Source organism: Sycon ciliatum, chromosome 6, assembly GCF_964019385.1.
Source record: "Sycon ciliatum chromosome 6, ocSycCili1.1, whole genome shotgun sequence".
NCBI classification, from domain to species: Eukaryota; Metazoa; Porifera; class Calcarea; order Leucosolenida; family Sycettidae; genus Sycon; species Sycon ciliatum.
The window spans coordinates 17,882,636-18,026,814 of NC_088648.1; the positions used below are offsets into that span (position 1 = coordinate 17,882,636).

The 144,179-nt window shown below is 46.6% G+C and overlaps 3 protein-coding genes across 3 annotated transcripts in view; all 3 read left to right on the plus strand.

The window, feature by feature from the left end:
* The first annotated feature begins 22,796 nt into the window (after positions 1 to 22,796).
* LOC135820096 (C-type mannose receptor 2-like) lies at positions 22,797 to 81,915 on the plus strand. Its single transcript, XM_065333405.1, has 9 exons — positions 22,797 to 22,932; positions 25,363 to 25,615; positions 30,844 to 31,035; positions 35,384 to 35,638; positions 41,748 to 41,783; positions 50,699 to 50,980; positions 68,193 to 68,396; positions 81,154 to 81,546; positions 81,905 to 81,915. The coding sequence occupies exons 1-9, from the start codon at positions 22,798 to 22,800 to the stop codon at positions 81,913 to 81,915; spliced, it is 1,761 nt and encodes a 586-aa protein (XP_065189477.1). The 5' UTR covers position 22,797.
* A 16,375-nt stretch (positions 81,916 to 98,290) lies between these two features.
* LOC135820097 (macrophage mannose receptor 1-like) lies at positions 98,291 to 115,532 on the plus strand. Its single transcript, XM_065333406.1, has 9 exons — positions 98,291 to 98,387; positions 101,433 to 101,632; positions 101,962 to 102,208; positions 102,594 to 102,623; positions 103,524 to 103,769; positions 105,060 to 105,263; positions 112,818 to 113,288; positions 114,096 to 114,521; positions 115,273 to 115,532. Exons 1-9 carry the CDS (start codon positions 98,291 to 98,293, stop codon positions 115,530 to 115,532), a joined length of 2,181 nt encoding a protein of 726 aa, XP_065189478.1.
* Positions 115,533 to 132,616: 17,084 nt separating this feature from the next.
* LOC135820098 (macrophage mannose receptor 1-like) overlaps positions 132,617 to 144,179 on the plus strand; it is a 40,757-nt gene continuing 29,194 nt past the window's right edge. The window contains exons 1-2 of the mRNA XM_065333407.1: positions 132,617 to 132,685; positions 137,882 to 138,134. Of these exons, the coding sequence (XP_065189479.1) occupies positions 132,617 to 132,685; positions 137,882 to 138,134 (322 nt within the window). The remainder of the gene's footprint in view (positions 132,686 to 137,881; positions 138,135 to 144,179) is intronic.

A 144,179-nucleotide genomic window follows, 5' to 3' on the forward strand; every position in this document is an offset into this window, starting at 1 on the left:
CCGTCCTGCTGGATATGTACCATTGTGTCGAGTTCTTCTCCTCATTTTAGTTCATCATGCAGTGAGTGTTCAATAGTAAAAAAATTAATAAATAAAAAATACCCCATCAAGGCGGGAGTCCCACAAGGCAGCATCTTGGGGCCAACCATGTTTCTCATATACATCAACGACGTATCAACATGCCTTGCTGGGAACACGCAGCTGGAAGCCTATGCTGACGATACGACATTGTACACTCTTCTCCGTAACGACCTCCCCACTGCTGCTGCCTTGCTTCAGGGCACCGTCAATCGTCTGTCAGACTGGGGCAAGGAATGGCGTGTAGCGTTTGAGCCGTCGAAATCCCAGGCTATGACAGTCACGCTGCAAAGAGCGCAGCTAGCCCTGCCCTCTCTCCTCTTTGGAGGCAACCCTGTGCCAGAGTCATCCACAATAAAGCTCTTGGGGGTGACTTTTGATCCGAAGCTGTCCTTCGCGGAGCACATCCGCGCAGTGTCTATACGTGGCAAACAGTGCTTGGGCCTCCTGCGGCGAGCTGCGCCCTATCTCTCCCGAGAAGGCCGCCTGTTGTTAATGTTGTTGTGTTTATTTTAATTCGCAAACCAAACGGGCAGATCTGCCCAATGAAAAGGTGGCGAATGCAGATAGAAAGCAGTAATAAATGAAATCGGGGACTGATGTAATTAGGATAGAGGTGGAGAAAAACTAAGCCAGCTGATCATCAAACAGGACGTTTGGTACTCTAGGTGCAAAGGCCAGTAAGTGTGTGCGGGATCATGCTGGCGCGGAACTGGCGGAGCGTGGAGATGGCACGTATATCGCTGGGTAATGTGTTCCACAGCTGGGCGCCCCGGAACGCGAGGCAACCCTTGCCGAACCTGGTGGAAACTGGCGGTTGGCGCAGACCCATGGTGGAGTGCAACCTAGTTGGGCCAGCTGACGAAGGAACTAGGAGGGCTTGCAGTTCAGAACTTGCGTGCTCATTCCGAGACCTCCAGACCAGAACGATGAACTTCTGCCTGAATATCTCGGATACTCTGTAGGTGTCCAATTGCAGCAGGAGGGTACGCGCAGAGGTGTGATGCGAGAGTCCGAAAACCGCCCTTGCCGCCCGATTCTGCATGACTTGTAGCCGATCCAATTGGTTGGCAGTAAGAAGCGGGGAAAACGCCTCACGGTGTACAAGGGGTTTGTACGGCCCGTTTTGGAGTATGCTCTGCTCGTCTGGATGGGAGCTGCTCCCTCCCATCTTGCACGCCTAGATAGCATCCAACGCCGTGCATTGCGCATCATTGGTCCCGGGACGGAGCTCCAGAGCCACAGCCTACGGCGATACGTTGCTGCATTAACATACACTTACAAACTGCATTTCATCCGACTCAATTGCTAGCAGTCCTCCCACCAAGGCTTGAGCCCCGTGACGCCACTCGCACTCGAAACGATCTCCGCATGGCCGCCGGCCACAGTTACCAGCTACGAAATCCGCTACCGCGTCAAGCACCAGACACCATTCTCCGCAGCTTCTCACATTGTGCAATCCAGCTGTAGAATTCCCTGCTGCCAGCTTTTCTAGACTCCGCCCCAACTCGCAAAAATCTTCAAAAGTTTAAGTGCAACGTCAACGAATACCTCCGCCGACAGGATTGGCGATGGTCCACGGACATTCTGCCTGTCGACCCACCTACATTCTAGTGCCCCGTCAACGACTCCCATTGCTACGAATGCGCTGCACACTAGTACTAGCTGTTGCTTGCCCTTGCTTTATTTTTATTTTTGCTGACCCTTACAGCTCTCTATCTTTTGTTTTTGGTGCGTGTTTCTGGCCGTGATGTCGAGACCTCAGGTCGGCAGAGCCATCAATGCCCCACCATCACTGCTGCACCTCGGTGCAGCCCCTTCTCAGTAGTTGTCACATTTGTCCTTGTCTCAGTACCATTGTCTTCTGTATTATTTATCTCGACGCAGGCAGTTGTAGCCAGGGATAGCTGTGTGTGCCTCCGAGTGGTTGGCGTTGAACCACGTTTCAGTAAGGCAGGGGATGTCAAGTTGTTGCGATATGAGCAGATGTTCTATCGTGTGTAGTTTCTTGACAGCGCTCTGGCAGTTGAGTTGACCGATTTTCAAGCGGGTTGGTGGAGAAGTACGGGCGCAGTAGGGCGTCGGCTGGAAAATTGGAGCATGTGGATTCAGTGTGCTGAGCGTGATGATCGCTGTGAAGATATTTGTACGGGACGTGATTTGCAGGGGTCATTGTAATTGATTGATAACAAAAGTCTAGTGAAATGATGGAGCGGTGATGTGAACGTCACCCACCCCGGGGCCCTGAGTAGTCATTGTTCGTTTGCTGGCAAGAGAAACTTCCTCGTCTGGTGATATTTCTCCTGCTTCCAGTATGTTTTGTTTTGCAGATCTGATTGCTGTGTTTTGGCTTGCTTCGTTGTATTACCTATTGGTAATGTGACTAGGAGCTGGTGGTATATTGCCATTAATTGGAATACTCGATTTCTCGCCAGCTGGGTGGCCAGAGATAGAACTAGAATTGACTGGCTTATGGCTGGGTGGTTCAGGTTTCTGGATGGGGGCAGTAGGGACATGCTGGGAGTCATTTACATGTACGTTCTCTCGGAGATGTCCTTCGTTGTCGTTGTCCTGACCTGGGTCTGCTCTGTAGCTGTGGTGTCACTGGTTCTGTCACTGGTCTGGTTTTGGGCACGGGTGTCGCCGTGTCGGGAGGTTGTACGGGTTCATTTGATCGCATACGTTGATCTTCGTACAATTAATGTACGGTCGCTGGTGCTATCGATATCACCAGGGAGTAGTACAATACCGTATTGTACTACTCCCTGGATATCACTACTACAATATAGTCTGGTTTTGGGTACGGGTGTCGGGAGGTTGTTCGGAACAGGGAGTAGTACAAGGCGATGACGCGTAGTGCTCCTGACTACAACCATAACCCGGTTGGCAGAGTGTAGTCAGGAGCACTACTCCCTGCTTTAAAGGGGAAGTGCATCGATTTTTCGAGTATGGTCCAGAAGAAAGACAATTTGATATCGGTTCGAATGGCATATCTCTCTCTTCCATACGATAAGCCAAACTTGCCAAATCGCCAATTGTATACTGACGTTGCCATAGCGACCAGCGCAGTGATGACGTACGATCCACGAAAGGCTTAGCTCCACCACAGAGAAGGTCGATCACTGCAGAATTTCGTCATTTTCAATTGGTTTATTGTATTCACGAAGTGAAAGAAGGGCTGTGTTCAATGCTGTAAGTGCAGTGAACTGTTTGTTAGTAGTCCTCTCGGTTGTGTACTGGGACGTGACACCGATAGGAGAAAGCTGGAGCGCGGAGACACCAGCAGACAAGCGAAAATAGTGACGAACAAAATGCTGAAATCTTGGTTGGGACAAATCAGACGTTCAGCATTTCCCCCAACCAAGGACCATGCCGTTTGCTTTTTCCACTTCCTGAAGATGAATGTGATGCTTCCTGGCGACTTTCCTATCTCTCGTAACATCTTCTGAAGCCAGGTGAGACGACGGGTGGTGAAGATTGACGAATGAAATAATGTCGTAGGTTTGAAAGTTTGCTGAAAATGTCTCAGGAGAGACGGCGAATTCCAAGCCTTGAAACCATTTCCAAGGCACAATCAGCCTAGGGAAATGCACGAGAAGGGCGACAAATAGTTCACGGCACTAACAGCATTGACCAAAGCACTTCTTTCACATCGTGAATACAATAAGACAATTGAAAATGACCAATTTATGCAGTGATCGACCTTCTCTGTGGAGGAGCTAAGCCTTTCGTACGTCATCACTCCGCTGGTCGCTATGGCAACGTGAGCATACAATTGGCGATTTGGCAAGTAAGTTTGGCTTATCGTATGGAAGTGAGAGATATGCCATTCGAACCGATATCAAATTGTCTTTCTTCTGGACCCTACTTGAAAAATCGATGCACTTCCCCTTTAAAGCTTTCTCGTCGCCTCCTGAAAGGGTCAGGTCGTGACCCGCAGCCCCTTGTGTAGCCTCCTCGTACACGGGGTCGGCATTGGGCCCCCCTCCAGCAGGCCCCCACCACGGCCCCAGGCCTGAGGAGGGCAGAACTGAGGCGACACCTGATCCATGCTATTACGGTCGAGTATGGCTCTGCAGACTTGCTAGAAATTAGGCTAGCAATCCTCTTGTAGAGGGCCATGCTGCACTTGCCCATTCCACCGGTAGCCGAAAATACTGCTGGCACAAAGGAGGCATGCTCTATTTCACGAACTCTTTCTTCATAGTTTGGCATGGGCGGATAATGCTAGCATTATGGCTGGCATTATAGTCCCTTTTTTCCAGGTGGCATAATCCTGGCATTGTAACACCGTTTCGCATGCAAAATTGGCATTACAAGCATAATTGCCGGTCGACAACGGTGTCATGCATGAAGCTGGCTAGGTCCAGTTCCGAAAATCGTGCATCTGAACCCGTCAGGCTTCGTCCGGAGACTTGACGTTGCAAATCAACCTTCTCAGTGGATTGTTTCAGACAACATGCTCACTGCTGTTTAAGTTTTTTCTTCTACGCTTTGGCCTTGATCCAAGGCGGCCTTCTTAAATTGACTTTTCCAACTTTCAAACTGGCATTATGGAGTAGTGTGAGCATTGTAGGTGGCATTATATCCTCATATTATGAGCATTGCCTTTAGCATTATCGCAGCAAATAACTAGCACTACCCGCCCATGCCTATTCGATATTCATAGTGGCATCTCTTTTCCTTCTCATGCCGGATGTAGGATCGGTTTGTACTTGCATAAGGGTGGGTGCACTTACTACTCCGGTCACCGGACCCGAACGAAGTGCGAAAAGGAGGTTCGTGAAAGGTGCCGTTCTGGGCAAGGGGGCAGGGGTGTGCTGGCACAGGAGAAAAAAAAGGATCCCCAAGTCCCTTACATGGCCTTCGTTGCTGATGGAGTTGTACGTAGTGGTGGGGGACAAATTCCGACGGCTTCCATGTATGTGGTCATCGGGGGATCGGTAGGGTTTGTGATACTTTATAATTGATTTTTTTCCGCTCTCATTAGAACGTCTCTGCTCTTCATGAGCCACGTCGTCTTTATAGTTGGCATTGGAGGCTGAAGGTAGAGTGAGGATTCGTTGATTGAAAGCAACAAGAGCGTCGCTGAGTCGAGATGGCGAAGCGATTGCGCCGCTCCGCTTTGCTTTTAGCAGCAATCCTCCTAAGTCTCACGGCGCTTGTATCAGGTAAGAGGGAGAGAGAGCGAGCGAGAGTGAGAGAGGGGGCGGGTTCTAGGGGGGGGGGGGGAGTGGGAGAGAGGGCGAGAAAGAGAGGGAAAGAGTGAACGGAAGGGGAGAAAGGGGGAAGATGGAATGAGAAGCTCATCTATTTATTATATTTATGGATTCCCCAAAGGCCGAGGCCTAAGTCGAGGGGGTCTCCGTTCATGGCTTACTGGGAGTATATCTGCAAAATTATAACATATATAATTTTGAGAAGAGGAAGGGTTATAACAAATGCGTACTGTAGAAATCAGCCATAGCATTCGTTACTATGTTACAGAAACGCTGGAAGGAATGAAACATCTCATAGCATAGCCGTGATAATTTCCCCATGTGCTTCGGGCCCTTGTATTATGTTTAATCAGTAGGTCTAGTTCACGACCAATCGAGTGGTCACTAGCCCTATCCCAAAGGTGCTCGCCCTTTTTTCGCCCTTTTTGGCCCTTTTTGGAAAAGCCCGTTTCTTTCGCCCTTTATTGCTTTTTTTGGTGAATATCGCCCTTTTTGAGCTTTTTTAGCTGAAAAAGTGCTAAAATCTGTATGCTCATGCATGCGATCACAGTTTCCGAGTGCTCGATGGGCCTTGGCACGCCGCTTTTTTTGGGGGCAACAAGTTGGTGAAGCTTGTACCCAATGATGTAAAAAGTGGGTTCTTTAACTTTACTTCCTGTTTTGCCTTTCGTGGACCTATAAATGGAAGAGTGTGTATTCATTTCTCAGCTTGGGTTCATATCTGAACATGTATCATGGCTATGCTTCACTGAAAAAAGAGCACTTTTTCAGCATATTTTGAGGGACGCGAAAAGCACTAAGTGCAAATTAAAAGAGCACATTTGGGAAAGGGCTAGTGGTCACCCGACATTATCGTACGCAAAACCCTGTCGGAAGGATGGGGCAGTATATGCGCCAGATCTAAAAGTTCTCTAGAAGTCGACTTTTCCTTTTCCGCTTTGTTTGGGTCTGCAGTAGTGTTTCCGTCACACTCTCAAAAGGCGGGCAGTTTTTGAAAAGATTTTGCCCCGTGCATAGCTCGTTTGTTTTGGCGCTTTGCCATCACTTGCAATTTTAGGGTTCACGGCTTGCCACTAAAAGCACCCGTCACGTGCGCCTCCATTTTGGATTATGGACGCGCGCTACAGGCCGCGACAGCGCCTATCGAAGTAAAAAAATATCGACTCGAAGTCTAGCCGGAGAGCGTACTTTTTGAATTTTTCCTTGGCTTCAGTGGCTTCACTTCACTCGGGCTTTGCATTTACCTGACTGACCTGGACTTGATGATGGCGGCGGTGGCGGTCTTGGCGAAAGATCCAGTTCCATCTGAGACACTCTGTCGTCTTTTCTTATCTGCTGAGGTTCTGGCAAAGCGCAGCTGCATCGAACCCGACTAGATGTAGCTGCACGCATCCTTTGTTTGCCCTGCAAATCTCGATCTGTTGCTCTTCTTGCTGTTTGGCCGCTGATGCCATGGAAGAAAATATTCTTCCTGTAAAGAGGCCGAAACTGAGCTAGGGCACGTCAAGATATGTAGGGTATACAAAGAAAAAGAAATGTCATGGTCGTTTCAGCAGCTCACGACAGCCAACACGCTCCATCGTCGGGATTGGAAGTGTCCAGCACGGCTGTTCCGAGCGCTGCTGCTCTTGTTATTCTTCTTCTTCAGAAATTCTCCACACCTTGTCGGCCAAAGTACGCGCGCGTGCACGGAAAATAGATGCGCTGAGCCGTTTCTTGTTCGATTTTGACAAATAATGGCTTGTTGTTTTGCTCTCGACCTTGGCTATCCTTCTACCGTTCAGTATTTTACGGAAACGCAACGGCTCCCCCTGTTTTTTTAGCCGAACTTTGGCCAAAGTTACTGGAAAACCCGGAACTCGTTTGAAAAAATACGAACGGTGGAAGTCTTGGAACGTCTTTCGTGCGTGTGGATTCAAAAATTCAGGCAGTTTGAGCCAACCGTAATGAATCCCGTAGAGTTGAAAGTGAGTGATATTGATGGGAAAATGCGATTTGAGCACTGACCGATTGTGTGGGACAGTATATGCACGCGCCTGTCACGTGCATGATGTAGCTGGCGACGCTAGCATGCCAATCCGTGAACCCTAAATTTTCTTATTTCAAGATTCCCTAGAGGCGGTAAGGCTTGTGGAAGGGTCTCAATTTCAGCATAGAAAGCATTGTGGTGAACAAAACTTGTTTTCAGCAAGAAGTGCACTCTGTGATTCAGTCAGACGTCTTGTGTCTTGGTACAGTTGGCTGAATGCGGCAGTCCATCCAGGGCTGTGTACTCTTGATTTTGTGCCACTCTGCTTTGAGTGCAAACTTTCGGTGGTGCCATTGCACTGTGTTTGCCAGCAGAACCGATCAAACCATGCAATGCGATTTGAAACTCGGCCATAATCGCAGGGTACACAGCCTGCACGAGCAGTTGCACACCGAGGCTCCTAAGGCACATTCACAATATCACTTTTATACGGCAATGCTATCCACACGCATCTTCTTCTTTTGTACCACAACATACATGTCGTACAGATCCTCGTCTTGTAGAATTCTAAATTGAAGATGGGAAGCCAAAGACTCCAACCAATAGACATGTTCTTGACGCCATTTCCCTAGGTTCCAAGTGGAAGAAAGGGGGATGTCATAGAGGCTACACCTACAAAGTCACTGCTAACTTGTTGAAAACTCTTTTAACTGCTCGAGAAAAACCCTTGCCTTTGCGCGTTCCGTGATTTGGAAATGATGGCTTGAAACACCATCAAAAGTGTGTTTGGTTAATGCAATACTCTGTTCTTCGCTACCTTGTTACTCGGAAGAAGCTCCCGTTTGGATTTGAGAAATAAAACAACCAACATCCCAAAATCACTACGAGCTAGCTTGTGGCTAGTGCCCAAAAAGATTTTGAAACCAGGAAAGTGGACGTAGTTTACCGAAGCAAAATGCTCTTCGCTCTACAGTATGAGATGCACTTTCATACAGTAGGGGTGTACAGTAGGGGTGACAGTGCATGGGGCCAGGGCGTACAGGCCAGCAGATCTTGCAAAAGTGGGGTGAGCGTTAGCAGCGGACTTACGGTAGCTATATAGATTAGAGTCAACGGCTGTGAGTGTTTTGGTCCAGACTTCTACGCAGAGGCGAGGATCAATAATACTTGGTCCGCGTCAGCAATATTGTCGCTTATCTTTCGACAATTTGAACTTAGACTTTGGACATGAACGCGTGCACTTGAAGTGATAAAACTTGGTACGATGGACGGTAAGGTATAGAATGACAACTAGCTGCGAGGAATTTATTGTCCAAGGAAGGGTTTCTACTTTTTCGGTCCTCCTCGTCGCTGCTCTCGGCGATGGCGACAAATATTTTTGCTCGGGATCGACTCTCTTGCTTTTGCAAGCTCATCTCTCTTCCTCTCCGCTGCCTGGCTATTTTCTAAAGAGAAGTCGATCGTGACGGTCGCCTTCTCTATAGGACTTCATGTGGGCAGCATGACAGCCTGTGTGGTTCAAATCAGACGCCGTTCTTTGCAAGATCTTATTTTGAACGACGACGATGCGTACAGTACTTGCAAATCTCCACGACGCGCTGGATACTCCGAGCGTTGAGCTGGAGGTAAGGGAGCTGCGATCCCAGCTTGATGAGCGATCCCTGAGGTGAGCGATCTTGGCCGTTCAGCAAAATGGAGCTGATTCCGAGTAGCCGATTACTTTCTTGTGGCTTGCGCTGCTCTTGCCTGCACAGCGTAAAAAGATAATCTATTTTGATGCTGCGCTGTATCAATCAGAATCACTCACCTGTCGCTCTCGAAATCCACTCGAACTCTAGCTTGACCATTTAGGTACTAGCAAACTAACTTGCTTACCAAAATTGGGATGAAATGGGCTACCAAGTAAGCATTGGCGACATTTAAACAAAGCTGAAAGATAAGCGACAATATCGCTGACGCGGACCAAGTATTATTATGTTGTTGCACGCACACATACACAAAATTGTACAGGTCTGGTGTGTATTCGAGGAAGTCGTCAGAAAAACTGCTAAATTATAGAACATGAAACTTCCAACAACAACAACACACTCCTCGTGATGTATTTTGTAAGAATGTAGAGCACCGTTCTTGCGAAATGGGGAGCGCAAGAAAACTTCCAACAACAATAACACACTCCTCGTGATGTATTTTGTAAGGATGTAGAGCTGAACACCGTCCTTGCGAAATGGGGAGCGCAAGAAAACTTCCAACAACAACAACACACTCCTCGTGGTGTATTTTGTACGGATGTAGAGCTGAAGACCGTCCTTGCGAAATGGGGAGCGCAAGAAAACTTCCAACAACAACAACACACTCCTCGTGATGTATTTTGTACGGATGTAGAGCTGAACACCGTCCTTGCGAAATGTGGAGCGCAAGAAAGCTAGTACTCGTATCTTCCTGCTACTTTCCCATCATATACGGCTGAATCTCATCACAGTTCTTTCTTTGGAAACTGCTCCCCTCCCCCTACTTTATTTCATTTTACATCTGATCAGATGCACTAACAATTTTGTTTTCTTTATACAGACCCTGGTAGTTGAACCGTGTTATTCATCCTATTAACCCTGTGTGTGCGTGGGAGTGATTGTTCATAAATTATTAAAATTTGTATATTATTATTAAATTTTGTTTGTGTTGTCGTTTTTAATTTTTAATTTTTTTTTTTTGGGTGTGTGTGTGTGTATGCGTGGATGTGTGGGTGTGAGTGTATGTATATGCGTGATTCCCACTGTATTCCCCTCTGCACTAGTTCCTTTCTTTTTCTTATGACAAGAACCCCTTCCCTGTTTGATATAAGAATACTTTTTTTGCCTGATGATCGGCGAAACTTGGAGTTGCAATACATTTTGTGCCACCTTACCCTTACATGGACATCTATTTATACAGCACTCAACTTTCGGATTTTTTTTAGCACTGGGGAAAAAATCCCTTTTCGGATCTGGAAGTTTAAATTACTCGCTTATTCAGAATCAGCATGATTTTTTGCTGTTAGTCCACTTAAAATGAACGAATCATGATTGATGGCATGGTGGATCGCCCTTTTATTATGTTATGAAAGGCATTGTAGGTATTTTGAGTCCCTTCAGCATGGCGGAATGAGACCTGCAGAGCATCCGTATCCGCACAGAGTTTAGATTGAATACGGAGGAAGGTGCAGCCGAAGATGAAAGACCAGAACGCCAATATACTCTGGAGCTCTTGTCAAATTATCCATGTTATTGCTGGCAGCCATGCGGATAGTTGTGGCTTGAGGAATTCTTTATGCTTGCAATACCTCTTGCTTTTGTTTGGAACTTGGAAGATGGCGTGCCAAAGACACCTTCAGCTTAGTATGATCAGCTTGAATTGGTATGGGGACTGTATATGACTGGAAGCTGTGAATTAGAAAACTGTGCGACTGGTATTTGGGTACCACTGTGACGGTACTTGTAGTGTGTGACTGGTATCTGAGAAGTTGTGACTGTGTGACTGATATCAGGGCCCTGTGGGAAGTCTCATGCATATACTCACACTATTTGCCTTTGCGTGTATGCCATGCCAAATGACACCATATCTATCGGCAATTAATTGCACACTGGGCCGCTTTGCTGCCAAAGTACGCTGCCTTTGTCTCGCCTGTGGGTCCATCCACGGATTCACTCTACCGGATACTCACACACAACGCCAAGCGCTGAAAAAGCTGATTGATGCTGGGCACAAATACGTTAGCTGGAAAGGTCGACGGCTAACGACTTCCAGTATTGAATCGTCTTGTCTTGTATGACGACTGCGCTGACCGCAGAAGGTACTGTAGTGCTAGGGTATCGCAATGCAGGTATTTTCACTATGGACTGTAGCTATTCTCAAGATTGAAACTACTGGCTAGTCATTGGTTAATTAACTCAATGGTTTAAAATGCAATAAATCATACACTGGAGAAGAAATCAGAAAAATGCATGTGTAAAAATAAAGTCATCGGTGGATAATGGTGGCGAAAATTACAAATTACTAACGGTGGCCCGGTGGATCTAAACGGAAAACACATACAAGTGCATATGCAACTAGCCCTTTCCCAAATGTGCTCGCCCTTTTCGCCCTTTTTGGCCCTTTTGGAAAAGCCCATTTCTTTCACCCTTTATTGCGTTTTTTGGTGAATATCGCCCTTTTTGAGCTTTTTTAGCTGAAAAAGTGCTAAAATCTGTTTGCTCATGCATGCGTTCACAATTTCCGAGTGCTCGATATGGGCCTTGGCACGTAGCCCTTTCCCAAAGGTGCTCTTTTAATTCGCACTTAGTGCTTTTCGCGTCCCTCAAAATATGCTGAAAAAGTACTCGTTTTTCAGTGATAACAGGCAAAAAGTGCTCTTTTTTCAGTGAAGCATAGCCATGGTACATGTTCAGATATGAACCAAAGCTGAGAATGAATACGCACTCTTCCATTAATGGGTCCACGAAAGGCAAAACAGGAAGTAAAGTTAAAGAATCCACTTTTTACCGCATTGTGTACACCGGGTACAAGCTTCACCAACTTGTTGCCCCCCAAAAAAGCGGCGTGCCAAGGCCCATCGAGCACTCGGAAACTGTGATCCCATGCATGAGCATACAGATTTTAGCACTTTTCCAGCTAAAAAACAGAAGGGCGATATTCACCAAAAAAGGCAATAAAGGGCGAAAGAAACGGGCTTTTCCAAAAGGGCCAAAAGGGCGAAAAAAGGGCGAGCACCTTTGGGAAATTGCTATTGGCACGCCGCTTTTTTGGGGGCAACAAGTTGGTGAAGCTGGTACACAATGATGTAAAAGGTTTTTTGAACTTTACTTCCTGTTTTGCCTTTCGTGGACCCATAAATGGAAGCGTGTGTATTCATTTCTCAGCTTGGGTTCATATCTGAACATGTATCATGGCTATGCTTCACTGAAAAAGAGCACTTTTTGCCTGTTTTCACTGAAAAAGAGGACTTTTTCAGCATATTTTGAGGGATGCGAAAAGCACTAAGTGAGAATTAAGAGAGCACCTTTGGGAAAGGGCTATATGCAACCCATTCCGCTTCTATATTCGCTCACAGTCTACACTTTCCACGCTAATAGCTCCCCTCACCCAAGGGACCGTCCACACGACCATCATGACAATATTCCTGCGCCGAGTCAATGCCCACTAACCATCTCTAAATTGAGCTTTGTATTGGCCAAGTCCCACTGAATATGTCACAAGTCGCCTCATCATCATTGCATTGTGCAAGAAACGCGGAGGTGCGACACACTCTGTGAACCTCCTTTGTGCCTTTTGGGTCTACATGTAGATCTACAAAAAATCATGTACATGTACATGTACAATCATGTAGGTAGAGTGTCTCACTTGTGAGGTCTCTATTCCCCACTATTAGTATTACGCTAAGGTCAACAGGCAATCAGGCATAGTGCCATTAGTGGTGGCCTGCGGATGCGAAAGCTAGTTTGTGCGTTTCTGAGCGTTATTTATTTTCTTCTTTTCGCACCAAATAATGATTATACCATTTATATTTCTCGTGATTCTGTCAGCTATAGCTAGCTATTCTACTACAGTAATAGGGTAGAGTCCACTAAGTTCAAAGTCCACTGAGTACAAAGTCCACTGGAAAAATGTATGTACATGTACATGATTGCAATGACGTGATCAAGTAGCGTGCTGCAGCGCTGCACTGTCCGAAGTCGAAGAGTGCTCGATTAGTACAATAATGTAGATCTGGTGTGAAATACATTTTTGCAACGCGTGATGACTGTATAAGTTTCACGTAGACTGGGTCTACGCGCGTCGCAGACAGTCCGCGGAGACGCACGCGCACCTTCGCTGGAGTGGAGCGCAGAAGCCAAACAGACGTGCAGACCCTCCGCCTCAGCTGTGTTGGCAACTACTTTTCCAGTGTTACTTTCGTCACCCTCGACCTCTACTCTCTAGATATAGATATTGATGAGATAGTTCCCAGGGCGTGATTCGCTAGGACTGGTTGTCTACTGAGCTAGTCTGTAGTAGTCATCTCGAAGAGCAACTAATGCACGACTTACTTGCCCAAAGTCATGCATGTTGCTTTTTCGTAGAACCACGTGGTATGAGAGTAAGGGAAGAGGTGAACGGTTAGTTTGAGCAGGTACTGGTGCTTTCTTGCAAGTTTGCCGAGTGGAAGGTTCGACGACACACGTGCTCCTCGTGTGCTCCGGGTGGCAACCGTGAGTTTGTCAAGTAGCCCCCTTGCATATCATCCCTTCATCATTCTGTGAGGACCTGTCCTATGGGCAGGTGAGAAGGCATCTCTGCCTGTTCATTTGGTGAAGTAAAATAAACAACAAGTAGCAAAAGTTTCGACAGGAAGCGTCAGCTCGACGGAGGAGCAGCCAACGCTGTCTACTATTAGTATTACCGCCGACGTCGCTGCTTCTAACTAGTTACTTCAGGAAACAAGGAAATGTATAGCTGAAACATCGCAGGGACGGACATGTTTCAGGTGAAGTTGCAGCACAGAGCAGCAGAATAGAAAACAGTGCGAACGTGTTTCGGTCTCGGGGATGCTCAACTGAGCGCCACGGAAACAGCAAGAAGTTGTTTTCACAGCCGAACATGTACAACAGGTAAGATTCCATCCGAGTCAATAATCCCGATAAGCGCACTCTCTCCTGAATGCTGGGGCTAAAGAGTGAACCCAATCTCGCCAAACGCATGTGCCAATTATTTATGACAGCAGTCGACAAATTGGGAAAAAAACTTTCGTAGAAAAGCATTGGTTACACCATAGATAGGGACTTCAATTGAAAAATCAAATTCGCGAGTTTTGCATAAAACGCTAGTTTTTCTAAACCGGGAAGAATCGAGAAACAACCTGTGAAAATTTGAACCCAAAATTCCAAGGCAATCTAGAGTTATAGTCGATTGAAGATCGGAAAACGGGGGAGAAAGTAGTCACAGAAGTAAATGCAAGTATGTATGGGAGCCGTGTGGTTTCCGTCCAGCAATGCACTATCTGGTGCGTACATGGCGATACAGGATGTGTGCATGCATGCAGTGTGCACGCATGCCGTGCTCGCCGACTTGCACAAGTCACACGTTTTCACTGTCACTGCTTCTCCCAGTGTGCGCGCAGTTCACTCGATTTTTTCGTCTACCACCAGGAAATCGCCGTGGGCTGGTTTCTGTGATCATTTTCCTTCTACGGCGATAAAGCGCGAGCCTCAATGTTGTAGAATCCTCTTGGTTTAGGCCAATTCGAGGCCGCTGAACACGAAAATCGGGTGTTCCTCGCGAAGCCGAGTACGGATCTGGTCGAAATTAGTACTTCGAAGTGCACCCGCGCCAAGCGCGGAGGCATTATTTTTGGAAGCATGGCATGTGTGGCACCATTGGAAAGGTAATGACCTCAGCTACCTGAAAATAGCATCGACAAGGCCGAAAATGCCGCGGGAGAAGATACTCGGGCCGCGAACTGCATCTCGAACTGCAGCCACGAGGCGCCCATTCACTTTGTACAGGCGAGCTGTGACTGCACTTTTCGCTTTTCAGTGACCGGAACTGAACTCCCTACCATAGAGTGTGCGGACTGCTCGATTCAGCAGAACATGCAGCCTCCTGGTTTGAACACTTGACGGTGAGCCACTGAAAGAGGGCGAGGCGTATATGGCATCTGGCAGTACTATTGCCCTCGTGATCTCCTAGAGCTTTGTGATGTGGGCAATGTCTCTGAATGCTCTTCCGCGACACCAGCCTGGTGCATGTACTGTCACCAAGAGTACATAACCCCCCAGAGTGTGCAACGCCTGATCCAGCTCTGCATAGGGTCTTGGTCGAGCGGAATCGGATCTTTGCGTCATAATACCGTACACATCTGAGGGGAACCCGGGGAGTCGCGGGTACTCTTGGATCAAAAACAATGGTGCCCTGCCTCGAGACCGGCCTTGCGCTGGTGTGAAGTGTACGCATGACATCAGAAGATCCGATTCCGCTCGACCAAGACCCTACATAGAGCTGGATCGGCGTTGCACACTCTGGGGGGCTATGTACTCTTGCTGTCATGTGTCACTGTCTTATGTCCTGGCAATACAGTAAAGCTCCCCAGATCCGGATGCCCCTAATCCAGGCACGGTCGCCTACCGGGCACCTTCCTGACAAATCTGGGGTGCGTTCTTATATTCTTTTAGCTTCTAGAAGAAGAAGAAAAGAGAAGTCGAAGAAACTGGTATAATTTAAGAGCGGATCTCGAAGAATTGGGAGATATCTTGCACATGTGAAGCAATATGAAGCGCCAAAGGGGCCGAGATCTTGAGTGCCACAAATGTAGTACGCATTGTGCGTATGCGAAAGGGGAAAAGGGTACACTCAGGATCAACACGTGACTTTTAGCTTTAGCTCGCATGTGATGATCCCAAACCGCGGGAATCTCCACCTCGGAAGTTTGGAGAGCTTTGGAGAGCCTCCTAAAATTCGGAGAGGATATAAGAACAGCTCTCGAACTTTTCAGAGAGTCTCCAACTTTTCCGAGAGGATTTAAGAACGCACCCTTAGAGTCACAAAATTTGGCATTTTTCAACAGAAAACAGCCCACAAACTATTGATTGCCATAAAACATGTTTACATGCATGCAGTAAGTATGTCAGTTCTGAGTAACGTGCAGATCATAGTTACAGACAGTGCTCAGTCTCAACCTGCCCGGATCTGGGGAGTTTTACTGTATCAAAGTCAAGAGGCACGTCGAGGTTGTGCTTCCGTCATTTCTATGGCCTTGAAAGCCATGAGCTGAAGCATGACTGAGTAGTAGCGCCAGTAGTTGAAAGATTTGAAAGATTTCTACTTTTCTACTACACACTGGCATAAAGGTTTCCCTACCAGCAGTGCTCCACCAGCAGGGCTCGGTTTTAGTCCATATCTTTAGGCTTGTAGTGTCTGTCTTCAACTTCGATTTCGTTGTCATCTTGAATATTATTGTAAGGCAAGATAATGTATGGCTGTGTGAGATCTCCAAAGTGGAGGTTGCAACGACAACCGATCCGCTCAGGGGGTGATTATTTTGTTCTCTCTCTCACAGTCGTTATCATCCCGCCAGTAGTCTCTGCACAGCCCCTCAGCGCCCTTGCTTCCGGTCATTTCCCCAACTACCATTGCAGTACCGGACCTGCCCCGTCGAAATTCTGTTGGACATGTACTGGTTGTATGGTATTTCCATAGTCCTTCAACATGGAATCCACATACTGCCCTCTCCATATTTTTAGTACGGAATATATAGCTGACAAAAGTACCATTTTTTCTTTTCTTTTGCTTCACATTATCATATTCATCAATTAGTAGGAGCCGTGGTTGGCTCTGGCCAACCCGGCAAGAAGGCAGATATGCCTGTTCGATTGGTGAATTAAACTAAAGATACCATACCATATTTAAGGGATCACCCAGAAGCTCTAGTACTGATGGGGAGATCTCCTACTCAAAAGAAATTTAAAGTGTTCGGGGAAAGAGTAGACGGGACAAAGAAACAAAACAAGGAAAAGAAGCAGGCGCAGCATTTTCGAATGTCGAGGGGTTAGTACGCCATCAGTGTATCGAGTGTATCGGCGGAAGTGCTGGCAGAGTGAATGTTTGGATCCATGTCATTTGGCAGGATAATGGACTTTGAGAAACGTTCCAGATGTATGGATTGATGTGTGGATCAGTCGCGTTTTTGCCTTGTCACTGTTCTCAGCTTGCTGGTGTGTGTTGGTGTGTTCCTTGTCCTGCGCATGTTGCGACTATATTAGGTAATTGTCCAACTCCCACGTGGAGTAACCTCTATGCTGACAAGACGGCAGATCTTCCCGGGTCGATGTTCTCGGTGGGATCTGTTTTGAATATTCAGTGCCTGCCGGGCACCGAGTTGAACGGCTTCAGCACCTTCAACTGCGAGAGGAATGGCAAATGGTCCCCAAACGTCCCTCCAATATGCGACCGTAAGAGCTTCACATCATAACGAGCTGGCTGTATATATTATATACCCATGCTGTAGACGGTAATAATATGTATAGATTATAACAAGGGACCGAGTGTATATCGAGATATATACACCAATATGAAAATCGATGCAAAGCCGAGGTTTTTATAACTGGGGTATATCTCGATATACACAAGGTCCCTTTGTTATAATATATTATGTGTGTTTTGTTTGTTTGAAGTTTTGTTGTGCGTATGCGTGCAAGCACGTGGGTTAAATATCAGTTTATGCGAAGCATTAACTGTAGTTAACAGTCACGTAACACCCTCTCAGCTGGCTCTCTTGCATAGGGTCCACGTTGCACTTGTTCCTTACCCATACCACAGCTGATACGCTGCGCTGGCCTTGTCACTGTCTGTGCATGCGACCACGTGCACATGTTGCAAACACGACCGGGGGCTGCGCGCCCTTCACTGACGTCAGCTTAGCATGGCAGCTGGTTCACTAAACTGCCTGCAGTGACTGGACCACTTCTGACACCATGTGAAGGGCCTAGGGGAGGACAAACCAACAACCTACTCTCGTTCGGCTAACCGACAACTAACCCTGAAGGGCTGTCATCCTTGTTATTTTATCTTGGTGTGTAAAGTTGTACAATATGTGAGTACTAGAAAAGGTACCGGTAGTACGGGAAGTAGTACGCAGCATGATAAATCTAATGTCATATATGGACAGGTGTAAATATGAAGATGTGAAGGTTAAACTTATATGTATAGGGATATTTAATGGCACTAAATGATATAGTTCCAATATCATCACAGCGTACCAATTCTACTTTCAAGCATTTGTTGTTCCATGCTTGCTTGCTGCTCTGGCTCGCTGTTTTCTCACAAACTAGCTCTCTGCCAGGATTTTCCCCATCCCAAACCCACCCAACTTTAACGCTTTCTATGGTGCCAGACTCACCACAAAAGCAACTCATATCAACGTTACGAATAAATAGGGACTCACAACATGGTGGTATTTGTTAGGTGGCCTGCAAAGCACTCCATAAGCCTTTGAGCTGGTCACTTAACGCCAGGTTACCAGCCCCGCCGCATTCGTCCTACCATGCGGTTGTCAGGGTGTAAGCGTAACCGTGTTAGCAGCCTATCCACATTTGGCCTGCCATGTGGAAGCACGGTGTAAGCCTAACCTCTTTAGCTCTCCCTTCCACATTTGTCCTTCCATGTGGAAGTGCGGTGTAAGCCTAACCTCTTTAGCTGCCCCTTCCGCATTCGTCCTACCATGTGGAAGCGCGGTGTACGCCTAATCATTTCTCCCTGTGTGAGTCCCGATCTAGCCCAAACCTGGTCTTGAATGTCTGTGTGTGCAGTGGGATGTTATAACATACCACCAAGGCCAAAAAAATACTGTTTATAAAATACTCCTTTTTAGAGAAAAGTTCAGTTCTAGATGGAAAAGTGCAGTGGTATAATATTTATTGAGTCAAAGCAAATTTATTTGAATTTGATACTGTTGATGGTATGGTCACTAATGAGTGTGGGTATTTATCAAAGGTCAATATATTGATCGATATGCTGGCAGGGGATTTTATAAAAAGAAAACATTGGTATATCCGGCTCTGCCTTCTATCTTGGTAACTTCTGCTTTGTCTTCATATCCTTATATCCTTGCTCCATAGGTCTGTTCTGCCCTGAACCAGAGAACACGTTCGCAAACGGTCAAATCAGCGGCAGTTACGAAGTTAACAGTTCCATCACGTACACGTGTGACGACGGCTATGCACTTGTGGGAGACGCAGCGCGCCGCTGCATGGTGGACCAGACATGGGGCGGCACTGAGCCCAACTGTACAAGTAAGCCCTTTCGCATGCACGCACACTAGCCGTGTTCTCTGTGTCTGGTCTGTATTGTCTGCAAACGGTTAATTAATGTTGAAATTTGACGGTAATGCAGCTGCAGTCCATTAGAGGGGCTGTTTGTAATCATTGATCTTGTCCGTGATAGAAAACGCTTCGTTTATGGATGGATGGGCCGAGTAGATTTTCGTGTTTTATAACTGAAACATTTTTCGATTCTGGATTTCAAGTCACTACACACTACACACGATATGCCATGCATTGTACTGTACTCGTTGTGAAGGGCATTTGCAGTAAAACCTGTGACTAACGACCGCCCCTTGGGGCCAGAGAAAGTGGTCTTTAGTGGCAGGTGGTTCTTAGTTGGAGGTTTGCACTGCACAACCATAATTATATGAATCCATGCCTGGCGAAGTGGTCTGTAGTACCTGCAGGGCTGCCACACTTGGATGGAGAAAAATCGGAAGGGGTCCGGGGTGTCCCCCGGTGAAAAGTTTTAGGAAAATGGCTTGCTGTTGGGGCCCCAGAACACTTTTTAACTGTCCGCACACATGCAAGCACGCGTGCATTTTACAGCTACATGTCCATGTACATGTACAATGACCGGCCAAACGCGACCTGGAAGCGCCGAATGGCCAACTGGACTACAAAGCGCTCAAAATATAATAATCGGTTGTCTCTCTTTGGGAACACAATCGGCCGGTTTGTCCGACAGGCGATCAAAAATCGGAGGATTTCCGAAAAATCGGAGCAAGTGGCAGCCCTGTACCAGGCTGGTCGCTAGTCATGGTGGTCTTTAGTTACAGGTTTTTACTGTACATTTCCACCGCAATCAAAGTGACATAACAGATCTTCACCATACGAAGTATTCGCCCGAATGCGACGAAATGAATGAATATTCAAGAGCTGGGTATATGGATTTCACCACTAATAGAAGGGAAAAGTCACTGCATGGGACTTTGTCAATATTCTGCACTAGTTTTAGATGAAATTTCGAGATCATCGGAAAAGGCCTAAACGTTGCCCGAATCTCTGGGGCAAAAATGAAATCCTCGCAGACTGAAATGTAGGAAGTGTACACACAATGGATGGGACTGAGAGGACCTGTTCTCACTCTACCAGTGTCCGTTTTCTCAGGTGTTTGTGCAAGGACAGGTTTGACTGTAGTTACAACAAACCAGATGCATGGTACTCTGTGCTTCTTGTGTTTATATGCACATCTTTTTTAGGCCTGGCCGCTTTTTTGCTATGTTTCGCGTCCACAGAGTGCATGTATTTCACATAATATTTACAGTTCGCGTGTCACTCATGCAAGGATCCATGGGCTTAACGCATCTATCAATGAAATCCAGGCAGAAGAGCCAACAAAAGTCATCTTTAATATAGTTAGAACATATCGCAGTAAGAACAGCTAGGCAAGGACAGCACATTTTTCCACAAGAACCAGCCATTTTTTCCTTGTCTAGAGCCAGAGCCGGAGTTACATAAAAAAGAAGAAAAAAACCAGTACTCAGCTTGCACACCTGTGCATGTGCGTGGGTGGTAAGCTGGGCCACAAGTCACGCAATCACTGCCGATCTGTCATTATCGTGTAGTGCATGCTCACGACCAGAAGAATTTTGCGGTTACTATTAGTGTTGAAACGTGCGTATCTATAACAAACGAGCGATCAGTTCCACTAACGAGCAAGCTATCGAGCGAGCTAACGAGTTTCATTGATGTGGCAAATAATTATGATTATTTTTTTGAATAATTTTTTTTCTAAGTTCGATTTTTTCAGCTGGTCCAAATAATCACTGCCAGCATTTGGGGTTGCTGCTGCTTCACTTCGGACTGCTGTTTGGTGTCGAGATGTCTTTTCAGCGCCGTCGTCGATTAGCCTTTGTAAGAATAGACCATTTTGCAAAGATTGCAAGTGGCCCTGGTCTTCGCTGCATCGCGGGAGAAAACTTCCAAACGACTGAGCGTAACTTTAACTCGAATGGAGAGGTGACCGAAGCATATCCTGCGACAGGTCAGCAGATGCGGAACAAGACATCAGTAGAGTCCACCAAAGCTGCAACGACAACTGAAACAACTCAAGTGTCGTGCAGGCATACAGTCACCTGTAACTGCGAGTGATTTTCACTTTGCACGGGATCGGGACTGGACTCTCGATCGACCAGGGAGTCGTAAAATATTTTACGACTCCCCGGTCGACATGTACTGCCATGTGTACGGAGTACGGTGTACGGTGTTCGTTAGTGCAAACGAGCTGGCCGCACAAACGAGCCGAGTTTCTGGCGAGCGAGCTAACGAGTATCCAGTGAGATCGTTTCAACACTAGTTACTATCTCTTAATTTGCTAGATATTATAGGATTTTGGTCATATTTTTCAACTCAAAATTGGTGTGGCACGAGAATAGCAAAAAGTATGTGACCAATTCTTCCTTGCTAGGTCTTTATAGATATTGAGAGTTGAATAAGATACTTTTTTTCGAATACTTACATCTCAGGCTCATCTCCTTGGGCAATATTACTAAGGCCTGTGCCCTATTTTTGAATCTGATATAATAGAATTTGAGATTTTATTGGACCTTGTTTTATCCTTAAAACTGGTAGTTTCACGACAGCATGAGCGATATGTCGTCATGAAACCACCCCATGCCACACGTGTAATGTTCGTCTGCGCATTCAGGACTTCAGTCCTTTCCATGACAGCAGCTGAGCAATGCTGCTCAAAAGTTCAAATTCTGGCTGGAAATGGGTGTTCATGAGATATTAGTATCTTCCTACGAATCTCCTAAGATCACATTGCACGACACTGACCGACGGTACTGACGTTCTATAGCTAACTGGCTAACAGCTCTAGTACATCTGGGATGCGCACTCCAACAGCCTTCCGACTTGGAAGGTTCTAAGTTATAGAAATAGCATAAGGAGGGGAAGGTGAGCGCAGCCGAGATGAGCACGAGCTGAAAGTCTCAGCTGTGAGGGACGTTGGCAGATGTTCACGCATGTCGATGACGATACTGGCAAGACCATTGGACAATACGGTCAAACCACGATTCAAGGACGCAAAGCAACATTCCACGCAACTTGCGTGGCTCAAAAGATGCAAAGATCAAGAAAAGGGGAAGCTATGCGAACAAGAATCATGCAAAACCGAACGCCTCAGTGAAACAGCACTGTACTTCGACTATGACACTTTAGATAGACAATAAGCAGCGGTAACAAGCAGCAGTTTCACTCGACGATCGTTTTGCCATATAGATAAGGATGGCTCATCAGGTGTGCAAGAATGAACTCGGATGGAGAGCCAAGGATTATTTATAAAAAGTAAAAAAGGAATAAGAAACTACAAGTTACACTATGATGTCCACTAACACCACCAGCATGAGCTGATTGTTTAGTAACTGGTGGTGTTAGTGGACATTATAGCGTAACTTGTACGGTTCATTGGCCCTTTTTACTTTTTATAAAATAATCCTTGGCTCTCCATCCAAGTTCATTCCTATGAAGCTAAGAAGTTGACATTCATGCCTCAAATATATTTACAAATTCTATGAAAAACGTTATGCTGATATTATAGGTCATGGTGACCAATAACTATGGCATAAAAAATACATATTTTCAAATCCTATAATTATAGGAGTTTTTTCCAGCAAATTAAGAGATCCTTTCTCTGTGGGGAACGAACCTACACTCCTTTCCCTGTGTAATTTCAGAGCCTGATTGTCCATCATCAGACTGGATGCGGTTTGGTGACAACTGCTACTACTTTGGAACTGATTCGCTGGATTTCAGCTCTGCGCGTGCTGCCTGCCGCGCTATCAGCGGATCTGACCTCGCCTCCATTCTGACCAGTGCTGAAGCAGATTTCATTAAGGTATGGCTGTGTTCTGAATTATAGTTTAACGTTCGCAGCAGTTTCGCTGGTAACATGTTACCGTCAGACCATGTATTCCATATTGCGCACCATCTCCAAGGCGAGTGCAGCGACTGACAATCAACTCCTTGACTATATCCATATCGAGTGTGTTGGGAGAAGACAATGGACCACCCCAATGAGTGCTTCGCCGTCTACACCCAACATATTAACGTCACGCGGCGGCAACTCCAGACCTGGCAACCTGCCCTGCTGGATTTCTACCAAGACACCTGATTTGGCGAGCTCAGACTCATATGTGCTGTAAAGCTGTTTGCTAATTCCATATGCAGCAGCAGTACCAGCCTTTGATTTGAAACTGCCTTTTGTGACTGGCGAATGAAAAGTGTGTACAGCCAAAATTGCTGATTTCTGGCCTTCGCCTCTGGCCAGTCTCTTAGTCCTTCCTGCTCCGTCTGATCGCGTGGCAGACTGAGGGCCAGCCTCTGGGACCAGCTCAGGGGTCTGGCCTGCCGTAGGGCACGCTCGCAGGCGCTCAGAGGTACTTCTAGTCTCCATTGAGAGTTAGTTTACTGCATCTATTTATACAAAATCATGAGTGTGAATCCATCCTTGACGACTCACAGCACGGCGGAACAAAACGATGTCGCGAAACGCTCCTGATGCCTATCTACTACTATACATTGGCAACTCACTAATCTATCTAACTAATAAAAACACTACACCAGAAGAAAGGAATCGTCCTCGACAGCGATATTTTCCTCAAACTGTAACATAATATGCCATGTAATTTTTTTGCCAATCACCTCGTACATCATATATCCATTATAGAGGTCAGAATGGTCAATAATTATTCAAAATAGGTGTATGCTGCGATTTTCTCCAAAAAATCGGGATTTTCAAAAATTGATAATTATAATGTCCTAAAGTTTGATTCTAAAGGGACATTGACATCAGTGGGCAACAAAAACCAAAAAATCTACATCCTATATCCAATTTAGCGGTCAGAATGGTCAATTCAAAACATGTGTTTTTGCGATCTTCTGCTAAAGTTTTCAGTTTTCTAGTATCCTCCTGCACAGATTTCGCCAATAAGTGCAAAGCTCCATGGCAGCCAGCATAGGACCTTTGTGTGGTACTCACCAAAACATGGCACAACACAAAGAGCTGGATGGGTGCTGCATGTTCCACACATGTTGACAGGTTACGTGCCACCCGCACTCTCCACAAAGTAACAAGTTAGTTTCAAATTCCAAATATATTCTCGATCGGCGCATTCCCTGAGTATACTCAAATGTAGCCGGTTCTCCACGGGACCGACGCGGATCGACTGCGACATGTCTCACCTTGACGAAGAATCAGATCGTACTCATCTGAGCAACATATGAGCGACTTCAAGCACCTAAAAATATATCGATATCGCAATTTTCTCAAAAACGGATATACTCGTCGTCTTTAGGAATCCAGCTATACCTTAAAAAACGGATACATTCGTCCTTCGTCTTCAAAGGGTTAAATTAAAGACTTTGCAGAGGGAGTGGGCAATGACACCAGTGATCTCCTTCAGAATGCGGTTCGGGATGTTACCACCGGCAGCTTCGTGGACAGGCAATCTCTTGAGAGTATCAAAGAAGTCGTAGGCAGAGATAATTGAGATAGTCAACCCCAGCACTGCGAGTCATTCAAAGTGACAAAATTCACACCTTTTCAAGTCGCCATCGCACCTTTGGGATCCGGTGTGTATCCCCCCCCCCCCCCCACACACAGGAAAACCAACTGGCTATGCAGGATTTTACCCCCCCCCCCCCACAGGAAAACCAACAATTTACTGGCTGTGCAGGATTTGATTTGCGATTTGATTTTCATTTTGTCACGCGGGTAATCGAACCGAAAATTCGACTTGCTGATGCTCCGTATTACAACACAGTTCTAGACGAGATGTCATAGTACTTCCGAGATATGTTTTGAAGTTCTATTTTACATCGCAAACCAAACGGGCATTGATGCCCAATATTATGATGGCGATAGAATAAAAAGTGTAGCTCGATAAAGCTTCACTTGCGAAAATGAGAAAACAGTCAAAAGGAAGTATTTGTACCGGTAATTACAAGTCAAGTATGCTATTCCATTAGTTAGCATTCGTGACATACATGTACGAGCGTATACTAGTACTGCATTTTACTGTATGCACAAGTCATTCGTGCACTATTATCATGTTCCGGAGACCAGTACCATTTTGATACGTCATACGTGCACATATCCAGCATACTCACTTTATGATAACTCGATCGCTTTCAATAAATGGTACTCGATAAGAAGAAATCGATGATCGTTTCATCCCTACTTGAAATAATACTCAAAGTACTCATAAGTTTGAAGCGGTTGAACGGGTACCGAAAAGCCTTTTCTCTGCTGTTTTCTCCTGCTCAGTCTGCTCTCGAGAAAAAATACACCAAACCCAGTGAGTTGTGGATTGGTTTGACTGATTCAAAGAATGCCGGCACATTTGAATGGTATGAGAGTGGAGCGGTTCCGTACTATGCCAGGTGGAAATGTAACTTGCGAGCAAGTGGCTCAGCGCCCCACTGTGGTACTGTGTTTGCTGGATCTGCGGATGTCGGACAGTGGGGTAAAACGTCGTGCGCTAGCAGCATCAAAGGCTATGTATGCAAGTATGGAACAGGTGAGCACGACGGTACTCTATTGCAGTTGTTGTTGTTGCTGCCTCCGCCAATTGCTACTGGCGTTGCTTTTTCTGCCACTTCTCCCACCCCTGATGGTGATGATGGTGGCGGCAGCGGTGGGCAACAGAAGTGGTGGCGGCAACAGCATAGGTGTGTGTGTGTGTGTGGGTGCGCGCATGCGTGCATGCATGCGTGCTTGCGTGCGTGCGTGTGTGTGTGTGTGTGTGTGTGTGTGTGTGTGTGTGTGTGTGTGTGTGTGCATGTGTGTGTGACAGTGTGTGTGTGTGTGTGTGTGTGTGTGTGTGTGTGTGTGTGTGTCTGTGTATGTGTGTTTACATGTGTCAAATAGACATTTGCGTAGGGAGGGTCTTAGCAATGTTCGAACACAGAAAACAGCGACTCCGACTGACCCGACTAAGACAAGCAAGCCAAAAACATTGCGATGTGCGAAGCGACAATTTTAATTACAAGGAGGAAGTAGTAGTCGTGGTTGTCAAATGCTTGTGGCCTTCGATGTGGATATGAAGAGTTTGTTTTCACCGTGCGTTTTTTATGTCCCCCTGATGTGTTGCCTAAGCTGCTGAAACCTGTCTTAGGATAGTATCATCATGTCATAATCATCAACCTAGTCGTTCTTAGTGTAAACACTAATCCTGATAGCTGTGCTGGCCCGCACAAGAACCAGTACGCTGCACTACACCAGGTGCTATTGTTATCATGTGCTTGATGGTCAATGGAATCAAGTCAACTAATCACTATGTCCATATAACTCAGGAGGCGCCCAACCAAGAACAAGGACTGAAGTCCTACCTGAGTCGGAAATCAATCCCACAAAACGTGGACAAGCAACTAAAGATCAGAAGAGTGACAATGACCCTCACGGAAGTCTTTTTTTTTGGATATTAGAGAGGTTAAGATGCACTTTATTTCCAACGTGACATGCAATTTCACGTCAAATTTCGCGTAAAACTCCCAATTTCGATGTGTACTGCAGGTCACTTGCGCTGTGTTTTGACGCAAGACCCAAATAACGTGAGCTGGATTTTCGTGTCACATCAGATATAACGTGCATCTTAAAACCTCTTTAGCACGACCCTACCTGAACGCTTCCCACGTCAACACCTGTAAAAGTCCCATTTCCCATGAAAGTACTAGCTGTTCAAGGATCGATAACTTTACCTTCCCTTGGACGAATTCCACGATCTTGAGCTTCCTGGAAAGGTCTTGAGACGAGGGACAAACTGGTGTGAGACCCAGCTCGGAGCAAAAACAAAACCCCGTGCTACAGTCGGGCAAACTTCATCCACGCGCTCGACAGACTTGAGCATGGCCAAGACTAAACGAGCTCAAATATTCAGCTGCCATTTCGGTCTCCTTGCTCGTATGAGCTCAAGTGTTTTGTGAGGACTCACGAGATCCACTTACATCATTTGAATCTTGTTTCCATGGCACCAAGTATCGCAAAATGATCCAAAATGGAAAATACGCGTTCTGCAGACTGCGCAAAAGAATCGAGTTGAAATTATTTTGTTGTGTCGAGTCGCATATCTCAACAATCAGTTTCTGTCGCCATCTGAGAGTTTTCCCTGGCAGATGCATGTTTCGATTGTGAGAATCGAACAAGTGTTGAGTGAGTTACGATAGTTTGAACAAGTCGCTATGGACTCAACACGGACCCCACGAGTATGACATGCAGGTTCACTATACAGTGCACAGCGCGCGTCGTACTAGTACGACGGGCGTGGAACATGCAAATCATGTCTGTCGTACTAGTACGACGATCGCGCTAAAGAGGTTACCTTCTCTATTATGGAAATCGTGGCCCCAAGTTATGCGATAGAGTCCCCCAACTAAGCCAGATTTTTGAACAGTCAGACGTGCACAATCTAGCACAAAACTGACAAGGAGTACTGAGACATTCCGCGGCATGAAAGTCAGCTTGAGCACTGCTCGACAGCGCTAACCAACGGCCTTCCAACTTGGAAGGCTCATGGATATAAGTGCTAATTCCAAAGAGGGGAAGGCGAGCGCCATCGAGCCGAGCACAAGCTACATTCCAAGGCTTCATGTGCCCACAATTTCCATTTTACAATTTTTCCTTGGCTCACCATCTGAGTTCTTCTCTATTATTATTTTTTATTTCACCTAGAGTGTGTATCCTTCCGATCCATTTTTACTCACTTACCCTTGTGCAATCTGCATCAAGCCTTCTGTGCATGACAGCCAAGGACATAGAAACAATTTCCAGTAAAACAAATTTTGTATAGGTCTATTTTTGCTGATCACGGCTCATATCAAATTCAGTTGCTCCTTCTGAAGCCAGAAGACGAGCATTCCCTTGGCCCTGTGGAAGTTTGTCTTGGCTCTGGGCTTCAAATTTGTTGATGCTGTCACTTAGTTTATCAACATCCATAGCCACAGTAGCCAAGTCATGACAGGTGCAGTGCTGATCACAGCCAAGTGAACCTGCATCTGTCATGGCCGCGCGTTGGCGGGTTTGTGACTTGGCTTAGATCAGTCTAGTGGCTCCCCAGGTAGACGACCAATATACTCGCCATCCAAGTTAGCTAGCTCACACAGACCGACAGGTTTCCAATTCCACTTGAACAGTGTTTATTCAACCATTGCAATGCTAGATCGAAGATCAAGCGTGAAGAGTCAAAAGACCCAAAGCAGGAGAGAGTCGGAGGAGTAGTGAGCTCCCCGGATCGAGGATGAATGTTAGCAAAACAGCTCCTTATGATGCTACATTATGTGATCAAAAGTATACAGCGGCAAGAATGCGTATTATTTCTATATTACAACCAGTGGTGCAATATGTGGAATCAGCCAAACTAGAATATAGGACAAAGATCAATCAATACAGGGAGCTCGCTCACCCAAATGTGAATATCAGTGATCTCCAAATGCTGGCATGATCTTGGTCCGCGACCCGGTGGCTGGGATGCATTGCAGCAGTACAGTACAGGCGGGAAGCGTAGCTGCGTCCTTCGGTTCACCCAATATGGGCTCGTCCCCCCAAACATAGCAGCAGGCGGCAATTCCATGTTCCCTCCAACGGGCCTGGGGTCTAGAGTACGCGAAGTACTGTCGACCCTTTGCGTCTTACGACACAAGAAGAGGCGCCACTCTTGCTCAACTAACAAAAGTATCAGCTCCCTTGCAGGACTAAGGCCACACCAAGTTATTTCTATGTTTCGCATCACCCGCCCGCGTACCTTTTCGAATCCTTGACAAAAAAAAAGAACCTAGACGAGCCAATCGATGGCTGTTCTGGCGAACATTCTCTAGCCAGTATGGCAGATCAGAGGTTATCAGCTTCTCGACAATCTTGCATTCCAGGCGATGGTACGTAGAAGGTGCGAGAGATGAAAATTTCTATTTTTCCAAGCCGTGCGGTAGGCCTAGGGCCTGCTCACCAAGCAAGCAGAGATTCCATGTGTAAAGGACTTCGAGATTTTCCACGATTGTGATGGAGCGGGATCCCACTCGACTCATGTCAAAATGCAGGAGAAGCCATCCATGAAATCTCTGTATGGTTCCAGCCCAGTCTGCCAGCTGTCCTGTGACGACTTGTTGTCGTTTTGGATAGAAGTGACAGTTTAGTAGTGGTATTCTGTGTGCAACATGGCTCAGTACACATAGAATGGAGTTTTCTTTTTCTTCTGTTTTTGTTTTTTTTTCCACCCGCCCGCGTGCCTTTTCCAGAAAATATCCGACGCGAAACATAGAATTAACTTGGTGTGGCCTAAGCGTGGTTTCCTCAAGCTCAGAGTGTAGCGAGTACAATGCTGACGGTTTGTACTGAAGGTGTTGCCGACGTACGACAACACTTTGCGGCTCTGGGCCACGAGTTGTAAGCCATGATTGCTCAACTAACGAAAGTGCCCAATCCTTCGCAGGACTAATCATGGTTCTTACAGAACTATAGAATATTTCGGAGTCTAGCTTTGGCTGCTGAACTCAATGCATGGTCGCTTTCACGACGAGTCTGATCCGGGTCATGACACATCCATTTGTTCGGTTGCAGTACCAAGAGAGTATCAAGAGTTCAAGACAGTTTTTTAGTTTTTTAGTTTTTTAGTTTTTACTAAGACCACAGCTTACAATCATGACATGCAAAGCAGCGGTGCAGCATTGCAGGTATGAATCGTGGACGTGGTGCAGGGTCTGATGTGCTCCACCGACCTATGGTCTCGGCTTCACTGCACAGCAAACGCGTCGAAAAAAAAAGGGAGCTAATAATTATCGGGAGATGGGGGTGGGGGGGGGGGGGGGGGTGGGAAGAAGAGAAGAAGAAGGAGAGAGAGAGAGAGAGAGAGAGAGAGAGAGAGAGAGAGAGAGAGAGAGAGGGGGAGGGAGAGAGCTGGGAGATAGAAAAGCACAGTGCTCTTGTGTTGTACAGGTCGTAGCATAAATACACCTGTTACACTCTTGGTGATGGAGACTGCGAAGGATAGCAGGTTCTGAGACATGTGCATGAGAATATTCAAATTTTTATTTTTATTTCCTACATCTCGATAACTACAGTCTATTCAGAAAAAGATGAGCGCTGGCGCTGGAGAGCTCCCATATTTGGCGATTTTGTGGTACACTGTGCAGTGCCGCGAGATTCGAAACTTGAAAAAGGGTCCAGAAAAGGTACCCCAACTGGGGTTTGAGCCGCAAATGTACTGTTATACAAGTTGAGTGAACGGCCTGGATTTTCATGGTTTTCCCCAATTCAGTGCTTTTGGGGCAAAACCTGGCCGAAATCCTATTCTTGTTATGGCTTGCTTTTTGGAGAAATAGACTGCAAAAATACAATTGGAAGAGCATTCCATGGGGGATTACCAAAAACATTGGGACGAAAACTCATATGTTGACCCATTTATGGCCAACTGCTAGGATAGCATCATTTTCTGAATGGACTGTAGTTTTAGGTCAAAAATTGACGCTGGGACAGGAAAAGGTGATCGCTGGTCGGGTTGAGCAGGTAGTCACTAGTTACAGTGCCTTTTGAATGTGAGAACATCCTTGCCTGGCGAAGTAGTGAGTAAGTAGCACCAGGCTGGTCGCTAATCACGGTAGTCCTTAGTTACAGGGTTTGCTGCTGTACAGTGCTTGGGTGTCGAGGAAAACGTTTGTCAGCTCAAACACATTTCAACATGCGGCGATATTCTTGCATACATGCCGATCAGTCTTTTTTTATGTACTATCTTTTCTTTCCTTTGCTTTGCTGTCTTAGCACCTACTGTACGTCTGGTGCGCGGCGACTGTCCTTCCGGCTTTTTTGCGCTTGAAAACAAGTGCTACAAGCATGTAACTGGTCATCCGAAGAAGTGGCATGATGCCAGCGCCCACTGCGCACGTCATTACAAGGGCATGCTGATGAGTACTGGCAATATCAAGCAGAAGGCGTTTATCGAGACCTATATGCGTAGGTGGTTGCGTGATTGCGTGTGTGTCAGTGTTACTTAACGTCTACATTCTGGTTTGGGGCAGTTTTTGAGGGAGTAAAGAGTGAACAAACACCGCCAGTTTTGTGCAATTTGGAAACTCAGATATTGAGCCATACTTTCTGACTGTATGTAGTATCTAGTTACAGTGGTGAACAGTTACTCTTAACTAGTCTCCATTTCTCCCTTTCCCTTTTGCAACCGGTTTTGTTCTTTATTTAGAGAGCAAAGCAAAGCCTATGCATTACATTTTGGTCACGGCTTGCGTAATTGCTGTGGTTCTGTGGTCATGCTGGAAGCTTCTCCGGATGGACTGGTGTGGGTGGCCTGAAATGCTAGTGTTTCTTTTGCTAGCGCCCTCCTTCACCCTGGCATGAATCGTTTGTGTGAACTGGAGGACATGGACACGGGTTAAAGGACTATTTGTTCGGCCAGTGTGACAAAAAAAGTATGCGGAGATGTTCGAGAACACGGGTTTCTGCATGCATGTCTCATAGGGTATGCGTTGAACATTCTTTTCTATCTTATCACGGCTAAGAAGAGATTAAATGTTGCAGACATCAGCACATCCAATGACCACTATTTTCACATTCTGCACTTCACTGAACATATGGAAATAATGATGGAGAGACCAGTCATTGGCTACAGTATTCAAAATCCCACACATTCATGGCCACTCCTAGACGGTTACTGGTCTCTTGCCAGTACTTCCATTAGAAACCAGGGGCTTTTTCAAATTGCTAATTTGCGGAGGCTTTTATTCAACAAGGGCTTCTGTTCGAGAGGAGTTTTTATTGTTTCAATGCATACTGGTACTCCGATCAAATCTCCAAAAATGTCAATATTCAAAGCAAGTCGGCGCCAGGTTAGTTCACATGCACTGCATCGACCTGCATATGCACTCATATGTGCATGCACACGATGTGCACGCATTCGACATTACCAAACATGGAACAGGGTTCGGATGACCCCTCCCCCCCCCTCCCCTTTCTGTCAGCCGACTGGACGATTGTTTCCGTTTTTCGTCTTTTGTTGTCCTGCGCTGCGTGTGGGCGTCGCGCCGTGCTGTCAACGAATCGTCAAGTCGCAGGTTTTTACGAATACTTAACGTCTTCATGCACTGCGCATGCGTTGAAACACGTGACGCGCACGAGAGTTGGTTGACGTGACGTAGCAATTTACTACAACAGACGCCATGTAACCCATCTCCCGCCGACAAGGCTTACTTACTTTATTTATAAAATGGCAATAAATAAGATAAATTGTGCACTCATAACAACAGCAAAAATGAAGAAAGTCAAGTTCCATAACGTTTTCTTGTGATCTTATTTATTGCCATTTTACGACTATTGTCTCCTCGTCGATTGTTTAAATACTTTATTTATTTTATTTATTTCACTAAACTTGTCGTCCATGACCAATTGGCACGCAAAGTGCGAGAGAGGGGTGATAGCCGGCCACCACGGCAAGAAAAGAAAAGAAAAGGAAGGAATAAAGAAAAAGAGAAGAGATACGTTACGCTCCTGCTCTTAACTTTAAAATGCGGGATAGGAATCGACAAGTGCTCCAGCACTCCATTCATGTTGTGCATGTACAGGGTCATTCGGCTACTTGTACTGCGGAGCGGAAGAAATGTGGGAAAACTTCGCTTCTTACACTATACAATGCATGCACACTCCGTTGCGGACAGCTGGCCAGCAGCTGCGCGACGACTCCACAAAGGGGGAGAGACCGGGTCCATTCTTACTTCGTTCATCACATAAAGATAACTGTTTTGAGAAGAAATCTTCCGAGAGATAAGACACCAAGCACTAAATCAGAAATCTCCGAACAAAGGCTTCGCTTACACGACCGCGTAGGCATGCCGTGCCAGCGAACTGGGTGCAAAAGTGAGAAACCAAGAAGAGATTGTGCTGCGTGCAAAAGCCGGCCAGTTTCAGACGGGCATCATAGCGATCACGCAATTGCGTATCGACGCTAAGATGGCGGCTGCACTGAAGCGGGGCCAGTGCATGCATGCGGAAAAGGGAAATAAATATATCATGAATCGACCGTTCGATCGAAGAGACCAAACAATTGCAGACATTAAATTCCTTTCAGAACAAGAATATAGAGCGAAGCTAATCATGTGTCAAGCTACCTTACTACGAATATTTACTATGCCTATAACTTAGCTATGGGCTGCAGACCTGGACCCTGTCGCTCCCGGGATATACTTTAGGTAAGAGCGCAAAGGCAATGTAAATACTGTTGGAAAGCTACAGATCTCCTCAGTCCAAATATGTCCACAAAATACCCAACAGGAGAAACATAATCCCCTTTAAGCCTTTTGAAGTTTTGAGAGATGCCCTCTTGCGCCTGAGCGCGATACTGTACCCACATCCACAAATGTCATTGGTTCTGAAGTTTTCTCAGCGTAGAATAATGATTCAAAGTCCTCCAGATTCCTGAAGCTCAAGCAATTCATTTGGTCCCACTACGTATGCACCATGCAACAATGAGTCACAGGGAAAGTCCTGGTTTGAGCATTGGCGCCCGCCATGTACGGAATTGGAACACCAATTCAAATGCATCCGTGTTTTGCTCGTCGGCGCTCAGTTATTCTTCATCGCACCACATCAAACGACACATGTCTGGAAACCTTGTTTTATCAGCTTTCCAATGAGCCCTCACTTGGAAATCAAGAAAAGACAATGGAGCTGTGACAGTTTGTGCAGTGATGAATATGCACTGCACAAGCTGTAAAGTTGCAAACCAGTATACTCATCTTTAGCCCAGCTACTGTTAAATGGCTAATTTTAGCGCTAGTGATATTTTGGCAAAGGCGTGTTTTTGCTTAGGTTTTTTGTTTGCCAAATCTAACTTTTACATGTACAGTACAGTACCCTTTTGCACTAGTCACACTCTTTGTTAACTCTGAAACTCGTATCGCTAAAATATCTCGTTGTGAATTGGCCCTGATTAAAAAAAATCTAAATATTTTACCAGATAAAATTACTTCCTCCGTATACAAAAACTTCGTGACTTTTTTCAACGGTGTTTTTGAGCAAGAACCTGCTCAACGAACCGCGCCAAAGGCTGTCATCGACAACCCACATTCATGTTGAGGTAAGTTTGGTTGATCCCGAACAGCTTCTCCATGGAAGCCATGCGTGTGAGAACGTTGCCAACAGGAACTCACAAGTCAAATGAAAAAAACTAACACGTTACTTGCTCGAAACTGACACCGTGACGAAGTGGAGCTGCCGGCTGGAACACGGAGTCCACCGGCACTCGCTGCCCTGAAGCTAGCCAGGCTCGTACTCGCGGTCCGCGGCCCCATACTCAGCGTGAGAACATAAATCGGTTCCGCAGGCACGGCAAGATGAAACATTTCAGTCGTCATGCAACCAGCGCAGACTCCGGATCGGAATGTCGACGACCTGGCTTTCTTCGCCTCTCTACAGTCAGACGTCTCCTTTGTCACCAAGGAATCACAGGGACCTCCTCGAAGCCCTTGTAGAATGCTGGGAGGATTATCCTGCTGAGAAAATTCGAAGCTTGTGGGTGTGCTTGAGCGAGTCATTTCACGCCATAATGGAGGTCGCGGGTTGGAACGACTGAATGGAGTCGACACCGATTCGTACACAGCTCTGGAAATGAAGAGGACGTAGCCAAAGTCCCGCATCGGATCATCACTGCAGCTGAAAAGAATCCGAATGAAATGCGATCGGAAGCAGCGACTGTTGGCGATGCGGAGTCAGCGTCGTCAGGTGACAATGACACGAGCAACAAAGACTCTGAGTAAACTCAATCTCATTCATCTGACTTGCTTTTTTCTTTGAATATAGCTTGTAAACAGGTTAGACAATGCCACGAGTGTTATTCCAAGTCAAACGGAACAATTCCAGAGCTGTGCTCAGCCTTAAAAAAAGTCACGAAGTTTTTGTATACGGAGGAAGTAGCTGTTCTACAGTAGAGTCGTCATTCGGCCCCAAATCTAGTATATTCTAGGCAGTGATCGCACAAAGTTATACACATGTTGGACGTTTTCTAATATGAGCTTCTATACATGTACTGCTCTAGGGATTGTTGCGCTATGTGGCTGGCGCCACTAGTGCCACTGCCTCTGCTCTACCACTGCTCTAACTTCCAAAGGGCCGACATTATGGACTTGTTTGCTGCGGCTTTAATCATCACTCTATTTGTCTTGAATAGTAATGGCACGAAAGACCTTGTCGAAACCATAATATTATTAGGCCTTCTGTGCTGTGTGTGTTGGTATACTCCTGTATGGATCTAGAATCACTGTATTTTAACCGATCTTCTCTGATTGGTGTTCTTTCTCAGAAAAACTCAAACCTGGCTTTAACGGCAGAGTCTGGCTTGGCCTAAGAAATGTAGCTATGGGGCCTTGGATATGGAATGATAGATCGTGTTATACTTTCTCCGACTGGTCGTGCATAAGCCAAAATGTTGGTATTTCTGGAGAGCATTGCTTGACAATTGACTTCCGCAGTGCAAGTCGAAGTAATGCTGGACGCTGGATAGCGGGGAGTTGTTCTGAGCATCACACTTTCTTTTGTGAAATCCCCATCTCCCATGGTCAGTACTGCTTAAGGATGTGTGTGTGTGTGTGTGTGTGTGTGTGTGTGTACTTTGCACAATCACTGGCGTCTCCGCTGGCAATCCATCTATTATACGTTAATCGACGCTCCTCAATCAGTGGTCCAAGCACGTCCTGCTGGTCAGAGAACCAGTCAGGTTGCCGACACGCAAGTCCGCACAAGAGCGACAAGAGTGGCGCAGCATCTATCTGCCCAGTGTGGACCGTCCTGCACCGGAGCCGGCTGCTCACTGTAACACCTGCAACAGAACATTCACCAAACAGTCGGGTCTTACGCGACACAAGTGCCTTGCTGAGTGTCGGCTTCTGGTAGAGCTCCAGCGTGGTGCACGGCATTGCAGGACCTGCCGGCGTTGGTTTAAAAGTGTGGGGGGGGGCCTGGCTGTTCACCGTTGTCAGCCATCACCATCTACAGCAGTGGAGCCAACCGCTACTGCTCACGCCTCATCGCCGTCTGCCCAAGCATCTCTGCCCTCGGCGTCCCCACCCCGGTACGCTGTCTCGACTGAGTGCTGCTGTGATCATCACTGCAGTGTCTGTGGCCGCCGCTGCAAATCGGCTTCAGGCTTCAGCCGCCACAACTGTCGGAGAGGCGGGTGCAGGCCTGTTTGATCGTGGCCACTTTCAACAAGAGTGCAGGTGTGGGAGACGTTTCCATTGGCTCCGTGACATCCTCCGACATGTCTGCAGGGTGTCATGACTGCACGCTCTCCTCTTCCCCCCCCCCCCCCCCCCCCCCCGCATCGGGGCGGCATAGCCAGTTACTGGCAGCTGTACACAAGGTCAAGGTCAAGGTGTGTGTGTGTGTGTGTGTGTGTGTGTGTATGTGTGCATGTGTGCATGTGTGCATGTGTGTGTGTGTGTGTGTGTGTGTGCGCGTGTGCGCGTGCCTGCATGCATATGTGCTTGTGTGTGTGTGTGTGTGCTTGTGTGTGTGTGTGTGTGTGTGCTTGTGTGTGTGTGTGTGTGTGCTTGTGTGTGTGTGTGTGTGTGTGTGTGTGTGTGTGTGTGTGTGTGTGCTTGTGTGTGTGTGTGTGTGTGCGTGCTTGCGCATGTGTGTGTGTGTGTGTGTGTGTGTGTGTGCGCGCGTGTGTGTTTGTTTCTGTGGGTGTGCATGTCTGTGCATGGTTGCTTGTGTGTGTGTGTGTGTGTGTGTGTGTGTGTGTGTGTCCGTGTGTCCATGTGTGTCCGTGTGTGTGGGTGTCCGTGTGTGTGTGTTTGTGTGTATGTCCGTGTGTCTGTGTGTCTGTGTGTCCGCGTGTATGTCTGTGTGTGTGTCTGTGTGTCCGTGTGTGTGTGTGTCCGTGTCCGTGTGTCAGTGTGTGTGTGTGTGTGTGTGTGTGTGTGTGTGTGTGTGCGCACGCATGTACCACTTCTCCAATCGCAATGGTTTGCCGTCACTCTGCGATTTGTTCCTGTCTTCTTTTTGGCGCCTTCTTCATTCATTTATTTTCCTCTTTCTCTTTCTCACATCAGTATCTTCATCATGTGAGATCTGTCGGAACACTACCAGTCAGAAGACTCCCATTGACTGTGCCAACTGGAAAGGTACAACAATTTGGCGCTGCAATATTTCGGCATTTCACTTTTTCCGACATTTCGGCAGCGAATTTTTTTCGGACACGAATTAGTACTATAGTGGTACCAAGAGTAGATAAACAAGAGTGTGCAACTTCGGATCTCTCCTGCACAATCTGCAGATACCCCCGCCCACGGCGGAATTTTTTTTGACGTCACCTCTTTTCAGAAGAACGCGGATTTTGCCGCAGAGCAGTGTGAGAGCACGTGCTGGGCACCGGCCTTATAGTGTGAAGCCGGCCAAGAGCACGAGGGAAAACTTTCCGAAGACTCGCAGCGCGTGCGTCGTCGAAAAGATTACGTCAACAAAAAATTCCGCCGTGGGCCTACCCATCCGGAGTTGCATACTCTTGTTTATCTACTCTTGGTGGTACTATGGTGGGTTTCAACTCGAAACCCATGTGTTTCAGGGTAGGTTGACACTAAAGGTTTTGAGCTACAGGCATGAAGAAAACTTGATGATCAAATTCTGAGTACGTAGCAGCTCGCGAGTGGAGGAGAGTTTCTTTTGGAATTTTGAGAAGAATGGCAGCGAGCAAGAAGCCGGTCTTGAGATTTCTGGTCGTCCAGGCTCTTGGTGACAACGACCTGTCAATGCTGTCGACGATTTGGCACGATAGTGTTGTATGTTACTTTCTTCACCTGCTTCCAGCCCGCGACATATCCACACTTATACAATGGACGACGACGACTACATTTGAAAGACTATTATTTGACGGAAACACAGCTAGACACGACGAATTCAAGACGAAGACTGCTTTTCACACCACGGCGACACGTGCATGCACCAACACCACATACACACGACTTACACACAATAACATAAAAGCTAGGTCTGAAACGACCGTGATATTTCCTTAGTGGCTTAGCTTATATCTTAACGATCCGCTTAAGCGGGGAGTCCATCATGAGTCCATCATGTTCATTCCCATTTCAAGTACTCTAATTTCAGAATTTTTCGGTGCTCAATATTTTCAGTATGAGGGCAACAGGTCAGGTTAGGTGAACAGACATTTTAGGTACAGAGAAGCAGTTCCCTATTGGATTACGTGTGTTAGTGTTTGTTCGGTGTATTGAAATTTTAGGTACGAAACAGATGAACCGAAAGTATCGAAAATAAAAGTACACCGAAAAATTGGGAAATTACAGTGAGCGGTTTCTAGCAAAACCTTGTTCTTGCCAATACAGTGAGTGGTTTACCTACATGAACTCTATGAACTGTTGAGCCGCACTGCAAGCTCCATGCCGCGCGCAGGACATCATGTGAACTGTGTTATCGAATTCCTTAGGTCGGACCCTAGAGCACTACAATGTTGTCTGCAGGCTCCCTCGATCCTTCACGACCACATGCTCCAGCCGCCAAATACGGCTTGTTTGCAGGAATTAGACTAAAAGGAGAGTAAAGAAGATCCAGAAAAAGCCAGCCTGTAGGCCGCGAGGTTCATGCCCTCACTATGCATCAAAGAACCATAGCAAAAATGGCGCACAGCATGATCAGATCACATGATCAGATCACATGATCAGATCACATGATCAGATCACATGATCAGATCACATGATCAGATCACATGATCAGATCACATGATCAGATCACATGATCAGATCACATGATCAGATCACATGATCAGATCACATGATCAGATCACATGATCATGATCTGACCAGCGATTTAAAGCCAGTGAACATATGATAACTAAATTTTTTGACTCTTTCAAACAACTACGATGTGAAAACATCAGTAAGTTTAGAGAATTAGAACAAGATCGAAGGAAAAGAGTGATTACTTTATGATGAACTGCAAATCATGCAATTGCATTACAACTGGCATACGCGAACCAATAATGCATGCAGAGTAGAAATATTACCTCTCGTAGTCAAAATTTTTACTTTTTCAAGCCGCTAAGGGGCCATACGTAAATGCATGTATTTACTTAGAGACGTCTAACAGGTGGGTGGGTGGGTTCGCCTGCAAGGCGTTTCTAAAAAATACATCTTGGAGTGCACACAAACCACACCGCGCGTTTACATGTACATATACATGATGTAGCACTGCTACAGCTCGTACAGGTAGGGTAGGCGTTGGGACGGCCCAAGATGCTACCCTGGGGGACGCCTGACATGATGGGGTAAGCAGAGGAGGACTGTCCGCTCACTACAGCCTGGAGCATGCGGTTGGTGAGGTAGCTTCTGAGCCAGGCAAGAAGATGTCCCTGGAGCCCAACCGCTCAGCTTTGTACAGGACACCCGGTGCGACACTTTGTCAAACGCCTCAGCAATATCCACTGCCAGGACGCGCACAAGTCCTCCACTGTTGGCAACTCGGCTCCATTCGTGTTGAAGAGCTAGGAGGAGGTCGGTTGCGCCAAGTCCAGAGCGGAAGCCAAATTGGCAAGCAGAAAGAATAGAGTTGCTGTCGAGAAAGTGTGTAATGCTCCGGTTGATTATGGTTCCATACATTTGGAGATAATGGAGAGAAGGGATATTGGACGGTAATTCTTCACAGAAGATCTTGAGCCCTTCTTGTGGACCGGGACAACGTTTGCCACCTTCCAGGCAGATGGCTGGTGGCCTTGTCGGAAGCAGAGAGAGAACAGATGAGCGAGCGGGCGTGCAAGAGAATTTGCACACATCTTAAGCACCCGAGAGGGGACAGAGTCAGGGCCAGTTGCTTTATATCCCTGCATGCATCCCCCCATACACTTCGCATACATACTCATTCTTCCAAGTTTCTTCACGTTATGATCTTGCATTTGAAAGCCCTATTTTTATATTGTGGCCATGGCGCCAGCTGTCTCTTTGATGGTACTGTACGGGACAGATACGGGATAGCGCCAGGCATGCCGATGGCACAAACACATAAACACACACTCACACACGGAATTAAAGCTGTGTGGACCCTGGCTAGCGCCAGACGTTACTGAAATCATTGAACGTCTTTTGCATAGCTACGGGAATAACTGTATTTACGGATGGCCCCTCAGCTGATGGCAACTAAAATACTCGTTCCATACTTTTTTTAAAGAGAAATTAGGCCCCCTGCACACTACGCAGACAACCGCTTATTTATTGTGCTCCTCTAAAAGTTGTCATGTCAACTGACGTCACATGATGGAACATGTAAAAACTATAAAGTAGTGCACACACATTCAGCAGATCGTGGACGGGTACACAATGTTGGTTTTTAGCTTTTATGGTTTCCTGCCGCTTTCGGACACACATCTGTAGCAACTTTTTTTTATTTCGTTGTTCAATTTTTTAATTAACTTTTTGCTGTTTTGGGGCTTTGCGGATGTCTGCCGGTGTCCTGTTGCCTGCTTCAGCTTTTCATTGGAATCTTTGGGTACTTCTGAGCTTGAACTCTTTTTTTGTTTTGGCCGTAGTAGACTGCACTGTAGTTCTCCTTTGCCGAGTGTGACATGATGCAGAGTGATCCACAGCTGTTTTTCACAGTACAGTTCCACAACGGCCTGGCGAACATTGCTTTCAGCTTGAAACTAAGATCATCTGTGATCAATCGTCTTGAGACTTTCAAATGTCGAGAACAGGAAATAGATCGCCATTGGACGATTTCAGTAGCTTCTGGAGGACCTGCAACATCAGTGATCATGGCGGCAACAATTCTACGTCGCCACCATCATCTCCTTGCCGGAGTCAACCTGAGGTTCATGGGCATGTGTACAACATGAACGACGCAGAACGAAGTAAAAGACGACAAACAGAAAGCACTCGTTCTGAGAAGAGCATTTTCCGTACAGTACCTTTTGAATTTTAAGTCATTTTCATCAGGCAAAGAACACGTAAAAAGCAGATCCCTTGTCAGTGCGCAACTGCACTTGAACAGGGCGTATTCGCAAGTTGGTTGCGTTTTACATGTATGTAGTATGCAAGGGGCCTTACCGAGTAATCGGTATTATCGTTTTAGCCCTAATAAAAGCACATAGAGACATGTGGAAATCTCAAAACTCTGACTCCCAGATAGGTACATTCTACCAAGTAGTTATATTACAACACTATGGTGCTAGCTTATGATTTTTTTAATTTTGTCATTTTTATGATATTTATCAACAAAGAACTTAGGATTCAAACGCACTATCGCCCTGCATGTATTCCCTGAGCGCACTTCGCATATATACACATCCTACCAAGTTGTTTAACGTTATGATTCTGGTGTTGAAAGCTCTATTTAAATATGTTGGCCAGACGTGTCTCGCGTGATGATGGTCCTACACGCACGCACACGCACGCGCACACGAACACGCACACGCACACACACACACACACACACACACGCACATGCACACACACACACACACACACACACACACACACACACACACACACACACGCACACACGCCAAAAATAAGCCGGATCCCCCCCCCCCCCCCTACACACACCTCCCCTACCCATCCGTTTCAACTCACTTTGCCCCTGACGCACATTTGTATACATGTAGCTGCCTGGACACAGTCCATTTTTGCCTTCTACTGTATTCTGTTTGTTTTGTGTAGCAACTCCAAAACGTCTGACAAGCCCTACTTGTATCGGTAAGCAAATAATGATGACATGCTAACCCTTTGCATGCTGGCCTGTTTCCCCCAGTAATCTGGCACTCCGGCGCACGGACTCTCATCGTGGAGTTTGGGCGCACTGCTCCGAACGATTTTATGCTCATTTCAGTGCCCCAGGATGGAATTTCATCATCCTGGGCTTGTTGGAAAGATCAGGACCAATCGAACCCATCATGAAAGTTCTCGTCTCCCCAGCCCCACCAGGGCCACTTCCACGACCTCTCCCAACTGGCCCACGATGCCTCGGAATGGAACAACAACTCAGTCACACATTCTTTGTCGGCTCCTTGCTCAAACTCAACTGATTTTCACGATTCAAACTGCAGAGACAGAGTTCAGGAGCATGTATACACGTCATCCACATGCAAACGGTTCAGAAGTATAAAAGGAGAAATGCAAAAAAAATGTTACGATCATATACAGTCAGCGAGTGCGACAGAATGGCACAACACTGGCACGGTGTACCGCGACATTCACCGGCCTGGCACCTAGCTCCAACACCTCTCCGGGACGCAAACAAACAACCTTCCAACTCAGAAGGTTCATCTTTTGCCCCTCTCCTTTTTCCATATTTAAATTGGCTCGCAATCCGAGTTCAATATATCGGAGGTTTAGTTATGTACACGGGCGAACTCACTGGCCAACTTTACAGGCTAAATTATTTCAGCCGACGCATGATATGCACAAACTCACATTTTCATCTGCCTGTGATTTTGATAGCCTTCAGAGGTTTCTAAAAATCTTGGGCTTTATGGAAAGCGCTCAGCAAGACGAGCGCAGTCATACCCAGTTCGCAATTGACAGAGTTGTAGGGGTAACACCGCAGCATGATGCAAGCGCTCCAATGCTACGAGCGCTGCACAAAATTCTCAGCCATTTCAACTATTTCGATCCTAGAGCGGTCAAAGTTTTCGCAGGAGAGAGCTGAAAAATGCAGCTGCAATATGATGTGTGTCATGTGTGAATGCGTTGGGAGCGAGTCAGGGAAAACCCCTAGCGTGTACTTCAAATTTACGCCGGCGCAAGCTGACTTGTGTAAGCAAATTTCGCTCGCGTGTCATAACTCGCCCCACAACCTTACATCGTCTTCGGGTCTTTTTTCCAGCCCACAGCTGGGGCCTATCTGATACAAATAGACCTTGTAATCATTGAATTCGGACAATGATTGACAGAAAGTTTGAAGTCGTTTCACCATGGAATGTATAGTCTGGCGGATTAATCCGTCCTATCGGTGCTAAAGGGTTATTGGCCTGCGAGCTGCAACAAAAACAACAGTGAATATCATTGCGCTGCGCCACGGGCGCGTTTGCATGCAATGCACTGATGCGCAATTGCTTGGTGCTCACGACAGGACTCACCCCCCCCCCCCCCACACACACACCCAAGCTCGCTTTGCTGTTTTACGTCTACACAAGCTTTGAACGTTGAGCGTGGGCAATTTGCGTTACCTATTATCCCGTATTTGGGGGTGTCTAGGGAGCTGGTCCGGCGAACCCTCTCTGCATCGATTGAGAATTTTGTGATACAGCGGTACACAGATGCATAGTCTATCCCTATTTACAGCAGAGCAATCTCTGGGCTCGCGAATCAAAAAGCCCTGACTCGTGTAAACGGATCCAATCTACGGCCAGTATCTGCACAAAACTCTCACCCAAACCTGGCCCATTGATTCGTTTGCGTAAAACAAGCGAGTCAATATAACTCTCTCTCTCTCTCTAACTGTTACTAGCTCACTGTGACAGTTTTGGGCTGGGAATTTTATCTTCCGAGTAACTGTCACGAAGAAAGTGTACTAAAAGCTGCTGGAAGCTGCAGTAACACTCAGGACTTGCATATCTCCAAGGGACTTTCCCTATTGTAAAAATGACATTTTGTTCTAATTGCAATTTCAAGGAGAGAAAAGAGCAGTACGTGGCATGTGGCCTCTAAGTTCCTAAAATTGTGTTCTAATGTTGGAAATTTGAATCCCCAGCCTGGAAAGTGGCGTCAAATCCAAATTGTCTCCAGCTATCAGGTGTCCATCAAAACCAGCTCTGCTGTGCGTGAAAAACATGCATCACTTCAGTATTAGGGCACACGTTTTTATTTCTATGTTTCTCGTCACCCGCGCGCATACGATTCAGGAGTCTGGAGGAAAAAAAGAAAAAAAATGTGCTGCACTGACTGTGCATGTGGGGACCAGCACACTCATGCACATGTACATAATGTGGCCTGGCCTGCGCGACACATGATGCGAGATCACCATTTTTTGTGCGCAATCTAACTGCACATGCACAGATTGTGACAGAAGATCCTACCACATACTAGTTGCTAACTATGGATGCTATTTTGCATGGTCTATTGGTGGATTTTAGTGTGAACAAAGGTCTAATAAACTTTTTTATATTTTTCGGTCATTTTTTTATTTTTCCACCTCTCGCATACGTTTTTAGATTTTCAGGTGAAGAGAAACATAGAAATAAAAACGTGTGGCCTTATGCCACCTCTGTAGTGCCACATCCGGCAAGAATGCGTAGTTGTGCAATGTGCGCCCCTCCCTCCTGTTGTGTAACGCACGCACAACAATTATTCACCACTACTACTCCGCACATGCACACAGCACTCACAACGGCGGACTCTGACAGTAGTGTAAATAAAAGGACTGATACTTGGAAATGAATTAGTTAGGTAAGGATATAGAAAACAACAACTCAATCTTGGGAGAGCTAATCAACAAGGAGAAATAAAACCGGAACTCCACGGAACCGGCGGGGGCGGGGCAAGGCGACGTGGAGAAGCCCGGCTGACGTGTGCGAGTACGCACGCGGCGCGGTCAATGGGGCTTCGGCCAGCAAGCGTGGGGACGCTAAGCTTTGCAGCAAGCGCAGCATGCAAATAAGGCAGAAGGCAAAAGCAATGCGCATGCTCGCAATAATGACGCGTAGCTGAAAGCGCATGACGTCAACATAACTCGTGAAAATGCCTACGCAAAAATGTGTTCGAAAAGTAACCGTGAGCTACGATGCAGGAAACGATCTCTGCGATCTGGCGGACAATGAAACAATTCGAAACTAGACAAGTTGACAGTCAGTGAGTCAGAGAAGAAAGGAAACATGATAATAGCAAGAGAAGAAAGGAACAGAGCAGGCGCGGAGAATGCAGAATATGGATAACAGAACAGAACGGTAAGCAAAGTCTCAAAACGAAGAACACGACGTACAAATTCAAAATCTATAACTTGAAGCAATAAATAAACGTGCAGTATGGTATCAAATACTTGTGGAGAGAGAGAGGCGAACTATTCTACTTCACTCCCCCCCCCCCCCCCCCGCGCGTACGCAGGGTCACCTCTAGGGGGTTTCCAAATTATGCGTTTTTCGTGTTCCTTGGACTATAACTTCAGTTCTACTCACTCAATCTTAATAATCTTGGGCTTTCTGGACGTGGAAAGGTATCCGGGAGAGGAAGGGAATGAGGTCGACCATGATAGCCAGGAAACTGTACCTGTATATCCAGCACTATAGTGCAGTGACGCTGCGAAAAGGCCCAAATGCGTCCTGCTCCAGCGATATCGTTGTTCTAGATTGCAGAGTTTCGATTTTTTTTGCTGTGTACTCGTGAGAATATCACAAGTGAAGCCCCTGCAAATTTGAGCAAGTCAACATGACGAAAAGTCTCAAATTCTCGATACTCAAGTCACACTGCGCGCTTTGGAAATTGCTGACATCGTCGCTCAACGAATGATACTTCTCAGGAAACGTTGCTCACAGTACTTCGCGAATTGTTTCTACCGACAGCTGAAAGTTTTCTATTCGATCTGGATATTTAGATTGTTGGATTTGCGCGAGATTTGACTGAGTTAAGATCTGTTCAAGTTTTGCATTCTCGTCAGATCAATCGTGCGCCCTCCCAAAAAATGCCCAAAACGTAGCTCCTCTGGAACATTTAGTTAGGGGGGGGGGGGGGGTTCCGGGCAACGTGAAACCCCACTGCGTAAGTGCCTGCCCCCGGTTTGTTTTCGGTGGCTTTCACCCTACTCTAGCACCAACCAAGAGTACATAACCCAGAGTGCAACTGCTGTAATAGGTGGCCCTCTCCAGTCTCTCCGGAGGCGTGGGTTCGAATCCCACCGCTGCCGCCAATGCAGTAGCTGGCCCTCGGAGACAATTTCACACACTCAAACAAAGCACTCACTTTGTGGTTTCACGAATACTCGTTAGGACAGAATTATTAGTTGCACACTCGGCAAGTAAAGATAAGAAGTGAAAAAGCACAAGAAAAGAACAATGCAAGAAGACAAAACACACGGCGAACGGCAGCCATGTTCTTTAGTTCATCAACCAATGAGCAATCTATATAAACCGGTCGCCGACGAAATTCTAGAATATTCCAGAGCTGTGAACTGTGATTGGTTAATTATGCTAATGTTCTAGAACAATAACACTAGCAGCAGTCATACGGGTAAATACGGGTTTAGCCATACACGACTCATACATTACTCACGAGCGACTCACGGAAAGATTAATAACATGCAGATACAAAATACGCAAGGAGAGAAAAAATGTAACTAGGGCCATGGTAAAAAATATCTTTGATTCTCAAGTATGCGCGCATCGATTTTTGGTGGCGCATCGACGATTTTTTTTATTTCTATGCATGCATATGCGTGCATGAAAACGGTCAATGCGAAAGGCATGAATCCGGGAGTAGTAAAATTATTATTATTATTATTATGTGCTTGTTCGCGTAGACATCAGCATGGCCTGCAGCTGCATTAATGGGCATGCGAATCATGCAAACCAGCCAAAAATGTTCGCATAAGCCACTTCGAATAGATACAAAAGACCATAACAGTTTCAAAAAAAAGAAGAAATATGCGAAAAGAAGACAAAAACTAGGGTGCCGACACCACTCGGGCACAGATGCCCACCCAACCGCTTCGGTCAGCAGCAAGGGCACGGAACGCCTCCAGATCGACTTTGCTTGACAAGGAAAGTCCAATCCGCTTGGCATCATCTTGTAGTAGCGTCGGTAGTGTGTGTCTTGGTCGTCCCCTCCAGCCCGCTGGACGAGGCTCTGCGAAGTACGCTCCCATGGCCAGGGATGGTGGGGAGTCAGCCGGGAGCCGGAGGACGTGCCCAAAGAGCCTCCACCTAGCTCTCAAGATGATAATGCGGAGAGGAACCGCGCCGGTACGCTCATAGAGCCTCTCGTTCCTAATCCGATTCGGGAACACAATGCCGATTAGCGCCCGCAGCTGTTTTCGGTGGAAGGCCTCAATACGGCTCAGCTGCTGTTTCGTTGGTGCCCATGTTGCACAATTGTAGCAGAGTACAGGGAGTACAAAGGCATTATAGAGCCGGATGCGGAGATCCTCCGAAACTAGCGACCTACGGATCCACAGCGTCCAGAGTTTACCAAAGGCAACAGTTGCCAGTTGCTGTCGCCGTAGCATATCCTCGGCATCACCTAATAGGGACCCGAGTTTCTTGGTGGTTCGCCACTCCTCCTCGATGCGATCAGTGTGCCGTTCGATGTGCGTGTGCTCTGTTTTGGTCTCATTCACTTTCAAATCCCATTCGAGGAGCTTGTTGGATATGGTTGGAAGGAGGGTCCTCAGCCTCTCACCATCAGTAGTCACGAAATCCACATCGTCGGCGTAGGCAGTTTCAGTTGGTAACCCCAGGGAGATATCGGCAGGGGGACGTGGTAGAAGAAGAGGCCGGACATCACGCAGCGCACCCTCAAGGTACACAATGAAAAGAACAGGAGACAACGAGTCACCTTGGGGTGTGCCGCGGAGAGTGGGGAATGACGGGCCCTTAGCGGATGGGAGTACAACCCGCAGTACGGTGTCCTGGAGGAGGTAACTGATCATTCGGATTTCATCCGGCTGCAAGAACGATCCCAGCACCGAGATGAGCCGTGGCCTGCTTATACAGTCAAACGCTTTTGACATATCAATGCCTAGGATATCCAGCGCACAGCGATAGCGTTGGCATCGAGCCGCCAACCATCGGTATGACCACACAACATCTGTGGTGCTTCTGCTGGGGCGGAAACCACTCTGTGTGTGTGCAACGAAGTTGTTGACGTCCTTGTTGATCCTCCGCAGCACAATCAATGATAGAATCTTCCTGAGCGCTGTGAGTAAAACCACGGGCCGTAGGTGAGCGACTGGTCCCCTTGATTTGCCAGGCTTTTGTAACGGAATAAGCGACCCACTACCGATGCTGTTCAGGGGCAGGCCTGTCTCGACGGCAGAGTTGAGGACCTGGGCGATATTGGAGTAGACGAGGGCAGGTGAGTACTTTAGCAGCTCCCCTGGCATGTTATCTGGGCCACTTGACCTGCCATTGTTCAACTTTCCAGCTGCCTGTGTCACCTCTGCCTCAGAAATGGGCCGCTCAAGCCGGCGGTACTGAATAGCGCAATCCTGGTCGGCAAGGCCTGGTCGCCGCAGCAACAGTGCACCAGGCTCCGGTGTGTACAGCTTAGAAAAGTGGTCGGTGATTTGGATGGCTACCGAGACTGGCTGTATTACTTGTCTACCCGCTTCATCATGCACAGTGATAGGCTGTTGTTTTTGTCGCTGGAGTAGATGGACTGCATGAAACATCTGTGCTGTATCCTTCTTTGCTTCTACTTCCCTCGCCCGAGCGTCCAGCTCATTCGATGCTAGTTCCTTTGCTCGCAGCCGGATTCGGTGTGAGAGGGTGTTCCGCCGATGCTTCAGATCAGTCACTTGCCGTGGATCCCTACTTGTAGTTATCAGCAGTCGTAACCGTTTTTTCTCTTCTGACCAGGAATGTAGCTGATCATCCATGAAACGCTGTTGCTTCTTTGGGGGCTGTGCCAGTCCAATGGTATTCTTTGCCGTTTGCTGGATGAAAGACGAGATCGATGTCCAGTGTGCTTCCGGTGTGGATGTGTCTACTGCGCCGTTGGCGATCCGATGGGTGAGTTGGGACTGGAAGTTTTGACGGCAGGTGTGCTCGCTCAATCTATGAACCTGAAACTTCTGAGCTTTCGCGGTTCTTTTTTTGTTGTTGTTATGTGCCCACAGACCATAGATCCTGCTCAGACGGGCGCGTGCGACAACGAGCCGATGGTCTGATTTCACCAGTGTCCCAGCATAGGATCGGGCATCTGTGAAAATCTGCTTCTGGTTGCTGCTACTCAAGATGAAATCTATTTGATTGTATATAGGGATAGAGCAACCGCCGTTTGGGTTGTGCCTCCAACCTGTCCAGGTTGTCAGATGCCTAGCTGGATGTTGAAAGGCAGTGTTACATGCAAAGAGATCAAACGACTCGCAGAAATCCGCTAGCATAGCTCCGCTGTAGTTACGACGTCCACGACCATATCGTCCGGTGCACGAGCCGCCTGAGTCATCCCTCTGGCCGAGTTTGGCATTGAAGTCGCCAGCGACGAGAACGAGCGAACTGGACCTTACTGAACCCAGGCAATCTCCGAGCGCTGAGTAGAACTCGTCGAGATGGACTAGTAAAATACCGGTATTTTTCTACTCCCTGGCCTGAATAATAAAATAATTTTAAATTAATTATGATTCTGTGACGTACATATGTGTTACCCTATCTTTGGAAATAAAAAATTGTGGGAATTAAAATAAAAAATCGCTCGCTCGCACCGATTTTCACAGGCTCATGACCTGAGAATCAACTTTATTTTTTACCATGGCCTAACTGCCCATCTTGGGGTTTGAACCTAGGAATCTGTACTAACAGAAGCTCTACAAATAAATACTCTTTTACTGCGAAAAATATACTTTCTATTAAAATGCAACTCCTACACTACGAATGGTTTATTCCACGATGGAATCTTTGGTTGGTTTCACCTCCTCTGGAGATTTGAGGCATACTGTACTAGGCATGCATTGTGAGTCTTAGCTAGGCCAGGTTCACTAGGGGCATGTTTGATTGGTGAATCCGGATTCAGATCAGATTCACTTGAGCAGTCAGAACAACAGTTCCCAATCAAACAGAAACAGAACAGATCATATTTTTGCCAGAAATATTGTAGAACTCATGATAGCTCATCGTGCCGCGGACTTCAAAATTTCCACAGAGTTCAAAGGTTTTTACGTTGCTCAAGATGCGAAGGCAAAACAAACTTGAAAGGCAACTACAACCGGAGAAGCCCCGAAGACAGCCAAAAAAACAATCATGGACGTAGGGACCGCCGTGTAATGTGCAAAATCACACGTAGACCTCGATGTACATCTCCACTCCCTTTCGTAATCACTGACATGCCAAAATCCATTCGAATAAAAAAAAAAAGAGAAACTCATTGCGTAGTCCTGTCAGGTTGTCATTGGGCTTTGCAACATGCTCTGGATGCTCCAGCCTCGGGGGTCGGAGTGGTCAGAACATGTTCTGAACACTCCAAAACCAGAGCGCACCAGTGCAGACCAATCAAACGCTCCTGTTCTAAACGCTCCTGTTCCGGATCCGACCAATCAAACGCGCCCTAAAAGCGTCCACTACGAATACGGTTACAAGCTACCGTACTGAGACATGGGAGGAAAAGTTAAACAATTTATTTTGGAAGCGGCAAAAAAACCCCGAGAGGCATGAAAAAATCGTCTTCCAGAGCATGCGTTGCTTGTGCTTTGGACGACATGCCATGTCACAGGTTCTCCAAAAGGCGACGTCCACACAACAACAATGCCGCAGTGGACCATAACTATGCACCAGGTAGCTGGGGATTTGCAGACTCTTATTATGCACTCCAGCTAGCAGTCTTGCAAAGTTGGTTTACCGGCGGTTGTGTTTCCATGTCTGTAGACATTTGCTTATATTTTCAGAACAATTGTTTGACTTTGTTTCTCTGGAAATGCTCCCAACCCCCCCCCCCCCCATGCTTCTTCAATCTCTCTCCTTTGCATGTAGACACTGGATTCAAATGCCCCACTGGCTGGCTGCAGAAGGGCTACAGCTGCTACTATTTTGAGAAAAATGCCCCGAAGACTACTTTTGAAGCGGCCATCAATCATTGCCGGTCCAAAAATGGATCGTCTCTTGTTGTGATCAACGATGAAACAGAAAGTGCGTTTCTGACACAGGAGATGAATAATATTCAGACAAAGAGTACTGATCTTCGCCTGTGGATTGGATTATATGACATACTTGTGACAAGGGGTGGCCCGAGAACGGGCGTCCGCTGGGTTGATGGTAAGTTGCACTTGTAGAAACCGGCGTCTTGCTACTGTGACCAAGAGTGCTGACAGTAGCAGCAGCAGCAGCGGACACACAGTCCTGACCAGACGCACCCCGCACACACACACACACACACACACACACACACACACACACACACGGACTCAAACGTACGCGCGCACACACACACACACACGCACACACACACACACACATGCACACACGCACACATGCACGCACGCACACACACGCACCCGTGCCCACACACGCACCCCTCCCCACACACGCACACACATGTCCTATCGGGTCTAGAAAATTGCCGTATTTGTTCAAGTATTTCACTCTACATCATTAATTTTACCGTAGCCAGCAATTGCATGTCATCACGTACATTGAAAATCAACATAATTTTGCGAATCGACCTTTTTTCAGCATCACTTTTCAACGAGGACGAAGCAAAGTCGGCCGAACGAAGCCTAGAGGAAGAATATCACCCTCTCCACTTCACCATCACGATACTGACATAGATACAAAACGAAACAACTAAAACATCCACAAGAAAACTGTACGGCCATCTTTGCGCTGACTTTGGTCTGGGAATTTTCTATCACGATCAAAAATGTACGAAGAGCACTCAAAAATAAGCTACAGACGTACCTTTATCGCTCTCTACTCCTTTTTCAAGGCGCAAAAGTGGACTCTCGACTTTCAAACCAGGAACCAGACATACCAGTGGTCTTTTTTAGCTGCTCCACGAGCGCAGGGAATGTTCACCAAGGGGCGCAGAGCAGCATCCATTCCAGAAAAAGAGCTAAAATACGAGTGAGACTGCATGCCTGAGTACATCAGTACATGCACGAGTACATGCAGAAAATAGTCATTTTCAGCATTTCTGCTCCAAACAGCAACTAGCTTCGACTAGCTACAAAGATTACACCAAAGGATCAAACAAGAACCATTTTCTTCCGTTTTTTTTGGCAGATGGCTTCCTTGTACTTGGCCCAGCACGCCAAAAATCACACCTCGGAGGAGTACAAAATTTCAACTCTCAGATGTCCTGGATTGCTGGCCATGAGACGCTGGACATGTATGTAGCATCATGAAAACCCAGCACTAGTGCTGCAACTGTTGTGAAGAAACTGGTACCGCCCCCACGGTGTGATACAGGTGGTGAGCGGCTTGGCATCGTCAGACAGCGGGACTTGCCAATAGCCATGTCGGGCGTCGAGCTTCGTGAAGTAGCGGGCTTTGCCGATGGCTGCCACTGCGTCATGTGGTGTACGAGCAGGATGGGTGGGTCTGCGTACCTGATCATTCAGCTTTCGAAGGTCCACAGTCAGTCGCATCTCAGTAGTGCCCTTCTTCTCAACGAGAACGATCGGATGGCACCACGCAGAGGGTTCTGTGACTGGCTCGATAATGCGATCATCGACCATACTGTCCAGTTGGGACTTTATCTGATCCCGGTAGGCAAACGGTATGGTGCGAGCAGTGCGGACGCAGCTGGGTTCTGCACCTGGTTCCAACTGAATGTCCATGGGCGGACCATCCATTGGTGGAAGCTGTGAGCTGTCGAAAACGTCGGCAAACTCTTCCAGAAGCTGCTGTTGGAGCTGCTGGGCAGTGTTGGGTTCAGTACGGGCAGAACGGACAAACACGGAGGGCCAAGAAGCAGGCAACAGATTCAAGGCACAGAGGCTTTGGCGGGATAGCAGTGCCTCATCCAGGCCTTTGTACACGTGCAGTGTGGTGTCGTGTGTGACGGAATCGAGCTTTAAGGTCGCCTGGATCTTGCCAAGACTGGTGAAGGGTGCGCCATCAGCGGTGCGCACAACATCCTTGTCGGTAGGCAGATTCTCAATAAAGTCTCCGAGGAGCTCGAGGTGTGCAGGGCCAATAGCGTTGATGTCGCTGCCGGTGTCAGGAAGCCAGCGCAAACTGGTTGGCTTGTCGGCAGACACGAGCTGCGTGTTGACGGCTAGGGTAGCCCCTTCACGGGAGGACGCAGCACGTTGCAGCTTCAGCTGACCGACGGTCCTCTTAGAAGCAGACGGACACATGGATAAGAAGTGACCGGTGCGTTGGCAGCCGTTGCATTTGCGATCCGCAGCAGGGCAGGGTCGCTTGCTATGAGCGGTGCGGCCACAGTTGGGACACTTGTCCGGCGAGGGCTTGCTGCCAGACTTGGAATCCTTGGCTGCGGGTGCTCGAGCTTGCTTGGATGCCATTCCTTTCTGCTTCTTATAGCTGGAACGAACGGCACTCACGGACGCGTCTCCAGTGGCCTGGCTGGGGATACGTGACGAGGTTTGACTGGCAGCCTCCTCGGCGCGACATAAGTCGACGCAGGTTGCCAGGGTTAGATCCTTCATTGCCAGCAGCTTGTGTCGAACGTCATCCTGCAGGATGCTGTCGCAATATGTGCGAATGTCGGACTGTCAATATTTGAATACATGTTACGAGTGCAATTTGAATTTACAGTATTTACAATTTGTCTTTACGTCGCACTCTTACCTAAGGTATATCCCAGGAGCGATAGGGTCCAGGTCCGCTGCCCATAGCTAAGTTCTAGGTATAGTAAGTATTTGTAGTAAGGTAGCTTGACACATGACTAGCTTCGCTCTATAATCTTGTTCTGAAATGAATTGCATGTGTGGAATTATTTGATCTCTTCGATCGAACTGTCGATTTATTTGAACTGCATATTTCTGATTTATTTATTTTCCTTTTTTTGCATGCACGCACTGGCAGCGCTCCATTGCAGCCGCGATACGCGATCGCAGGATTGCTACGCGCGTACGATGCACTTCCCAAACTGGCTGGCTTTTGCACGCAGCAAAATCATGATAATCTATTTTTGGTTTCACATTTTTGCACACAGTATGCTGGCATGGCACGGCATGCGTACGCTGCCGTGCGAGCGAATCCTTTTTCGGAGCGCTCTGTTGTAGTGCTTCGTGTCCTTCTCTCGGTAGTTTTCTCTCTCCAAGCAGTGTTCTTTATGTGGTGAAAGAAGTGACAACGAACCAGTTCTCTCTCCCATCTTGAAGTTGTCGCGGCAGCTGCTGGCCAGCTGTCCGCGACAGTGTGTGCATGATTGTACAAGTATAAAGTGAAGTGTTTTACCACAGATGCCGGTAACAATGCGGTCTCGCAGAATTTCATCCGTGTTAGCCTGGAGTGACTGCTGGCAGGTTTGACACATACGTCCTGAGCATGTCGAACAGACATCCAAACCTGAGAAGTTGCACGCATGAAACAACTCCCTCAAGGATGTGTACCACGCGTCGAACGTCTCTCCAGGTTGCTGGGCACGGCGGTAAAATTCAATCCTGTCCAGCAGGGGGTTGCGCTGGCGCCGGATGAACTTGCGTAGTTCAACCATGGCCTCCGGGACATCATGGGTGTTTGGCACCACAATCACACCTTCACGCACGAAACGTCTCAGGTCCACATCCAAGGCCTGCCTAAACGCGGCCATCCTTGTCTCGCGGGGCTGCGCTGACAACAGCTGACACCGGGAGCTGTCCTCCCAGGCCTCGCTCCACGACACAAATTCAGCTAGATTCGCCGACGACAACAAAATGGGCCGATCCACAGCGACGGGCTTGGTGGATGGAGCAGGAGCAGACGAAGCAGGTCCACTGGTGCTGCTTGATGATCCTTGCGACATTGGCTGCAACAGAGTTTGGAGCTGCGCATCGCGCTGGGCAGATGCTTGCACTTGAGCTTGGATCAGCTGCACCAGTTGGTTGATGTCCGGCTGTGACTTAGCACCATCCGCCATGGCGAAATCACAACTATCGATATCGTACTACAAGGCTATGAAAAAATTCTAGAACTTCGAAACGGACAATTTTCGAAGCGAAACGAAAACGGGCAGAGAGCAACACTACAGGTGGGCTACTCTACAACTGCAAAAGAACTACTAGTATACTAAGACTACAGGTAAAGTAAGATGTTCACTGCGCCATGTTGTGTCAACAAACGCAAACACACGAGGTAGGGTTTGTGACTTATCTTTCAGAAGACAAAGAGAAAAGACTTCTTGTCCAGAGCAAAGGACAGGCAGAAAACCGTGATGCATGTGTGTACTAGTATGCGTACACACGCGAGTGCAAAAGGGCAATGCGTACAACAGGCAGAACATAATATGGATACACCAGCAACCTGGACAAATATTATGAAAGTGCAGTCGTGTATGTTGAACATGAGAGATTGCAACCCTAGACTGCACGGAAATGTAGCTCTGACTGGCAGCCTGGCCAAAGTCCAAAGAAAATTTTACCTGAAAGGCAAATACCGGTACATCGCAACATGGAATCAAGTCCCGCCTATCCTTGTGCAGTCTCACACTTCTTGCAGAGGTATGCAAATCTTCAAGAAAAAATGTCGACAACCACTTGTGGCACAGCAAGTGGGAGTGGGCCACATGCCAGTTGTGATCTCTCGATCCCGGTCAGCAAACCAGCTGACTGTACTGACTGCTCCGCCCCCCCCCCCCCCCACACCTCCCCTCCCCCTCCCTCTACTACCACTTTTCGCTCAACCTTTAACCGTGTCTTTTCCAGTCATGGTACCATATGCAATTATCAGTTCTCTCCATCTTCATATTTCAATTGTGCTGTTACGGAATCATAGCCATTTCGTTCCCCGGGACGCAGGACACAAAGGACAAGACTTGTTTATTACATTATTTATATTGACAAAACGGAATAGCAAACTACTCTGACAGAGACAAACAAGAAGACTGACAAAAGGACTCTCGACTACAAAATCGCGCATGCTCATATCACACATGCACGTGACTATACTTGTTTCAGCCCTATGCGGAATGCTCCAATTTTTTTCGAGGAGATTCAAACTTGAGCCCCCCTACTGCATTATGATGTGAAAAAGGGATTTCTCCCTAAACTGGTGAAGAGATTGATCAAAAATTTGAACTTGCCGAGATAAGATCACGACGTGCGATATCTCCGGAGTCGAACATTGTAGCTCTTCTGCGATAGTTGCATTGGAAAGCCCTTGGATTGTTGAATTTCCACAAGACATGATGGACTTACGAAGGTTTTACATTTCGATCATGAATCGATGGTATGTGAACGATTCGATTTTAAAGGGCTAACGCTATAGACAGTATTAGTGCCGCAGACAATAGCATGCAAGTGAACGAATCTGGAATTTACACTTTTTAAACTTGAGACACGTCCACTTGCATGAGGGTTCACGGGTGTTTCAGCAGCACCACTTAAAAAATATGGCGTCATTTCGCACGGTTTGGCAGGATTATGTTAGATTCGGCGCGAGTTATCAATTTATCAGAGTGTACCTAATCAATTTTCTTATTCACTTAGGTTTATCAGCGCTATTTCGGTTTAGCAAAAAGAGACAAACTATTTTTCATATTCTACGAGTGAACAAGAATTATTTGGACAAGAAGCACAATCATGTTGACAGGTTCTCTGCTGGCGACCAGACAGTTATACACTAGTTTGCTCACTGACCGAGGACTTCTTCTGTCAGTGTGGCTGTCCAGCTCGTGCCGACCTACTGTTCCTGCGACTTTCTCTTCCGTGGCACAGGACGCAGTGCGATCGCCTCGTTCGTCGTCGTCAGGAGGTGCTGTGCTGCAACAGTTTGGAGGCGAAGCAGTTCTCCAGGAATATACTTGTACTTGAAGTTCAGAGAATTCAATGAAGAGTGAAGGCTCTCTGCACCTTGTTCTGCGAGGAGGCCCAATCCTACGCGGACTCGTTTCATCAGGGGAACTGTGTGTTCTTCTAATAGGTGCAACTTCGGCGTGATGTGGCCGAATTTCCTGGACACGACTTCTTTCCTGCAGAGGGCCAGGAATTTCTCGATGTCTTGTTGGAGTTGACCCAAGTCAGCGTCATCGACTGGTTTGCAGTGGCTGAACTTGGCTCGACACGCTGCGTAGCTGTTCATGAGAGCTACGTATCTATCTGCAATTTTAGTGGCCTCAGAACACAAGTCAGGACACCTTGTTTGGACTGACGAAAGATGTGCGGAGGTGATGGTAGTGACCACGGTGGGTTTCAAGGCTTCGTGGATGTGATTGCCAACGAAAGTACCACCGTGGTATACCTGGCGCTCAATACCATGAAGCTGTAGGACTGGCTCCAGTGCTGCGACGCATGGGCCACAGAATTGCTTACAGCCGCTCAGTTTGTCTACTTGCTGCTGAAGTTGTGCTGACCGCTCTGGTGATGGTCACGCTGCTGTATTGCTGTTTGGTACACTTCTTGCAAGTTGGCGACAACACCAAGCTCATCCATGCCGTCCTTCCTGCTGTACGTGCAGTGCAACAAATTCAAGCTGTTCCTGAGTCGTAGTTAGCTGCTGGTTGAAATTCTGGACGAGCTGCTGTTCAGCCATCAGTTCGCAATGTACATCGCACAGCTTTTTGTACACAGCACCATCCGTGTCTAGTGCCTGGCTTCTTGCCACCAGTGCCAAGTCCTGTATTCGGAGCTCGCTCCGCAGAGCTTCGAACAGCCAGGGGTAGATGCCGAGATCCAAGTGTAAGACTGGAATGATGACGTTCGGGATTGACACAGGCAGGACAATTGGTCGAATCAAATTGTTATATTTCTTTGCCTGCGCCAGCTTTGAGCCTGCTGCTACATATTGGCTGTGGTCGCTTGCTAGAGATGCTAGTGTGCGTGGTTCTCTCTCGGCCTCCTCTCTCGCATCACTCTCAAGGTCCATGCTCTTCTTCGTGCATAAACAATGGAGATATGGTCGGAGTCCAGATGAGCCAGACAGTCCAAAGTTGACAGTCTGGAACTCATAGTCTCCGAATAAATAAATCTTCACTCTCTTGCCTTTCCAGGCAGTCTGCTGAAGCTGGGGTCGGTATTGTCCCAATGCCGTCTCCACGTTTGCAGGCGTGTCTTTGCCGTTGAAGATGCAGAACGGTATTATGTTTGTGAGTGAATTCGGATGCTCGGTGTTGACGATCTGAAAGCTTAGCTTGAACGATCCACGTCCGTGATCTCCGCCAATCTTAATCCAAATCTCTGACTCAGGAATAGCTCCACCATACCATGTTAGTCGGCTACTGTCCTGCAGCTGGTCCAGAAAGAATATGACAATATCCACCGAGTTAGGGAAGAGTACAGTTGCTATCATCGTAACTCCTCCATCCTTGTCTGTCATAGGGAGCTCTTTGGCAGTGTATGAAGGCAGCTTCGAAGCTATAAATGTGCGGAATGTCTTCTCAGATTCCATTTCAACGCCAACTTCGTGTAACCAGCGACGTAGCTTCCGCAACTGACTCCACGGGAGGCTGAGATCAGCCTTGATGGCCAGCGCACTACCGGGTGATGGCTTCTTGGCCTTGATGCCAGCATCTAACAGAAGCTGCTCCTGTTCAGCAGCAGACAATCTCTGCAAGCCAGCCACCTCTTGTGCTCTGGTTCCAGCCACACCACCGCACACTGTCTCAGCATGTCCTGTCAACTCTGAGGATCTGCGGCGCAAAGTTGTGTCAGCAGCTCGGTCAGACGGCACATTACTCACAACAGCCCGTTGGTAGACCTGTGGCTTGCCATGTGATACTGTCCTCACCTCCAATCGCCCGTCATGCACCCTTGCTGCCACCAGATGACCTGTTAGGCGGTCAGCTACATTGCCGCACAACTTGGACGGTGATGTGGGCAGCACGTGCTCGACAGTCGAGCTTTGTCTAACGGTGCGGATTGGAGCTGTCGTCTTGGCTGGGTTGAACTGGCATGCTGCAATATGCTTTCGCAGATTTCTCAGCGGAGTAACCACCAGGCAGCCTTGTAGAGCCGGCTTGTGGAAGTCACACCGGAGTGTCCAACCATCCATCATCCTGCGTGGAACCTTTCCTGGCGTCTTTAGCTCGGATGCCTTCAAACAGTTGGCACATGCAGGACATTGCTTGTGCGTTGCTAACCATTCACACATACAGTCTCCACAAAAGTACTCCTCGCAGCATGGCACTTCTACTGTGTTGTCCACGATGTTACTGCATATGTTGCACTGCTGTGCTGTGTGTGTGTGTGTGTGTTGATGAACCGCTCTTTGTTCAGTGGAATCGGTGCCGTATGTTAGCTGCTGCCTGTTGCATATACTGTCTCCCTGGGTACATCCAAGGGAGGGAGGGTGTGAGTGCCAGATAAGTTCAGGAAATTATGGCAATGGACAAACAGCTGCGTTGCTTTCAGTGGGAGGGGGGGGGGGGGGGCAATACGGAAAAGTTAGATCGAAGCTGCTGCCAGGCAGTGTAGTGTGCAGGCACTGGATCAGCGAGAAAGGGGCCACGAAAAGCAGCAAAAAGGAAGGAAGAGAAGAAAGAAACATTACCACAAAGCATTCTGCACTGAGGTGATTCGAGAGCTCTAAAGAGCCGGGGACATATCAGTGGGGTGAAGACAAGGTGATCGTTGTGGGACTGGAGAATGGAACATTGTCAAATTTAGCCATGGAATTCTGTCGCCCACAACCAATCCTGGTGCATCAGGTGCTGACAAATGCGAGACTTGAAGGCCTGCATTCCCTTCGATGCAGGAGGTTCCGGGATGACTTGCTCAGGAATGTCGTTCCATGCCGCAATGAGGGTGTAGGAGAATGACCTCAGTAGGTAGTTCGGTGCTGTCTGAGCAAGTGGCCATTGCAACTGGAAAGGGTGACGAGAAGCTAGTTGTCGGCGGGTTCTAGGAGTAGGTGCAGGCGCCGGCGGTGGCGGCAGTAGGGCTGTCAGCTGGGGTGGACCGTTAATGTAGTGCAACTTGTACCAGGGCACACGATAACGGCCGGACATCGGACATTTTCCGACCATTTTCGATTCGAATCCGGCGCTTTTTTTCTGGAACGGACAATCTGTCCGATCGAAATTCACAAAATAGCGTCGCTGGGAAAGAGAACGGCTGAGGACAATGGCGCTCTGCCTGGGATTCTCACAAAGTCGGAGCAGCAACCTGTGACAACAGGGTTTTACAGCAAGACAGGGAGCTGTCCACTTCAGTGTAGCTCCAGTTTGAGCGTAGCAAACGATCGAGGAGTTTTGAAATGAAATTTCTTCGCTTTCTCGCTACAATAGGAAGTATTCCGCGAGGCGCTTCTACAATCCGAAATATTGAAAACGTCCCTGTTCCAGGGAAACAAGGCGTCAGAAATGTGTGCCAGCTTGCGATATGCCTCTATCGAAAGGAGCAGTCTTCTGCAAGTCCAGTCCAGTACGCTCCTGTTGCACAGGCGCTGTGCAAGATCGACGGAGCAGCAGCAGCGAAATAAGTCAGAAATTGAACGTCGCGTAGAAACTAGGTGCTGTTCAAAGAGCACATCGCGTTTGCAAAGATGGGAGCCTTCAGCCAACTCGAGTAGTGACATGTTGTCGATCTTGGAGCTGGCAAAAAGAAGTTAGAATGGGCAAGCAGATGCCCACTTTGTCCTTTGTCGACTGCGTAAAAATGAATGTCTTTGATCTGCCGCTGAAAAACCAGGTCAAATCCGAAATGTGCAGAAACACTGCACGCTCCTATCACAGTTACTATGCTTGCTGAAAAACGCACAGCGATTTGAATCAGTGTTACAATACTTGAGATCAGTGTATCATCCTTGATCTGACCAGCAATACGGTATACCGCAGTGTGATGTAGCATGTACGGTACATGCATGTGTGCATTATGCAGTGGTGTCGTGTGTGAAACTGGTGAAGACAATAATAATTATTCCCGTAGCTATGCAGAAGACGTTACTTCAGTAACGTCTGGCGCTAGCCAGGGTCCACACAGCTTTAATTTGGTGCTTGTTTGTTTGTTTGTGTGTTTGTGTGTTTGTGTCACGCCTGGCACTATCCTGTATCTGTCCCGTACCGTACCGTACCATCAAACACAGCTGGCCACATACAGCTGCCCGCAACATTCAAATAGGGCTGTCAAACGCAAGATCATAACGTGAAGCAACTTGGAAGAATGAGTATGAATGCGAAGTGTATGGGGGAATGCATGTAGGGTGATAGTGCGGGTTCGAATTCAAGGTAATGCCTTAAAAAATAGAATTGAAAAATGTATAACATCCCTTTTCTTTTTTTGCCGTCATCAAGGCGGTAGACGGTGTCGTATTACCCTCGACCGTACCTGTCCCGTACCTGTCCCGTACATGTCCCGTACCGTACCGTACAGTCAAAGACTGCTGGCCACAATGCATATTCAAATAGGGCTTTCAAATACAAGATCATAACGTGAAGCAACTTGGAAGAATTAGTATGTACGCGAAGTGTATCGGGGGATGCATGCAGGGCGATAGTGCGGGTTCGAATCCCAGGTTACGTCTAAAAAACAAAAAGTAGAAACTTATAAGAATTTATAACATCCCTATGCATTTTTGTCTAGGTCATCAAGGCAAAAAAGCATAGCGTAGGGCCCTGAGCATCCAAGCTTTCTCGTTCCCGTAGCTATGCAGAAGACGTTACTTCAGTAACGTCTGGCGCTAGCCAGGGTCCACACAGCTTTAATTTGGTGTTTGTTTGTTTGTGTCACGGCTGGAGCTATCCCGTATCTGTCCCGTATCTGTGACTACAAAGGCTGTACAGGATTGTACATAACAGCTGTCCACAATATTTGCGGGCTCCTGTATCTGTCCCGTACCGTACCAATATTCGTCGTATTATGTATACGACTCCCTGATGTAGAGGGAGATTTGGAAAGAAATAGGGAGACGAGGAGGAAATTAAATTAGAATAGACGCCGAATAGGTGATAGGATGCGTGAGCATGAACATACTTTGGAAGAGAGATCCCGTCGCCTCCAAAATAAGCGTGAACGAGCGATTCAGCGCCGGTCACAGGAAACGTCGTAAGAGAGATCCCGTCGACTCCAGAACGCCCGTGATCGCCAGAGTCCGCCGGTCCCAGGCAACGTCAGGACAGACATTCCGTTGAGTCCAGAACGCCCGTGATCGGCAGAGTCTAAGCCGGTCCCAGGAAACGTCAGGACAGACATCCCGTCGAGTCCAGAACGCCCGTGATCGGCAGGATCAGCGCCGGTCCCAGTAAACGTCAGGACAGACGTCCCGTCGACGCGCAGAAAAACTAAATCTGCGGCCTCTTTTGCCGTCGGACAGGATACGTATTTTAGGAGACTGTAAAGTTATGTAATGTCCAAATTTCGACGTGAGCAGCAGGTCACTCGCGTTGATTTTTTGGCGTGCAAGCCAAATAACGCGAGCTGAACTTTCGCATCGCAGACATCCCGTCGACGCGCCGAAAAACTAAATCTGCAGCCTCTTTTGCCGTCGGACAGGATACGTATTTTAGGAGACTATAAAGTTATGTAATGTGCTCCACAGGCCACCATGCATTCGGCGTCGTCATTGGCTCAACAGGTCAATGTACATGTATTACTACAAAAAGGCCAGAAAATCCGATTACTGTATTAAAATCAACTAATTTTCGCTGACGATTTCATTTCGCTGATTTCGCCGCTTGGTACCAACCGGCCAAAGTAAATCGCAGGCCAAAGTTTGTCATATAGGCAAATGATGCATGATTGAGCAATGGATGCATGTGAGAGCAAAAATACCGATCGATTTCCAATTTGACGTGAAATTGCGCGTCACGTCGGAAATAACGTGCATCTTAACCTCTCTAATAGAGAGGTTTCCCAATTTCTCATCGGCCAAAATTTGTTGATTTACAGTATGAGATAAAAAGAAAAGAAGGAGCAAACCAAAAGTAGATGATTATTAGAGAAATAACAATCCGCAATAAATTCTGCAAATACCTTTGCCTAACTCATAATATTCAAACCGATTGAAACTTTTTTGCAATACAGTGATGTGGCCAATCAACGGAAAAAGACATTTCCATCAGTTCTTATAACATGTACGATGAGCTAGGCAAAAAAGCATAAAAGCATAGCGTAGGGCTCTGAGCTTCCAAGCTCTCTCGTTTTTTTTTATTATGAGTGCTGAGTACCAGACTTGTAAAAAAATCACAGTGTCCGGCCATGTCCGACCGGTTCCAGAAGTGGCAGCACATTGTGTCAGAGCAATTTCGAAATCTTATCGTGTCCCATGTTGTACACATATGCAAGTCCTGAGACTGCCCTCCTGAGCTGCAGGCTCTGAAGGATCGTGCCAGGTCCGATGATTCGCATTGCCTTCTCGTGCACCCTGTCATAGCGTGCTAGGTGGGATTGGGCTGCAAACATGGTAGCTAGGGGAGCGTACTCCAGGATGGGCCGAATGAACCCCTTATACATGGCAAGGCGGCCCTCATGACCCAGAAGCCAAGCAGCACGGCGCAAGAATCCCAGGCGCAGGCTGGCCTTAACAGCGACAGCATGGATATGGCGCTGGAACCCAAACTTAGAGTCGAATGTGGCTCCAAGCAGCTTTAGGTGGTCTGAGTCCGGAATAATCTCGCCGGCAAAGGTGGTTTGTGGAAAGTTAGGGCGCTTTCGAGCATTGCATAAAATCAGGCGCTGGCTCTTGGTGGGCTCGAACTGGATCCACCATTGCTGGCCCCATGCGGCAAGATTGCTGAGGGTTGTCTGTAAGGATGCTGCCTTCTCCTGGAGGTTGTCGTTTGGTCTGATCAGACTGTACACGGTAGTGTCATCGGCGAAAAAGCTGAGCTTTACTCCATGCGAGAGGCATTGGTCGATATCGGCAGCAAACAATATGAAGAGTGTGGGGCCCAGGACGCTGCCTTGGGGCACTCGGGCAGTGATGGGGTACGTCTTGGAAGCGTGGCCTCCAGTTACCACCTTTAGGCAGCGGTTACTCAGGTAGTCGCGTAGCCAAGAGAGAAGAGGTCCGCCAATGCCTACTCGCTCTGCTTTGTTGAGGAGGCCGACGTGAGAGACGCGGTCAAACGCACCGGCAATATCAATTGCTACTACTGGGACACAGCCCCCCTCAGCTACAACCTGCACCCATTCGCTCTGGAGTGCTGTGAGGAGGTCAGCTGTGCCACGGCCACGTCTAAAACCAAACTGGCTGTCAGGCAGCAGGTCGTTGCGCTCCAGGAAATTGGTTACTTGTTGGTTTATAATACACTCCATGACCTTGGATAAAATGGAGAGCAAGGACACAGGCCGGTTGTTGGATGGCCTAGATCGAGCTGGCTTCTTGTATACCGGGACAACATGAGCGAGCTTCCATTGGGATGGTACAACACCGGCACGAAAGCTAACACGGAACAGTTTCGTTATGGGAGCAGCAAGTTCCTTAGAGCACTCTTTCAATACCCGAGATGGAATGCTGTCAGGTCCAGATGCCTTGGATGGGACTAGCCTTGCAAGATGCCGCCGGACTGATGCTTCTCGGAAATGAACATGCTGTAATGGCTCATGGGTCGGGGTGGTCACCGCAGGAAGGTCATTGATAGTCAGGTCTCGGTCACCCAAGCTGCATTTCAAGGAGAAATGCTTTGCCAGGCACTCAGCCTTCTCTGCTGAGGTGTGGAACGCCTTGCCATGGCTATCGACTAGCAAAGGAACATCAGCTGAGTTGCGTGTAGCGCCAGTGGCTTTCTTCATGTGAGCGCACTTCACCTCACCGGCACAGCTCAATAGCACCTACACGCCCTTTGTAGTCCCCTATGTTCTCTTGATGTTGTTGTTGTTGTTATCTTCCATTCTATGTAGGCATGTGTACTTTCATAAAAAATAATAATCAAGAGGTTGTGCACGTTTGGTGTTGTTTTGCTAATGGTCTTGTCTATGTACTTGGAAGTAATTGCCCTGGTGCCGGGATTCAGGATCAAAACGCAATTCTTCTTGCAGGTTCTGTTGAGTCATAATAGTTTAATAGTAAACTTCTGCACTGAAAAAATAGTACCCTCTCTTGAATAATGCCCCATCTGTGATGAACTTTGGAAGAATAATGCCCCACGGGCACCAATCGTGTGGGTACGGTTGTACTGTTTATAACGTTGATAACACTTTTGTCTCCTCCAAGATTGTTTGTACTTGGTCTGACTGATTAAAATGTACACTTCACTTCAAAACTCAAGGATATGTACAAATGAGCATCAGTACTAAAAAAATCAACCAAGCGTCAGACGAAATTACTGGTCAGTCGGCGACACGCATTTTTCACAAAAATTTGCGTTTCACCTGCTTGGAGAGTATGCATGTACTCGAGTCTCATCCTGAGCACTTTTTTTCTTCTTTTTTTCAGCTCCAGTATAGCTGTATTTTTCATTGCAAAGCCGTCCTCGATTGTTGTGTTCGTTGTTCAAACGAAGTGGACATTCAATCATGAAGGCAGAGGGCATAGGAGCCTGATTGGAGTTTCTCGTGGCATAGTACGGCCACACAGAGACACTTCGGGATTTTCTGAATATAAAATACCGTACGCACGATGCTGAGATCAATTTGTGCGATATCACAATTGTTTGTGATCTACCACATCGAGCAGAGCGGGATCCAAACACAAGCTTACCGACGGTTAGGCTGCCGACCTGACTGGACAAATGATCCCTGGCTTCACCAGACGCCAGAAGTCGGACACCATGTCCTTTGCCGCGACGTCCATCTCCAAAAAGAACTCCATCTTCGTCGTGAAAAGGCTTGAAATACTCAATATTCAACGCGCTTTCCCGGATCGATTAATTTCCTGTTGGAACAGTTGCAGGGCAGCTTCCCGCCACTGTTTCAACAGGCAATGGCTCAAAAGCATGCCTGGAACAAGCCATATCGAGGTTGCAAACCACCCCTCTCAGCAAAAAAATCGAAGAAATTCGAAATTTCAATGGTGGAAGATATACTATGAAGAGAATTTCAAAAAGTATGTTTCGCGGAGCGATCGCTCAACCTACGTCATTCAAACTTTGCAGGATGGTTCAGACGTACATGCTAGGCATAGAACCACAGGCGATGATGCCTTAGCTGACACACAGAGTAACACACACAGCAGATTCGTATGCACAGATACTAAATTAGTGGACGTCGTCATCTTCTTCCCGCTGATCTCGAATGTACTATGACGTGCTATTTCGCCTGACGAGGCGGTAGATAGATAACTACTGTATCGTTTCTTGGCCTAACCTTCTAGTTTTCATTGCTGCTGGGGTCTCAGGGCGCACATGCCAGTGCATCTCCCTGCAAAACGTCGACATTTTATCTCCAAGCTAAGCTGCGCTTTCTTGATTTTTTCACTCTAAAGGCATGATTTAGATGAGCGCCTTCGCCTTTTCCTCGTGCAGCACGATTGCCAGAAGGGTGGCTGTAGGTGTTTTCGCCTGACGCTCCCCCGATACCTTCAAACGAGGGGAAAAAGTGCACCACAATGTATTTCACAATGTACTTTTACCTGCAAAGCAACCTGCTGGATATGCTGACACAATTCCGCAGCGACCCGATCGGCATCATCTGTGACGTATTGTAGACTTCAACTCGTTATTAGATATTTGAAAAATCTCAAACAGCGGCTGTTTCTTAGATTCATTAGACCTGATAATTCCAAAAAAATTAAGCGGATGGAGAGCCACACGGAAGTATTATTATTAACCCTTTATGTACTGGTTTAAGCAGAATTTGAATTTTCAGCACAATTTTCAACTTCAACAGGCTACAGTGGAGATTGGATATAACGACCTTGGGCTTAACGACAAATTGAGTTTAGCGACACAATTCTGTTGCCCCATTCGTTTAGCAAGTCCTTTCTGTACATTATTGATCGGGTATAACGACTGATTAATATGGTGGTAAAGACACACCTGGTAATATGGCGGTAAACACACGCCTGCGCACACACGCTCTCTAGGCTGCAAAGTTCTGGCACAGAGCTCTCCTTCTCACCACCACCACCATCAGTTCGCGCCTGGCGCCTGGTCGATGCATGGCTGGCGGGATCCGGCATAGCAGGCTGGTACATCAAGTAGCGCATGGCACATAGATGAAGACATCCAAGAAGAAGATTGCCTGATGAGTCCAGCGGGGACGAAACGTACGTCGCAATCGAGCTATGTCGTTGCTGTGTCATCATCTATGTGCCATGCGCTACTTGATGTACCAGCCTGCTATGCCGGATACCACCAGCCATGCATCGACCAGGCGCCAGGCGCGAACTGATGGTGGTGGTGGTGAGAAGGAGAGCTCTGTGCCAGAACTTTGCAGCCTAGAGAGCGTGTGTGGGCAGGCGTGTGTTTACCGCCATATTGCCAGGTGTGTCTTTACCACCATATTTATCAACCATAAGTACAGCTGCAGTGGTGTCTTCAACTTCATTCTCCCGGGTATAACGACCTCGAAAATAACGACAGATCGAATTTACTGACACTTTATCGGTGCCCGAAGACCTGAAAAACAGTGAAAATACATTGGATATAACGACTTTCCTCTTGTATCAGGCAGACTGGCATGTCTGGAACATAGTACATGGCTGTGCCACGTGCCCGGACCTCTGGGTCACTCAATTATGTGTGCTTTACATTGCACGTTATAGCCGCAGTGCAGCGGTGCGGGATGACTTTACCTAGGCTAAGGTCCTTGAACAATGCATGCAAGACACATGCCTGTACAATCATACACATCTGTTATCCACATGTATATCTACAATACATTTCTGTCATTTTGATATACATAATTATTGCATACTATGTTGAAGATCGGGTTTAGTGACAGATCGAATATAGCAACATTTTGCTTTCTCCCGAAAGAGTGTCATTATATCCAATCTCCACTGTATAACTTGGGCCTCCTTCACTCCATTTTCACAATCTAGGGTTCGTTGCAAATCTCTTGGCGAGAGCAGCGCCAGGATCCAAGCTCCATTATCCAGCCTCCACAAATAAGGTGCGGTAACACAGCAAAGCCGTCTCCAAGCCTGATAAGCAGGCAAATTCGTCCCATCAACGCCATTCCACTGTCCTTCATCGCAAAACGCTCCAGGCGATTCAAACTTCAGCCAATCATGTCATTATCATGCGCCAAAGAGCACACGAAAAGGGATTTTCCCCCAAATGGCGAAGAGAACGAAAATTTGAATTTTCCAAGATAAGAAGAGGGAGCAAGATATCTCTGGAATCCGACATCATAACTCTTTGGTGGTTGTTGCATTGGAGTTGCTTGGAGTTCCGCTACCACGTAGAACCCTCGATTGTTGAATTTGCACAAGACACGATGGAGTGACGAAGGTTTTAGTGATCGATCAGATATGATCGAAAGTCTGGGTTTTAACGGGGGAGGACCTGTATTGTGTTTTTTTACTCTAATTTCTTGCTCACCAGACACAACCACATCGTACTTAAATTGGGATTGCAAGAGGCACCACTTCTTCAATGGCTTTGGCACTGTGGCACATTGTGGTTACATGTTTACTGGGGACAATTCGCCCGAAAGCAGGAACGGTTTGTGGGGACTGCAACCATGTCTTACTCGTACAGGAGCGCGGACCATGGGCTACATCTGCGAGTTGCCTGCACCGCACACAGGTTAGCTTCTGGCATTTGAAAAATAGAAAACCCAATCCATTAGGTTGTGCACTGCTCCAAAAACCTGCTAAATTCCCATATAGGGCAGGCATATCAAAATTCTGAAGGCCCCCTCAAGCAGCATACATGTATACAGCACTTGTTTGCTGGCAGCTCGTTTTCACTCCAGCACATCTAGCACCTCTCCTTTCTTGTCTCTCCGGATGCTTTCCCTTTACGTGCATGATCACTTGGTGGTGCTCTTTGTGAGTTTGCATACCGCCTTTTTTGCATGAAAACTTCATTCCTGAAGATGGCTGCAAAAGACCAAAACATAACTGAGCCGAGCCAAGCAGAAAGGTGGCTTAGGCATAATTTTTGGAAATTTCTTTTTCCATGCCAAAGTGATGTCTACCTATCCAACTTCCATCAGGAAAATTTTGGTGCCCATCTGAAATGTATTATGTGCCATAAATACGTATACATTGCGCACATGTCACAGCATACCTGGTATCAATGACACTAAGGATTTGAAGACCGGCCCAAACTCCCAAAACCATGGGACACCAAGTGGAGACAAAGCTTAGCAGGTGTGGAAGCAATACAAGAAGAACGAGCACTTGTGTTCTAATTAGAAGATCCAAAGAAAGAATAAATAACTGATCTATGTATCTCATGTCATTTCTTCACGCACCACGAATTTTCATATCCTTCAATGATGTTGTGAGTCTGTGACTATATTTTCACTGGGCTGGGATATGTCGCATCTAAGTCTTACCAAGACAGTCCGTTACTCTCTCCGATCACCTATGCCAGCATGAATTAATCCTTTCATGTAGCTCGTAGTGTTGTGCCAGAGATCGAGCTCCATCCGTCCCTTGCACGTACGTGTAGGTCCAGCAGACAGCACATCGCTAAAAAGCGGCACTGATTCCTTGTCCGTCCTAGTCCATGTCATTCTCCTTCCCTGGTGTAGGTAGTGGTAGAAGGCACCACAATAATGCTTACAGGTAGAGTCAATTCGTCGCTTTGTCGTGTGGCACCATTGGCCTTGAAATGAGGAAATTTTGGAATACAGTACGCCACGTCATGAACATTTGAAGGTGCCGAAACAAAGTGAAACATCGCAGCAAGAGCCAACTCACTAGGCAGCTTGTCAGAATGATAGTCGGACGGCTTGTACACGTCTCCCCATAGCTATACTAGCCGCTCTAGTCGTGGCCGCGATGAGAAACACGGCCACTATGAATGAGCGAATCTTCCTCGTCAAGTGGGGTTGGGCGCACACGGAGACAGAGTGTCATCCTGCTCACCTCCACATTCTCCAGAACGCTCCATTACGATCTCTGGCAGGGGCAAGAAATCCCCACAACGATGAAAGAGGGAACACTGAAGAAGTGTTGCTCAAAAATAAAAGGCCTCTTTCTTCTTCTCCACTTGCAAACTATTTTACTTGAAAGGTTCAAAGGGTGCTCGAAAGTGAATATTTTCGCGACTGCGCTCGAGTAGAATTTTTCCGACTGTGACGTTTTGGTGATTTTCTCGATTTGTTGGCAAAACGCTAAGCCACTTTTTAGCTTGGCGCGGCTCAACTACTGGATTGTGTGTGAAAATACAGTTCCTATTTGAGTGTACGCCAGTTGCCTAGAACAAATCAGGGCGGATATGTCCGCACAAAAGAGAGAGAGAGAGAGAGAGCGTACCTAAAACTATAAGTCTCACTGATTGATTATGCAGAAATGTTGAAAAATCTCCAAGTATCACAAAGTTACAGCCACAGATGTGAAAGCAGCTTTTACAGCGCGAAAGTAAGTATCCTGCTTTCAAGTGCCCTTTTCTCAGTTGTGCACATGAGGACAATAGCATCCTTTTCTCAGTTGTGAACATGAGGACAATAGCATCCTTTTCTCAGTTGTGAACATGAGGACAAAACCATCCTTCTCTCAGTTGTGCACATGAGGATAATAGCATTCTTTTCTCAGTTGTGAACATGAGGCAAATAGCATCCTTTTCTCCGTTGTGCACATGAGGACAATAGCATCCTTTTTCTCAGTTGTGCACATGAGGACAATAGCATCCTTTTCTCAGCCGGAAGCTCATATAATAGCATTTGAGTGTTCTGCATTATCCAGAGTGTTGTAATGGATGCAGATCGTCACGCGAAATTACGCATCTATGAGCGACATCCACAGAACCTGCTGGGAGAGTACACGTGTACTCGAGTCTCATCCTGAGCACGTTTTTCTTCTTTTTTTCAGTTTCAGTATAGCTGTATTTTTCATTGCAAAGCCGTCCTCGATTGTTGTGATCGTTGTTCAAACGAAGTGGACATTCAATCAAGAAGGCAGAGGACATAGGAGCCTGATTGGAGTTTCTCGTGGCATAGGACGGCCACACAGAGACACTTTGCAATTTTCTGAATATAAAATACCGTACGCACGATGCAGAGTTCAATTTGTGCGATATTCAAATTGTGATCTACCACATCGAGCAGACCGGGATCCAAACACAAGCTTAGCGACGGTTAGGCTACCGACCTGACTGGACAAAATGATCCCTGGCTTCACCAGACGCCAGAAGTCGGAAACCATGTCCTTTGCCGCGACGTCCTCCAAAACATACTCCATCTTCGCGAAAAGGCTTGAAATACTCGATATTCAGCCGAGATTCACGGTTTCACGCTTTCTCAGATCGAATCATTTCCCCTGCAGTTGCAGGGCAGATCCTCGCCACTACTTCAACAGGGTTTCGCTTCACAGCATGCCTGGAACAAGCCCTAGCGAGGTTGCAAGCTACCCTCTCAGTCAGAAGTTCGAAATTTTAATGGTGGAAGGTACACTACGAAACTACGAAGAGAATTTCAAAATGTATGGTTGGCGTCGCGATCGTTTAACCTACATCATTCAAACTTTGCAGGATTGTTCTGACCTACATACTAGGCATGGAACCACAGGGTTTGATGTCATAGCTGACAAACAAAGTTACACACACACACAGCACATTCGTGCGCACAGATACTAAATTAGTGGATTTCGTCATCTTCTTCCCGCTGACCTCAAATGTACTATGACATGCTATTTTGCCTGACGGATGATAGAACTGGCAGGGAAAGTAATATAGAACGCTTTGTATGCTGAATAAGTACACAGATAACATGAATATATGCCTGTAACAGATTGGGGAGCACTGCCACAGGTTGGCATATCTAGTGCTTTTACCTGTGCTACAGCGGAAGTTTCACCCCGAAATTTGGCCGATCGGGTTGAATTTTGGATTATTCCTACGGAGATGTATGGAAAACAGTTCCAAACACCTCATGAAACCCATTTCATCAATTTGCATAGGTTGTTTAGCGAAATCTTTTAGTCAGAAACCAAATCCTATATATAGGATTTGCTGATGACAGTTTAACCCTTTGGAGGTCATTGTTCGAATTCCAATGATGCCAATGTCATGTGTGCAAGTGCACTCAACGAGTCACGACTCAGTCAAATCTCAACCAAATTCAACAATCGAAATACCTACGAGGTAGCAGAGAATCTAAGCCGTCGGCTCGAAAGCTAGTATAACAGAGTGGCAAGTGCTCGAACGTTCGCTCGATTTCTCATGCGTCAGCGAAGTGCAAATTTCGTTCAAAAGTGGGATTTCCCCTCTTCCTGGCCAGCACTTTTTTGTCACGTCTTTTGTGAGTCTGTTAGAACATTTTTGAATGATTTTGAGCTAGCACGAGTAAATGGCGAGACAAGGACTATTCCCGTTTTGGATTTGGTATTCAGCTGGTGTTCCTGGCATTCAGTAGCAGACAGCAATTGCTCTCCTGAATGAGTTTGGGCTCTCTGTTATCCTCGTTCCAAGAGCTTTCCAACGAGCCCAAGATCGTCAAATTCGGTGAAGTAGAACCAGCGTTATGATGGAAATGGGAACGAATATACTTGCAATTGCAGCTATCTCCTGACGTCGTGTGATCATTTATGAGGCTGCGTTTACACGACAACGCTGGGGGTGAAAACGCAACAAAATCCTTTCGGATGCATGGTTCATTTACACGGTACGTAGAGCAAAACGTAAAAGTTTTACACCAAAACGGAAGAAAGCCAAAACGCTGGCCAAGGTGGAAGAATTTGAAAACGGAAATGTTCTGCCGTATAAATTTGGGTGTTAAACAGTCGAGACGGTCTGCTGGCCTCGTTTTCCGTCACGTTTGTTCCGTTTCCGGCCGTTTACACGGAACCAACAATCAAACAAAATTGTTTTTACAATTTTCGTCATGTGACGAGTGCTGTCGTGTGGCGTGTTTTCAACCATTCATTGAGTGTGACTGGTGCTTCCGCGACAACACTTGGCACATGGCGAACTTTGGCAGATCCTTTTCTCCCGTGTAGACGCACGAAAACGATGCAAACCTAGACCAACTCGGATCAGCTTTCATCATGTTAACGCACGAAAACGAAACAAGAAATGCGGGACTGAAAACGGAAAACTGGCGGTGCGTTGTTGTCGTCGGGGGGTGTTATGCCTCGACGATAGCCCTTCCGATTACTCTCTTAGTCTTACATCACACGTATGCCACACTCAGAGGACAGATTATTTTAGTCTTACTCCAAGGAGAGTCTCAGGAAGAAGGCCACAAACAACAAGAATGCGTACAATAATATGCAGGCATGCGCAACCTGCGCAGTCCGCACCCCGACCACGCGTACCCAGCACACACGTGCCCAAAGGGGCACATACCCTCCAAAAGGGCAGGGACAACATTGTCGTGTAAACGCAGCCTGAGAAATGTTAGGAAATTAGAGGCCACATTCCACGTACAGTCTGTATCGGCTATAGAGTGACCGGATATAAGAATATATCGGCTACAGTGATATTGGTACAAAATATCAAAATTCAAAAGCAAAACGTATTTTATCCAGTAAAAATATCACTATAACCAATATTATCGGATGTAATGAAATATCGGATATTATGATGGCAACAAAGAATCAAAAACTGCATATCACACTAATTATTATCGGCTATAGTGACAACTTTAAAATACATGTAGCAATAATATCCAAGGCCCTATTCTTTTTACTTTCTTCACGTTGCTTATTTTTATAGTGATACATGTCCATGTACAGAAAAGAATTTTTTTTTGAAATGCGGGCACTGTCAACTATGCAGCATGCAGCATGCTCATTTGTCAAAACGCCATGCTGGAAGTATTTCCTTGCCTTTCATGTGTCGACCGGAAAAAAGAAAAAAATCGATCGCATCGAGTATAGTGATGCATCGGTTATAGTGATAAAATCACGGAAATCAAAAGGGTACGCTATAGCCGATACCAAGAGTACATAAACCAGAGTGTGCAACTGTGCATATCAGATCTGAAACAGCGCAGTTCGTGCACTACGTCACCCTGGTGAGGTCAGCCAAGCCGCGACTTGCGTACAGCTCAAATTTTCGTGTTTCACAGACCGGAAATCAACCAAGTTTACATGATTTTAGTCGTCTTGTTTTAGGATTTCGGTGTTTTTGTGTGACTGCGTATGCTGCGTACATCCGCTGACAAGTAAATTCACCAGGCTATCCGTTTCAAAAAACCGAAATCAGGACAAACTCAGTGACCTGCACCACCGTGACTGGTTACGCAACCTTTCACCGTACCTGTGGCTTACCATGCAGTCAGAAATGAAGTAGTGCACGAATTACGCTCCCACAGGAACCATCCCGAGTTGCACACTCTGGTTTATGTACTCTTGCCGATACAGACTGTACTTTTTTTTTTTTTTTTTTTTACTACAAAGCACTGGCCATCAACATAAAAGGGGAGGTAGACAAAAGTGGACAAGCGAACTTTGACAACACAGAGGAGCGTGGCATGCGTGCCGATGAGGTAGGTCAACCTCCCCCGACCTAGAGGTCTCGGGTTCAACAGTTGGTCTACGCATCAGGAAGGGGAAATGGACAGAGAAAGGGAGAATGAGCATGAGGAGCTTCCCAGGAGAGGAAGAGTGAGAGAGAGAGAGAGAGAGAGAGAGACAGAAAATGATAATAATAGAGACAACCGGGTGCTCTTTTCTCTCCGAAACTCAACACTTGCAAGCCAGATATGAAAGAAAGAAAAATCATCAGTCACACCACCGGGACTCGAACCAGGGACCTTGCCACTCACAAGCAATGCTCTAACCAACTGAGCTACAGTATGACTCTTATCCACAGTGATGGTAAATCTATCCTTCTTCGATCAATCAATATCTAGCTTGCATCATACTGGCAACTCACACCAATCAAGAGGGCCCTCATCACTGTGGATAAGAGTCATACTGTAGCTCAGTTGAATTCTTTATTCTCACGATGGCACCATTGCCAATAAGAGATAAATATATATGAGAAGGTGAGATTGTGGGTTAAACAGTTGGAAAGTGATTGACATCACTTTGAACTTTACAAGTATGGGAGAGGGTGAGCGCTGCAGGAGCAGATTGAGTTAATCAGCAGTGAGCAGATTTCTTGTTTGAAAGCAGGTCGGGAGGAGACGTCACAAATGCTAGCAGGGAGGGCATTGTAGTATTCTAGGGACTTGTACAGTGGGGAGTCTTTACAGCGATCGGTTCAGGAGGGTGGGAGGTGCCAAGTGCGTGCGTGTCGAAGGCTGTACTGGGCCGTAACTTGAGCGGGGGTGTTGAGCATGCGTATGTGTTGTGGGGCATATTGGTATTTTATGGAGTGAGCAAGAAGGGTGAGCTTCACTTTGCGGCGAGAGAACATTGTCGGCCATTTGAGCCGATGGAGCAGTGTTGAATGATTCAGAGGAGTGTAGAGGGGGAGACGGAGGCAGATTCTGGCCGCCTTGCGCTGGATTCGCTCAAGACGGTCAAGGGCTGCGATTGAGAGCGGGGTGACAGCAATGCATGCATATTCAATTATAGGCAGGATATTATGTTTTGTAAATGAGAGAGAGAGAGTGATTTAGTGTGTAGAGTTGATTTGAGCCTAAAGAGAATATTGAAAGATTTTACGGCTTTCTTCAGCACAAAGTCAAGGTGGGCTGACCATCTTAGGTCGTGCTGAAAGATGATGCCGAGGTGACGATGTTGTCTTACTGTTTCTAGTAGGGTTTGCCTAAGTTTTATTTCGGGTAGTCGTGGTGGGGGTCGGTTAGCATGGTAGAACGGGAGGATGACGGTTTTCGTTTTATTGACTAGCAGGTGCCAGCGCTCTAGCCATTCTGCTGCGGCATCGACGCTTCTTTGTAGCGCAGCTTCACACTCAATGTAGCTGCCTGCGATGGAAATTTTTGCGGTGTCGTCCGCGAACTGGCTACACGAGGTTGTAGCATTTTCACAGGCAGTGGGCAGTTTACCAGTTGGTTAGAGCATTGCTTGCGAGTAGCAAGGTCCCTGGTTCAAGTTTTTTTCTTTCTTTCATATCTGGCTTGCAAGTGTTGAGTTTCGGAGAGAACAGAGCAGTACGTGGCATATTGCCTCTAATTTCCTAACACTTTGAAATTCTCCATGAAATCCAATTTTGAAATTGGAATGTCTGAGAAAACCAGAAAATTTGTGCAAGTCGATCTCTCCAATTTCACTCGCATTTTGCACGTAAGTTTCCTTTGGGGTGTAGATCGACTGTGTAAAGACCGCGGAAACGTTTCTGAAGGGAACCTTGAAATTAGCATACCCTCAAAAATGGCCAAAAATCACCCGATTCATGGGACTACAGACGAGCCCCGCCACAGTGTACAAGAACAAGCTACGAACAAAATTCCATCAAGCCAACATTACCTCACCTTAGAAGAGTTCTTGGGGCAGCACCGCTTAGCCACACCAGCATCCCAGAAGAGGAGGGCAATCATCACCTGACGCAACAAAATGGTCGTCTGGAAAATAGCCAAATTACAAGCGCTGATAAAACAGCGAGCTACGTCCTCAATTTGCAAACACAATACACCGACAGATAGTAGTACACCTCTTCTAGCACTGAGGACATGTCACCCATCATCCTTTTGGGGGTTTCTTGCAGTAAACAATTTTGACTTTTTCCACTCAACCATGCTAAAATACGTCCAAACTCCCGCAGCAGGAATGCTCGCCCCTCCGCGACGTCTAGTCAGCAATTTCTACTCCAATATCACACCCAACGCTGCAGAACATGGTGTATTGTTGACTATGACAAGGAAAAGCAGCGGTGATCACTTGTCACTTCAAACGACAAGCTTCTCCATGCGCCACCAACATCATTCGGTGCAACAGTTGATGCAAAAGTGACTGAATATTTGCGTGTAGTTTTTGGATTTTACTGCAAGAGGAATGATGAAATCACGTGCCTCGTGACGCAAGAATGCCAGGTCTCGTAGATCACGGCTGAGCAGCTGGTCCGAGTCAACTTGATCAAGCGCACCTGTACTTACATGGATCACCCGTTGATCTAGATTGGATCAAGTGCATCTTGATGCCCAGCTCAAGAGCATACATGTCGTGTTGTAGGCCTTCCAGCCCGGGACTTTCCCTCAACATGCAGCACAGAGACTAGGGTGAGTAGGGCTAAATCACGTTGCTCACGACGTAAGAAATCTGCCATGTGGGTGCGCCACGTGCCCCATTCAACCAGTGTAGGCCGCGCGCTGGTCAACTCCAAGCGACCTTGATCAAGTTCATGGCATGCTCGACGGTCATTCCTTGCCGTTGCAGATCTACGTCGATCATCAGCATGTAAACTAGCCATGGTTCCTGTTGAACCATGAACATGTTCGGGATGAACGAGGTTAGTGTGAAAAAAATGCATACCGGTACCTGTTCTTACTGCAAGAGGAAATATCTCAAAGATTTCTTGTCAATGCAATACTGCTAGCGCTATAACGCTAGTTTCTGCATGTTCTGAGCAGAGCATGCAGGAAATATAATGCATCTTACCTCCTCCATCATGGTCCGTGCCGAATAGCGCCACAGGAACGATCGTGATCGTGTGCATTGTGTCGTGCACCAGAAAGCATTATTCTACGTCACGCAAAAAATTCAGTCACTTTTGCATCAACTTTTGCACCGAAAAATGTTGGTGGCACAAGGAGAAGCTTGTCGTTTGGAGTGACAAGTGATCACCGCTGCTTTTCCTTGTCTGAGTCAACAACACACTTTGTTCTGCAGCGTTGGGAGTGGTGTTGGAGTAGAAATTGCTGACTAGACGTCGCGGAGGGGCGAGCTTTCCTATGCAGGTATGAGTTTGGACGTATTGCAGCATGGTCGACTGGAAACATTCAAATTTGTTTATTTCAGGAAACCCCAAAAAGGCTGATGGGGGACATGTCCTCAGTGCTAGAAGAGGTGTTTCTACTATCTACCGGTGTATAGTGTTTGCATACAGTAGGTATCGGTTATAGCGTGGGTGTTTGAAAAACGACATTTGATTCTTATTGCCGATATTTCTTACACACGATAAATCACGTGTGACATAATTATCATATGCGCGCACGTTTGGCATGTGGACACGTACTCGTACACATGATACACACGGATCAATCACACTCGCGGTCGTGCTAGGCGACTGCGGAGCAGCGGATACGAGAGAAGTCGGAAGAAAGAGTCCGACTGGACAGAAAAAGTCATTCTCCAATGCTCCCTTGGACATAACTCTCTTTTTGTGTTGAATATTATTGTATTGAGTATGCACAGAGCACAGATGTTATTACTACAGGCGATACACTTTGCACTAATCTGGCATATTTTGCTACACAAAATCCATTCTTAGGGCCGATATATTCTACTATGCGATAATACTGCTTGTAAGAATAAATATACACATAAAATATGTGTAGAAGAGAAAAGGACATATGGATACGAGTTAAGAGTAACTCTCCATCACTGTAACATGATACTTTATACAGTCAGAAAGTGCAATAACTAGGCACAAAACTGACAGAGTACTGAGACATTCGACGTCCTGACACCTAGCTTCAACACATCTCCGTAGCGCTAACCGACAGCCTTCCAACTTGGAAGGTTCAAGGTTATGGAAAGACCAAAGAGGGGAAGGCAAGCGCAACGAAAACGAGCAAAAGCTACAGTCCCAACGGAACAAAGAATGTCGATTGTTACTGGACGATGACGAGACCAGTACGATATTTGACAAAGCGGTCTAACTACAATTCGAAGCAGCAAAGCAGCACACCACCCAACTTGGGTGGGTCATAAATATCAAAGATAAGTAAAGAAAGGGAAGCTTTGCGAAAACGAATTGTACAAGCCGAAAGCCAAACTCCTACAGTACTCCTCATGCATGACATTGTGATGGACTAGTTGACTACAAAACAAGTTGTTTCACACGACGTACGTTTCGCCGTATGGTTCGTGACGGCTCATCAGGTGTGCAATATGAAACTCGAGGTGTCAGGACGTCGAATGTCTCAGTACTCTGTCAGTTTTGTGCCTAGTTATTGCACTTTCTGACTGTATAAAGTATCATGTTACAGTGATGGAGAGTTACTCTTAACTCGTATCCATATGTCCTTTTCTCTTCTACATTTATTTATGGCTCAACATCCGAGTTTCATAAAATATGTGTTATGATTTTGAAAAAATGAGTGTTCATTCTTGTAAGCAGTATATTCTTGTATACGACCACACTATAACCGATACGCACTGTACTTGCAAAATGGGAACAACATCTGAGAGACCGACTTGCACAAATGTTCTGGCTTCTCAGACATGCCCTCTAAGGCAATGTTGGCTTGATGGAGTTTTGTTCGTAGCTTGTTCTTGTACGCTGTGGCTCGTTTGTAGTCCCATGAATCATGCATAGTCAGCAATCGCATGTCATCTCGTACATTGAAAATCAACATAATTTTGCGAATCGACCTTTTTTTCAGGATCACTTTTCAACGAGGACGAAGCAAAGTCGGCCGAACGAAGCCTAGAGGAAGAAAATCACCCTCTCCACTTCACCATCACGATACTGACATAGATACGAGATGAAACAACTAAAAAATTCACAGGAAAACTGTACGACCATCATCGCGCTGACTTTGGTCTGACTTTGGTCTGAGAATTTCTATCACGATCAAAAATGTACGAGGAGCACTCAAAAATCAGCCACAGACGTACCTTTATCGCTCTCTACTCCTTTTTCAAGGCACAAAAGTCGACTCTCCACTTTCAAACCAGGAACCAGACATACCAGTGGTCCTTTTCAGCTGCTCCACGAGCGCAGGAAATGTTCACCAAGGGGCGCAGAGCAGCATCCATTCCAGAAAAATAGCTAAAATACGAGTGAGACTGCATGCCTGAGTACATGAGTACATGTATGAGTACATGCAGAAAATAGTCAATTTCAGCGTTTCTGCTCCAAACAGCAACCAGCTTCGACTAGAAACAAAGATTACACCAAAGGATCAAACAACAACGATTTTCTGCAGTTTTTTTTGCAGTTGGCTTCCTTGTGCTTGGCCCAGCACGCCAAAAATCACACCTCGGAGGAGTACAAAAATTACAACTCTCAGATGTCCTTGATTGCTGGCCATGTGCTTTTTGGCCAGTTTTGAGGGTATGCCAATTTCAAGGTTCCCTTCAGAAACCTTTCCGCGGTCTTTGCAGTGTCGATCGACACCCCAAAGGAAACTTACCTGCAAAACTTTAGCGAAATTTGAGAGATCGACTTGCACAAATTTTCTGGTTTTCTGAGACATGCTCTCTTAACCCTTTACCAGCCGCAGGATTTATATGTAAAAAACGGGGTCCCCTACTGCACTAGATTGATAATAGAGACTAAACGGGAAATAATTTGTATTGACACCTTTATATTTCTGGAAAGCTGGTAGAATTACCTTTCATATGAGACTAAAACCAAGCTGATAACATCAGAAACGTTGCCATTCATGGCGAACACTAACTCGAGCAATGCGGCCGAATTAGCAAATTCGAGGACCATGACAATATGTGCACTGTTCAGCTTCAGCTCATGCACCAGTTCATCTGTCAAGATTCAGACACCAGCAGAACCAGGCTGCTCTAGCGCTCATTTTGGTGCATGTCACGCATGGGCTGTGCACTGGCAAACACATACTTCAGCATGAAGTGCGTCACAGCCACACGCTTGAAATTTCAACTCCACCCGTTTGCTGGACGTCGAGCTTCGGCGCTTGAGTATTTTACTTCGCGCTATATTGTTGGAAAGCTGCGTTCAATAGCTTTCCAATGTGCCTTCATATGTTGAATTTGAAGTAGGCAGACCAAAGTTATAGCTGTTTGTACAGTGCTCTATGCTTGTTTAGCATGAAATGTGCCAGAGTCAAACGCTTGAAATTCCAACTTCAACCTGTTTCCTGGACTTCGAGCTTCGGCGCTTGAGTATTTTACTTCGCGCTATATCGAATGAAACATCGTTGGAAAGTTGCGTTCAATAGCTTTCCAATGAGCCGTCATTTGTTGAATTTGAAGTAGGCAGACTGAAGTAACAGTTAGTTATAGCTGTTTGTACATGAAGTGCGTCACGCTTGAAATTTCAACTTCACCCAGGTGCATTCAACCGCGATTTTCTCGAGAAAAATGAATTGCAGCACACGGTTTTCTCGATGGTAGGTGATTCCGTAGGTTTTCAGCAGTAGTTTGCGATTATTCCGACCGCGGTGCGGCAAAAGGCCATGGTTTACAGAGCGAAAAACGAATGCGTCGAATTCGACGCATTCGCACTATGTACGGCTGGTAAAGGGTTAAGAGATATGCCTGGGTGAGATGCTTGGCTCATGTTGGATTGGAGTGCTATTTTTCATTTCTTGCACCTTGTCTCACTTTTGCACCTTATACAGCTTATGCACGGCAAGCTGCTCCCGCGTTCTCACAGGGCATGTGCGAGGCTGGATGGGTTCAGGATGGCCAAACCTGCTTCTACCTAGTATTTGAAAGTGCTGACAAGTTACCCTGGTCCGAAGCCAGGTCTGAGTGCCAACGGCTTGGCGGTGATATCGCCATGGCTAGGACCAAAGAGGAAAATATTCTCATAATGAAGTTGATCTTAGAAAACCAACCACACTTCAACCAGCGTGTTTGGATCGGTCTCTCTACCCAGAAGATAGAGGGCTCCTTCTCCTGGGTCGACCACCAGCAACTGGAAAACCTTGCACACCGTCATTGGACCTGTGCCAAATGGTTCTACAACAGACAACCATACACAAGGAGGGGAGCCCTCTGCAGTGTTATTGGTAAGCTGCTTCAGACTCCCGCTATTTATTTCTCCACTCACAAAACACACTGCTTGAATGTTGCATTTAAGATCTTATTTTCCCTCCCTGGCCCCAGCCACAGAACAATGCAACGAGCTGGTTGCTTATACCTGACTTTTTCTAACCATACTCGACAGGGGTGCAGAACGTGACAGGTAACAGCTAAAGCACTGACAAAAGTGACCCTCGTGCATGTTGTACATATTATGTACAAAGTTCAGTACTAGGGCCGTCACGCGAAATTACGCGTCTATGAGCGACATCCACAGAACCTGCTGGAAGAGTATGCGTGTACTCGAGTCTCATCTTGAGCACGTGTTTTTCTTTTTCTTTTCAGCTCCAGTATAGCTGTATTTTTCATTGCAAAGCTGTCCTCGATTGTTGGGGTCGTTGTTCAAATGAAGCGGACATTCAATCAAAAAGGTAGAGGTCATAAGAGTTTGATTGGAGTTTCTCGTGGCACATGACGGCCACACAGAGACACTTTGCAATTTTCTGAATATAAATACCGTACGCAGGATGCAGAGTTCAATTTGTGCGATATCAAAATTGTTTGTGATCTACCACATCGAGCTGAACGGGATCCAAACACAAGCTTACCGACAGTAAGGCTGCCGACCGGACTGGACAAAATGATTCCTGGCTTCACCAGACACCAGAAGTCGGAAACCATGTCCTTTGCCGCAACGTCCATCTCCATAAAGAACTCCATCTTCGTCTAAAAAGGCTTGAAATGCTCAATATTCAACTGAGATTCGCGGTCTCACGCTTTCTCCGATCGAATCATTTTTTGTTGCAGCAGTTGCAGGGTAGATACCTGCCACTGCTTCAACAGGGTTTCGTTTCACAGCATGCCTGGAACAAGCCATATCAAGGTTGCAAGCTACCCCTCTCAGCAAGAAGTTCGAAATTTTAATGGTGGAAGGTATACTACGAAGAGAATGCCAAAATGTATGGTTGGCGGCGCGATCGTTCAACCTACATCACTCAAACTTTGCAAGATGGTTCTGCTAGGCATGGAACCACAGGGTTTGATGTCAAAGCTGAAAAACAAAATTAACACATGCACAGCACATTCGTGCGCACAGATACTAAATTAGTGGACGTTGTCATCTAATTTCCCGCTGGTCTCAAATGAAATATGACGTGCTATTTCGCCTGAAGCTTTGGGTGTGCACACTATACTGTAAATGTACAAATTTTCAGCAGCTATTTAATTTCGGCTATATTCGGCACCGACCCAAAACGCCTAAATTAAAACGCCGGTGAAATTTTTCACAGCATCTGTCGCACTATACTGTTCAGGGCAATACGGACAACCCAAGTCACGACCACACATCGAAAACTACTGCTCACTTGAAGACTGTATAAAGTGTATTCACAAACAACAACAAATCTGAAAACTCTCAAAAAGAAACTAAACAAAAAAGCCACGAGGTCCGCTCGGCTCCTCGCGCACCAAGACCATCTACGAAAATGGAGGCATCAAAAAGTATTCTTTCTAGACCAAAGAGTGGTATATTTGATAACATTTAATAACGATAGAAATTTTTACGATACTTCTCCAGACGTTTCGTTGTTCTGAACAACATCGTCAGTGGATAAAGAATCCACTGACGATGTTGTTCAGAACAACGAAACGTCTGGAGAAGTATCGTAAAAATTTCTATCGTTATTAAATGTTATCAAATATACCACTCTTTGGTCTAGAAAGAATACTTTTTGATATTACAATGAGAGTGAATAATCAACGGCTTGTCCACCAACTCTTTGAAAATGGAGGCATCGCAGTTCGCCTTCAAGGAAACAGCAACTATTGCAGCGAAGCGGTGGAAACTGCATAAAAAAGCCATAGATCACGGACACAACAGAAAAAGCCTGTACCAAAGAAAGCGCATCGCTAGCCGTGCAGCATTGTACACACACAGCGCACAGTTCACTGTACATTTGGCAAAAAACATAAAAGAAAATCAAGACTGTTCAAAGCGCAAAAAACACATGTTCACGTCATGTTCAAGGAAATTCAAACGAAGAGAAAGGAGAGTAGAGAAGTTTAGAGAAGTACAAGAACGAAGAAATGGAGAAGAGAAACGTTCTTATGATGAAGAGTAGAGAGAAGAGCAGAGAGAAGAGAGACAGACTGGAAAGCAGTTCTACAGAAGACGTGAGAGAGAAGAAAGGTGAGAGAATAGACAGAACGAAAATAGCAAAGACAAAGTCCACAACAAATTCAAACAATGTCGATCTTGCTCACAAGTTCAACCATCAGGCAGGAACATTCTCCCCCCGGTAACAGGCATACTCACAAGCCTGATTACTAAGCTGCACTGCTGAGGACATTCCGGCGGCACAACTTGACTACTGGTCGGGGGAAGGTGCCGGTTACCGTCTTTAAGTCTGCAACTCGGACTTTCCGATCACGCCCGGGAAACACGGCAGTGACGAGACCTCTGGGCCAGGAGCCCCTCGGCAGCTGATCGTCCACGATGATTACTACATCACCCACACTGATTTCTTGACCAACGCCACGCCACTTCTTGCGTGTGCCGAGGCTGGGGGCATACTTCTTCAGCCAACGTCGCCAGAACATGTCAGCTAGAATCTGCGATAGACGCCACTGCTTGCGACAACACAGGTCGCGCTCCGTAAACTCTCCGGGTGGCTGTATGCTACTAGATGTGCCGAGCAGAAAGTGGTTAGGCGTGAGGCTCTCCGGATCGTTGGGGTCCACTGGCACGTGAGTCAGTGGCCGGCTGTTGACGAGACTCTCTGCCTCGATCATGAGGGTCAACATTACCTCGTCCTTTGGAGCACGCTCATGCAGTATCAACCGCAAGGTGGACTTCACCGATCTAACCAGGCGCTCCCAGGCTACACCCATGTGCGGAGCAGATGGCGGGTTGAAGCTCCACTCGATGCGAAGTAACGCCAGGTCGGTGGTGAGCTGGTCTTGGTCGAGGTCGTTCAGGGACTCACGCAGCTCTCGTTCTGCCCCTCAGAGGTTCATTCCATTGTCGTAAATGGGAAGGATATGAAGGCCAAATGGTAGTACCTTATCGACATAGTACGAACCCTCCCAAAGTATGCCAGATAGGGGCCAGTCATCCAGGAAAAAGGGAAGAGCCGGAGGACATGCTTCATGTCAACTTTAGAAAGGAGAGCTCCGTGGGCCCTGCAGGAAAAATGCAGCGTACTGCGTCATCTACCGTGACATGATGCAGGGAGAATTCGTCACGATAAATGCCCCCATTATTGCTAGAGCCGCTAGGAGCAGATAAATGCAGGGTGAGGCGTATGCCGCCAGACTTCTTGAGCACAATGCCAACGCCATAAAATCGGATATTAGGAAGCGTGGGTTGGGAATAATGCGTTGCCATGTGGCCACGCCTGCATTCAAACTAAAGGTAAGCAGAGACGGTGGCAGGGTTTTGCAGTGCAGAAGGGAGATTAGGGGTGATAAGGCGGAATATATTACCACGATAGCCAATGCGGGTCCCAAAGCGCATATCGTGATAAAGAGAATGCACAAAATCGTTATCGGGGTGCTGGGATAGCTCTTGAACTGGAACTATGGCTTTATGACAATGTTATTTATTTGCTTTTGTGTCTTGCATCAAGAGTTAGCGTGTGCATGCTTCTGTGTGTCTGACTCATGAGTCATGCTGATGCTTGCGAGCTGTATGCTACTGTACGTGCTGTGTGCGGATCATTCTACTGCTGGTTCTACATATGACGTCTTATCTCTTCAGTACAGTCATAGTACTTGCTGCTTTGTCCAACTGTCTGATGCATGTTTCCTGTGACCTCGTGCATGAGCACGTGGGCCTGAGTTAGTTCCGGAGATGCATATGTTCCGGGCTTGAGGTAGTAGTTGGCGGGTTCCTTTCGATCTCCTTCAGATTTCTCATGGACTGCAACGTTCAATATACTATAATTTGGTACTGCTATAAATATTATCTGTATCCCTGTATTTCCCTGGATTGGCTGTGGTTATGCCTGGTTGGGGTTGGGTCGTTGTGCAGTTGGAGTCACGTTCCGTTCCAGAACTTATGGTGCCGAAACCCAGGACGCAGAGGATGAGTAAGTTTGAAGTGAGTCTGTTCGTCGTCATCGTCGTCAACAACGAAGTAACTGTTACTTTGAAGTAAGCAGAGCGTGGGAGCGGAGGAGGTGAGGAGCTGGTGGGAGCGGAAGACGACGCGGAGAGGAGGCAGAGAAGGTGGTGGACTAGAACTGTGGACTGGAGCCTGAGATGGCAGGAACCGCGACGGAGCGTGTGGCCGTGGCTCGCCAGAGGACAGTGGACGAGTCTGGCATCACCGACTGTGTGTCGTCCTTGTTGTTCGTCTTGTTGTTGTCTTGCTCGCTGTGTTGTTCTCTCTCTACTCAGTTCGTTGCTTGTTCAGTTGTTGCTGTATTGGTTGAGTTGGGTTGTTGTCGTTCTGTTGCTCTTCTCGTCGTTCTGTTGTTCTCCATTGTTATTTGTTGTAGATATATTTTGCGCTGCTGTGCGCATGTTATTATTTTGTTGGAGCTTCGGCTCCCGTGTTTCGGTTGGCCCTGTGTCGTGGCCTGTGAGTAGAGCATCAGCTCTAGGTTTTCGTTTGGCCCTGGATCTTGGCCCGGATTTTATTATTGAGCGTCGGCTTTAGGTTGATAGTTCGTTTTGTTTTTTCTGTTCTGCTGTGGTTCCTTTTGCTGTTGTGCATGTGGAACGGGGTGTCCGTTTATTATTTTGTGGAATGTCATCAAGGGGGAAGGTGTTTTGAAATGATGTGTTGTTTTCCTGTGTGATGGCATTCCCCAAACTATCTCGTCTATTCGCGTGTATGTGTGATATGAGCATGCGCGATTTTGTAGTCGACAGTCCTTTTGTCAGTCTTCGTGTTCGTCCCTTTGAGTTTAGTCTCGATTTCTGTAATGTCAAATATATAATGTAAACCAAACAAGTCTTGTCCTTTGTGTCCTGCGTCCCGGAGAACGGAATGGCTGAGATTCCGTAACACTCTTCAAACAGCAGGGGAATATTTACAGATGACCAATGCGCGTGTGTGCTAATTGGAGGTGTGGGGTTGACCAGCAGAGCATGTGGGCTGGCCATGACCAGAGCGGCCGCAAGGGAGGCATCTGTGGGTGAAGCGGCAGTTGGAGCGGGCGAATTTCCCTTGATTGAACAGGTGGCATATTTCTTTGTCGATCGGCTGCTGCTGGACCGAAAGGGACGAAATACCCACGAGTCAAATATTGTGCACTGGTCCTGGACTATAGCGTTGGGTTCGCATGGTTGGGTTCGCATGGTTGGGTTCGCATGGTTGGGTTCGCGGCCAGTAGTGAGCGAAATGATCGCTCGTTTTCATGCACGGCCTGAAATCTTAATATCCAGGCTACTTTCAAGAAATGTTTGTTTGTTTCTTTGTATCTATTTGAATTCGCAACTTCAAATGGGCAAAGGCCCAATAACATGAGAGTGAAATGATGTGCTGGTGCGAAAACAGCTCTGGGGCCCTTTGCCGTATTGTCCAGTGGTTTTGCCAGTATCGTCATTGATATGCATGAACATCCGCCAACGTCCTTCACAGCTGAGACTTTCAGCTTGTGCTTCCCTTGGTTGCGCTCACCTTCCCCTCCTCATGCTACATAATCAGCATTCGATTTTGAGCATTTTGACATACATATCAGTGCATGGGGCTGCATTTGGATAATTAGAAGTTCCGAATAATTCGAAGTTGGGGCCTGGCAATTCGAGGTTCGAATTAAAGGGAGTCTACCTGTATTTCTGTAACTGAGCATCCAAGATGCGCTAGAACTGTTAACCAGGTCATTTGTGGTAGTCCTCAAAGGGTTAAAGCTTCCCGTTATGGAGTTATAAAAAGTAAAAAGGACCAAGGAACTACAAATTACGCTATAATGTCCACTAACACCACCGGTTACTAAACAATCAGCTCATGCGATAACATTGCACGACACTGACCGACGGTACTGACATTCTACAAGTTACTGGCTGGTGTTAGTGGACATTATGCCGTAACTTGTAGTACCTCGGTCCATTTAGTTCTTCTATAAATTTATCCTTGTCTATAGTTTGCAATAGTATATTAAATTGTTTGATGGTATCAAAGGGATAGCTACTAGCCAGGAATGAGCTTTGAGGCCTGTCAACTGACCTTATTGGAGGCCATAATATGCTATCCTTTACCTCAACAATCTAAGTTCTTCTCTCTGTCGACTGTTTGCCATCAGAAACAAACGATCAATTATTTGAGAGATCATATTGGAGAACGGATCACTGTAGTAAAAGGTACAACTACATCTGCAACAAGAAGTTGTCTGCAGGTAAGTGCACGAAGAGTTTAGCTGCAAGACGTGGCATGTCCATTTTCGCAAACTTTGAGAAATTGCGAAAATCTGTCAAATCTCCTCGTTTTACATCAGTTACCCAACATGTTCGGGATGTAGTTTGGACCAGCATGTTGATGTGTATGTGTACGTGACAACCACCATACCAGTATTATCTCACCTGAGTAGTCTTCACGTCATTAGCCCACTGAGCTATGCGACTACATCCAGGAAAGCAATGGCCAGCATCCCCAGATATCATTAAATTGCATCGCTAAAATAGCCAAATTTCAAGGGCCGTAACGGAAACCATTTATGGCGTCTATTTCCTGAGCCCGATGATGTGCAGACTACTCAGATGAGGTAATGCAGGCCCTCCCTTGTGATAATGAGTTAGGTTGCTACATAAACCCCACTATTATTTAACTCGGATGGTGAGCCAATTAAATTATGGTGAAAAAAGGAAGACAAAATGTTACGAGTTATGACTAACTGTCCACCAACGTAACCAGATCTTATACAGTCAGCGAGTGCGACAAAATGCCACAAAACTGACAAGGAGTACTGAGACTTTCGGCGACCTGGCACCTAGCTCCAACACTTCTCCAAGGCGCAAACCAACAACCTCCCAACTTGGAAGGCTCAGGTTCGGAAAGGTCCAAGAGGGGAAAGCGCAACGAAGAAGAGCTCGAGCTACGCATCACGGCAACAAAGAATGCCGAAAGTTACTGGATGATGACGAAACCAGTAAGACTATTGGACAGACCGGCCTTACTACAACTCGACGACGCAAAGCAACAGACCACCCAACTTGGGAGGCTCAAGTTTATGTAATAAACATAGAAGGGGAAGCTAAGCGAAGACGAATTGTGACAAACCAATACGCCAACATCCTACTGAACTCCACTATCATGTATGATGGACTAGTTAAGAGAGCATGTCTGAGAAAACCAGAACATATGTGCAAGTCGATCTCTCAGATTTTGCTCAAATTTTGCAGGTAGGTTTGCTTTGGGGTGTAGATCGACATTCCAAAGCCCGCGCAAAATCTTTTGAAGGGAACCATGAAATTGGCATACCCCTCAATATTGGCCCAATATTGGCACGATTTATGGGTCTACAAACGAGCTACGGCACAGCGTACAAGAACAAGCTACGAACAAAACACCATCAAGCCAACATTACCTCACCTTAGAAGAGTTCTTGGGGCAGCACCACTTAGCCACGCCAGCATCCCAGAAGACGAGGGCAATCATCCCTTGACACCACAGATGATCGTCTTGAAAATAGCCAAATTACAAGAGCTGATAAAACAGCGAGCTACGTCCTCAATTAGCAAACACTAAACACCGGCAGATAGTAGAACACCTCTTCTAGCACTGAGGACATGTCCCCCATCATCCTTTTTGGGTTTTCTTGAAATAAACAATTTTGAATTTTTCCACTCGACCATTCTGAAATACGTCCAAACTCATACCTGCGCAGGAAAGCTCGCCCCTCCGCGACGTCTAGTCAGCAATTTCTACTCCAACACCACTCCCAACGCTGCAGAACAAAGTGTATTGTTGGCTCTGACAAGGAAAAGCAGCGGTGATCACTTGTCACTCCAAACGACAAGCTTCTCCTTGCGCCACCAACATTTTTCGGTGCAACAGTTGATGCAAAAGTGACTGAATTTTTGCGTGTAGTTTTTGGATTTTACTGCAAGAGGAATGATGAAATCACGTGCTTCGTGACACAAGAATGCCAGGTCTCGTAGATCACGGTTCAGCAGTTGTTCCGAGTCACCTTGATCAAGCGCACCTGCACTTACATGGATCACCCGTTGATCAAGATCGGATCAAGTGCATCTTGATGTCCAGCTCAAGAGCACGCATGTCGTGTTGTAGGCCTTCCAGCCGGGACTTTCCCTCAAAATGCAGCACACAGACTAGGGCGAGTTGGGTCAAATCACGTTGTTCATGACGTAAGAAATCTGCCATGTGGGCGCGCCACATACCGCATGGACAACGGTCATTCCTTGCTGTTGCAGATCTACGTGGATCATCAGCATGTAAACTAGCCTTAGTTCCTGTTGAACCATGTTCAGGAGGAGCGAGGTTAGTGTGAAAAAATGCATCCCTGTTCTTACTGCAAGAGGAAATATCTCAAAGAATTCTTGCCAATGCAATACTGCTAGTGCTATAACGATAGTTTCTGAATGTTCTGAGCAGAGCATGCAAGAAACATAATGCATCTTACCTCCTCCCTCATGGTCCGTTTCGAATAGCGCCTCGGGAACGATCGTGATCATGTGCATTGTGTCGTGCACCAGAAAGCATTATCCTACGTCACGATGCACGTGATCTCTTCATTCCTCTTGCAGTAAAATCCAAAAACTACACGCAAAAATTCAGTCACTTTTGCATCAACTGTTGCACCGAATTATGTTGGTGGCGCAAGGAGAGGCTTGTCGTTTGGAGTGACAAGTGATCACCGCTGCTTTTCCTTGTCAGAGTCAACAATACACTTTGTTCTGCAGCGCTGGGAGTGGTGTTGGAGTAGAAATTGCTGACTAGACGTCGCGGAGGGGCAAGCTTTCCTGCGCAGGTATGAGTTTGGACGTATTTCAGAATGGTCGAGTGGAAAAATTCAAAATTGTTTAATTCAAGAAAACCCAAAAAGGATGATGGGGGACATGTCCTCAGTGCTAGAAGAGATGTTCTACTATCTGCCGGTGTATAGTGTTTGCTAATTGAGGACGTAGCTCGCAGTTTTATCAGCGCTTGTAATTTGGCTATTTTCAGGACGATCATTTGTGGCGTCAAGGGATGATTGCCCTCGTCTTCTGGGATGCTGGCGTGGCTAAGTGGTGCTGCCCCAAGAACTCTTCTAAGGTGAGGTAATGTTGACTTGATCGAGTTTTGTTCGTAGCTTGTTCTTGTACGCTGTGCCGTAGCTCGTTTGTAGACCCATAAATCGTGCCAATATTGGGCCAATATTGAGGGGTATGCCAATGTCATGGTTCCCTTCAAAAGATTTTGTGCGGGCTTTGGAATGTCGGTCTACACCCCAAAGCAAACCTACCTGCAAAATTTGAGCGAAATCTGAGAGATCGACTTGCACATATGTTCTGGTTTTCTCAGATATGCTCTCTTAAGTACATAACAAGTAGTTCCACATGTCGTACGTTTCGCCGTATAGGTCATGGCGGCTCATCAGGTGTGCAATGTTTAACTTGGATGGTGAGCTAATTAAATTATGGTGAAAAAAGGAAGACAAAATGTTACGAGTCATGACTAACTGTCCACCAACGTAACCAGATCTTATACAGTCAGCGAATGCGACAAAATGGCACAAAACTGACAAGGAGTACTGAGACATTCGGCGACCTGACACCTAGCTCCAACATTTCTTTGTTGCGCTTTCCTTCCCTTCTTGGACCTTTCCAAACCTGAGCCTTCCAAGTTGGAAGGTAGTTGGTTTGCGCCTAGACACTCCCCCAAAACGCCCTTCTACGTCACTGAGACTACCATGCTTCGGCCAAGCTCAGCGGTACAGGTATTTTGGTATTTGAAAGGAATAGTTCTGACAAAGACGTCCTTACCACGAGCGATTTCGACATATCAGACGAGCTTGAAAGCTCAGAGCCTGGACTGAAAATGTTTGGCTTCGGGCAAGAGCCGAATTTTTCAGGAAATGATATGGCAACGCAAGCGGTGGCTTCCATCCGGGCTGTAAATGCGAATGAAGCAGAAATGACTGCAATTGGAGACGTCGCTCTCCATCAGCAACATCTGGTGACCGGTTGGCGGGGCTATTTCGAAATGAAGCAGCAGCCAAAGCAGCTCAGACAAGCCTGATAATCCGTAAGTGTTTTCACAGTATAGTCCTACGTAATGCTCACACATCTAACGGTTCTCTTCATATCCTAAATTGTGTGAAATGTTCTATTCGCGCAAAACTACTACTCCATAGTCTCCTCACTCGTACTCCTGTACATAGAGTTTGCTGCATAACATAGCTAGCATTATCTCCGCGGAAGTCGTGATTGCGTGTATCGGTTCACTTGTGCGTGGACTGCACCTCGCTTCGTATTGTGCGAAATACATTCTCACCTTTTGCAATAAAACTTTACAGAATGCTGAGACCTCTTGTATTTCACGCAGCTGTGTACCAACAATTATGCTGTGCACTCTAGCGGCAGCACAGTAGCATATTGGGTGTGTTTGCCTTACTGTGGTGTCTCATGGCTGCACTGCAGGAACAGCTCTCTGTCCTTCTTGATTATCGCTATAAAATGTGTGCACATGTCCGCCTGCACCCCACACACACGCACGCACATCCGCTCACTTTGGTGGGCGCATAGAATAGTAGTCATACACATGCTCACGCACACACACACACTTTCACAAGCGCATGCGCACACAAGTGCATAAGAATACAAGTGCCTGTGCACATGCTCGTGCACGCACACATGCGCGCACTCATGCACTTGAGTGCACACGCATGCATCCCTCAGGATCACTAATGGCAATGCATCTACTACTTGTCACTCCATGTCCCTCCCGCAAGGGGGAGAGAATGACATAAAATAAGGAGAACACAGGATGGAAAACGTGAATATCTTTGGAATTTTATACTAACGTTTACTGGTTTGAGGGAAAGAGACAAACGGAAAAAGTCTGAAGAAAAAAATTGACTGTCCCCACCAGGACTCGAACCAAGGACCTTCACTTGTAGCCATATATATTACGTATATTACGTTACACAAAAGCACACGCATGTGCGCGCACACACAGTCACGCGCGCGCGCACACACAGTCACGCGCACGCGCGCACACACACACACACTCATGTGCGTGCGCGCGCACACACACACACACACAATAATTATAATAGTGTCTGGCTCTCATCTGCATCCATACTGAGAAAACGCAAAGAGTTCTTGAATACGCGTATACTGTTGGTATGTGGATTATCTTCTCTCCTTGAACCGCAGGTCATTGCGTGATGTCTACATATAGGGTATCAGCAGTACATACTGTCTGTTCATGAGAAAAACATACCAGCTGGAGGCACTGGCGCTGCAAACAGTCCTTCCTATAACCTTTGGGTTATGGCAGTAGTCATAGCTCGACAGTGAGTCACAGCAATCGATGGTACAGCCGCTCTCACTCTTCTTCCCATAAAATCAAGAACAGCAATCGCAGCTAGGTTCATCGATCGCACACGTATAGCCTACAGTTTGTTTCAAAAAGATTAACAATCAGGTTTGGGTCTTAAAAAGTATGAAGATAATGGAAAATTGGACAACAAAGTACATAGAATGGCTTGTAAGGACACGGCAAATTGTTCTGCGAAGGTTTCGGAACAATTGGACCAACCGTTAAGGAGTTAGAATTTCGGCCAGGTTTCCGGCCTTTTCCCATGGTTTACAATTTTCCCAGGAAGCCAGTATCGATTTTTTATCAAAACCCACGATTTATCCTTTCCTTTTTGGCCTTATGGTTATGAATGCTGTCTGCTGACCATGAAGTTGTGAGTTCAAATCCCAACCTATCCTCAAGTCAAACTTTTTTTTCATTGTTTTGGTGATCAAGCTGGTACATGTACAAGACAAAGAAGATGGCTGCACCAAACGACTTGTTGTTGGAGATGGCGCTTCCTGCCGAACTGACTGACACTTGACTGGCTCACGCCATGTGAACACACCCACAACACTGCAATGGTGTGAGTGAATCATAATGGAAGTCATCGCACTCTAGCTTTTTGAGATTTATTTTAGTATTTCAAGATCGCCAATTTATTTGAATTTAGCAGTCAACGCCGTCTTCTATCAGCGTTCACAAGCGTCTGCTTTTCTCAAAATGTCGTCGAAGTCGCACGGATAGCTTTGCAAAGTCATGGCCTTGGGAATGAGTCCGTGTCGATGTCGTTTTCGTCACAAGGTGAGTAAATTGCATCGCAGCTCAAAGAAACTATTGTGGTCACAAAACGAATTGGGACCCATGCCGCTCGTCAACATTTACAACACTTTTGTTTCGATATGTCCTCTCTGACTCCATTATCGATACGAGGAAGAACTCGTTTGTTGTAAACCAGACGTACATGACTATCAACGTGAGTGAGTTGTCATTTTTGCTGCTTTCGCGCTGAATATTTCTTCGAGGTCACAGTGAGTTTTTCCAGGCAGCGCTCGAATACTCATACGGTAAGACACTAAACTCCGCCGGCGATTGCCAGGATTGCAAATCTTTTTGAAACGGACTGTAGGGAAACTGTAGATCTACTGCCATCCACCTGTCACCTGTTACGTGGTACGACGCGAGAAGAGGGGCCATTCTTGCTCGACTAACAAGGGTATCAGCTCTACAGTCCATTCATTGGAAACTGGCACCCTAACTTTTTGGTGTCTCTCTCACATAGTTGTAGATATCGTGAAAACAAAAGTACATTTTGCATTGTGTGACCCGTGCAATTACTCCTTGCCACATTTGAGGCCAGAAAAGTCCAAGAACAAGGAAATAGAAATTCAGCCAGGTTTTACAAAATTAGGACAGGTATGCCATGGCAAAATGTATGGAGAAGCAGATCCGAAACCCACAATTTTGAGATTTAAAGTGGGTTTTTGATCCTCAATTCGGCCCAAATCCGACTTTCAAAAGCCAGCGGGCCTGTTTCCGATGAATGGACTGTAGTCATAGCGCAAATTTTTTAGCAATTCTTTGAGCAAAATATCTGAAAATCCAAGGCTACTTAGGGACTTTCCCCAACACAATCAGTAACCAAGGTTGAAAACCAGCACAAAAGTTGGACAAAACAGACTCGTGGCTACATTTTTGTAGAAAGGTTAGCAGCAGCAGAAGCTCAATCAAAAATGCCGTCGCCATCAGCGGCAATTATCGTTGGGTTTACCTTGAAACTCATTTTATCTCGAGCAAAACCAAAGCAAAATACCGACGGAGAAAGGAAATGCCAAGCGGAATATCGAAAAAGTTGTGGCAAAATTGTGTGGCAAAATATCGATGTAGGCTGAGCAAATTTGGGCTATGACTAATCAGCTCCCTTGCAGGACTAAGCGTGGTCCCCTCAAGCCCAAAGGTATAGTGAGTACAATGCTGACGACTTGTACTGAAGGTGTGGTCGACGTACGACCACACTTTACGGCTCTAGGCCATGAGTTGTAAGCCACGATTGCTCAACTAGCGAAAGTGATAATCCTTCGCAGGACTAATCATGGTTCTGACAGAACTCTAGTATATTTCGGAGCCCAGCTTTGGGCTGGCGGGGGGGGGGGGGGGGGTATTCCTCGACGATAGCCCTTCCGATTACTCTCTTAGTCATACATCACACGTACGCCACACTCAGAGGACAGATTATTTTAGTCTTACTCCAAGGAGAGTCTCAAGAAGAAGGCCAGAAACAACAAGAATGCGTACAATAATATGCAGGCATGCGCAACCTGCGCAGTCCGCACCCCGACCACACGTACCCAGCACACACGTGCCAACAGGGGCACATACCCTCCAAAAGGGCAGGGACAACATACGGCCACATGAAAAAAATGCATCCTCTCCTGAGGATGGGAGAGAAAAAAATGAGAAGAAAGACAGGAGAAAAAGAAATCAAATGTGAACCACATACACATGCGGATACGCAGGGCCAAAACAGTAGGATACATTAGTAACTCCGGACAACGGGGAAAAGCCAAAGCAAAGGGGTGGAAAGAAAACAGACTGGGCCCACCCATAGAGGGAACCGCCATACTTTCAGGCGTGGGCCCCCGGAAAACAACCACCTCGCCCTGGTGCGAAGCCAAGGCAAACCGACGGTACTGCGAAGACGGCGGCAGCTGAACCGGGTGACCAGTCATCTAACAGCACAGGAGTTGTCCGGAAAACCATCACGCAGCCGATGGGGCTACGAAAACTCACAGAGACACACCCAAAAAGAAAGAAACATGGAATGACGCAAACATCTCAGCAATACCAGGAGCCAAAATTCAGACAAAAAAACAAGAAGGAATGGCAGAACAGACAGCAACGTTGTTCACGCCTACGGAAACAGGGGCAGTATATCAATGAGGACACCAGATAACACACAAACAAATCGGTCACCAATACGCAAACAAAAATTAACATAGAAAAACCACAGGGCGCTACCCTGAATACCCACAGGCCTCTAACCTGAAAAAAACCCACAGGGATTGAACCTGAATATCACGCGTGAAACACATCCGCTCACGAAACACAAAAAAAAACACCGTCCTGAACCCCACTGGGACGCACAAAGGCCAGCCAGCAAAACACGGAAACCGAACACCCGCAAGGTGAACCGATACAAATAAACGCCGGATCCCACCAGCCCACCAGGCAGTCCGTAGCTCACCATGATCAGACGCACCCCTAGGTGAAATGGAGAGACCCACGTGCCAAAACACAAAGACCAAACAACACGCTCACAGAAATATTGCCACCCGGACTGTCAACGAGAATCTCAGAAGCATGTTACACCACTGGGCGACAGCCATTCCACATGAGCGGGACAACCAGGCGGAGCACTAAAACGCTCGACACAAAACATGGATACGAGTAAAATGAAAAAGAAAGGACATGTACCTGAAAACGACGGAGTACGAGTGTCACCAGACTCACCACATCGAGAAAATCGATGGGGACATCTACCAAACCAATCGATTGACACAGGAGCGGAGCAATCCGACGACAAAGCAACGACGTGCACCAATGCGCAACACAGGGCGAGTAAGCAAACACGAGCAAAGCTACCCATGGCCATGCTGACTGCCAAGCAACACGATAAGCATGCACGACAGCACGGACAACAGAAGGTATGAAAACACAGTGCACACGACCACTCGAACAGCCAGAGGCCGGAGGGCGACAATGTACACTGGTTCAAAACACCGCACACACAAGCACTCGACAAGTGACACACACAACGTGGGCCACAATCATGTACTAGCAGGAGCGAGGCTCGAACGAGAGTACTGGTACACAAGAGAACAACACGGGACTTCAATGCCAGGAAGCGAAACAATTATTTGAAAATCCCAAATCGAAGACTAGTACCAGGAGAACTACGTACAAGGTACAAAACATTACGCAGGGCAGACAAAGCAGGCTCACCTGGGTAGGAACTCCAAGGATAGGGTTGAGCAGATGGAGCAAAGCGGAGCCATGTCGAGGACGCGTGAAGAAGACAAGATTTGAAGCCACGGCAAAAACGAAAACGATCTCAGGGTCGTGGGGAGCGATGCCACTAGCTGGGCGCCAATTGTCGTCGGGTTTTTTTATACCTCAACGATAGCCCTTCCGATTAATCTCTTAGTCATACATCACACGTACCCCACACTCAGAGGACAGATTATTTTAGTCTTACTCCAAGGAGAGTTTCAAGAAGAAGGCCACAAACAACAAGAATGCGTACAATACTAATTATGCAGGCATGCGCAACCTGCGCAGTCCGCACCCCGACCACGCGTAGCCAGCACACACATGCCAAAAGGTGCACATGCCCTCCAAAAGGGCAGGGACAACAAATGCGTGGTCGCTTTCACGACGAGTCTGATCCGGGTCATGACATGTGTGTGTGTGTGTGCGTGCGTGCATGTGTGTGTGTGTGTGTGTGTGTGTGTGTGTGTGTGTGTGTGTGTGTGTGTCTCAACCGGCATGTGGCTCGCCAGCATTGACTCTCTTACCCTGACTCTGGCTCCCTATCACGAGGGAGTGACGTGGCCCTATGGGGCAGTCATGCTATAGTAGTAGTAGTAGTAGTAGTAGTAGTAGTAGTAGTAGTAGTAGTAGTGTGTGCGTGTGCGTGTGTGTGTGTGTGTGTGTGAGAGAGAGAGAGAGAGTGCATTTGTGCATGTGTGCGTGTGTGCGTGTGTGCGTGTGTGGGTGCGTGCGTTCGTGTGTGTACATGCATGCATGAATTTGTGTGTAGATATGACTATGCATATGTGTGTTTATGGGGAGGGGGTTAGTGAATTTGTGCTTGTGTATGTGAGTTTGTCTTTTTGAACGTGTTGTCCATTTGTACACATTATTTAGTGAGCAAATGCAAGGATGGCTGGTTATGGAATAAGGATAGTAGCATCTGCTACTATGTGGAGAAATACCGTAAGGTTCATTTTACCAAAGCAAAGAGTCTTTGCGCTGCTATGGGTGCCATGATGCTAACAGTAATTGATCCTGCTGAGCAGAAATTTCTGACGAGCTCGCTAGTGGAAATGAACAAAAATCCTGGCACAAAACTATGGATTGGTCTGAGCGCCTCAGATGCCGACAAGGTTTATGCTTGGAATGATGGCCATCGAGCATTCTACACCAACTTCCTGTGTGGCCAACCAGGCAGCAGCAATGGTGACGGGATGCAATGCGTGGCAATGTATGCCGACCGGGGGAAGCGCAGCGGAATGTGGATTGGCGCCAACTGCAGCGCAGACTTTGGGTTCATCTGCAAGGCACCACAACCAGGCCGCTGTAAGTTCTTGCATGGGCTGACACAGAACACATTGCTACGTCCTGAAGGGGCACCGATGGATTCTCTTCACGCTATGTAAAAGGTTGTTGTTGTTGTTGTTGTTTCTTTATTTTACTTCACTAGAATTACAGGCAGTAGAATGCCTTCTCACTAGACCAGGTCTAGTTCTCACAAATGATGAAGAATGTGAATGAACATAAAAAAAGGTCAACTGAATTTCATTCTATCTCTCTTCCTTGAAGTGTACAGTCTGTAGCTGAGTTAGATCTTGGGTGAAAAAATCCAAACAGAGAGCCTGGGCTAAGCCGTGGGCTACCGGATGACGGCAGCAAGTCATTGCTCCTGTCGTGTCTTGTTTGGCTCCAGGATATGATTACATGTAGTGTTTGCTTACAGTGCCTGTACTGAGTGCGCTCTAAGTGTGTTCTAAGTGTGCTCTAAGTGCGCTCTAAGTGCGCTCTAAGTGTGCTCTAACTGTGTTCTAAGTGTGTTCTAAGTGTGCTCTAAGTGCGCTCTAAGTGTGTTCTAAGTGTGTTCTAAGTGTGTTCTAAGTGTGTTCTAAGTGTGCTTTAAGTGTGTTCTAAGTGTGTTCTGAGTGTGCTCTAAGTGCGCTCTAAGTGTGTTCTAAGTGTGTTCTAAGTGCGCTCTAAGTGTGCTCTAAGTGTGTTCTAAGTGTGTTCTAAGTGTGTTCTAAGTGCGCTCTAAGTGTGCTCTAACTGTGTTCTAAGTGTGTTCTGAGTGTACTCTAAGTGCGCTCTAAGTGTGTTCTAAGTGTGTTCTAAGAACATGAACAGTCCAGATCTCATGGTTCCACTTCACATCACTTAGCAATGATCATGGCATTCAAGTGCAACTAAGATAAACCAAAGTACATGATAATGAAAAGGAAAATACGCGAAATGGTTCCGCGTAAAGACAGTAACAATAACAACTATAAACGTATATCTTATTGGCGATGGTGCCATCGTGAGAATAAATAATCAAACCACGCACATACCATACCATGTATACGCCCGTCGCAAGAGAAGCACGCAAATCTGCAAATGCACTGGACGTGCACCCACAGATTTTCTCTTATAGCAACGATAGCGAACAAGATCTGAATGAGACAGATCAAGACTTGCGCCAGATAACTGTCTAATCCACACAACTGGCGAAGCCATGTGAATCGACCACCAATGCACACCTGGTCTACACCACACGGCGTACATCGGAATAGGACGGCCAAGACAGTTACCTATGCACACCCTACACTTGCTGGGGTAACCAGTATAGACAGCACTCTGCTTTGATAACAGCAGACACTAGATGCACTGGTACCTTGAAGTGAAATTGAAGTTCCTCTACCAACCAGTCCTGGGAACCCAGGGCCAACATACGTACCAACAACCGCAGCCATGAAAGCTATAGTAACGACACACTGGATTGTGGAGCCGAAACTAGTCCAACTTCCAAAATGCTTTGGCAAGAGGGCAGCCTTCCCACAGGTTGCTTGACACACACACACACACACGCACGCACGCACGCACGCACGCATGCATGCAAGCACACATGCACACACTTACGCACTCACGCACGCACACACACTCATGCACTCACATGCACTCACATACTAACGCACGCGCTACACACACGCACACACTCACGCATGCACTCATGCATGCACTCATGCATGGACGCCCCCCCCCCCCCCACACACACACGCACACATGCTGGACTGACTCTTTCCACATGTGGATCTCACTGATGTCGAAACAACAATCTCCTTCCGAACGCAATAACAATATCAACAACCAACCAACACGACAACACTAACGCATGCAAAGCTGCTGCGTGTCACTCTTGCGCTCCAAACCAAAGAATGTGTAGATCACGTGCATGCATACCGATATGAGAAAAGCCATGATGTTACGTTGCCAAAGTGATACAAGCTGCACTCACATGCCGGTTTCCTGATGACGTGTGTATACACGCTCTTTAGTATGCTTACTGTTGGCATGAATACACCAGTGTACAGAGCATCTAATAGCCGCACACCGTTGGACAGGTCTTGAGCTCAGCTTTCCAGAGATATAAAATTCGGTTCTTTTTGGAGCATGTTAGTGATTTCCCGTTTACCCAGCGCATGCGCTATGGAGATCAAACGAAGCGCATGGATCTCAGCTTTGCAGAGCAGTTTGAGTCGAAAAACGGTTGCGTTTCAGCAAGGAGCCGAAAAGAATGTGCGATTGAGTTGTTGTTTCATTCCGAGGCATAGTGGGCCGGTTTTGAGAGGTAATGGAAGTGGCCCTGGTGGGTTTATGGAGCTAAGAGCTTCCAGGATGGATTTGCTTGGTCCTGATCTTTCCAACAAGCCCAGGATGATGAAATTCCATCCGGGTGAACTGAAATGAGGATAAATTCCGTTCGAAGCAGTGCGCCCGAACTCCACCAAGTGAGTCCGTGCGCTGCAGTGCCAGTTGATTGGGAAACAGGCCAGCATGCAACGGGTTCATAGCAGTTGCAGTGCAAGACCTTGGTAGTCACCTTGGCAGTTCTGAGGGATCCAGTGGACCTGGGATCTGGATCTGGATCTGGATCCGACGAAACGACAGACAGAACTTCACGCACATTCAGGAAAAGAAAAACTTCCGACTCCTTGCAAGCAACAATTTCAACATTAAATTTTGACATTGCTGCGTTGACTTCCATCTCCGGGAGAGCCAAAGGAAAGTCCTCAAGCGCAGAAGAAGGGGTGCCCGGAACTAAAGCCAAATACCCTCACCAGGTAGAATAAAGGTGTTAAGAAATTGAATGAAACAAATGATTATAGTGCAGGAGAGGGGCGAAAGAACAACACCATGAAAAGCAGCCATTAAAAACATAACGTTGAGAGTACGTGTGGTTATTAAAAAAAATATTTTCTCGTGAGGAACTTGAGTTTGTTCGTGTGCTGGCCGACAGTTGTGATTCCTTCTCTCCCATTGCTTTTATTCACCTCGGTAATGCACACTCTAACCTGTATTTGAGTATCATGCTGGGTTGTCTGTGTATTCTGTCCTCAGCACAACTCCAGGTGATTTCGCAGGGAGCATGCCCTACTGGCTGGTATCAGTTCCTCACCCAGTGCTATTGGTTTGAGTTCAAATTCCAGAGGAACTTTTCAGCCGCCCAGGCGACATGCAAGAAGACCAGTTCAACTGCACAACTTGCTGTAGACCGAGGCGATGGCGTCCTGGACTTCTTTCTTCATGTGTTGCATCAGGTCAGCGAGTTTGAACGTGCTTTAAAACATTGCTTATATCGAGAACAAGGGCTCTTTCTAGGCATGTAGCCGGAAATAGTAGGCTTTTCCTGCGATTTTTTCATGCCCGTATCCTGTGGGTTGGCTGCGATTTGAGACAATCCAGTATTGTAGCCATTGCGGTTTATCATTGCCTCGATTTTTTCATTGTTTAAGGGTAGAGCGTCTGTTTGCATTGCACTTGACCTTATCCAGGGCATTGCTAGTGATAGCTATTGTGTGCATTAGATGCACTCATTTCCCAACACACACTGCCTGTCCCATTGGTTTCTGCTGCTTTCCTTTTGCAGTTTTCCCCAGCAGTAAACGAGAGCATGTACATTGGTCTCCGGAGGCAAGGAAGGTTTGGCGCGTTCGCTTGGCTGAACGATGCGTGCAATAAGTACACACGATGGGGATGTGGAGAGCCGAATACCGCGGGACATGGGCGAGACTGCGGCGTTCTCAGTATGGGCAGCGGCAACTCCAATTCTGGCATGATGGCCGCTGAGACCTGCCACCAGGAACGACCGTTTGTGTGCCAAATGCCTGTCCCAAGTATGTACAAAATGTTCCAGAGTGTCACCCACACTGGAGTATATGCCCCCCCCCCTCCCCCAACCCATATTGGCTTCGTTCGGCCGACTTTGCTCCGTCCGCATTGAAAAGTGATGCTGAAAAAAAGGTTGATTCGCAAAATTATGTTGATTTTCAATGTATCTGATCACATGCAATTGCTGGCTATGCTTTTCCATTTACTGCCAATGTGGCAATGCGCAAGGCATAGGTACTTGCATCTCCGTGTTTCTATCAGCAGTGCGAATTCTTATTATGTACTGGAATGCCGGGGAAGTTAGTCTTAGGATGCCCTGGTCCTCTCCACCATTCAAGTCTAATACCACCGCTGTTTGCCTTCTGTGTGTAATGCAATGATGTTCTGCAGGCACATCACCACCAACTTTGCAATGCGATGGTAAGATGATTATGTCTGGCTGCTGTACCTACCACTGCCAACACCAACTGATACAACACATTGTGGTTCGTATGTTTGGGATCTATTTAGTGTGTGATAATGATCATTGCATTGTGCAAGAAACTCGGAGTTTCGTCGAACTCCGCAAACCTCCTTTTTGTACCCTTTGTGCATAATGTGCAATAGAAAGGTTGAGACTGAGGCTGTACGGGACATGTTTTTTTTATTTATTTTTTCACAATGATCACAGCTCACAGGCAAAGACAAAGAATTGCATAGTGGGAGCATAGTGATGGTGAGGCTTTTGCCCTCAGCCGACCTGAGGTCTCGACGTCATGGGGACATAAAACGCACCAAAAAAAGTGTGCATCCATTTCCCGCCGTTAGGTTTTGCGGGGCAAGTCCACTACAACCGTACACACTGTGATACCAGCTCTGCATAAAAGATCATGAACTTTGTAAGGTCATACTCAAACTCATCAATATACTAGAATGGGTTGTACCTTCCAAAAATGGGGCAACTTTGCAAAAAAAGGTGACGGCCATCTTCGATTGCATACCTCCCATTCACGGCTGATATGCATGCATGATCCAGCTACATTATGTACGATACGACATTTTCCCGTCGCCCCAGTGATCCATGATGATGCTGTCGTACGCGACCTTGCTGTCATTTTCAAATCTCTGGAAATATTCGGCAAGGTTTCGCCTATGTTTCTGTCGATTCCAGCCGTTTTCCATGTGGATTCGCGAAGTCTAAGCAAATTCACATTCCTGCTTTCAAGCTGCGCAAGCAGATACTTTGATCGTCAGATTGAGGTAGTCAGCAGTTAGTAGATAATATATTGTTTGAATTTTATTGTTGCCATTCTTGTGTAATTCGTGTGGTTTGACACACAGACCAGAAGTGCGAGACGGGCTGGGCATATTTTCGCGGCACTTGCTACTTCATATCCAGTGGTGACACAGCAGAAATCAGCAGCGACAATGCCAGCAACCGGTGCCTGAAAAACTTTGCTGAGCTGGTGTCTGTGGCTGACAGTGATGTAAACGACTTCCTGGTCACTCAGGTCAGGGCGCGTCACCGTAAAACTGGAACCGAGTTTTGGATCGGCTGGAGGGAAGACGAAAGCACTTGGCACGATGGTAAGGATCAACTGTGGATGTGATGGGTTTATCTCATCGACTGGCAATTGTTTGCATGGACTGATGCAAAATGGGGCATAGCATGATATCGCAGTCTGGGAAAAAATTATGTCACTTCCACAGCATGATATCAAATTCTGCGAAATGTGACTTCCATAGTAACTTGTATGATATGACAGTCTGTGCAATGTGACTTGCAGAGTATTATATCAGAGTTTGTAAAATATTACTTCCAAAGTATAATACCAGAGTTTGTGAAGTGCCCACAACAGCCAGAAGGGCTGCAACATTTTCAATTTGTTCTTATCTTGATTGGTTTAGCTGAACAAAGATGTTGTGCTCATGCTGCACGGCTGCCACTTGGTCCGATTGTTTAGAAACAATCTGATTTTTACAGGTCGTTCTGAAAAAAAGAAAACAGTTTTTTTCTGACCAGAATTGTTCACAGAAGTGCCCCATCTTTTGTTTCTGGCTCTTAGAACCCTCTAAAGTCTTCGGCTTTATAAAAAACAGTGCTGCTTCCTTACTCCTTGGCCTCTAGCCAGGGCACACCTACGTAGACAGAGGTCTAGCCAGGATTTTATGCCAGCCGGCCAACGTTCTAGTTAAAATGCATCGCCATCAGTCATGTATCCACACAGACACACACACACACCACTACAAATCTTTCATTGCAGCTTGCATCTCCTTTCGCTTCGTCCAATTATGGGCATTCATCAGGCAGTTGTGAAAATGTGATTATAGGTAAATTAACAAAATATGAAAAAGGAAGCAAACAGCTACATGAGCATGGATCATATGTTCACCAACGTCATGTCTGCATGCAGTGTACATTGGTCATCTGACAAGACCCAGCCTAGCCACAGCCTGTACACCACCAGAAGCAGCGAACCATGACCCAACCTGTTACATTTTACTGACGTACTCAAGTGCATACTCAAGTGCATCTGAGCTTGATCTTGAGTGAAGAGCTAGCACTGAGCCGAGTAGCCAGTGCTAGTACTGTACTGTACATACCTACGCCTAGGATATGGGTTGTACTCCACCATCTCGACTCAAGTGCTAGAGCAGTGCACTACAGTCTACATGGGGGTGACTGCATGCAGCCGGCCAAAATTACCCTTGGAGCTGTCTCAGCCGGCAGGTGGCCCTCCCAGCCGGCATTCTGCCGGCTGAGCCGGCTTTGGCTAGATCACTGGTAGAGAAAAGTGGCATCCCTGATGCTGGCACACTGAGTCTTGAGGACAAGCAAACTTTGCCGATGAATGCTTCTTGTTTGTGTGCTCTCAGGCACACCAACAGTGTTCCGTAACTGGGCATGTGCCTGGGAGCGCACCGCCTCATCTGCAGCAGGGGCAAGGAGCTGCGGGTACATGCTCGCCGGTGGCAGCTCGCTGGGCAAGTGGGGTGCGGACCGCTGCGATGCTTCGGTCAAGAAGGACGGTTTCATTTGTCAACGTCACATTGGCGCCACGTCCAAAAAGGCAACTGACCGTAAGTTCTGGGGGGTTCTGCATGCATGCTTTTAGTTTCTGGTCTTTACTTATCTCAATCGCTCAAATTTCTAGAAGTGACAGCATGTGTTCCAAAAAATGCTTGACACAGCATTGTGTTTACGTTGGTTGCATAGGAGGCCGATTGCAGCAGTAGTAGTAGTAGTAGTAGCAGCAGCAGCAGCAGCAGCAGCAGCAGCAGCAGCAGCAGCAGCAGCAGCAGCAGCAGCAGCAGCAGCAGCAGCAGCAGCAGCAGCAGCAGCAGTAGTAGCAGCAGTAGTAGAATTTATTATTTTAAGGAACCCTGCAGGAGGTGTCGTCTTATTACAGGGAACTCTATGAATGATTGACACAATTGAACAAACCCTGAGCGAGAGGTAGCGGTACGGCTGGCCGCAGGTGAAGCATTCCAGCTATTAGCAGCGACAAAGGATATGGTGAAAAGGCCATGCCTAGAGCGCGCGGCGGGAAGTGCGAGCATATGGCTAACCTGACCGCGTGTCTGCCGGTCAGTGTGGCTGGTGGCTGAGCGGAGAGTGAAACGCCCATGCAAAAAGCGCACTAGCATCACCATCCAAGCAGCGGTCATCAAAAACAAACAAAGTAAGGCTAAAGCGAAGTTCCATGATACTAGCCCATTGTGAGCTACTGGGCCTTGTTCATGGTGCTCCAGGACCAATAGCATATTTTTTGGCAATATTTGCCAAGACCAAGGGCGCGTTCGAATTGTCTTCATCAACTGCTCTAACAAATTCTATAAAGAGATTAGTTGAAGTGTCCCATTAGAATGGTTTCTATCATTTTTAGAGTTTTTCAATGGAATTGCCACGGCGATGATGACGTCCGATCAGATCGACCATCTCCACGTACTATGTGACATAGCTATTCCAAACTCTTCGAAACTAATCCACCTTCCCATCGGATGAGTTTCGAGGAGTTTCGAGGAGCTTCGTTTTTCTGAAGAGGCCAATGATATAAGGCCACCTCTTCAGAAAAACGAAGCTCCTCGAAAAGTCAAAGAGTGACAATTCGAACGCGCCCCAAGTCTATCTATCAACCACAGGGAAAATCTATGTAGTTGCCACAAAAGGGGAGCGCAGCAGAATACGAGACGCACATCTGCTAGTAAAAGATATATTGCATAACCACTCAGGATTCGTAACCAGGACCTATCGCAGAACAGCAATATGATCCAACTGATCAGAGGTGTTCCAACACATATACAGTTACATCTCTATTCTTCCGGCCGTCTGAGGACTTTCGCGTTGTGGCCCTTGATTATTGAGGCTAAGTTAGGCGAACAGCTGTAGCTGACTTTGAGCGTGTTTTTGTTAAATATTTTTCTTAGAGCAGATCCTTCTGGGAAAGCCAGGAGGAAAAAGAATCGAAAGAGGACCATCATTTGGTTTAACCCACCGTACAGCCAATCCGTGAAGACTGATGTTGGCGCGACATTCCTGAGACTTGTCAAGCGCCATTTCCCAGAAGGATCTGCTCTAAGAAAAATATTTAACAAAAACACGCTCAAAGTCAGCTACAGCTGTTCGCCTAACTTAGCCTCAATAATCAAGGGCCACAACGCGAAAGTCCTCAGACGGCCGGAAGAAAAGAGATGTAACTGCCGTGTCAAAGCAAACTGCCCACTCAACGGGGACTGCAACGCCAGCGAGATAGTATACGAAGCTACAGTGGACTCCAATCTCAGCCGGAAGAAGTATATCGGCATCTCCGAAACCCCGTTCAAACTCCGGTTCAACAACCACACGTCATCGTTCCGGAATGCCCCACACAGAAACAGCACAGAATTGTCGAAGCATGCATGGGCATTGAAAGAGGCAGGTGAAGGCGTCAACATCTCGTGGAGAATCAGGCAGAGATCCAGCGCCTACAAAAGAACCTCGAAGCGGTGCAACCTATGCCTATCGGAGAAGATCGCCATAATGAAGAGTGACAAGGCATCGCTCCTCAACACCAGATGCAGCCTGGTCACAAAATGTCGCCACAGCACCAAGTACCTCCTATCGGAGGTGACCTGAACTGTAGACTGCGCTTGCTATCTGTCACACATATACAGAACTCCTGCTATCTAATGTGCATGCATCCTACTGCCACACTTCACTTTATGCACACCACCCGGCCTGCGCGATTGCTCACACTACCACACTTGCCACATTTATCTTCACCTGTGATTCCCACCTAAACTGGCTAGCGTGCTTCTTTTCCCCACCTGTGATTCCCACCTAGGGTGCTTCTTTTCGTCTTTTCTGGTATGTAAAGGGATACTGATGTGAGAGAAGAGTAAGTTGCCTGAAGAGTGCTTTTGCACGAAACTCAGAGTAGCAACAGTGAGAAACTTGGAGATCCTTTGTGTCTGAGTGTATAACTCCGCTCTGTCTTAGGACATTGAGCACTTTTTGCCGACGCAAGAAATACTTCTATTGTTCTATATATGTCACGTCCCTGAACGTGACTACTGCTGCCTGATAGTCCTGTGACAGCAGGATCTACCTAGTGAGCAGCTCTGTGCTGAGCTGTCACGCCCTTTTGGGACAATGTGGTTTGGCCAGTGTCTTGTCCCACGTGCTTAGCATGTAGGTTGAGCGACACGCGCTTTCCCACATAGGTGACATGCCTTCTTGGCATGACATGTCATGTGATCCAAGGCCGGAACCTGGTCAGGTAGGTTCTCGCGTTGTACGTTTCCTGGAAGTTCTTCACTTCCTGGAAATGTGACCCCAGGCTTTGTGCAAAACCACGTCACTACGACGTTCTACAGGTTTCCACGATGCCTCGGCGCTTCGTGCAAAGAGCCAAGACTAATATGACATTGTATAACAAGAGCTAAGTGCAAGACAGGAGACGTGTGCAAGAACCAAAACCGTCACCGCAGTGACCGCACGAGAGGTCAGAGTATCACGCAAGCAAGACCAAGAATGCAGCAGAACTTACCATAAGAAGCCGCTGAACTATGGCACGTTGGGTGAGCGGGCTCCCCAACGTGACCCTCATATACTCACATTGTACTCTGACGTGGGTGAGCGGGCTCCCCACGTCCCAATTTGGTCTTTCTTCTCTCGATGTCTTTCTTTCTCTTTCTTCTCGAATGATCACCGTACGTATATTCTGCATTTCTGCTGACTGGCTGCGCACATTCCGGTTTGACTTGTTCTGCTATTTCCTGGAAATACCTCGCAATGATCACGCCATATATCTCTGAAGCACCCTATAAAAGAAGCTCTCATTCTCTCTTTTACTTCAGTTCTAGTCTAGTCTAGTCTAGTCTAGTCTAGCAGTCAAGACTCGGTCTCAGCTCTCTGTCTTCGTTTACTTTGAGCTCGGATTTGATACTACTCACAACGTAAAACTAACAGTCTCTGTCTGTTGATCGTGTGGGGTTGAACTTGGACCAAGCCAGCTATATTGGTTGGCCCCTGGGTTGTGTTGGGCTTGTCGTGAGGCCACACGTCTATATTCAGTCGCCGCTCGTAGTGATTTCGGGGTCCGGTCACTGTGAGCCGGGGATGCGACATATATATACAATGGAAGCGGTCCTCACCAAGAAAACACAATCCGTTGCTACTCCGAGTTTCTTGAGTTTTTCAATCGTCAGGCAACTTTTCTAACTAAAACAGGGCTGTCAGGTCCACTAAAGAAATACACAACCACACAGCAAGGCGCACAAAAAGAAAGCGTGAAGTGTGAAGAGTGAAGAGTTACCGCTAGGTGCAGGCAGTGTAAAATATTGATATCAATTGTCCATTACTGTAACGGTGGACGGGACCACTTCCCCCTGACCACTTCCCCCTGTTCTATATATATATATATATATATATGAAGAAAATGTTGAACAGTCTCTGCTGGGATGACGACTACACCATAGCTCAGTGGTTAGAGCATCGCTGGCTACAAGCGAGGGTCCCTGGTTCGAGTCCTGGTGGTGACAGTCAATTTTTTCTTCAGACTTTTCCCGTTTGTCTCTTTCCCTCTAACCAGTTAAAATATATATATATACCGTATTTTTCCGGTTGTAAGTCGACCTTTTACGACTTAAAATAGAAGGAGAAAGGGTGGGGGTCGACTTACAACCGGGATTCGACTTATAACCGGGAACTATCAGTATCTTACAAAAAAATGACCTGCACTGCATGCACGAGTGCATCATGTTTACACATTTTGCCAGTTTATTGGCCTTTTCAAGGATTGGGACGTTATATCCTCCAATAAGGAATGTTTACATGATTTGTTGATGTGTTAGTAGCAGGAGGTGGTTAGTAGTGCTTCTTTGGGTGAAAACTTTAAAACGCAGAATTGAGACCTCCAGATAGGGGGGTCGACTTATAACCGGGGTCGACTTACAACCGGTAAAATACGGTATATATATCTCAACTGGTTTGAGGGAAAGAGACAAACGGGAAAAGTCTGAAGAAAAAATTGACTGTCACCACCAGGACTCGAACCAGGGACCCTCGTTTGTAGCCAGCGATGCTCTAACCACTGAGCTATGGTGTAGTCGTCATCCCAGCAGAGGCCGTTCAACATTTTCTTCAGACTTCGTAACTCACACTTCCTGTGAATCCACACAGGCGGGTGGGACGCAGCCCTCACTGTAACCCACACACTTCACGTACAAACTAGCACGCGGGGAGCCCCAAGTCATAAAATTTCAACTGGTTTGAGGGAAAGAGACAAACGGGAAAAGTCTGAAGAAAAAAATTGATTGACTGTCACCACCAGGACTCGAACCAGGGACCCTCGTTTGTAGCCAGCGATGCTCTAACCACTGAGCTATGGTGTAGTCGTCCCATATATATATATAAATAGAGAGGTAGGCGAACAAAATTTATATACACACAACAACAAGGTTGTCAGTTTCATAATACCAAAAAGCTTTTCACCCATTTTCACCAGTGGTTACATGGGAATGAGCAAGAACGAAAACGAAGCCAGAATTTATACTGGGGGTAGAGAATCAGCAAGAATATTCTTACGCGCCTCAAGTTCACAACAAAAGACAAAAGAAGCACATCAAGGTGCTGCGGCTGTTCAAGCTGCAACCAGACTGACAACTTTATCACGTGTTTGTTCTGGTACGGCATTCCCTTCATGTGTTGTTTCCCGCATTTTTCCACTGCTCCATACATTCTTATGGTAGTGTAGTGTGAACTTGAGGCGCGTAAGAATATTCTTGCTGATTCTCTACCCCCAGTATAAATTCTGCCTTCGTTTTCGTTCCTGCTCATTCCCATGTACCTACTGATGAAAATAGGTGAAAAGCTTTTAGTTTTATGAAACTGACAACCTTGTTGTTGTGTGTATATATATATATCCCTGTGTCTCTGTGTCTCCCTGTGTCTCTGTGTCTCCCTGTGTCCCTGTGTCTCTGTGTCTCTGTGTCTCTGTGTCTCTGTGTCTCTGTGTCTCTGTGTCTGTGGGTCTCTGCGTCTCTGCGTCTCCGTGTCTCCGCATCTCTGCTTCTCCGCGCCTCCGCGCCTCCGTGTCTCCGAGTCTCCGTGTCTCTGTGTCTCTCTGCCGCCCTGCCGCTCTGCCGCTCTGCCGCTCTGCCTCTCTGTCTCTCTGTCTTTGTTTCTGTCTCTTTCTGAAACTCGGACGTTGGGCCAAGAGTATTTTAGTAGAGAAATTGGGCAAAAATGTATGACTAACAGGCCAGCAAAGTAACGAGAATATTATACTGTGAACAAGGCACAAAACCTCTCTAAATGTCGGCACGGTACAAAACTGACAAGAGTATTAAGACACTCAACGACCTTACACCTAGCTCCAACACATCTACAAAGTGCCAACCAAGAAATTTCCAACTTGGGAGGCTCAGGTGCAGAAAGTTCTAATGAAGGGGAAGGATGCGGCACGAAATTTGCACGCGCTATGTCCCTCGGCAACAAAGAATGTCAAACGTTACAGGATAATGATGACCAGAGTAGACTAGTAAGACCAAACCGGTCTAACTACAACTCGACGACGCATGGCAACAAATCACCCAACTTTGCATGCTCAAAGGTATGTCGAGTACATAAAGAGGGGAAGCCTATCTTAGTAGTAGGATATTGACGTTCGGTTTGTTACAGTTTGTCTTCACTTGGCGCATTTTCTGCTCATTTTCTCCATCTGCGCCTAAAATCTAGACTGATAACCTGTTTGTTAAATCGTGCACCTGCTTTCACGTGTGAAACCGTGGTGTAGAGGTCTCAGTCTTCAATTATTAGACTTACGTGCCTTTGGAAATGCAACTTACTCTCGCAGTCAAGTCACGTTCAAAGGAATAACGCAAGATGTCTTTTTGCTTTGGTTGCCATGACCGAAAAAACGAGAACCACTTGTTTCTTCTTCCCAGAATTTTGGCATTTTGAAAATATGACCTCGACTCTTGTTGCCGATGCCTCTGAGCATATTTTCTCATTTCTGCTGCAATATAGTTGGTGCGGCCATGCTGCAGTTTAAAATACCGGCATCAAAAAGTGCCGTTTCAAGTTAGACTGTTTCAACAAATTTTATGTTGACAATCGCCTTGGGTGTTAGATAGAAAAAGTAAAATACGTGGTGTTGAGGAGCTAGTGGCGTCGTGAACGTGGAAGCAAAGACAACGTCACACTTATACTCACAGACAAAGACAACACTTGTATGCATTGCACGCAGTGCATGGACAACCACGGTCACAAGTCATTCGGCTTGCAGTGGCATTACACTAGGGATGTACTCACACTCGAGGTTGCAGGTGACGGTCGTCTGCAAGCTGCACTGCACGGGTGCACTGCATGGTGAGCAGATGATTGGTGTAGGCACTGGTGCCCAGCCGTGGTCGATCCTGTTTGATTTCTGAGTAAGGCACAAGAACACGGTATGATGCACAGGCTTGTCAGATCTACACCATACGATTCAGCAGCTCCTATGGGAGCGAAGTGGCGCTTCTAGTGAATTTCCCTAAACAATCAACATCTACTATGTGGTAGAGCACATTCTCCCACTTTCGGGGAAGTTTGCGAGTAATGAACATTGAAGCAACTTCCTTGGACTTAGAGCATTTGTCTCTTATTTTATCATATCTGTCCCCGGAGACTAAATGGTGAAACTTGATTTTAAACCATGCTTCCCTTTTAAACAAAGTCGGCGCTAATGGGGCATTCACACGACAGGCACTTGCAAGTTTTACAAGGAGTGACATACGAGAAAAGTGACTGTGTGGATTCACACAGCTGCAGTCGACGACAGGCACGTTTGCATTTTTGAATGCCTCACCGACCAGTAGCCATGGGTATTTCAAATTTTCAAAACACACATACAATAATTATCATGCTCTAAAGAGCCGCGTAAAAAATCAAGTCTTGTTTCGCGCTTTTTGGTGTAAATGTACTCGTGCACGCCACGTTTATCATGAAAGTGGGCCCCCAGCTCGCTTTCACTTTTCAGCCACTTTCAGGCACTTTTCTCGTTCACAGGTAAAATACCATAGCAACTTTCCGGTGCACGTGGATTTGCCTGTCGTGTGAATACCCCATTAGCAACTGTTTGGTCTGTGTGTCTATCTGTTCTTCGTGTAAAGACTATCCTAAATTCGTACAAGGTGTGTGTGGACATGGCTGGACTAGGATGGGGGGCAGATGCTACCTCTTCAAGCTTGCCTCCACCGACAGGACCAACCACGCTGGCGCTGTTCGTGACTGCGCCGCTCAGGGTGGCCGTCTGGCTAGTTTGAGTACCAAGGCACAGAACACCATGTTGATGAAGTATATGCTGAGTCAGCACCCTGCACACCGCACTCCCATCTGGCTCGGCCTCTACCGGAAGACACCAACCGATTCGCCCGCGTGGGTAAGCGGCAACAAGCTGGCGTATGCAAACTGGGCTTGTGGAGAGGAAAATGCAGCTGAGAACTCGGGTAGTGGTAGTGGGGAGGGAACTAGCACTAAGAACTGTGCTCAGACATCGCTGGACGCCAGCTCGTTCTTCTCCTCCATGTGGAAATATGACAGCTGTTCATCATCATATAACTACATCTGTGAGGTGAACCACAGTAAGTTGCCCAGTGGGCATATGGACATGACTTTGCTGCTCGACTTGTAATTTGTACATGTGGAATACGGCATTGCTGTAATTACACATGTTTGACATAAGCGGTATAGTGTGTTCATCAGAAACTGTTCTGCTGCATTGCTGATATTGTACTCAAGATTGCTTTTAAAATGAAATGACCACAGGCACACTCGGTGCTTGAGAATGCAAAGAGGCGTTTGCAGTCTACATGTGCATGCCATTGCTGCTAGACATGTGTATTCTACATTCACAGCACACACACGCACATGCACACGCACGCACACACACACACACACACACACACACACACACACACACACACACACACACACACACACACACGTATATACACACACGTGCACGCTCACACGCCCGCCAACACGCACACACAGAGTAAAGTGAACAGCTTTTGGATTTAAAAACTCAAGCTCGATTTTAAACTTTATTCACACACACACACACACACACACACACACACACACACACACACACACACACACACACACACACACACACACACGCACACACACACACATTCACACACGTATATACACACACGTACAGGCTCACACGCACGCCAACACGCACACACAGAGTAAAGTGAATAGCTTTTGGATTTAAAAACTCAAGCTCGACAATGATATCTCTGTAATACGAGACCAAGTGACACGACAAACTGGATTTCTCTCCAGGCTCACAATTGCAGAAGTAGTTAGTTACTTGGACTAGTATGGCACGCACGCAAGTCAGTCTACTACAATGTCATTCTTACTATGTCGCTTTTCAGCACAACCATGCCCACCAGGCTTCCGCAAGGATCACAACAGTTGCTATTACTTCGCACTTAGCGCCTCAGTGGACCATGCCACAGCTCAAAGTCGATGTGTTGGGCTAAAATCCAACTTGGTCACTATACGTGACTATTCCGAGCAGGCTTTACTGGAGTCGTTCCTGAGTAATTTAGCTGCAAAGTACGCTACTACCACACAGCGCTATTGGATAGGGTTGAATGACGGTGATTCCGACGGCATTTACACATGGAAAGACGGAACCCGTGCCATCTACCAGAACTGGAGGTGCGGCAGCCAGCCCAGTGCCCGACAGGGATGTGTCACCTTTGAGCACTCTCCCAGGTCCGAAGGCGGCAAGTGGGATGATTCCAGTTGCAACACTGCTCGAAATGGATTCATCTGTAAAGCACATGTCGGCAGATGTGAGTACCAGTGTACCGGATTTTCCGCAGTATAAAGTATAATAAGGGGAAGTTAACCCTAAAATGAAAACTTCAAAACTTCTAGCGAAACATGATTCCAATGGTGAAGGTCCCAGGTTGATCAGAACAGCCATTCTGGAGTTATACCTGCTTGAAATCTGCACTGAATTTGGTGACATCATGATGACGTCATTAACAAGCCCAGACCAGGCCGGATTTATGACGTCAGAGAGATAGACTTTGCATGGGAGTAGATAGGGAAAAAACTATTCCTTTCTTGTTTCTTTGCAACAATGAATTTCGTACTAGATTTTTTTCCAGTTGGGATACCGGTAGGGCGCCATATGTCGCCATTAAAGGGGTGAACTTCCACTATAAGTATCACTGGGGTATAAGCCGCACTGGAGTATAAATCGCACCTCCAGTACAGACATATAGCCTATTTATCACCGCTAATTAATCTCATCACCAGAGTATAAGCCGCCACCGCTCGTTTTGGTTGTTTTGTGAGTGTCCAAAGTGTGGAGTATACTCCCGAGAATGCAGTAGTACAAATCAAGCGAGACCCTTCCTATCTGTGCAGTTTTCTTGGGCTTTGATCGCTATCAATTTCCTTACATTGGATGGTAAATTAAAACGAAACTCGAAAAAGAGAAGATGCTTTGGAGACAAACTACTTTTTATAATACCCTGAGTTTCTGTCATACAATGCTTGACAAGACATGACGTTTCCTGGTGTTTGTGTTCACAGCTGAGACATTCCTTTCCACTGAACCAGATGGCTGCAATGCTGGATGGGTTAATTACGACGGTATGTGCTATCAGTTCAACATGGAGACGGCCGATAAGTCCACGTACAGCGAAGCCGACAAGCAGTGTACCAAAATCAGTGCAAAGCTGTTTAGCGTGCACAGCGACCACATAAACCAGTTCGTTATGCACTACATCACACAGGAGAAGGGCAGCTTCGATGGTGCAGTATGGCTCTCTTTGAGCAAGGTCAGTAAATGAGAGGGGGAGTGGTGCATTCTCTTTCGTCTACTAAGCGGCCATCCATAACTATCGGTCTTTTACACGAAAACGTTTTGTTTATGGGTGGGTTGATGCAAGCTTCACTTCGTAAACTATTGTTAGCTGAAACATAAATCTCTTCTAGCCTTCAAGTCAATAATTATATGTTTTCGTAAAGGGCGGGGTAGGGTGGGGAGGATCTTACTGTATGTCCGCACCTTTAAAGCCATGGAGGTGTATTCGATTATAAAAGTCAGTCTCAGTTATATAGCCATGGGCTTTGTTAAAATGAAGGAATAAGTACAAGATTAACAAACTTACAGCCCAGCAGGAAGGATGACTAAGCTGAGATAGATTGAGATTTCTGTGTGGAATTTTACTCTCATGGCATCGCATAGTGGGTGAGTAATTTTACATCTTGGGCTGTGTTCGATTGCGGGAACTGAATCCCGATCCACGCCAACCAGATCACTCCAATCGGACAGATACAATCGAATGCACAAAATTTATAATCCGTTTCAAGACCGTAGTAACCACGTTGCTACGGCTTATCCCGTACTATTCCATGGTATCAAGAGTACATGAAAACCAGAGTGTGCAGCTAGGATGGGTTGCTGTCACGGCGGAATTCCGTGATTACATCACTTTAGTGATGTAGTGCGTACTAGCAGGATTCAAGCAGGTCTCTTCCTGCACAACTGCAGCTCAGTTGTACGCACTACGCCATTTCCCGCCTCAGATTTACAGCAAATATGATGTAATCACGGAATTTCGCCGTGACAGACATCCATAGCAGAAAAGGCCCCAAGCTGCACACTCTGGTTTTCATGTACTCTTGATGGTATCTGTAGGCATTGTGGTGAACTCTTGACCTAGTGTACGCAATATTTAGCAGATACTATGCAAAAGAATCCGTCGAATCTGGCTCTGTGAGGTGGTTTGACTGGATCCGAATCCGTGGGACCGGGATCCGGATTCGTACAATCGAATAGTGTTGAAACGATCTCACCGGATACTCGTTAGCTCGCTCGCCAGAAACTCGGCTCGTTTGTGTGGCCAGCTCGTTTGCACTAACGAACACCGTACACGGTACTCCGTACACATGGCAGTACATGTCGACCGGGGAGTCGTAAAATATTTTACGACTCCCTGGTCGATCGAGAGTCCAGTCCCGCTCAAAGTGAAAATCACTCGCAGTTACAGGTGACTGTATGCCTGCACGACACTTGAGTTGTTTCAGTTGTCTTTGCAGCTTTGGTGAACTCTACTGATGTCTTGTTCCGCATCTGCTGACCTGTCGCAGGATATGCTTCGGTCACCTCTCCATTCGAGTGAAAGTTACGCTCAGTCGTTTGGAAGTTTTCTCCCGCGATGCAGCGAAGACCAGGGCTACTTGCAATCTTTGCAAAACGGTCTATTCTTACAAAGGCTAATCGACGATGGCGCTGAAAAGACATCTCGACACCAAACAGCAGTCCGAAGTGAAGCAGCAGCAACCCCAAATGCCGGCGGTGATAATTCATGTAATTTGAACCAGCTGAAAAAATTCGAACTCAGAAAAAATATATTCCAAAAAATATTCATATTTGCCACATTAATGAAACTCGTTAGCTCGCTCGATAGCTTGCTCGTTAGTGGAACTGATCGCTCGTTTGTTATAGATACGCTCGTTTCAACACTACAATCGAACATGTACAAATTTGGCGAATCTGGGTCCAGGCCCATGGATTTGCACAATCCAACATGCTCCAAAATAACCAGGAAAGCAGCGGTGTTTTGAACATAAGGTCATGGCTTTAAAGACTCTGACAAATGGTAAATATAACAAACAGCGCCTAGCTGCATTCCTGTCCTTCTTCAATCTTTTCTCTCATTCGCCATCACTCCATAGTTGGCTGGCAATCACTTCAGCGCTTTCTACTGGAAGGATGGTACATGTGTGGATTATGAGCAGTGGGGATGCACTGCACTGGACAACTTTCAGGACAATTGCAGTGCTCTCGTGATTAGCGGCGCCAGTAGAAACAGCAGCACCTGGAAACTCGACCGCTGCATCAATTCACTCAACTACATTTGCCAAAAGCCACTGGGTAAGTGTACACAATAACAGTTGGCATGACTGCACTGTGCACCTAGTGTGTGTACATGTAGATTTGCGTGTGTGCGTGCGTGTCTGTCCGTGTGTACGTGCGTGCGTGCGTGCGCGCGTGCGTGCGTGCGCGTGCGTGTGTGCGTGCGTGCGTGTGTGTTTGTAATGTACTGTGAATACTCGATGACAAAGCAGCTTGGACGTGTAGGTGGAAAGAATGAGAGCTGCGACACGGAGGTCTATGCTGCTGCATGGTGACCCTCACACCCAGGTGTTGTTGGGTCCTACAATCAAGTGTCTTCTTGCGCTTTCTATGTATCATTGCATGTTTTGCCACATCTTTCTCCATTAGTCAGTTTAGCGACATTAGACTGGTGGCAACACAGAACTCCGTCAACACACCCCATCCACCTTAGTTTTGTGTGAAGTTCTCACGCCAATCTGCAATTGCTATTATTGCTTGGTTTGGCAACGTTGTTCTTGGTCCCTACTACAGTGGCGACGACGTCATCCACAAGTCCAGCTCCTACCAAGTGCTCACGTACGTTCTGGAGTTGTTTGTCTAGACATGTATTTTACTTCACCAAAGTTAACAGGCATGTTGTGTGCCTTCTCACCGCCTGTGACAGCTGTGTTGCAGTGAGTGTCGCTCTCTCCTCTCACTTTCTCAAAGTTTTTAATCCTTTGTCTCAAGTCTAAGCGTATCTGTGCTTGGCGCGTCCATTTTTTTTACCCATTGAGGATGAAGGGCCAATATGTCCTTATTTTAAGGTATAGCTGGATTTCTAAGGACGAGTATACATGTATCCGTTTTCAAATTTTCAGTTTGTGCAGCGCATGTAGATCACAGTGCAAATTGTCCTAACTCAATTATCCTTCTTCCGATTGACATGGTTGAGGGCTCGTTGGAAAGCTGATAGAACAAGCTTTCCCACGGTGTGTCGCTTCACATGACGCAGTGAAAAATCACTGAGCGCCCAAGAGCAAAACACGTTGCGCTTAAATTTGTGTTCAAATCCCCGGCATGGCGAGCGTGGCAGTGCTCAAACAGGGACATTCCGTGTGACTCATGATTGCACGGCGCATTCGTAGTGAGGACCAAATGAAGTCCTTGATATTCTGAAATATGCAGGACTTTGAATCAACATTCTACGTTGCCATTATCCGACTGTTGCGCGCCTCTGTGTGTACCCTGTAGGAATCCAGGTCATTCGTGGTAGTCCTCAAAGGGTTAAAGCTTCCCGTTATGGAGTTATCAAAAGTAAAAAGGACCAAGGAACTACAAGTTACACTCTAATGTCCACTAACACCACCAGGTACTAAACAATCAGCTCATGTGATAACATTGCACGTCACTGACCGACGGTACTGACATTCTACAACTAACTTGCTAACAGCTATAGCACATCTTGGATGCGCACTCCAGCAGCCTTCCAACTTGGAAGGTTCTAAGATATAGAAATTACATAAATAGGGGAATGTTATCGCATGAGCTGATTGTTTAGTAACTGGTGGTGTTAGTAGACATTATAGCGTAACTTGTACCTCCTTGGTCTTTTTACTTTTATAACTAATCCTTAGCTCTCCATCTGAGTTCGTTATGGAGTTCTTGAACAGCGGCTTGAGTTGGGCTGTGGAGCGAATGGGAGATGTTGAGACGGGAAGGACAGACAGGAAGGGGAGACGGGGTGAGGGTAGGGAGATTGGTCGACAAATTTAAACATCAACTCTTGGAAACACGAAGCACAGAAGCCACTGGATGTCTGCAAACGCAACATTCACTCATATTTCAACACCCAAACGAGTGCGTGAAGCCAATTTCATCTTGATGTGCTGGAGATAGTGTAGATTGGCAAGCTGAAACCAAACTGTTCGTGCAGATGACGTATGTGCAAGAGTTGTGACTGTTTGACACTGCAGTATCCTAGTCCCCTATATAGTTCACTATAGACATCCTGCTCGTTATGCATGGTTTCACTAAGTAGTTGGCTCCATTCTTGCTCTCGTAGGTGCTGTTCTTGTCACTGCTCTGACTGCCCAACAGCTACTTCGGAATAGATAAAAGAACAAGTTGCTGCTGCTCATAACGCCATTGTAATGACACGCTAGGCCAATTAGTGCTAATCTTTAAACCGAACATGGATTCTTTGAACAAATGATCTATCGAATATATTTGCCCTCCATCGAACGAAAAATCTATATTCTATCATACGTGTGATGGAATCTTTTAACACTTTGCATCACTTTTTCACTAGTTGTTTTTGGCACGAAACCGCACACGGTAACGGGGCTTCTCGGCACTTGTGCCAGTGGTTGTGAGCCTTAATCCCTCACCCTCACCATACGGCACTGCATCTGCCACTAGGGTTTTTAATTTACCGGGTGTTAGCAGCCGTCGTGAATTCCGTTCGGGAACGGACACGATAATTTACCTTTTTCTACACACCTGCACATGCATGCCAGCGCGAGTACTAGTAACTACAGGTTGCACACAGCAAGAGTACAGTGTGTAAAGAAGAGAAGTAGTCAAGAGACAGGCGATTAAAACTCGGAGGAAAGGAGATTGAGAAGAAATATTACGAGCAGATCTATGCAGTGCAAGCATCAGCAGGGCAACACGAAGCATAGACAAGTTTTTTTTCAATTTTCTGCCAATTCCTATGATTATTCGATTATTCGTTCAGCCGACGGATATTACAAATTATTCGATTAGGGGCCATCCGTAATTATCGATCTTTTTCACGAAACGAAAAAGTTTCGTTTATGGGTGGGTGGGTAGCGACCGGTTTCGTTTTGAAAAAACATCGAAAGCGGAAAAAATCAACGCACACTGCATGCATTGATGCATGCATACATTGTGTACTTCGAAGAATATCGACACGACGACAGTACGTCGCGCGGCCAGGCAAGTGCTGCATGGATGCACTGATACCACTCTGTACTCAGTGCAGTGAGTTCCTTTCGTCCTCGGATGACTTCTTCGACGAGGACCAAGCAGTCATTCGCTCTGGGACCGACGACAGATAGATAAATACTTCGCTCCAGCTGCCGATGCAAGAGAATTTCAAATTACGGAGCGGGGCGCACGCCAAGTAAATTCTCACGCAAATATGGGGAGCGCCAGCCGCTGAAGACGATGTCGTGGTAATGTACCTGGAAGAATCCAATTGTGCTTATGGTGGGGAAGCCATGGAGAGTGATCCCCGTGCCGACAGTCTTCCAGAGACTGAAATTAATTATTTAGGCCATCGACTTTCTACGTACCTGATTGACGGCAGCGCGGCGTGCGTGCGACCTGAGGAGCTTTCCGACAGCGATTCTGGGGTGATGCTGCTCTCATTTGCGAGCGAGGCACGACCACTGAAGTCTGTGATAGCCATGATAGCTATGGCGTTTGTTTCCGCTCCGAAGTCGACTTGTTTTCGCAGTATCATCATGATCATGTCAATGTCGGAACTCTGACGATTTGCAATTGTACAATTCCCGTGTTTAAACGTAGAGGTGCCAATTCAGCAGAGTATGTGTGCAAATGGTGTGTGATAGGTTTCCATGGTCAAGAAGTAGTACCAGACTTCCAAGAAAACATAACTTACTTGCACAATCATACAAAATGTGGCCTCCCTGTGAGTTATTGGCATCCTTCTAAATGTTAAGGATTTCATATGCAAAAGTAACTTGCCGGTAAAGGGTTAATAGTGCTTGCATGCGAAGGATATGACTGTGTGTGTTGTAACACCCAATCAAGATCATTTTCTGCACAAACATTCAAGTCAATTAATTTTTTCGTTTCGGGGGGGGGGGGGTGGGTGGGTGCGGGGGGGTCATAACTAAACTTTTTCGTTTCGTGAAAAAGATCGATAATTACGGATGGCCCCTTATTCGATTATTCGTTTCAAAACCAAAAAGTACACACCCTAACAAGCCCCCCCCCCCCCCAACACACCCCAAACACTCTCGCCCCTTACACTCCTTCCCCCACCCAGCACGCTTCTTTAATTTGACTCATTTCCATCCACACTGGTACCTTGATCTGCCGCTGAATGTCAGCATGGGCCACTTGACGAATGGTACTCAACAGCTTTGTGCGATTTTCAATTGATTTCACAGACTCGGTTCAGTGTCCACACGGCTGGGTGAAGCATGGCGAAAGCTGCTTTTGGGTGAGGACCAACGCCGGTGTGCCATTCACCAGTGCAGCCAAGGATTGTCAACGGCGAGGTGGTTCCCTGGCCAGTGTTACGGATGCTTCCCAGCAGGCACTAGTGAAGTCGATAATTGCCAGATTTAGCTCCACTAAACGAACCAAGTTGTGGATTGGACTGAACGATTACTATGGCAACGGCAATTACACCTGGCCAGACGGCTCTCCAGCATTTTACCGACATTGGGACTGCAGTCGTGTTGGCAATGGACGTTGCACCTACATTGATTCCAGCACTGGCCGATGGGGTCGGACATTGTGTACGTCCTCCTCCAATGATGGCTATGTCTGCCAGCGGTCTCTTGCAAAGAACCAATGTAAGTACCCAAAAAGTCTCCAGCTCCCACTTCTTAGCACCAAGACTCAAACATTCACACTAGTACAATGTATAAGAACAGTTGTTTAACGATTGCTTCCGCATGAGACTGAGTCACAGCACTCTACAACCGGATGTCTTGCTAATAATAAGCGCTGGACGTCAGTTAGGTTTTTATTATTATTATTTTTTACAAAGACCACTTAAATGCCAAACATGAGATGCAGCTAGGGGAAGCACGCACAACCTGAATCGTGGCAGTGGTGGCCAGGTTTGGGGAGCTCCGCCGACCTAGGGTCTCGACTTCATAGCCACGTAGACGCACCAAGAGTGGTGCAACTGGGTGAGGGGTCGCTGGAAATGAGACATTTGCACCAAAGCCCAAACCCTCACAAGCTTTTCTTCACCAGCCAATGATAGAAAGGTGACAAAACTGTAGTGGCTAGGACTTATCTGTACTGACACCAGGTGCGGGTTGCCTCCATGAACAAGTGCTTCCTCCTGGGTGGAGAGGCCCCTCCACACTAACATTGATTGGGTATAAACGTCCATAATGCAGAAATGCGGGGACCCGTTGATCACATGTACCTAACAAGAGTCGATTCGGGTCGGAGCTCGAAAAACCGCATCAGAATTAAAAATATACTTCCTCCGTTAACAAAAACTTCGTGATGGATTTTGATGGATATGAAAACGCTTAGAACAGGTCAAGAACAGTTTGTATCGACTGCCAATCACTGGACGAAGGTGATTCAGGCTATGTACAGCGTCTTCACAAGAGACACTGTTGGCGGAATGAGCAGAGAGTTCAGTTTGCGTCGCTTTTGCTCGACTAATTTTTGACCTGCGTCGCTGTCGTCATCTGCTGCACGCGCGTCGTCATCTGCTGCACGCGAGTCGTCATCTCTCTCGAGTCGTTGTTCCGCTCGTTTCAGCCTTGCCTCGGCTTCTTTGATCACACTCCGCTGACCTTGATGTCGCCGTCGTTCAAGTAAGTTGGCTTTCAAGCTGCGTGATCCGCCGCGATGGTGATTACTCGTTTCCACCAGGGAGTCGTGAAACATTATTTTACGACTCCCTGGTTTCATCTTCGCTATCCAGAACTCCGCGAAACGAGGAGTAAAGGCACAGCCAAACTGATTCCATTTTCTCTAATGGATACCCCTGTCAGCACTGAACGGCAGCGGCTAGCAAGTCCAATCGACTTTCTTTAGCCATGAGACTCGCATCGGACTGCAGACTTCCTGAAAGAATGCATGGTGATCATCATTCGAATCTGGGCTTTGCGCAGGTTGAAAAAGAACTTGAGTTCAGAATTTGTTTCATTGAGCCGTGCGATCAGAGCAGCTCCTTGTTCACTCGCTCATTGTGTGGGCTCGCTGCTCCATTTTATCACTCTCTATCGCTCTCCAACTTACTTAGTGCTAAAGTGGTAGAGAGGCCAAGCAGCGCAATATCCCCTTGGAGAAGTGGTATTTCAGTTTCGCTCATGATGACTGTCATCACCTATGTTTCCACAGCGCAACCATCGATTCCGCTCGGCTTGTTGTGAAAGGTCGCTTTCCTTGCATCGTACCTCTTTCATGGCATGCCAGGGAAGGCCAAGAACGTGATTGCGACTCATTTCACGGCAGTTTGTGCCCAAATCAGCCCCTCAAAAATCCATCACGAAGTTTTCGTTAACGGAGGAAGTAAATATGCACGTTTGTGCTTGCATGAGTGTGTATGTGCATGCACGGGCATGTGTGTGTGTGTGTGGGGGGGGGGGGGTTGTCTGTCCATGTGTTTCCGCATGCATGTGAGCATGTGTGTGTGAATGTATGCATGCTTATGCGCTCGTATGGGCATACGTGTGTGCGTGCGCGCATGCGTGCGTGCGTGTGTGTGTGTATGGGTGGTGTGTCCTATATTATGGTGCAGTGATAATTATGTGTCGATTTCCAATCGAGAGGTTGCGGGTTAAAATCCCTGCGACATACATAGTTCTTCTCTTTTCTCATTATCTTAGCTCTTCTTTCTTTCTCCTGGTTGGTTACGAAGAGCCAGTGGAAGCCGGAGCATGTAGTGTGGTCTGGTATGTGTAAATTATAACAAAAGAAAACGCGAAAAATGAAGGAAAAAATGAAACACGAAGATAAATCCCCCACATACCATTGCAGGTCCTCCGTCGTTAGTAGATAATCTCTTGGCCATCGAAAAAGTTATCTTAAAATGAGACTAATTTCGTAACAGAACTGGCAACTAAAGATATAAGAATCACAGATTCATGCTTTTATGGGATACCCTCAGTACAACATAATTTATTATCACTTCAAATCGTAGATAATTGAAAATCTCCACCACCGTTGTTCCCGAGACCCAAAAGATCGCACATATCTACGGATACAAATATGGAATATGCTTCATCTTACTGCTTTATCCGGTGTGTTTCCACCTTGGTCCTGATTGGAGTTTTTTTAAACTTATACTGAGGGTTTGGCACTTCGTGGACTTGGGTCAAGCGTCGTCATAACGAATTTTATGTACTAACGAATAGTATTGTAACCTGACCTGGAAACAGTTGTATAGACGACGTTTCGCCAGTGGATTTGAGGATTCTAAATTTTACGAACAGGATTTATGTACTAACCGGACTCTATATATCGAGGGAGGAACTGTATGATGCAAGCAGATCTCCTCAGACTTCTTATTAAAGGGGAAGTTAAGCCTAAAATCAAATTTTCACCAGTTGTAGTCTTCGAGGTGCTGAGTCGAATGGTCCTGGTCCGAGGAAGCTGATACGCTCCCTTCCTCCTTTACTCCCAATCGAACTCGCGCACTTCCACCGAAACTGGGTGACTGCGCCCTACTAGATGGGGATTTGTATGCAAAATGTCACCAAAAGCGCCATTTCGTTCTTATAAAGCCCGGATGACCGCGGTTGGCCCATATGTTGTAGTCTTTTGGACGCTGAGTCGATTGGTTTTGATGCGAAAAGGCTGCGTTGCAGCGTTCGGCCCTTATTCCCAATCGAACATCGTTAAACAACCAGTCACGTGCTCCTGCGTACACCAGTCACCTGGTCACCGCGCCAGTAGGCGAAAAATTTCACACTAAGGTTCAACTCGAAGGTTCAAAGGTTCAACTCGAGTGACAGAAGCTCGCTCAAACATGCTGTAAGTTGTAGCCTGCACTGGCTCTGCAGGCACGGTGACCAGGTGACTGGTGTACGCATGAGCACGTGACCGCTTGTTCAGCCATGTTCGATTGGGAATAAGGGCTGAACGCTACATCACAGCCTTTTCGGACCAAAACCAGTCGATTCAGCATCCAAAAGACTACAACATATGGGCCAACCGCGGTCATCCGTGCTTTTATAAGAACAAAATGGCGCTTTTAGTGACATTTTGCATACAAATCCCCATCTAGTAGGGTGCAGTCACCCAGTTTTGGTGGAAGTGCGCGAGTTCGATTGGGAATAAAGGAGGAGGGGAGCGTCTCAGCTTCCTCGGACCAAGACCATTCGACTCGGCACCCCGAACACTACAACTGGTGAAAATTAGATTTAAGGCTTAACTTCCCCTTTTTAAAAGAGTCGATGTCTGTAACGGCCTAATACCATCCAAAATGACTCAATTTCCGATTCGCTAAAAGCTGGCTACTTTTATCCCTGGGTGGACCTTGTTCACCCATTATGAAGGTTTGGTCCAAAGAACCCTCCTTGGATATTGGGCAAAATATCCCCCCTTTGAATATTGGGTGAAATAACCCCCCTTTGGATATTGGGCGACATATTCTCCCTCCCCCCCCCCCTCCCTCCCCCCCCCCCCCGTTGGGTATTGGGCGAAATAAAACAAATTGACAAAAATACACACTGAAACAAGTACAATAGCGAGAGTTCCCAGATTGCCTAGAGTGCTCAACACCACAAGGATAGAGCATTACCACCAAGGCAGAAGAGAACAGAGACAGCCGGCTAGGTCATTGTTGTCACGCTGCGTTCCATGCACATAGCCAAAGCTAAAGGCAATCCTAAGACACTGCAATAAGGTATACGAATGTGGGGTCAATGCTGCTCACAATGACATGGCGCAGCCAAACCCACAATGTTCACACACCGGTCCAAGTAAGCAAGTCATGTTTAGCCATCCAACTTTCGACTGGCGACTTGCTGAGCCCCTTGAACGAATCGACCAATTCAACCTGTCCAATGGCGGCCATTATGAAGGCCATCTTCAAGTGCCAGTAGCAGCGACGTTACATCCTGAAATTTTGAGTGGACCACCACCATAGTCTGTTAGAGCATGTCCCCAAGCGCCAACAAGTGGTCTTAAATAAAGTCATCCACTAAAAATCACTTGGGAGAATATTCAACTTTCGAGCTCTCCAACGGCCATGCCCTAGCCGAACTCAACGGCGTTGCAGGAAAGCTCACATGAAGCGCCTCCATGCGCCTTTTCGCTACACTACCAGCACTGAGCTATCACTGGAGTAATCCCTGTCCTCGCAGAAACTCGAATGAAGCCACCACGAAGTGTCATTAATTTTGCTGACCATCAGCCGGGCATGATGAGAAAAATTGCTCCACAACAACAAATCAGCAAGAACTGCAACAGTAGTGCAACATGGCGCAGAAACTTCTTGTGTACTGGGCACCTAGTGCATGCGAGTTTTGCATGCGTGCCATGCTCCCATCAAAATTTCAATTTTCTCTCAGTTTGTTATGAGCCTGCCTAGTTTTGGTTCATAGAGCGGTTCCATCATACATTGTTCAGGTACCGGAGGGCCGCAGCTGTGGCGCAAAGAGGATTTTCTTTGTCGAATCTTGATTTTCCAACTGGAATGTGTACCTGAAATCCTCGAGTGCACAACACGATATGTCTTGATTTTCTACTTGTACGACGTAACATTCTCTTAGGATGAGCTTTCTTTTTTATGGCAGCTTAACCCTTTACCAGCCGTACATAGTGCGAATGCGTCGAATTCGACGCATTCGTTTTTCGCTCTGTAAACCATGGTCTTTTGCCGCACCGCGGTCGGAATAATCGCAAACTACTGCTGAAAACCTACGGAATCACCTACCATCGAGAAAACCGTGTGCTGCACATCATTTTTTTCGAGAAAATCGCCGTTGAATGCACCTGGGTGAAGTTGAAATTTCAAGCGTGACGCACTTCATGCTGAGCACTGTACAAACAGCTATAACTTCGGTCTGGCTACTTCAAATTCAACAAATGACGGCTCATTGGAAAGCTGTTGAACGCAGCTCTCCAACGATGTTTCATTCGATATAGCGCGAAGTAAAATACTCAAGCGCCGAAGCTCGAAGTCCAGGAAACAGGTGAAGTTGAAATTTCAAGCGTTTGACTCTGGCACATTTCATGCTAAACGAGCATAGAGCATTGTACAAACAGCTATAACTTCGGTCTGCCTACTTCAAATTCAACATATGAAGGCTCATTGGAAAGGTATTGAACGCAGCTTTCCAACGATGTTTCATTTGATATAGCGCGAAGTAAAATACTCAAGCGCCGAAGCTCGAAGTCCAGGAAACGGGTGAAGTTGAAATTTCAAGCGTGTGACTGTGACGCACTTCATGCTAAATGAGCATAGAGCACTGTACAAATAACTATAACGTCGGTCTGCCTACTTCAAATTCAACATAATGACGGCTCATTGGAAAGCTATTGAACGCAGCTTTCCAACGATGTTTCATTCGATATAGCGCGAAGTAAAATACTCAAGCGCCGAAGCTCGAAGTCCAGGAAACAGGTGAAGTTGAAATTTCAAGCGTTTGACTCTGGCACATTTCATGCTAAACGAGCATAGAGCATTGTACAAACAGCTATAACTTCGGTCTGCCTACTTCAAATTCAACATATGAAGGCTCATTGGAAAGGTATTGAACGCAGCTTTCCAACGATGTTTCATTTGATATAGCGCGAAGTAAAATACTCAAGCGCCGAAGCTCGAAGTCCAGGAAACGGGTGAAGTTGAAATTTCAAGCGTGTGACTGTGACGCACTTCATGCTAAATGAGCATAGAGCACTGTACAAATAACTATAACGTCGGTCTGCCTACTTCAAATTCAACATAATGACGGCTCATTGGAAAGCTATTGAACGCAGCTTTCCAACGATGTTTCATTCGATATAGCGCGAAGTAAAATACTCAAGCGCCGAAGCTCGAAGTCCAGGAAACAGGTTGAAGTTGAAATTTCAAGCGTTTGACTCTGGCACATTTCATGCTAAACGAGCATAGAGCACTGTACAAACAGCTATAACTTCGGTCTGCCTACTTCAAAATCAACATACGAAGGCTCATTGGAAAGCTATTGAATGCAGCTTTCCAACAATGTATCATGCGATATAGCGCGAAGTAAAATACTCAAGCGCCGAAGCTCGAAGTCCAGCAAACGGGTGTAGTAGAAATTTCAAGCGTGTGGCTGTAACGCACTTCATGCTGAAGTATGTGTTTGCGCCCCGGTGCACAGCCCATGCGCGCATATGCGTGACATGCACCACAAATGAGCGCTAGAGCAGCCTGGTTCTGCTGGTGTTTGAATCTTGACAGATGAACTGGTGCATGAGCTGAAGCTGAACAGTGTACATATTGTCATGGTCCTCGAATTTGCTAATTCGGCCGCATTGCTCGAGTTATTGTTCGCCATGAATGGCAACGTTTCTACATGTTATCAGCTTGGTTTTAGTTTCATATGAAAGGTAATTCTACCAGCTTTCCAGAACTATAAAGGTGTCAATACAAATTATTTACCGTTTAGTCTCTATTATCAATCTAGTGGACCCCGTTTTTTTACATATAAATCCTGCGGCTGGTAAAGGGTTAAGCGAAGGCTATATACCTGCTTTATGCAGGTTGATGCCAACGCGAACAAGCAAAATAATAATAATAATAATAACGACGTAACATTGTTGCACATGTGAAACTCATGCGAACTAGCTTAATTAGTGGATAGCGGATTATAGATATGCTGAGCAATGTGAGCAGATATATACTGAAGAGACAATAAGAGGTAGGATTTTTGTTTTGAAATATCGTCTGAGGTGGATTTGCCGAAGTCTGAGTGTGCAAATGGGATGAATTGGGGTAGGTGAATTGCAGGAAGGTGTGGTGGTGCATACGTATGGTGCAGGCTATGTACAAGAATTATATGGCAGAGGTGGGTGGGTGGGTGGGTGGGTGGGTGCGTGCGTGAGTATGTGCGTGCGTGCGTGAGTGTGTGTGTGTGCCTTGTTGAATGATTCTTTTTTATTCATTTGTTTCTGTCATCTATCTCTACAGTTACCCCACAAACTATAGAACAGGGAGATTGTCCATCTGGCTGGTACCAGCACAATCGACTCTGCTATAAGTTCGAGACGAAGGAAAAGGTCAACCAAAGCGATGCCATTGCGGCTTGTAGCAAATTTAATGGCACCCTTGCAATTGTTAATAGTCCTGTTTTACAGAGCTACATAAACCATCACTTCTTGCAGGTGAGGCAAAACGTTTTCGTAGGCGTTTGAGATCTGTTATTCACACGATGGCCTGTGGCCAATAAGAGAAGAAGAAATACAGGCTTAGTTGTTGCATCGCTCACTCAAATCCAGTCCTATCGCAACAAACTTTATTTCACTGGAAAGCTGAGCTCAATACCTTTCAAACGGTATATCGTTTGTGAAAATCGGCCGCCGTTGACACGAGTTACGACAGTTTGTACAGTGACATATGCCCTTCGTACTTTTGCGTGGGCCGTGGAACGAGATATCTCGTCATCCGCCGTTCAGGCACACTTTACAGAGCGAGATATCTCGTCATTAGCACTGAAAGGGTTAAATCTTTATTCTCACGATAGGCATTGGCCAATAAGAAATAATAGTACGAGAACAGTTTCCTCTGACACGCGATAATACTCAGAAAAAGGAAACACTTCAGGCTCTTTACGAACATCTTGAAAGTTTTTGAAAGGCTTGAAAGTATACTAGTGAAACCGAAAACTTTCAAGATGTTCGTAAGGAGCCTGAAGTGTGTCCTTTTTCTGAGTAATAGTATGAGAGAGGAGAAAAAGTAAGGAAGAATTGGGTGAGCAAAAGATTAATGACTACTCCTAAAAGTGTACGGGCAGTGGTAGTCGCTACATGAACATACAGAGTAATGGAACAGTTATTACGGAACAGCAATGATATCTGAGATTTGAAGAGAGTATGAGAAGGGATTTCGCGAAGCTGGCTAAGCAAGCTATTAAAGTAATGAAGGGCCTTGTACAGGAGAGAATGGAGACAGCGGTCAGACCTCGGAGTTTGCAAGTGCCATGCACGAGAGCGACGTAAATTATACGAGGGTTGCACGCTGCGAGGAGTATGCGGCGACAGTAGTATGTGCTTTGGCATGATTGTGGTGCAGAGAATGTGCGAAGAGGATATATTTAACTCTAAAGCGTGAACATAATGTTGCCCATTTGATGCGATGCAAAAGGTTGGTGCGTTCTAGGTGTGTGAAGGGGAAGGTGGAGACATATTCTAGTGGCTTCTGGAGTCGTTCCAGCCTGTCAAAGGAAGTGCGTGACTAAGGTGTGAGAGCATTGCTAGCATTGTTGTTTGAAATCCTTCATTCTCATGATGGCCGGTGGCAGTTGCTGAGTGATGGCCTTTTGAGCCGGTGCTGCAGCACGGAGTGGGTTCTGTGTTCAAGGAGGAGGAGATGCAAACAGAGGCGTGCGGCGCGCCATTGGATGAACCATGACGTCAGGCGAAATTACTAGTCAGTCGGCGACACACATTTTTCACAAAAAATTGCGTTTCACCTGCTGGGAGAGTATGCGTGTACTCGAGTCTCATCCTGAGTACGTTTTTTTCTTCTTTTTTTCAGCTCCAGTATAGCTGTATTTTTCATTGCAAAGCCGTCCTCGATTGTTGTGTTCGTTGTTCAAACGAAGTGGACATTCAATCATGAAGGCAGAGGACATACTGTAAGACATGTTATTATAACGAGTTGGAAATTTAACGATTGTCCAAAATTCATAGGTTAACGAGAAGATATGTTAACGATCTTGCAGTATTCTGCCATATCCACACACAGCATATATGAAGCAGTACGGCCTCAACGGATCTTATTATAACGAAGAAATGTCATCCGTTAAAACGTTAGATTTGCTTCCTCGTTATATATACATGTCTTACAGTAGGTGCCTGATTGGAGTTTCTCGTGGCATAGGACGGCCACACAGAGACACTTTGGGATTTTCTGAATATAAAATACCGTACGCACGATGCTGAGATCAATTTGTGCGATATCAAATTGTTTGTGATCTACCACATTGAGCAGAACGGGATCCAAACACAAGCTTACCGACGGTTAGGCTGCCGACCTGACTGGACAAATGATCCCTGGCTTCACCAGATGCCAGAAGTCGGACACCATGTCCTTTGCCGCGACGTCCATCTCCAAAAAGAACTCCATCTTCGTCGTGAAAAGGCTTGAAATACTCAATATTCAACCGAGATTCGCGGTCTCACCCTTTCTCAGATCGAATCATTTTTTGTTGTAGCAGTTGCAGGGCAGATCCCCGCCACTACTTCAACAGAAGATGGCTCCAAAGCATGCCTGGAACAAGCCATATCGAGGTTACAAGCCACCCCTCTCAGCACTTTTTTTGAAGAAATTCGAAATTTCAATGGTGGAAGATATACTATGAAGAGAATTTCAAAAAGTATGTTTCGCGGAGCGATCGCTCAACCTACGTCATTCAAACTTTTCAGGATGGTTCAGACGTACATGCTAGGCATGGAACCACAGAAGATGATATCATAGCTGACACACAGAGTCACACACACAGCAGATTCGTGTGCACAGATACTAAATTAGTGGACGTCGTCATCTTCTTCACGCTGATCTCAAATGTACTATGACGTGCTATTTCGCCTGACGAGTTCTCTAGAAACAGTGTCTAGCCTTCACTTGTGAGAGGAACAAAAAACCATCTCCAATTCCGTTTTTTTAAGAGAAGCACGGCTCATCGACATGTGGACTATTTGCAGTCTTTTTGACGTCGTCATTTCTTCCTGCTGATCTCAAATGTACTATGACGTGCTCTTTCGCCTGACGACGTTCACTACTTTAGTATCTGTGCACACGAATGTACTGTGTGTGTGCCTCTGTGGGTCAGCTATGACATCAAACCCTGTGGTTCCATGCCGAGTATGTAGGTCAGAACCATCCTGCAAAGTTTGAATGATGTAGGTTGAACGATCGCACCGTGAACCATACTTTTTTGAAATTCTCTTCATAGTATATCTTCCACCATTGAAAGTTCGATTTTTTTGCTGAGAGTGGTAGCTTGCAACCTCGATACAGCTTATTCCAGGCATGCTTTGGACCCTGTTGAAGCAGGGCTGGAGATCTGCCCTTCAACTGCTACAACAAAAATGATTCGATCTGAGAAAGCGTGGGACCGAAAATCTCGGTTGAATATTGAGTATTTCAAGCCTTTTCAGACGAAGATGGACGTCGCGGCAAAGGACATGGTTTCCGACTTCTGGTGTTTGGTGAAGCCAATGATCATTTGTCCTGTCAGGTCGACAGCCTAACCGTCGGTAAGCTTCTGTTTGGATCCCGTTCTGCTCGTTGTGGTAAATCACCAACAATTTGATATTGCACAAATTGAAGTCTGCATCGTGCGTACGGTATTATATTCAGAAAATCACAAAGTGTCTCTGTGTGGCCGTTCTATGCCACGAGAAACTCCAATCAGGCTCTTATGTTCTCTGCCTTCTTGATTGAATGTCCACTTCGTTTGAACAACGAACACAACAATCGAGGACGGCTTTGCAATCAAAAATACAGCTATACTGGAGGTGAAAAAAAGAAGAAAAAACATGCTCAGGATGAGACTCGAGGTCACGCGTACTCTCCCAGCAGATTCTGTGGATGTCGCTCATAGATGCCAAATTTCGCGTGACAAGGCAAAAGTTTCAGGAGGGCAATATAATCATTGCCAAAGTTACACCATTTGCAAACTTGTTTCGTACGCGGTGTGAAAAACAAACCTCATTCAGAGACTTACAGTTGAACATCGATTATCCGCACATCGACTATCCGACCATTCGATTATCCGTAACAGTTTTTTTGGGCGCACGTGCCGTAGAGTACGCACTGTGCATTTAGTGAGCCATTCAAAAAATACGAAAATTTTGAAAAGTAGCACTCTATTCTATTTACAATGTACATGTACATGTATTTACAGTGTATTTTCTTATCCGGAACATTTGCCTTATCTGAACACCGCCTGACAGTTGTCTGCCCAGAGGTGGTCGGATAATCGATGTTCAACTGTATAACTTCTCTTTGGAACATGCTAAGACACTCCAGTATTTTTGAAAATGAATAGTGGGTCTTTCCTGCTTCTTTTGAGACCAAAATGGTGCAGATACGATCCAAAATAAGTGAGTTACAGCTTATTAAGTCATCGACGGATAGTCGTAGATTTTGGACTGGCCAGTCGGATAAGGGTTAAAAGAATTGCATAGTGGCAGGAGAAGGAATGTACTCCTGGATGCTTTAGTGAGAGCATTGCTCGCATATGAAAATATAAGTAGTATGTATGTCTGATAGATGTGAGATATAGAATCATTGGTGATTGTGCTTGGTCTAAGATGAATAGTGAAAGACTTGGGTGATTTTGGCTATGTATTCAACATGCTCCATCCAACGGAGGTCTTACTGAAAGAACAGTCCGAGAACTTCAGGTCACGTGACAAAAGGTTACGTCGGCAAACAGTGCAACGTGACCACAAGAGAGTTGAACCCAAAGCTGGGATGCGTACAACTATTGTAGCGGGCCTGGAGGCAAAACAACCTAACAACTCGAAACTAACTTTATTAAAAATTCTCTTTCTCTCTCTAGAACGGCAAAACTGCCTCTAGCAGTAAAACTCTGAACTCATTGTGAAAGATAAAATAAACGCAATTTATGGACAATAATCACAAACAGCAACGTACTGTCATGCGACCGTTGTATGGTAGAACGAACGTCGTATTGAACAGTACGCTGAGCGTATACGCAAATGCTGAGCTTGTAGCAAACTTCGTATTGAACAGTACGCTGCGCTGAGCGTATACGCAGATGCTGAGCTTGTAGCGTGACCAACGCGTGACCAACGCTACACCTCCCCTCTCAAAGACAATCACGTCCTCGTGATTAGTAGCGGGTTGGTGGTCGAAACATTTGGCGGTATGCATGGTCGCGTCGGGACAACCTCGACGAAAGAACATAGACCGTCAACCGGGATATGTATGGCAAATAATATCGGAAATTATAACGTTTATAGAGTAGACAAAAGAAATGAACTGATAACAAAATTAATCATAAAAATCGAAGCACACCGGGGTCAAACTATCTCACGGGTTCAAAAGGGAAACCTCATTACACTTCCTGTAAAACGCTGGCGCAACCCACCAGGAAAACCGCAGTTCAGAACCGAACTGAATACACTATTATTCCCGTAGCTATGCAGAAGACGTTACTTCAGTAACGTCTGGCGCTAGCCAGGGTCCACACAGCTTTAATTTGGTATTTGTTTGTTTGTGTGTTTGTTTGTTTGTTTTTGTCACGCCTGGCGCTATCCGTATCTGACGGCAAAAAAGCATAGGATGTTATAAATTTTTCAATTCTCCTATTTTTATTTCAGGCATATCCTGGGATTGGAACCTGCACTATCGCCCTACATGCATTCCCCATACACTTCGCATTCATACCCATTCTTCCAAGTTGCTTCACGTTATTATCTTGCGTTTGAAAGCTCTATTTGAATATTGCGGGCAGCTGTATGTGGCCAGCTGTGTTTGATGGTACGGTACGGTACAGGAGACGGTGTCGTATTACCCTCGATCGTACCTGTCCCGTACCTATCCCCTACCGTACCGTGCCATCAAAGACGGCTGGCCACAAAGCATATTCAAATAGGGCTTTCAAATGCAAGATCACAATGTGAAACAACTTGGAAGAATTAGTATGTATGCGAAGTGTATCGGGGGATGCATGCAGGGCACGCGATAATGCGGGTTCGAATCCCAGGTTATGTCTTAAAAAAAAAGAGGATTTTTTTAAAGAATTTTTAACATCCCTATGCTGGTCATCAAGACAAAATAGCATAGCGTAGGGCCCTGAGCTTCCAAGCTCTCTCGTTATATTTAACATCGTCCCAGATTAATTAGATAGACCGTGGTTCACCATGATCAGACGCCTACGAAACTAAACTGAATTCACACGCTCGCGTAAAGGAAGACTGAAGGAAGACAGGAAAGAAAATGCCATATCTGGAATTAGCTTACACTGGCAATGTACATGGAGCTCCATCCTTTGAGACGCGTGCGCTATCTGTCATGGAGCCCAATCCCTAGAGACACGTTGGCGGCCATCATGACTGGCTAGGTGTGTCGGGCGGCAGGAGCAGCGGAGCTGGGGCAGCGGCGGGTGACAGCGGGTGCTACTTCAGATACACTAACTTGAGCCCTCAGCGAATGTGGATGAAAACTAAAACTAAAATTGACGGCTGTCACAAATGTGTAGCGGCCATTACGTCGGAAAACATGCAACTTGAACAAAACTTTACCGCTGCCACCAATTTTGTAGCGCCATTGCTACCAATGTAAAACAGGTGGGGTCGAATCTGACAAAGTTGACTTTAACCACCGCTGCCACCAATTTTGTAGCGGGCCTGGATGCAAAACAACCTAACAACTCGAAACTAACTTTATTAACAATTCTCTTTCTCTCTCTAGAACGGCAAAACTGCCTCTAGCAGTAAAACTCTGAACTCATTGTGAAAGATAAAATAAACGCAATTTATGGAAAATAATCACAAACAGCAACGTACTGTCATGCGACCGTTGTATGGTAGAACGAACGTCGCATTGAACAGTACGCTGAGCGTATACGCAAATGCTGAGCTTGTAGCAAACTTCGTATTGAACAGTACGCTGCGCTGAGCGTATACGCAAATGCTGAGCTTGTAGCGTGACCAAAGCGTGACCAGCGCTACACTATCATGCACAGAGTGCAAATAATGTGTATGGGTTCAGATCACGTGATGTGAAGTTCTGCCGTCACAGACTCCATAGCTGAAGCTGCACACTGCTGCTGGTTATGTTATCATGATATTGCGGAAAGTTGATGGAACGAAATTGAAATAATGAAGTTTGGGCAATGAGCAGGTACAAGACAGTAGTTAATGTGTATGCGTGTGTGCACACGTGTGTGTGCGCACGTGTGTGTGCGCACGTGTGTGTGCGCACGTGTGTGTGTGTGTATTTTTTCTACAAAATCCACATATCTCCAGACACTGGGGTGAATGATGGAGTGTGGTGGTGGGGCTCATTAAGCTCCGCCGACCAGAGGTCTCGGCTTCATAGCTCCATGGACGCACCAAAGGGAGATTGGGTAGTGAGTATTGGATTGAAAAAGAAAACAGAAGAAAGAAAATGGAAAGATTGTATTGCTCAGTGAGCAAAAGAATAAGTTGAGTATTGATGTGAACGCTGTTAGACTTTTAAATTCAAAAGGAGACTGTCTGTCAGGAGAGATTACATGTACGTCCAAGCAGGGTAGGACACTGTATCCTCTTACTCGCGTTTGGTATGAGTGGCCCAGTGCCAGTTCGTTCTGAGGAGGTGGTCATAAGCTGCTGTCTTGAACGTTTGGATGTGTTCGTGTGTGTGTATGTGTCCCATATGGTGCAGTGGTATGTGCAGCGATTTCCAATCGATAGGTTGCGGGTTCGATTCCCGACGATTATGGTCACACACGTCTTTCTTCTCTTTCTCAGCCTCTTCCTGACTTTTCTTTCATTCTCCTGGGTGGTTACCAACAGCCAGTGCATGCCGGGGTATGTGGTGTGATGTGTGTGCAGGGAAAAAAATAAAAAAGACCAACAAGTAGGGATTCACTGGCCAGAAAAAGCCACTTCATAGCTGTGTGGTGTAGACCAGGCTGAATAGTGGCGGCCAATTCTTCAGCCTTGCAAGCTGTTGAATGGTACAATCCCAGCGCAAGTTGCTATGGCTTCTGCTGTAGCATCGCTATCATCGCCTCCGGCGATGGGCGTCCAATGGTCCAATGGTCCAATGGTGTGTGTGTGTGTGTGCATGCGTGAGTGTGTACGTGCGTGCGTGCCTGAGTGTGTGTGTGCGTGCGTGTGTGTCAGCTAGTTCGGTTGGTGGTTGCACGTATGCCTGATTGTGTTGGGTCTGTTGCCAACGGGCTCGGCTACTTGAAGGTGTAATGTTGTACCTGCCACCTTTGTTGGTCCCAGGGTTCATATACTTTCTAGTTGAAGTATACATACCTGTTTCCATGGACTGCTTCTGGCTAGATTAACTCTTGTCTAATCAACGGTGCTAGTGAAGCATATATCAGATCCACTCTGATTTAGCCACCCAAACTAGTAGCAAGTATTACCTTTACTGGGGGTAGGGGTAACTGCAGTTGGATCCCTGGACGGATACCCTGATGCCGTCAATCCTTTTTCTGCACCCACTTACTGAGGTGTGGTGAGCCCATAAGTGGGATCATTTTGAAGTCCACCCAGAGTTTTGGGGATTTCAGGGGGTGTCGGCCGTTGGGCAGTTCAATAGCCAATTGAGTCATCTTTCCAAGATTCCTTTTGAGTCTCTCCCCTCCTGGGGAGACCCACGTGACCAATTTTGGCAGTGAGCAACAAGTGTGTGTGTGTGTGTGTGTGTTTGTGTTCTTGTCTACTTTGACACAGAGTGAAAGTACGTACAGAGATGCTTTGTGGATTGGTCTCACCCATTCTAACAAGGATGAATGGCTGTGGCCAGGCAGTACGGACACAATCACCTACAGCAACTGGGGATGTGGGCAGCCGAGTACCAACGGCAATGAGAACAAGTGCACAACCATTGGCTATGGTGCAAACAATGACAACTCCGGACTATGGAGTGCTGAATCTTGTACTGAAAAGCTAGCAAACTACATCTGTCAGATGCATGTTCCACTACGTGAGTCTGGTGGTGGTGCTAGGGAGTGGTGGGTTGGGAGGAAATCTTCCTTCTTGTTTGAAACTTAGGTCGAAGAAGTTTTCATTTCGCTCTTTTCTTTTTTTTCCATCGTTCTTTTCACATTTATTTCTACCATCCATTCTCGAGTTATTTCATCACTTAGCATCTCCCAAGTTGGAAAACTGTGGCTCAGGCCTTTCCAACAAGCCGTATATCATTGAAATCCATGAATGAAATCAAAAATGGCGAAGGAATTTACTCGGCGATGCGCATACAGTGCCAGGTTACCTTCAATCCAAACAGCATCATCAACATGTCAGCCTTGGAATTGACTGATGTGCAAAAAGAACTCCTTTCCCGCGGAACAGACTTCGGAATTCCGCCTTCTTGTAACAACAAAGATATCGTCATGAAAGAATTTGAACTGTTTTACAGGAAACTATTATGCTTTTCGCCGATTTCCGAGGCTCAACAGTCGGTGTGCGCTGCTAAACTTAGAGCAAAGGCTGAAGAGAATTCCGAACAAATACCAGGCCGAAGTTCTTTCTCATTATCTCGCGAGCATCTCAAAGCCCGTAAAGAATTGCGAGCGAATAAAGACGTCATCATAACCAGACCTGACAAAGGTCGTGCTACAGTCATTATGAACAAAGCTGACTATGTTGACAAAATGATTGTCATCCTTGCTGATACATCTAAATTCCAAGCAATTGGCCCAGTTGGACAGTTTGACAGAACCATGAAAGTAGAGGCAGAGTTAATCAATTACCTAAAGAAACTAAAAGCCGACAAGAGTATCTCTACACATGAATTTGACTTGATGAAGCCGGTCGGATCACTACGTCCTCGCCTTTATGGTTTACCAAAAATACATAAGCCTACATGTCCTGTCCGGCCAATCGTCTCCATGACAGCTTCGCCGCAGTATTCAATCTCTAAGTGGTTGTGTAGGTTGTTGAAAGTTGTTGAGGAGTACTACTGCCGACACACTGTTAAAGATAGTGTTGTAGTTGTAGTTGTAACATTACTTCTCCATCACTGCATCAGCTCAACCGCCACCACTGGACTGCCTTTTTACACTCTTTTATTGACGAATAACCAAGAACACGGAAAACGACTACATCTTGACAAGACGACAGACTAAAGACTAGCTCACACAGTTTCGCGCATGCGCACAACACCACCAACCAATGACGCGTGTCCACAGCGACCAAGACGAAACAAACACGTGACACCAAATCTACCACAATATCCCGACCAAAAAAACACATACCGTCCTCGGTATGACCAAATAAAACACAATACGCAGAGAGACGCAACCGCAAACAGCAAAAGTAGCCACAGGACCAACGCATAGAGAGACGCAACCGCAAACAGCAAAAGTAGCCACAGGACCAACGCATAGAGAGACGCAACCGCAAACAGCAAAAGTAGCCACAGGACCAACGCATGTAGCTCCCCAGAATAAAACAGGGCAACCAAAGCCAGAAGAAAGAAAGAGAGGTGAATGTTAAAGAGAAGAGAAGAAACACTGCATTGCTGTCTAGCCACGCACACACAAAAAAACACAGGCTTAACCTAAGCCTAAAAACCGATGAGCCCTGCCCATCCACACAACGCCAGCCACACCCACGACTGTCACCGAAAAAACAAAAATAAATAAAATATATACATGGCAACGACAAACAAGCAGCGAGTCTAGCTCCCAGCAATGAACCGGGGCTCACCCTGATCGGACGTTCGTTGCCTTCGATGTGGACTGCCACAAGGAGAACCAACCGTGGTTCACCATGATCAGACGCCAGTTCCCAAGACAAGTAGCAATTCAAACAAACTCCCGTATGCACGCACGCATGCACACACATAAACACTCACCGGAAAACAAAGAAAAGAAGAGAGATATGGAGAGAAGAAAGGCGGCGCATTCCAGCCAGCACACGACTTCGGAGCAGCAGGAAGCCAACTGCGAAGCTGATACTCCACTCGTATCAGGACAACGAAACGGCGGACGCACAGCGACACTTGAACACAGCTCAGCGGAGGGCGTCAGCTTGATCGAATTGAGTAGACGACGACGACGACGGGACACCGGACAACGATACAGCACGACGACACAGCACGACGACACAGCTCCACGACGAACGTTCGAACACGGACAGGGGTGACGAATAAACCAGGACAGTCCAGCAGTGACGGGAGCAACACACATCTCAGGGTCGTGAGCTGCGGAGGCAGAACTCCGCGTCGAGAGATAGTTGGGCGCCAAATGTTGTAGTTGTAGTTGTAACATTACTTCTCCATCACTGCATCAGCTCAACCGCCACCACTGGACTGCCTTTTTACACTCTTTTATTGACGAATAACCAAGAACACGGAAACGACTACATCTTGACAAGACGACAGACCAAAGACTAGCTCACACAGTTCCGCGCATGCGCACAACACCACCAACCAATGACGCGCGTCCACAGCGACCAAGACGAAACAAACACGTGACACCAAATCTACCACAATAGTTTCGATTTCATAGAGAAGCTACGGGTCCGACCTGTTCCAACTCACTCACATATGTGTTCGTTCGATGTAGTGAGTTTGTTCACAAACGTACCGCTGGAGGAGACAATTGATATTTGCGCGGATGTGTTGTACCGTGTTGACGAAGTTGACACTCCGTGGCTACCTGAATGTGCTTTTCGAAGTTTGATGTTGTTAGTCACAACTGGCGTCGAGTTTTTGTTCAATGACGTGATGTATGAGCAGATAGATGGGGTAGCCATGGGCTCTCCGTTGGGTCCCGTGTTAGCCAATGTCTTTGTCGGTTTCTGTGAGTGCAAGATTGATGCGTCTTATGGCCGAGTCTTTATTTCCGTTTCGCTGATGACTCTTTGACATACTTTGATTCCATAGAAGACAGCGAAGTCTTTCTTGGTGCTCCCAACATCCTTCACCCTTCCCTCCGCTTCACATGTGAGCACGAGCAGTCCAGCAAGTTATCCTTCCTCGACGTACTTGTTGAGAAAACCGAATTTGGTAGCGTAACATCGGTGTACCGTAAACCGACATTCACCGGACAATACATTTCCTATGACTCGTACTGTTCATCTAATTATAAAGTCAACGTAGTAAAGAATCTCGTGGATCGCGCCAAACAGATCTGTTCACCTTGTAAACTCAGTGGTGAGCTTGAATTACTCCGTTCAGTTTCACCAAAAACGGATACCCAGGCGACATGTTGGCAAAACTGTTGTCTACAGCCCCCACGCCGAAACATGAATTGATAGGGCCTGCTCGTTGTCCTGTCTTTTTGTGCTTACCATGGAAGGGCAAGAAGTCTGACAATGTAAGTCGTGAAGTTCGTGCGATCATCAAACAAACCTACTATGCGGTACATTTCATACCCGTCTACACAACGATGCGTTCGTTCACGGTGTTGAAGGACGTCGTACCAACCCATCATTTAAGTCATGTAATCTACAACTTTGAATGCCGGCATTGTGCTAGCCGGTATGTTGGTAGGACTGTTCAGCACCTGGGCGAACGCATCAAGCAACACACTCCTTTACACATTATCCCACGTAGCGCACAACTGGAGCGTCCCACGCGGGGAAGACCCCGTAAACAACCACTACCTCCGCCAACACAGGACCTAGCATCCCACTCGGCAAGTCCACCATTGGCTCCCGTGGCCATGACCAAGTCACTCCCTCCACCAGCGGAGGTGGATGTGGCTTTGGCGACGCCACGGGTGTGGAATGCAGACACGCTTGCGTCATCATCGCTTGCTGCATCACCGGCAGAGACGACAACAATACCTGCCTCAATATCAACGAGACCCAGAAGAACAACTGCATTACACCATGACCTATTTCAGTACGGAAGTACCGAGCCAACGGAATACACAACAGGAGCGTGAGACGAGGGATGGGAGGAGACGGGACCTGATTGCCTGATTGCTCCAAGGCAGGACGTCGTTGAGGAGGATTCGGCCAGTGAGTCCGGTGAGTCCGGTGAGTGTGAGAGCGAGAATGATTGTGTGAGTAAGAGTGGGTGCGAGCGTGTGTTTTCTAGTAGGAAGTCATCAGTGTATAAGCATATTGTATCTCGTCCTGATTGCTGCAAGGTTTATTCTGATTCTTCTTTTTCTGTTTTGTGCCGTGCTCGTCATGGTTATAAGTTGAAGTTGAGTGTGTTAGAAGCTGTTTGTCAACGTATTCATAAGCCTAATCTGGGTGTCCAGAAGGACAGCATTATTTGTTTGAAATTGTTTTAGTAGCAGCTTGTTCTGTCTGTTTGGCCCTGGTTGGCCATGGTGTCATATCTTGTGTCACAGTATACTAGTAGTCCTTACAAGTTCGTTAAGTGCTTTCGCAGTTTTTCCTGCTATTACCTTAGTGCTAGGATTATCATTTTCATAGGTGTTGTTTCTTCTCACTCCATTTCTCTTTATTAGTATCTTTCTGGATTGTTTTTCATTAGTACAACGTAGCTTCCTGAGGAGTGTTGTGCGAAAACTAGTTCGAAGTACGATTTTTTGTTCATCATTTCTTCCATATCACATTTACTTGGCTGTACTCGTTGGTTTTAGACATTAGGCCATTGTGGATTCGTATTCAGAAGGTGTGTCTTTGGAGGGTTACCGTCTCGAATTTTTTAGATTTGGCCTTCGTTTGGCTGAGATCGGATGGTGAAATCACTCAAACTCGAAGACGTGCGAACAAGTGAATGAAGACAAAATGTAAAAATCGGAGACGATAAACCGATAGAGAATTCCAAGACCTTGAAAATGAGCTATCGACGGTGAGAATCGACAGAGTAGAGCCGCTGAAGTACTTTTTTGAAGACATCAAAGTCGGCCGCACATCCCCGCCCCACCAAAAAAAACCAGCAGCCGTGCGCATACCGTAAAGTCGTGGATAAAAGCCGGGTCTGCATACAAGCACATCGCGGATAGAAGCCTGAAAATCAAACGGGTCCAATGCATATTAGCCTGTCGCGCGTAGAAGCCTGGCTTCTATCCAAGTGCGGATCGGGTAGGTCAAGAGTGTATGCGCTATGTACGGTGCATAGTAAAACTGCCGCCATACCGGTAGTCAGTGGTAGATCTATGTGTGTGGCGCGTAGAAGCCTGGCTTCTATGCAAGCCCGGATCGGCCAATGTACATACAAGCCTGGCAAAAATATCAGTGGTGCATATAAGCATGGTTTGCATACAAGCCTGGTTTGCATTAAAGCCTGATGCAGAAAGCGGCTTATATGCTTATAAGCCCGGCTTTTATCCGCGACTTTACGGTATCTGCAAGTGCAACAAGAAAGGACCGAGGAGACAGCAAGTGTTCCAAGTGAAGAGTTTACCTTCGTGTTGACTCAAGCTAAGGGCCCAGGCAAGTCAGGGATCATACCAGTCACTTGCCATCATGGTCATGCCTAAGGAATTCGTTTGCGGCCAGGAAACTCCACACTCGCAGGGTGAAAGCAGCGAGGTCAAACAGAAAAGAGTTTGCCGATCCGTGATCAGGAAACGCTGAGTTCTACTGACAACATTGGCTAGGAGCGGCAAAACCGTGTAGATGCCAGTACTTCAGTATCTCACCCACATATCTTGGTAGGCATGCACCAGTGGATTCAGAAAAATGACCAAGATGGCTTGGCGAAAGGACGTCTTCTCCTCGTGTCTTTCCCGGCATCAAACAACAAGATTCTCTTTGGCACTGGCCCACCGCTGTTCAGACTAGACCGGGGAGTCATAAAATCCTGGTATTTTACAACTCTACTGTAGATCGCTGTACATTGATCAGCACGAACTCGGGTGCGTAGCCGCTATGACTGCACCAACGCTGGCCTGCGCGGCAATCGCCATGTTTCAAAATGGTGGTCAAATTCTGTTATGTACATGTACATGTAGATGTATCACTTTAAAAATAAGCAACGTGAAGAAAGTAAAAAAATAGGGCCTTTGATATTATTGCTACATGTATTTTAAAGTTGTCACTATAGCCGATAATAATGTAGTGTGTTATGCATGTTTTGATTCTTTGTTGCCATCAT

Bases quoted from the DNA above. Each gene is read 5' to 3' on its own strand.
- LOC135820097 (XM_065333406.1), top strand. From the start codon at position 98,291: ATGTATGCCGACCGGGGGAAGCGCAGCGGAATGTGGATTGGCGCCAAC. The intron at 105,264-112,817 runs GTAAGTTCTGGG...CTTCGTGTAAAG, and splicing joins GTCCAAAAAGGCAACTGACC to ACTATCCTAAATTCGTACAA. The intron at 113,289-114,095 runs GTAAGTTGCCCA...GTCGCTTTTCAG, and splicing joins CATCTGTGAGGTGAACCACA to CACAACCATGCCCACCAGGC.
- LOC135820096 (XM_065333405.1), top strand. From the start codon at position 22,798: ATGCGGTTTGGTGACAACTGCTACTACTTTGGAACTGATTCGCTGGAT. The intron at 22,933-25,362 runs GTATGGCTGTGT...TCTCCTGCTCAG, and splicing joins CTGAAGCAGATTTCATTAAG to TCTGCTCTCGAGAAAAAATA. The intron at 35,639-41,747 runs GTCAGTACTGCT...TGTTTTGTGTAG, and splicing joins TGAAATCCCCATCTCCCATG to CAACTCCAAAACGTCTGACA.